The sequence below is a fragment of the Dendronephthya gigantea genome, unplaced genomic scaffold, assembly GCF_004324835.1.
Source record: "Dendronephthya gigantea isolate DGI-Jeju-01 unplaced genomic scaffold, DenGig_1.0 000130F, whole genome shotgun sequence".
Classification (NCBI taxonomy): domain Eukaryota; kingdom Metazoa; phylum Cnidaria; class Anthozoa; order Malacalcyonacea; family Nephtheidae; genus Dendronephthya; species Dendronephthya gigantea.
The window spans coordinates 363,637-507,815 of NW_021163140.1; the positions used below are offsets into that span (position 1 = coordinate 363,637).

The 144,179-nt window shown below is 35.0% G+C and overlaps 12 protein-coding genes and 1 long non-coding RNA gene across 14 annotated transcripts; 10 read left to right on the forward strand and 3 right to left on the reverse strand.

Moving 5' to 3' along the window:
• Positions 1-9,513: 9,513 nt before the first annotated feature.
• On the forward strand, positions 9,514-12,646 carry LOC114536109 (ficolin-2-like). Its single transcript, XM_028557461.1, has 5 exons — positions 9,514-9,610; positions 9,723-9,958; positions 10,055-10,100; positions 10,647-11,024; positions 12,184-12,646. The coding sequence occupies exons 1-5, from the start codon at positions 9,514-9,516 to the stop codon at positions 12,432-12,434; spliced, it is 1,008 nt and encodes a 335-aa protein (XP_028413262.1). The 3' UTR covers positions 12,435-12,646.
• A 615-nt stretch (positions 12,647-13,261) lies between these two features.
• On the forward strand, positions 13,262-16,978 carry LOC114536110 (ficolin-1-like). Its single transcript, XM_028557462.1, has 5 exons — positions 13,262-13,301; positions 15,086-15,315; positions 15,531-15,576; positions 15,979-16,362; positions 16,719-16,978. The coding sequence occupies exons 1-5, from the start codon at positions 13,262-13,264 to the stop codon at positions 16,976-16,978; spliced, it is 960 nt and encodes a 319-aa protein (XP_028413263.1).
• Positions 16,979-20,867: 3,889 nt separating this feature from the next.
• Positions 20,868-22,983, forward strand: LOC114536131 (ficolin-2-like). Its single transcript, XM_028557481.1, has 3 exons — positions 20,868-20,934; positions 21,172-21,549; positions 22,710-22,983. The coding sequence occupies exons 1-3, from the start codon at positions 20,889-20,891 to the stop codon at positions 22,961-22,963; spliced, it is 678 nt and encodes a 225-aa protein (XP_028413282.1). The 5' UTR covers positions 20,868-20,888; the 3' UTR covers positions 22,964-22,983.
• A 16,085-nt stretch (positions 22,984-39,068) lies between these two features.
• LOC114536133 (small cysteine-rich protein 1 1-like) lies at positions 39,069-47,371 on the reverse strand. 2 transcript variants are annotated; one of them, XM_028557484.1, is made up of 5 exons: positions 47,300-47,371; positions 40,322-40,430; positions 39,780-39,897; positions 39,425-39,530; positions 39,069-39,143 (listed from the first exon to the last, which is right to left on the reverse strand). In XM_028557484.1, exons 1-5 carry the CDS (start codon positions 47,335-47,337, stop codon positions 39,116-39,118), a joined length of 399 nt encoding a protein of 132 aa, XP_028413285.1. In that variant the 5' UTR covers positions 47,338-47,371; the 3' UTR covers positions 39,069-39,115. The 2 variants fall into 2 exon arrangements, with proteins under 2 accessions (XP_028413285.1, XP_028413286.1); XM_028557485.1 differs by lacking the exon at positions 47,300-47,371 and adding an exon at positions 43,068-43,120.
• Positions 47,372-56,146: 8,775 nt separating this feature from the next.
• On the forward strand, positions 56,147-66,289 carry LOC114536111. The gene is given in 11 exon segments (XM_028557463.1): positions 56,147-56,243; positions 56,360-56,592; positions 56,690-56,729; positions 57,072-57,449; positions 58,589-58,775; positions 60,474-60,604; positions 64,393-64,622; positions 64,835-64,880; positions 65,282-65,665; positions 66,022-66,104; positions 66,107-66,289. Coding segments are annotated over 11 exon segments (1,992 nt in total).
• A 3,366-nt stretch (positions 66,290-69,655) lies between these two features.
• Positions 69,656-73,179, forward strand: LOC114536112 (ficolin-2-like). Its single transcript, XM_028557464.1, has 5 exons — positions 69,656-69,716; positions 69,824-70,054; positions 70,280-70,651; positions 71,674-71,916; positions 72,992-73,179. Exons 1-5 carry the CDS (start codon positions 69,656-69,658, stop codon positions 73,177-73,179), a joined length of 1,095 nt encoding a protein of 364 aa, XP_028413265.1.
• Positions 73,180-82,800: 9,621 nt separating this feature from the next.
• Positions 82,801-86,859, reverse strand: LOC114536134. Its single transcript, XM_028557486.1, has 6 exons — positions 86,786-86,859; positions 84,274-84,377; positions 84,077-84,185; positions 83,535-83,652; positions 83,183-83,288; positions 82,801-82,902 (listed from the first exon to the last, which is right to left on the reverse strand). Exons 2-6 carry the CDS (start codon positions 84,366-84,368, stop codon positions 82,875-82,877), a joined length of 456 nt encoding a protein of 151 aa, XP_028413287.1. The 5' UTR covers positions 84,369-84,377; positions 86,786-86,859; the 3' UTR covers positions 82,801-82,874.
• A 2,085-nt stretch (positions 86,860-88,944) lies between these two features.
• On the forward strand, positions 88,945-89,948 carry LOC114536073. The gene is made up of 4 exons (XR_003688392.1): positions 88,945-89,032; positions 89,278-89,323; positions 89,477-89,591; positions 89,890-89,948. It is a non-coding gene; the product is annotated as an uncharacterized LOC114536073 (long non-coding RNA).
• A 17,060-nt stretch (positions 89,949-107,008) lies between these two features.
• LOC114536113 lies at positions 107,009-109,446 on the reverse strand. The gene is made up of 5 exons (XM_028557465.1): positions 109,225-109,446; positions 108,719-109,047; positions 108,237-108,384; positions 107,832-108,036; positions 107,009-107,551 (listed from the first exon to the last, which is right to left on the reverse strand). Exons 1-5 carry the CDS (start codon positions 109,444-109,446, stop codon positions 107,244-107,246), a joined length of 1,212 nt encoding a protein of 403 aa, XP_028413266.1. The 3' UTR covers positions 107,009-107,243.
• Positions 109,447-115,699: 6,253 nt separating this feature from the next.
• Positions 115,700-118,915, forward strand: LOC114536114 (ficolin-2-like). The gene is made up of 5 exons (XM_028557466.1): positions 115,700-115,757; positions 115,866-116,096; positions 116,322-116,699; positions 117,730-117,972; positions 118,728-118,915. Exons 1-5 carry the CDS (start codon positions 115,700-115,702, stop codon positions 118,913-118,915), a joined length of 1,098 nt encoding a protein of 365 aa, XP_028413267.1.
• A 4,670-nt stretch (positions 118,916-123,585) lies between these two features.
• Positions 123,586-125,749, forward strand: LOC114536116 (ficolin-1-like). Its single transcript, XM_028557467.1, has 5 exons — positions 123,586-123,646; positions 123,750-123,979; positions 124,225-124,264; positions 124,471-124,848; positions 125,390-125,749. The coding sequence occupies exons 1-5, from the start codon at positions 123,586-123,588 to the stop codon at positions 125,644-125,646; spliced, it is 966 nt and encodes a 321-aa protein (XP_028413268.1). The 3' UTR covers positions 125,647-125,749.
• Positions 125,750-127,834: 2,085 nt separating this feature from the next.
• LOC114536117 (angiopoietin-2-like) lies at positions 127,835-135,224 on the forward strand. The gene is made up of 6 exons (XM_028557468.1): positions 127,835-128,012; positions 128,220-128,291; positions 131,255-131,425; positions 133,594-133,821; positions 134,042-134,419; positions 134,974-135,224. The coding sequence occupies exons 1-6, from the start codon at positions 127,835-127,837 to the stop codon at positions 135,222-135,224; spliced, it is 1,278 nt and encodes a 425-aa protein (XP_028413269.1).
• Positions 135,225-141,658: 6,434 nt separating this feature from the next.
• Positions 141,659-143,534, forward strand: LOC114536132 (fibrinogen C domain-containing protein 1-like). Its single transcript, XM_028557482.1, has 4 exons — positions 141,659-141,743; positions 141,847-142,074; positions 142,286-142,663; positions 143,214-143,534. The coding sequence occupies exons 1-4, from the start codon at positions 141,683-141,685 to the stop codon at positions 143,465-143,467; spliced, it is 921 nt and encodes a 306-aa protein (XP_028413283.1). The 5' UTR covers positions 141,659-141,682; the 3' UTR covers positions 143,468-143,534.
• Positions 143,535-144,179: the final 645 nt, after the last annotated feature.

The following is a 144,179-nucleotide window of genomic DNA, read 5'->3' on the forward strand; positions in this document are numbered from 1 at the left end:
CTTATGTAATTACTTTTCCTCTGATATAGGAACTCCTCCTTTATTATCACCCGTGTCACCTTTGTGTTTCGGCATATATTTTTGATATAATGCAAAACAGTGGCTGAGATAGCTACGTGTGGACGTCTCGTGCATTATAGCCTACATTTCCGACATGATCATATATAGTTAATTCAATCAGTTGTTTAACGCAAACACATCTAGGAGTACAAGGCAAACAGATAATATTGTATATATTTGATTAAATATATGATTATAGTGGTGTTCTTTAATTTTTTCACGTTTTACATGTACATTGAAGCTCCATTTATAAAAATTAATAAAGTTCTTGACTATAATATCATTTATGTTTTTGCGTTGGATGTCAGATATCTCGGCTCTAAATTATAAAAATAAGTTGATAAGTATAACGCCCTCTCCAATTATTATAACTTTATTGGGAAACATTAAAATAACAATAAAGGCGTTACCAAAAAGAAAAGTGCGAACGGGACAAGATAATTAAGCCCATGCGAGGCACGGGCGCCCCCCTTATAAACATTACAATTACATTTACATTATATATACATTATATTATATAACTATTGTTGAGGTAAAGCTTGATTTGCGCAATAACCACAGAATCATTCAAATACATAATTTGTGACAGATATTAGAAAAATTGTTCAGAAAAGAAAAATTACTTCGTTTGATCAAAACATGCATGCGACCTATAGGCATACACAAAACGAACTTTACTTCAATCAAATTCTAATTTCTGTGACATGAGCACTCACGAACAAGAGACCAGGTACATGGCATGCCTGAGTTAAAAGCAGAGTTATGTAACAATAAATAAGTCTGACGAAGAAAGTTCTTAAAACTAGATAAAGTCAAGAAGCTATTATTAGGTGAAGCAGTTCTACACACTGAGTTCCATAAATACTGTTCGATTAAAGTAAGAGTTCTTGAATGTATAGCTGTTCTGCATAACGGCACATGAAGTAATAGACTAGGATTTAACGTTAGTCGAGAACGACCTTGACTTATAAAACTAACATAATTACTTAGCTATGTCTAAGTCTACATAACCGTATAGTGCCTTATAAAAGAAGACCAAGTTTCGAATTTCTCTGCCATAACACAACGGCAGCATCTCCATGCAAAGTATGAAGCTCTCCTTGCAAGATGTTTGACCTACTTTTGATCTTAGGATCCATCTTGTTGCGCATCGTTGTATTCGTTTGATCTTGACCTTGAGGGAAACATTGGATGCATGGAGACCAGATGTCAGTGCCATAGCGTAACTGCGACTTTACAAGCGATAGATATAATGAACACCGGATTTTGGTTTCCGTCAGTAAAGGACAAGCTCGTTTTGGGAGACCACTGAGCATCTTGTTAGCTTTAGCTGTTATCATTTGAATATGAGTGTTCCACAAGAGCTCGTCCGTCACGATGACACCGAGATCTTTCTCTTTTCGGACACGAGGCAACCGTTGCCAGAAATTGCGGACATGGAATATGCAGATTGCCGTAGCAAATTTGCATATCTGTTCAAATATTATTCGTTTGCAGAACTAAAAATTACATTGCGCATTCTTAAATTTCGCAAAATTAAGGAAAACCATTGCATCTTTGCAATTTGCCCTGGTTGTTTCTTGTAATTCGTGTCATATTAAAGATCCTGAGTTAATATTTTGCTGGTAAAGGTTTATGTCGGCTCTGCATTTTTATTTTATTTGTACGCTATTACGGTTTTCGTTTTATATGGTATTCAACGTGATAAATGACCAAAACTTTGTTTTGAAAATGCAGGACGAATACTGATAAAACATTTTGAAATACTGTCTCAAAATATTAAGATTAACTTTCTCTGCAACGAGCAATTAAGGCAAATTATAATCGACCACCTAAAGCTGTATTTATAGCGTTTAGTACTGTGCACATTACAGTTTACTATAAGCTCACGAAGCTTTATTTTGACACCATATGCAAATTTAGGCGGAAGTAGAATGTTAATTATGTCCGAATTTTCTGGCCATGGAGGATGCATGGACCCAAATGATAGTTGTAAGTCACATTGAGGATTTTTCTTTCCAGACACGGTCAAAACGTTCCATTTCGATGCGTTGAACTTGATGTTATATTATCGCAGCTCAATGTCAGTCGTAGAGTTAATATTTCAATGTACTATTTAAACGCACAAAAAGTGCGTGATATAAACTGGGAGCATGCCCGTAATCGTCACTAGTTTAGCAGTATAATATAAACTTGCACGATTATAGCAATTCCTTGGAATAAATGAAACCATATCTGTGATTGAATGCGATACGAATTAGAAGTACTAAGGTTCGATTATGTAGTAAGGTTACGATTATAGAAATTTTTATAATTACTTTCGTTCTCCAAACTACAGGCGACTAGCTTTTCAAAAATTTCTGTTGATACAAAAAGTGCTTTTTGTTCCAATGAAAGTGCGGATACTAGCCTCTTGCGGAGTATAAAGACCTGACTATTATTAGCTATTGAAAAGAGCGCTTTGTTTGTCCATGACGATTGTGTTTGCCAAAGAATAGCGAGCGGAAAAAATTGAGTTGTATAAGGGTAACAGGCAGTGATGAACTCTAAAAAAACTGGACGGATACCTTCTCATTGTTTTTGTAAAGCCATATTCGCAGGACTTTACTTAATAAATTAATTTTGTTACCAATCTTTACACTTTATTATACGAATATGGATAGCAATATTTAAATTACAAACTAGCTCAAACACCATAAACTTCGACATGTTCCTCTTATCTGGCAAATTTTGAATTTTTCCATTTAGTATTTTATAAGACGCCTTATATAGTTTGGAGAACGAAAGTAATTTCACTAGCTAATAATAGTCCGATCATTATATTTAGCAATAGGCACTATACTAAATTAGTCACGATTACGGGCAAGCTCGCAGTTAGCATCATGCAGTTTTGTGCGTACAAAATCTTATACATGGGTTTAAATAAGGATATATATTGGAGAGGGCGTTATATACTTATCGACTTATTTTCATAATTTACAGCGGAGATACTCCGACATTCAACACAAAAACATAAATATACTTGCAGTTATAAATGTTATATAAGTTATATAAATGGAAGTTTGAAGAAAACCACTATAGTATGACTATACAATATTATGTATATGCATTGCACCTCTAAGACGTTTTTGTGTTAAACGACAGATTGAATTAACAATACAACGGTTATTCAGGGTCGGAAATGCGTGCTAATGTGTATGAAACGTCCACACGTATCTAAACCACTCGAAGAAGCCCCACAAGGATCGCATTCTCAAGCAGACACGAAATTCATTGTCGACAACGAGATAAAAATAAAGCTTAATGCGGCAGATATGCGACTTATAAACTAGAGATTAACGTAGTGTAAATTTTGCAAATTATACGAACCTTTCCGCTCCCAAAAAAACATGCATGAGAAGACATCTAGTACAGTGGCGTAGCTATAGAACGATAATTTTATTTTTGAGGGGGGGAATATTCTAGATCTTTTTAACTTGATTGACTTTACAGTCTGAACTAATAGAGATATAACGTCAGTTCAATGCGCTATAATAAGCGATAGGAGCACGGAACTGAGTGATAACGACTACTAGTATAGGCTGTAAGCACGAAAAAAATTGAGAGTCCATTGCAGAGGGTATACTAAATACTTTTAAATTCACTGACAGGTTACTGATATTACTGAGGCAAGTTCGTTGATATGACTATCGGAAAAAAGTTAATAATCAATATTGTTAATTTACAACCAACACACATATATCCGACAGGGAAATATAAATATTCAACTGCGTTATTTTTGACATTTATAGACAAATGCACGAATGGCATTTATACTCGCGGGTAAACAGAGCTCTAAGTCATTGACGAACTGAAGTTTCTCCGTGAAGTTTTAAAATTTTTACTGTTGTCAGACTACAAACTGAGGTAAGCTCCATCTTGTATTTCAATAGTTAGGATATTTATTCGAATAGTTTCCAGTTTCTTAGTTACTTGGTGATCTGATATATATATATATATATATATATATATTAATATATATATATATATATATATATATAACTATATAGTCCCCTAGCTTCTTCGTTCGCGTTGAGAGTTACTCACACAAATTTATTTGAACATGCATGATATGTATTGCAAAATGCGATTCGGAATGCATGTCTGATCAATAGCTTTTTATTTGAAACTATTGAAGATATCAATTCCATGTAACTATTCCACTATTTCTATTTGAAATTATTGCAAAGAACAACAACAATTCTTGAATCCAACGTAAAGTCGTAAACCCTATTCTACCCATTTCGAAGGTTTCGAATAAATGTTTCCAATTAAACCAATTTATTGATCCTTTTCATCTATGTGTTATTAATTTCTAGATATATTCTCCACCCAAATGGATTTCCGTGTGAATGTTGGCCTGTTGCTGATTATTTTTGTGGCATTTTCTGCGGTTAATGGCCGTAAATCAACGTCAAGTGATTCTGCAGAAGGTAATTTAACGGTATTATGATGTGACGATATTTAGTCGGGGCCTTCGTAATAAGCCTGTTTCTCGAAAATTTATCGAAAATTTTTCTGATGAAAGTTGTGATGAAGGTTACTTGCATGATCAAGATTTTAAAAATGACTTTTGAACCACCGTTTGTGAACTTAAAAGGTACCTGAAAGCCCTAAGAAGGCAATGGTATTTAAGAACCCCAAATACATAAAAATCTCGCGCATATTTTGCTTATGTCTCAATTTTACAGCATTTCCTTGTGAGCTTCACGGTATTTGCGTTCCATCATATGAAGACTGTCCTGTTTGGACACATGAATGTCCACTAGGTGTTTGCCCACACCCACCATGGCGTTGCTGTTGGTAAGTATTAATTTTTTATGTATTACTGAACATTTTTTACACTTCATGACGTCCTTTTCCGGAGAGAAATTAAACCTGACAATTTTATCGTAACATGGAGAACGATAACTGAAAGAACAAAGTAAAAATCAATATATGCACTTATCCGCAATATGGCGGCAAATGATCCTTGTTTGATTTACCGCACCCGCACCAATTCTTAAATTTCTGGAGAATAAAAGCTTGAAGATTTATTTTATTAGTTCTTTATCCACAATATTTTAACGCAAACCTTTAATCTTCTTTTTAGCAACACCTTCCCACCTGGGAAATAAAAGTGGAATGGTCTATAATTAAGCATTTATAAAATGTAACCTGATCAATTTACTTTGATTAATAATAAAGGCGTAGACAAAAAATTCCAGTGTGTAATTGGATTTATTGTATCATAATTGTATCTAAAACATGCATTGGTTTTTCATGGAAAAAATTGTGATGAATAACAATACTACTCGAAAATGTTCCACACGGATCGCACTATCAAACAGACACTTTCAAATATGTAGATTTCGGCCGTGTATACATACATATTCTCGTTCAGAAAACATTTCCAATGATATTCCCACATGCATGCATGCTTATTAATTTTTATATATAGCCTTACATCCACACAGAAATGATAATGTGTGAGCGCGTTCATAAACACTTGAGCGCATCTGCACGTCTTTATATTTATCCTATTCTCAGAGACTCAGACAAAGACAAAGTTCGTCATAAGAAATCATTTTTATACATGCATATAACTGCACGGATTTATAATTTTCCAATTTTTGAAATAAGTATTCCGTCTATATTCTCGTGCAGTGAGCAGCATCTCTATGCAACCATATAATTAACATTTGTTTAGAGCGATAAGTGAAAGTAGATAAGAACTCGATATACTTGCAAACATTTCCCATGCTAATCAGTAAAAATTAATACAGTTTATCAGTAAAGTCGGCCACATTTTGGTCGCGTCGAATGGAATTCAAACAAAATATATATTCAGATGATAATGATTAATAAAGCTTAATGTGGTTAATCACCTAATTATCATTTCTTTGAATTGCATTCGCTGCGAAAAAAATGCGACTTATGCGAGACAGAACTGAAGGTATTAGTACTAAATTTTCATAACATGTATTCCTGAAAGGTGACGCGATTATACAATATGCGACATTTCTAGACTGTCAAGTTTCAACTTTCAACTCTTGACAATCCATGTTTTTGGATATCAGTAAACTATTTAGGAAAGAAAGTAAAGAAGAAATACTAACTGTCTATTACCAGGATTTTACTAAATACTTATACTAACTGTCTATTACCAGGATTTTACTAAATACTTTTAAATCTATGATCGGCATGTTTTATTATGACATGCAGACTCGCAGGATCTGATATTACTCAGGCAAGTTTGTTAATATGCTATCGGAAAAAACGTTACTGATCGATATTGTCAATTGACAGCCGAGACACTCGTATCCGACAGAGTGATGTAAATATTCATATGAAAATAGATAGTTCCCAGTTTCTTAGCTACTTGGTGATATGATATAGTCGTCTAAAAATTAAATTTTCCCCTATTCCCCTAATTAAATTTCAACTATTCCATGTACTGTAAATATTCCACTATTTCAATTTGAAATTATTGCAAAGAACTGCAGCGGTTCCTGCATTCAACTTAAACCATATCCTACCTATTTCGCAGGTTATAATTTATATCCTTTTTGGTTCCAATTTAAGGCAACATGCACGTTTTATTAATCTCATATATATTTTAAACCGTATATGTTTCCATGAAAATGCCTTTTCATTCATAGTAAACGCACTGACTGCTCACCTAACAAAAGGGGAATCTTGACCATCATTATCTACTCCCAATTATCGCGTTATATATATAGGGTGTCCCAAAAAAACCCTAAACTATTGAAGTCACCCATTGTCAAAATTTGAATGACCTGTTCGCAAATTTTTGCCTGTGGGGATTAACGAAAAATATAAAATGCTAAATAGGCCTATATACATTTGCCAGAAAATTCAGGACATGTCGAAGGTCATAAGGTGCCTAAGTTGTAATTTTAAATATTGTTATCTAGACGAAACAAACAGAACTCTCACGGCGCAAACAAAAGTCGCTCGGTTATCTATGTTCGTAAGCGAAAAAAGCGTATTGGTAATAAAGTCATTTGCGGGTATACAAACAAATTTTACTGCCAAACGTTTATTTATATTTTACTGGGTCCCAACAGGGTGCTTAGGCATTCAAATTCTAGCTATTACATTGTTATGGGTGATGTAATGTTGCCTGAACAAGCCGAGCAACATACAGCTCCCTCATCAATCAATTTCTGTCGCGATTCAGCCGATGCCTGAATTTCAACCCGAAGTTCGTGCATGTCGGTGCAAGCATAGCAACAAGATAGGACAAATGGCTCTCAGACTTGTATATTCTGCACTTCGGGAATTACAGACCCAAAGCGGAAACGAGCACTATTATACCCGTGTAGAGACAGTAGAGTGCGAGAAATTTTTCAATCTTTGTCAGACATTGCATGGCAACGAACTAAAATAGTATAACCATGCAAACAACGGCTAAAATAGTGTTTTGACTCTCAGAAAAACCGGCGGTATGACCGTATGAAGTCTATTGTTTTCGGTAAATTGTGCTGCAGCCACTATGAGACTTTGGATGCGTTCAATAAGGGACTATTCGCCAACGAGCTGAGAAATGCGAATTCAATGACATGAATTGAAATTGAACAACAGATTATTATCGGCGGGACATCTTCTAAACTCCGAAAGTGAGCACTACGAGATCCTCAAGTAAAGATATTGAATCGAAAGACGTAACGTTTACGTCGTCGTAAAGAAAGCAGAAACGAATAGAATTGCTGCAGAAAGGGGCGAAAGTCCAGCAACAAACATGTCCGAACTGTGCACGTAATTACCCCCACGAAGGTCGTTGCCCAGGAACTGGAAAGTCATGCAATAAATGTGGAAAAACCAACCATTTTGCAAAGGTATGTCGAAGTAGTAAAAAGAAACCTACACGTAAGCTAAGAACCCCAAACACGGATCAAAAAACCCAAACACGGATCAATAAAACCCGTTCAACCGGGAAAATATCATCACTCAGAATCAGATTCGGATGAGTCATACCTGTATGCAGTAAAAAATGACGTGAAGAATACCAGCCCAAACAATGCCAATGTTAAAGTAACAGTAAATGGAGTATCGCTTAAAACCATGATAGATACTAAAAACGTTACTCACAACTGACCGAAAAAGAGGCCCTGGCCATAGTTTGGTCAGTGGAACATTACCATTTGCTCCTATATGGTCGTGAATTTACCCTGATTACCGACCGAAAGCCCCTAGAGAATGGTTTTGGTTTTTATTGGGACACCCAGTATTTTTGATCTGGTAGAGAAATGTTTTCATAAAATATCATGTATATTATCATGAATATATATAACGTGCATGTGTTCGTGCATGTGTACTGCTAAACACGGTAATATAATTCGCTTATATGGAAATCAAACTTGGAGCACTACATCGTTGTTGTTTTAACAATTATTTAATGGCTTCCTGTATTTGGATGGCCTGGTCCAAACACTTAGGAGTGCTTTCTTATTTCTTAAAGCCCCGTGCAGACGGGCAAGTTTTCCCTGACAAGTTTTCCTTGCCAAATTTTATTTGCTCGCGTGTACGCGAAAAAATTGGCAAGTTTTCCTTGGCAAGGAGCCTTGTTCAAATGCTAGTCACGCCAGCTTTTCAAGTAGGATACTGCGCAAAAATGGCTTTAAGCCATGCAATTTCGATCGTGTACTCATTTTATCATATTGTCGCCGTGAAAAGGTCAAGAAAACTTGTCAAGGAAAACTTGCCCGTCTGTACGGGGCTTAAATCTCACAAAATTCCTGCGTGTTCGGATCAGGCCGTTTTCATATAACATAATTTTTCGTTACTTAATTCAAGCTGGGCGTTTGTTTACATTGTTAAATGTTTATATCCTTTACAGAGAAAGCTCATACTGTAGCTTTCGCTGTTTATTTTTTCAAACTTTGTTATTAATTTTGTTCATGCATCATATAGTCCTCGCAGTATGATAATCAATATCACATGCGATGAAATATACAAAATATTATAATTTTGGCGCGGCACTGTTATCTTATATAGTGCTCACATTGACACTTGCTCAGTTAAATATGTCCTATAATATAATCCTCAAAGATTTTTTTTTACCACAGTAAACCGATTTACCTCCGAAAAATAATAATACTTGGATTCAAAAACAATGCATTTATACTTACAATTCAACGCCTTTTCCAAGTTCGCTAAGTTATGCCCTAGCTGCATGCTTATTAAAAAGTTATAAACTATATATTATATACAGATTATAATGTCAGCTGTATAGGAAACTAAGCATTTAAATTCGTTATAAATTTTCATTTTGTGTTTTGTTTAATAAAAATCCTATCAATAATATATTAAGACGACACGCATCTTTTCACCTGCTTTGTAAATTATACTTTGTTTCAGCAAACAAATGGTAAAAGAAGTGAAGTTGGCGACCCCATTCATATAATAATCATGTTTAAGACTATAACTTTAATCTTACTTGTCTTTAAAATTGCGTGTATCATTTCACAGAACTGCTCTCTCAAGATTTATGATACTATTGAAAAAGGTGAGTATTTTATGTTTGCATTTTATGTTTGTATTTTAAACCAGTCTTGTTTCTATTGTTTGAGAACAAATTCCTTGAGCATTTCCAAACCTATTAATTTTGCCACTTTTAGGAGGGTCGTCTTTACCTCCAGATGAAATCATAGCAAATCATACCGTCAACTCAAGATTTATCTCGATAGAATGTCTCGAGCTTTGCCAAAAGGAACCGAAATGTGTCGGATTCAACTACAGAGCTGACAAGATGAATGTTGTGAACTGTCAACTGACGAACGTCACAGGAAAAAGAAATCACACCGTAATGACTGGTGCAGGAGAATGGATACTAATGAACGATAAAGAAGCAGCAGTATTTATTATAATTTTATTTCTGAAAATTACTGTAAATGGCTCGTATTGAAACATTAACTTCTTATCTCTAAAATTATTCTGTTAAATATATCAGGCAAACAATGAGAAAGAAAAGAGGAGACGGGAAACTTTGAATTCAGGTATTAATGCCAAAAATTCAAGATATGAAAGTAAATAGACTTGATTTCGCACATGATTATTGTATAAATATCTTTCGACTTGTAAAGTAAATACCTCATTATAAAATATGAACGTGCAAAGATGCATACGATTAAAACAATTGCTACAGCCTTTTGAACTATCATGTTTCTTGTACGCATAGTAACAACAAAAATGTCTGGAATGAGTCAGCCAAATGCTAAAAATCGCCAAGCCTTAAAACACCTCTATCATTTAAACTAAATGTTTTAAAAGGTATAATTCCTAAAGGCCCGTTTACATTTGCGATTTTAGCTGCGATTTAATGTGCGGTTTTCTTCTTTTGATAGATGTGAACGAGTGAATTAGTTACGGATGATCAAATAAGAGGTCTTATACAACACAGCATTCGTAACTAGTTACTCGCTCACATATACCAAAAGAAGAAAATGGCACATAAAATTGCAAGTGTAAACGGACCTTAAGAGGAGAAGCAATATTTTAACTTCTAATATCTTAATTTTCTTTGATATTTTGCAAATTTGTAGCTACCAGCTGCGCTCATCTTTATAACCAAGGGATTAGACAAGATGGAGTTTATACTATCAATCCGGGTGGTCTCGGTTCGTTTCAAGTCAGATGTGATATGAGCACAGACGGGGGTGGCTGGACCGTGTTCCAAAAAAGACAAGATGGAAGTCAAGATTTCTACCTTGGATGGTCAGAATATAAAGCAGGCTTTGGTGATCTTAACGGCGAGTTCTGGTTGGGCCTTGATAAAATACATCGTTTGTCCAAATCTGGCCAAAATGTTCTAAGAATTGATTTGACGAATTTCAATGGCGCTAAACGTTACGCTAAATATGGAAAGTTTAGTGTGGCTGATGAATCAGACAAATACAGATTAACTATTGGCAATTATTCAGGTAAATCATGTTGTCTACCCATACTTAGTGTAAATTTCGAGGTGACTATTGATTTTCCTGCATTCTGATTGGTCAAGATTCACTCTCTATGAAGTGATAGTCATCGGTCGGTTACCAAAGCTTTTTGTTGGTGTATTTCAACTACGAAATTTGAAGAAATTAAAATTTTTATGAAATTACGTTGATTATTATTTGTAAACGCCTCAAAATTTAGGCTTGTAATCACCTCGCCTCCGGCGACTAATTGTTAAATAGAAATACCCTTGTCGACCAATCAGCACGCGCGTGCTATAACTATATAAACATACAAAAACAGCTCAGTTTTGGCTAAAGGTGTTGTAAATTCTTATCGCATATGACGTCATACCGTGTATCTATAACTGAACAGACAACGGTTCATTGTAATCTATTTGTTAAGTAACTTATGTGTTCAACTTATCATATATCATAATATTTTTTTTACTAAATTTTTTACTATATCATTAACTTTTTTATCATTAACATTTATCATGATATTTTTAACAATTAGTAGCTTTTACTAATAACTCCAACAACCCTAAATATTAATCAATTATTTGACAAGGTCATTGCCGAAGGTAGAGGGAAAGAATTGATCTGCGAGCCACCAACAAATCACGATATTTTGCGAGGACCGAGTTCAATAATTCTTTTATCATTCAGTTATGTTATTATTCTTTGGTATTTTCCGCGTTTTTTTCTACGAGTAAGCAATACAACTCATTTTCCGAAAGTTCAGCAAAGCGAGTCGCCATTATTCTTTACAAAATTGACATCAATGCTCATGCTCAGAGTATTATTTGCAGCTGAGCAACTTTTTTAACAAATGTGCATGCTCAGAGTATTATTCCATTTTGCAGGCAGTTAACTGCATGTAAATTAGCCAGTCAAAATTGAGAATACGATAAAGTGAATGATAATATCATTTTTAGACCATCTACTCGGAGATTCGGCGAAATAGATCTCGAAGGTCATGATGATATTTTTATATCATTGCAGAAAGAAATATTTCAGTGTTCTCCATTGAACGTTATTTTATCCAATGCTTGCGTATAAATTATAAAAAACAGTTTGTACAAAGGTCAGGGGGAAAGTTTTTGGAAAGCATTTAAACATATTGCTTTTTGTTTATTCTTAAAAGGTGACGCAAGTGATTCTCTGGCTTATCACAATCAAATGCAGTTCTCGACCAAGGATAGTGACAATGATGCTAATAGTGGTAATTGTGCAACGCGGTTTCAAGGAGCTTGGTGGTACAAAAACTGTTATCATTCTAACCTCAATGGCCAGTACCTGGCTGCAGGTCAAGCTGGTGCCAGCGGAATAAAGTGGAATAACGGTATGAATTCAAGGAAAAAGACGGAGATGAAAATTCGCCCAAATCAGTTTTGAGATATTCCTGAATCACCATCAATAAAAAACACACATTCATTTTCTGTTTTCGAGCACATATTTTAAATTAATTATTATGGTATTGAAATAACAGAATAATAATAAAGTTCACGTTTAAAGTAAATTTACAGAAGTAAATTTAAAGAAGAGCAAAAACAATCTGTGGCAATCGCAATAGAACTTATTAAAAATGTTCAGCAGTCGACGGCGGGTTACCGACTTACCGCCCCTTCATATCCAGCAGAAAACTAAACATTCAAATTCGTTTTAAATATTAAATTTAAGTAGTTTAATAAAAATGCTATCAATTAATCAATATCAAGTGTGCGCGTCCTTTCGCTTGTAAACATAAAAGTATTATAATACCTTTTTCATCTATTGCGAGTTGGATAGAGCGAAGTTGGCGATCTCGTTCCGGCATGTAATCATGTTTCAGATTATAACTTTAATCTTACTTGTCGTTAAAACTGTATGTAACATTACACAGAACTGTTCTCTCTGGGTTTATAAACTATTGAAAAAAGTGGGTCTTTAAGCTTGTTTTTCAAATGATGTTTCGTCTTATTTTAAACCAGTCTTGTTTCTATTATTTAAGAACAAATTTCTTGAACATTTCCAAACATATTGGCCACTTTTAGGAGGTTCGTCTTTACCTCCAGATGAAATCATATTAAATCATACCGTCAAATCACGGCTTGTCCCCATAGAATGCCTCGAGCTCTGCCAAAAGGAACTGGAATGTATCGGATATTGAACTACAAAGACAAGATAAATACTTCAATAATTTTTTTATTACTAACGTCACTTGAAAGAGAAATCACAACGAAATGACTGGAGAAGGAGAATGGATGAGACTGGAGAATTCAGGTATTGATACCATGGATGAATGCAGGTATTAATACTGTGAATGCAGTTATTGATACTATGAATGCTGGTATTGCCGCAAGATCATAAATATAAATGCAAATAGACGTGACTACGCACATGCATTATCATATAAATATCTTTCTCTTATATGCCTCATTATAAAATATGAAGATGTAATGATGCATACAATTGGAACATGTGCTGCAGTCTTTTGAAAGATCATGTTCCTAGTAGACAAAGTATCCAAAATGAGTTCAAAATTGCCAAGTCTGAAAATAGCTCTGTCGTTTTGACCAAATGGGGAATAACTATACAAAGTAGTATCTTGAAAGACCTCTCTTGTTGATATAACATGCATATTCTGTAGATAAATGATAAAATTAATGAGTTATAATAGAAAGCTTGAGGGAAAATTGTTATTCTTCAATACATCTTTCCTTTAATATTTTGCAATTTTGAGCAGTAAGACAAGATGGTGTGTATATTATCAATCCCAGTGGCGTAGCCAGTCTGACGATTTAGTCATACTTTGTAAATTTTTATGTTATTATCATTATTCATTTCTTTAAAAATTCCTTGTTTTCACTGTCAATGAACACTTTAGTCATGGTATGCGGTATATGTAATCAGATGCATATCTATTTCGTAGTCATTTATTTTAGAGGAGCTTTTTATTTGTAATTATGTTTGATTTCTTATTGTGATCTTTGATCGTTATATTTTCTCAAATATTACAGACAAATAACGCTCAACGTCCAATATTAGGGGTTTTCGTCAGATGAGTATATAAGATTGTCTTCTTTACGCAGCACGTATGCAGTTGTTACGCCACATTTACTAATGAGAATTCGATCGAACACATTGCCACACTGTTGCCAATCAATTTTAAAACTAAATTAAAATCTTCATTATAGAAGAAAAGCTATCATTTTGGAACGAAATGAAGATAAACAATATCTTGCTGTTAAAATTCATGACGATTCTTTTCGCAGCGTATATAATCAAATACAAAGCTTTCGCTATATTTTTTCCTACTTTATTATGTAATTTTGTTTAAGCGTATGACTGATAATCATTAACACAGTGTGACATATCAAATATAAAAATTTATGCCTAGCGGCGCTCTAACTATAATAGTGTTAATGTTGACATTTCATTGATATACCAGTTTAATAATTTTTGTACACCAATATATTCGCCATGCAAAGCCAAAGGTCATTTGTTGAAGATCGATTTGCCTTTCACTGAAAAAGGTTAATGTTTCGGTTTCAAAAACATTGTATAAATCTTAATTAGTTCTTTGTTAGATTTGCTAAGTTAAGGCCCAGTGTGAATCATAAAGTCTGCTGAATTGACACATTCATTTACCACGCATCCCTTGATCGCCTGTCTAAAATGATTAATTTTCATTATGATATAAATTTTCATTGTGTAAAATGTTTAATAAAATTCCTATCAATAATATATAAGACGGCAGACACGTTTTACGTTTCTTTTCACCTGCTTTGTGAAGAATGCTTTATTTCAGCTACCGCATGTTGAAGAGAGCAAAGTTAACACAATCTTACTCAAGTAATCATGTTTAGGATAGCAACATCGATCATATTTATGGTTAAAATCGCATGTTCCATTTCACAAAACTGTTCTACGACTACAAGGGTTTATATTACTATTAAAAAAGGTAAATCGTCTACGCTTTCATGTATTTCAATAAGAAATGTAATGCTTCTAATGCTTGAGAACAATTTCCTTGAACATTTCCGAACCACATTGGCTACTTTCAGGAGGTTTGACTTTACCTCCAGATGAAATCATATCAAGTCATACCATCAACTCAGGGATTGTCCCGATAGAATGTTACGAACACTGTCAGAAAGAACCGGCATGTGTTGGGTTCAACTACAGAGAAAAGATCAACATTGTGAACTGCCAACTGACCAACATCACAGGAAAGACAGATCACGTCATAATGGACGGAGATGGAGAATGGATACTAATGAACGACGAAAAAGCAGTATGTGTTTCAATTTTATTTCAGATCTGCAAAACCACAACGCTTGTGTGAAAACAGTATATAGGAATTAATGAAGTAAAAAAGTTAAACCGCTTTAAAAACATGGGCAGCAAAAGAATGCCTAAGGCTATGAATTTGTAGGAAACCACACGAGTTCTCGTCATGTGCGCTCCAGCGTTTTTTGTGCAATCATTTCTAAAATCAATCTCTTCCAGGCAAAGATTGAGGAAGAAAAGAAAAAAAGTGACACTTTGAATTTAGGTATTACTAAAAGATTATAGCTATAATTATAAATAATGGATTTAATGGCGCACATGCATGCATTATTATAAAAAACCTATCGCCTCAGAAACTAAATACCTTATAATATAAAAAGTACATGCAACTGGAACAGGCGCGATGTGGCTTTTTGAAAGATTGTGGATTTAAGATTATTAGCCAAAGTATCTAAACTAAGCTCGAACTTGACAAACCTGAAATTAATTCAATCTTTACGACTTTGGAAAAATTTCATTTGCTATATGAGTAACCTAAAGTGTTACCTTAATTGTTTATTTGATTGCTGATCTGTTTAAGTACGTTTGAGAATAATAAAATAAATAAATGAGATGATTGTGAGATTGTGAATAAATGTGCCTCCTCAATATTTTCACAATTTAATAGCTAGCAGTTGTGCCCATCTGTATCACCAAGGAATAAGACAAGATGGTGTTTATACTATCAATCCTGATGGTCTGGGTTCGTTTGAAGTCAGATGTGATATGAATATAAGCAAAGCCGGAGGTGGCTGGACCGTGTTTCAAAGAAGACAAGGTGGAAGTCAAGATTTCTATCGTGGATGGTCGGACTATAAAGCTGGGTTTGGTGATCTTAACGGCGAGTTCTGGTTGGGCCTGGATAAAATACATCGTTTGTCCAAATCTGGTCAAAATGTTCTAAGAGTTGATTTGATGGATTTCAATGGCGCTGAACGTCATGCTAAATATGGAACGTTTAGTGTGGCTGATGAATCAGACAAATACAGATTAAATATTGGAAATTATTCAGGTAAACCAAATATCCAATAGATAGAATATGTAAAGCTTATCCGTTTTTTTATTCATTTTGTATAACGTCAAGCTTGTCCGTATTCATATACATAAGATGCCAGGGGTGGTCCAGCACTAGTGCATTAATTTGCTTTACACAAGAAATCTGCTAAAACTAACCACTTTGTTTTGCATTGCTAATTAGTGCACCATAGCACTAAATAGCACTTACTACCCATGTAAGATGCAGTATGCAGAAGAAGTGTAATTAATTTTTTTTCTACGGCAAAGACCTCGTATTTTCTGGAAAGTTTATTAAAATCATAAATAGAAACAGAAAAAATGAACACAGTATTTTGTCTATTTCCTTAAAAGGTGACGCGGGTAATTCCCTCGGTTCTCACAATCAAATGCAGTTCACTTCCAAGGATAGCGACAATGATGAAAGTATTCGCAATTGTGCTATTACGTGGCGAGGAGCTTGGTGGTACAAAAAATGCCATTCATCCAACCTCAACGGCCTGTACCTTGGTGCAGGTCAAATTAATGCCACCGGAATAAGCTGGTACCATTGGAAAAAGTCCCATTATTCAATGAAAAAGACGGAGATGAAAATCCGTCCATATCAGTTTTGAGATATTCCTGTACAACCTTCAAAAAACGATCATGCGCTTGCTGTTTTCATGAATGCGATCATAATATAATAGTGTAACTGAATATAATAATATTAAACAATTATTCTAGCCTCTTGGAGACTGAGCATGATATTCAACAATTATTCGCCGAAGGCGAGGTGATTATCGGAGAATATTTTCCGATAATCACCGAGTCTAAGGCAAATAATTGTCTTAGTATTTTTTCACAAGTTAATTGACACAAGAACTGCATTTGTTTGCTTATCTCTTTGTAAGAAACGTCTACAAAACGGCTAGTCGCCATTTTATAATACGTCAAATTTGACCAGTCAGAATGTAAAATTTGTTATGTTCACTTGTGCAAAAATACTAACAAGAATTGTTCAGACAGAAGTTTTCGCAAAAGTATATATAAAATATATATATATATATATATATATATATATATATATATATATATATATATATATATATATATATATATATATATATATATATATATATATATATATATATAAATACTGTAAAAATACTGGAGCAAGGCGTAAAATAAATTACAGACGATTTTAGCATTACTTCGACTTCTTTGTGTTTCCTACGTGTCTCTCGTCGAGAACATGGTTCATTATCGCGTCAGAATCACGGTGATTTCTTGATTTAACTCAATATCCATCAGTGAATATAAACGATATTTACCGATGAATTGCCCTCTGGATCTTTATTACCTCCATTTTCTGAATAAGAGCTTTGACCAAGTGTCTAAGTCTGTCTCAAAAATATTTAGTTTTTCACCTAATATACAGCACAAAATTTCGGTGTCCGATAAATTTGCTAACTGCACGTTCATAGTTGTTGTAAGACTATCATTAATCCATTCCCAAAGTTTCTTTCTTTCGTCGATCGATCCCTGGCAATACAACAAAGAGTGATGTATTGGCTTCTCAGAACATCGTTGGCATCGAGGACAATAGCTTGAATGATCATCGGGGTTTCGATCTCGTTTTCCTTGTATTTTTAATGATCCACATAAGATTCTGACCACATCTGTTATCTTGGGTAGGTACTCAAGATTGTGTTTTGCCAAGATCCACCAATGAGATTGTAGATTGTGTGGATGAACTCTCTTATCGATACTTAGTTGTCTCTTCCTTCTAATTTTGTCCCTCCATGTAACCTGATAATAAACCCAGATACTTGAATTAACAATTCTTTTCCAATCCTGTTTTGTGGGAAACTCGTGTGTACTAATATATTTCAAAAAGTATTCCATCAGACCATACTTTTAAAGAACCTTGATCAAGTTTGGGATAAATTTTCTTAATTTCTTAATTATCACAATCAAGTGCAGTTCACTACCAAGGATAGCGACAATGATGTTCTAGATAGTGTGATTTGTGCTGTGAAGTACAAAGGAGCTTGGTGGTACAACAACTGCCATCATTCCAACCTCAAGTAGACTAGTAGCAGCAAAATAAATTGGTACCTTTGGAGAATGTCGTATACAATTCAGTGAAAAAGACAGAGATGAAAATTCATCCAAATCTGTTTTAAGATATTTCTACATGTACAACTGTTACTAAATTCTCCTTCTTCGACGCGAGAGTAGGTATTCTGTATAATAAAGAGTAATTTACCCATTTATGTTAAAAAACCATCACCTGAGTCTCACTTGTTTGTCAGAATATTTACAAATTTTTGTCAAAATCATTACAGAAGGTGAACTATTTCGCCCAATCACCTGAGCGCGCAGTGGGTCGATAATGTCGAACCTTGATTATTGATTGTCACTAGATGTTTCCTGATGTTTCCTACTATATTGTGTAATACGGCCAATCCGCGTGTAGTCCTCGCAAAATCTCGCGTGAGATTTAATTAATATCAATTGCAGGATTTATAATAATATTATGAAAAAATTTTTTGACTAACGTTTGATTGCTCTCTATATCTCCACGCATTAAAGCAAAACAGTCTTAGGCCCTGTTTATATGAGCCGGGCTGGCTCGCTTTGCCGGGCTAGTTTATTTTCTTATTCACATGAGGCGGGCTAGCCCGGTAGCGTTACATAATTTGTTGACGCTTCACAAATCGAAAAATGTTGCTTGCATCGATTAGAGCGGTTTTGGGCAGATATATTTCGTTAATTTTTGAAATGTATTGTGTTCTTTTGGTTTGTAAATAAATGGCGAAATTATGCTATGAAGGTATATTTGTAGAGAAAGGGATCGACGATTTTCTGCCCGGTTTACCGGGCTAGCCCGCCTAGTGCGTTCATATGAGCCCGTTTTGCCGAGATCTCGCCTCGCTCAAGCGAGATCTCGCCGAAGCGGGCTGGCCCGCTTTCCATGTGAATCAAATTTCAAAAACATATAGAAACAACTTAGGAAGCGGGATCTCGCCTCTAGCCAGTCAGCCCGGCAAAGCGGGCCAGCCCGGCTCATATGAACAGCGCCTTAGGAAGTGGGATCTCGCCTCTAGCGAGTCAGCCCGGCAAAGCGGGCCAGCCCGGCTCATATGAACAGGGCCATCAGGGAAAAAAGTTGACACAAAACAATTATATTCATTATATATAAATTACAAAGAAATTCAGTGTAAATTGTTTAATAAACATTACATGAATAACATATAAGACGGCATGAATTCTATATATACATATACCTTTATTTTGACCTGCTTTGCCGATAATACGTTATTTTAGCGACCTAATGTTGCAGAAGTTGGAGAACTTATGTTTACGATAAAAACTTTATTCTTACTTATGGTCAAAATTTCATGTATCATTTCACGGAACTGTTCGACCAAGGTTTATAACATCATTAGAACCGAATTATTATATCATATAGATTGCACTTTTTCGCTTCGTATTGGCTAGTGCTCTTAGGAGACTCGACTTTACGCTATCTTATAGAAGCTTATAGCTTTCGCTATATTTTTTCTACTTTATTTTTTAATTTTATTCATGCGTGTATACTCCTTGCAGTACGATAATCAATATCACAGTGTGATATACTGAATAATATTATAATGATTTTTGGGCAGCGCTCTAATTTGTATAGTGCCATTAGTGACCATTGCTCAGTTTAATATATTTTTTATTAGTGACCATTGCTCAGTTTAATATACTTTGCCCACTTTTATAGTCCTGATAGTTCTTATTTCTTTGATCTAGCTACATGAAAGGTTCGAAAATAGCTAGTTTTAATGATTTGTATAACAGTCCATAACTTATATAGCGCTTTTAAGCGCTATATAAGTTATGGACTGTTATACAAATCATTACTTCTGCTGTATTCAAACACTCAGTTACCATGCCATTAATATCCTCCGGGTAAACAAATAATTATGAAACTAAATTTGTTATAAATTTTCATTGTGATAAATTTTTAATAAAAGTTCTGTCAAAAATGTATAAGATGACGCAAAGTGTTCGCACGACTTTTCACCTGCTTTGTAAATTATATATACGTTATTTAAGCCATCGCATGTTGGAAAAAGCAGCGTTAGCGACCTCGTTCACGTCATGATGTTTAAGATTATAACTTTGATCTTAATTATCGCTAAAATGACATGTATCATTTCACAAAACTGCTCTCAAAGAGTTTATAATGTTATTAAAAAAGGTGAGTCTATTCTATCCTTGCCAGATCTTAAACCATGCAGTTATTTCTTCAATTTAATGTTTCAGACCAATTTCTATCAACATTTCCCAAAATATTTGCCACTTTTAGGAGGGTTGACTTTACGTCCAGACAAAATCATATCAAATCATACCGTCAACTCAGAGTTTGTCAAGATAGAATGTCTCGAGCTCTGCCAAAAGGAACCGAAATGTTTTAGATTCAACTACAGAGACAAGATGAATGTTGTGAACTGCCAATTGGCCAACCTCACTGGCAAGACAGATCACACCGCAATGAAGGGAGAAGGAGAATGGATATTAATGAGCGATGATAAAGCAGGTATTGCCGCAAGATCATATATATCAGCTATAAATGTGAATATGCTTTATTGCATGCGCACATGCATGCATTATCATATATAAATAAATATCGCTTTATCAACTAAATAACTCTTTACAAATAAGAACATGGAATGATGCACACGATGTGAAAATGTGATGTAACCTTTTTAAAGATCATGTTAATTCCTATTCTGCAATATTTTTGATATTTCTTTCACATTTCGCAATTGCATAGCTACCAGCTGCGCCCATCTGTATAACCGAGGAATAAGACAAGATGGTGTTTACACTATCAATCCTGATGGTCTGGAATCGTTTCAAGTCAAATGTGATATGAGCACAGACAAGGGAGGCTGGACCGCGTTTCAAAGAAGACAAGATGGAAGTCAAGATTTCTATCGTGGATGGTCGGACTATAAAGCAGGCTTTGGTGATCTTAACGGCGAGTTCTGGTTGGGCCTTGATAAAATACATCGTTTGTGGAAATCTGGCCAAAACGTTCTAAGAGTTGATTTGATGGATTTCATTGGCGCTAAACGTTACGCTAAATATGGAACATTTAGTGTGGCTGATGAATCAGACAAATACAGATTGAATATTGGCAATTATTCAGGTAAAACACACGCCAGAAAAAAATTGTAAACCTTATTTGTATTTATATTAAGACGAGTCAGTCAGACGAGTTCGATGCTTGATATCAAACGGTGAATATCGGTGAATAGTCACCAAGAGGAAGTGGAGGTGAATATTCCCTGATAATCACTGAGCCTAAGGTGAATAATTGTTTTAGTATTTTTGCACAAGTGAATTGACACAAGAACTGCATTTTTCTGCTTATCTCTTTGCAAGAAACGTCCCCAAAATGGCTAGCTGTCATTTTGAAATTTGTTATAATTCACCTGGGCCAGTTGTTCAAAAGCCGGTTAGCTTAATTTAGGGTTAATTCCGGCAAATTTTTTAATCAATTTTTTAATCTCTCGTTTATGAAGTTAAATATGTTTTTCCATAAATATTTTCTGGATCAATAAAAATCTTATTTTGTAAAGTCGGTTAAAAAGCCGGTTAGCTTAATTTAGGGTTAATTCCGGCAAATTTTTTAATCAATTTTTTAATCTCTCGTTTATGAAGTTAAATATGTTTTTCCATAAATATTTTCTGGATCAATAAAAATCTTATTTTGTAAAGTGTTGAAAAAAACAACAGTGCAGAAGCATATAAACCAAAACAGCGGAGGAAAATTTAACCCATGCAGGGTTAGCTCTAACCTAGCTTTGAACAACCGGTCCAATACGTGAAATTTGACAAATCAGCATATATTCATTCAGCCGTTGTCGTAAAGATTGTCATCTGCGTAAATACTGAATACGTAAATATCGTTCACATGATTTTACTGTATAAGTTAATTTCATGGGAAACCATAGTTCACGTGTACCGTATCATGGTATTTGAGTTATCCGGAGTAGCAAAACTAAAATAGCGAACAATTTTTCTTAAGGGTGCATGATAAAGAAGAAATCAAAACACGTTTTCAAGTCCAGTCCTCAGAGATTAAGAAACATTGTTCATGAAAACGGGCTTTTAAGTTTAATTTAACATGCAAACATTCAGCGAAATATTGACTGAAATTAAATCAATATAGCCGATCTAGTTAATTTTTTTTTATAAATGTAACAGTGATATCAGTAATATGGTACATCCTGAAAGAGTACATTAAATATAAAAAGGGAAAACTAAAAAACTGAAATTATTGCTTTTTGTTTATTCTCATAAAAGGTGACGCAGGTGATTCTCTGGCTTATCACAATCAAATGCAGTTCTCGACCAAGGATAGTGACAATGATGTTGTTAGTGGTAATTGTGCTATCACGTACAAAGGAGGTTGGTGGTACAAGACCTGTCATAAGTCCAACCTCAATGGCCTGTACCTGAGTGCAGGTCAGAAAGATAACCGTGGGATAAAATGGAACAAGTGGCATCATTATTCAATGAAAATGACGGAGATGAAAATTCGTCCAAGTCAGTTTTAATGTATTCCTGCACCACCATTACGAACAAACATTACCTTGTTTTCGATGTTTCAAATACGTTATCAAACTATAATGATGTAGAAATAGTAATATAATAATATAATAATATATAATATTATTGTATGTTTGCATGGTAACATCAATACGTAATTTAGCTTGTAGATACACCACGTAAATATTTATTACAGCAAAGCTTTCGGTCCGTTAACCCGGGCCTTCATCAATGCAATTACCTAAAATAATTAATGTGTATTCAGGTAATTGCACTGATGAAGGCCCGGGTTAACGGACCGAAAGCTTTCCAATATTAAATACTTACGTGGTGTACCTACAAACTATATTACTTAATAATATATTGTTCATTTTTAAAACAAAGTTACTACCTCAAGAGGTCAAGAAGAGAAAAAACAATGCAATTGCAATCGTAGTAGAAGGATTTTTTTGTAGCTAAAAAAATCCAACTCACGAATATATTTCCTGCATGAATGCCAGCTTATGCGCTGTTTAAAAATTTGATTTATATTCATCTATACAAAATGATGTGAAGAAAATTCTTGATTTATACATAATGATGTTCTTCCCAAAAATAACGTTTCACGCCGATAGAAACAAGTGTATTGATAATCCAAAGAGTAAAAGACTAAAAAATCAAAATGATAAACATTACATGCATGAATAATGTATGAAACCCCTCAAGAATTTACCCTCTTTTCACCTGCTTTCATAACACCTCTGGGATAACACATAATTACGAGTGTTTTAAAAGCAAAGTTGGTGATATGCGACCATGTTTAAGATAAAAACATTATTCATTCTTGCTGTTGATTAAATTGGCATGTATCACTTCACAGCTAGAACTGTTCTCCCACGGTTTACAATAGGGACCTATAAGCATGTAGGACGGCAACATGACGACGACGTGGTTGGAATACTCCTTTAAATTAATGTTATGATAAAGCGTTGTTGTATATTATTAACAGTACCAGTTTAATGAGATAAAAGACGTTGAAAACATTGTGTTTATGTTTAGGGACAATTCTATAGAGCTAATTCGAGATAGCGCTCACTGGGTCCTGAAATGCAGACGTTCTACATAGGACGTAATAAACGACGTTCTGCCGTTGTAAACAGAACGTAGACCACGTCTAAAACTCCCATAGGTATTTAATAATTCATTTCTTTTCAATGAAGCATTGTATTGATAGCTGCCGTCGTCGTGTTCCCGTCCTACATGCTTAAGGTCCCTAATATCATTAGAGACGACTACGTATACAGGGTGTCCCAAAAAATGTCCCCTCTATTGAAATCAAGCCTTTGTTCGAATCTGATTGCCTTAATATTATGATAAACCCAATTGAAAGCAAGACGCTTTATTTGAATGCCTCAACCTAATAACTATGCTATTTACACACTACTGCGTTGATCATGCATTCAAATTCCAACAAAAGCTTCATTTCAATAGCGGGGACTATTTTTCGGGACACCCTGTATGCCTATCTGCCCGTATGTATGTGTTTCAAAGAATGTTTTGCCATGGCATAAATAAGACGTGATCCTATTATTTGAAAGAAATTTACACCTCGACATTTCCCAACCATATTATTTTGCTACTTTTAGGCGCTCCGATTTTACGCTCTGATTAAGTTATATCAAATCATACAGTCAACTGAGGGCCCGAGATTGTCCCGATAGAGAGTTACGAACTCTCCGAAAAAGAACCGAAATGTGTTGGATTGAACTATAGAGTCACGATCAATGTTGTGAACTGCCAACTGACCAACATCACTGCATGGGAAGAGAAATCACGTTGCGATAACGAAAGAAGGAGAATGGATACTAATGGTCGACGATAAAGCGGTAACTATGTCATATGTAATTACTGATGAAAAAAGATTCTAATATCACTTCTGCCATTTGCAATATCGCGAGCTGTCTAATCTGCCATAACTCAATAAAATATACAAATAAATATAAGTAATATATATATATATATATATATATATATATATATATATATATATATATATATATATATATATATATATAGGTAAGTAAATGAACCCTTATTTAACGAGAGCAGAAACCTCCTAACCCTCCACACTCTATGTGTATGTAGCATTAATCTAATCCAACAATCGGTCCACAATCTAAAAGACATGCATGTGTTTTGATTGTCTATAGTCGGAATAAATTACTATACGCTAAATAGTGAATATTGCATAATCCTCAATTAAAGCTTTGAATATTTAAACAAAACTATCTTCACTTTGAAGAAAAAATATATACCAAAAATTATAGTACATTTCAAGTAAAATTTGATTAATGATATTTTGATAAATTTGATAAATGTAGAAAATAATTTTTGATGTACAGCGACATACGAAGATTACAGCATGAATGCCAAGTAAAACTATAGTTAGATATTTGTCGTTACTGTTATATATACCAATAATACCCAGTTATATTAAATAGTAAACAAAACACAAAAATAATTACGTTACAAAGGAAGCAGATACGCAGGCCGTGAATCATAGGAATGCCGGTCTGAAAATGCCGGACGGGAATAACATTTAATTTTTTTACACATTGATGAAAAGAAAGTCGATTGTAAATCAAAATGCCGACGATTACATGATTCATTGCTGCCGCAACGAGCGAGCCTGGGGCGAGCGAGCAAGGCAACAGACCTAATTGATGTATAGTTGGGAATTTTTTAAATTTTGCCTTAGCGCATTGCATTGTGGTCGAATATTAGATAGACCCACAATGCTATGTGAATCATCTTTATATAATTATATTGTTTCTTTCCATGCATGTGCTTCAATGTGCTTCCTTTTCCATTTGGCATTCTGGTGAACAGTTAAAGAATTTTGTGATTTCCGGTTTCTTAGCTTTTTTACCCTCATCTCATCACTGATTATTACATTCGCAGATCATTAATCGAGACTGCAGTTAAGCAAACATGATCATGTGCCGTTGATCGCAAATATATCTCTGAATAACAACGTGCTGATGCCTTTCGCAGAGCCAGCAGAGGCTAGGCGATATAAAGAACAATTACTTGATGATGTAATTTTTGTTTTAACAGAGTTTTAGATATCATTATGTTCTACTCTCTTCAAGTTGGTGTTAAGCACGGTAAGTTCCTGTCAGTAAAAGATAATTTTTTGTAAAATTTTATAGATATTTTACCACTTCCGATTTCACACGCTGTATTTGCTGCGCTTTTGGTGGTTTGGCTTTAACAAAGAACATTCAAACAAAAAAGCGTTGTATATTTGAAAGACAATTAGCTTATATTTATTGCCATTTATGCACATTGCCATTTATAATTATTCGCTATTAAATTTACATATTTGTGCGTGTTCTTTGCCTCGGAACTTTGAATTTCATAACACCTGTTGGCTTCTTTATTATGCAAAGCATTAAATATTTCAAAGACAAGGCACTCAGTCAGTAAATTTTTCGATATTTATTGTTATTGGTGAATGGTAATTGACATTTTCTATTCGGTCTTTGTGTGTGTGTGTGCCGTTCTTTGTCCTTCGCATACATACAGTGTATGTATCGCATGTATACAGTGACATTTGATACAGCATTAATATACAGCTTCGATTTGACTTGCCGAATTTAGGATAACACGTGTTGGCTTTATGCATAGCGTTATATATTTGAAAAACAGAGCACGCAATCAACTTATGTTTATTAATGTTCATTATTATTGATGAATGATATTTTCTATTTATAATTTATATATTTGCGTGTGTGTTGATCTTTGCCCCTTGGACTTGAACTCTTAGACTTTGAACCACTATATAGCATTGATATTGATTCACCTCCTATTTCACTTGCCAAATTTAGACTTTGGACTTTTACATATAGCTTCAAATACACTTCTTTTATTTAAAATATTTCAGCATATTTCATATTCCTGTGTATTGATATATTTGCTGCTGGTTTGTTTTAAAATTATTTGGTGTGTATTTTACATGCCTCGTTTATTGGTGTGTATTTTACCTTGCCTCTTGCTTTTTTCTGTGTTTTTGAAGTGTTCTATATATTTTGATATCGAATGTTGTAAATTGACTTCAAAACGTTTGTTTTATCTGGTCAGTTGCAGTTAAAATTTGAAATGTCTTATGACCAAGGACAACATAGTCAATCTTTCCTTTTTACTCCTCTTCATGCCAAATCGCAAAGATTTTTATGTTCATTGGTTGATTTGCCATTAGTAAAGGAGCATAAATGCAATCATTCACCACCAAAAGCGCAGTAAATACAGCGAGTGAATCGGAAGTGGCAAAATATCTATATATCTATAAAATTTTACAAGAAATTATCTTTTACTGACAGCAACTTACCGTGCTTAACACCAACTTGAAGAAAGTAGAACAGTTTAACTCTGTTCAAACAAAAATTGCATCATCAAGTAATTGTTCTTAATATCGCCTAGCATCTGCTGGCTCTGCGAAAGGCATGAGCACGTTGTTATTCAGAGATATATTTGCGATCAACGGCACATGATCATGTTTGCTTACATGCAGTCTGAATTAATGATCTGCGAAACAAAGGATTTTGCTAATTTGCATTAGAGTTCGGCAAATGGAAAGTTCGTTGTCTGTAACGGGCCTAATTGATGTTGTACATTTACAACTCCTGGCGAAACGTTAGACAATCTCAAACAATTAGCCAAGTTTTCAAGTCCAATGTGAAGAGTTCACAACTACTTAATCTTTTTAAATAACTAGATTTCAGTAACACAACAAACTACTATTATGATCACGTGCATTCAAAATAAAACAGCTGGCGAACTTGCACATGCAATGCTTCATCTTTGTTCATTTAATCTATTCAGCAAAAACTTAGGCCCAAACAAAGAGAACAATTTGCATAAAATTCCTCATAAACGGTGAATAGTGAATACTTCATTCTCCAAGACTGTTGTCCAACCCGATTTAGCGATTACCCGATTAAGTACTTCTTTCTACAATTCAATCCTGCATGACTATGCTTGCGCAAGCGCGTGTTTGCAGATATACAAAATGCAATAAAGGCAGCATTCACTACCTGTAGGTAACCTAGTATTATATTATCTTAGTCACGTTTACATAATCGCAATACTAATTTAACCCATATCACATCTTCTGCCAGAGAGGATTCGGCAGAAAATATCGCAGGGGAAAATCATTACAGAAGGGTGAAATATATCGCGCAATCAACTGAGCGTACAGTGGGTCGATAATGTCTCCATCGTAATTGTGACTTTCGCTATATTTTCCCTACCTTATTGTGTACACTTACACACATGCGTGTAGTCCACGCAAGATCTCGCGTGAGATTTAATAAATTTCAATATCATGATTTATAATAATCTTGTATTAAACTTTATATGTTATTTCTGAAGTGCTGCATGTCCTTGATCCCTATATTGATGTATAAAAAATTTTGATTAACGTTGATTGCATGTTCTCTATATTTTCGTCCACTACTTAATTTCGTCCACCATAATTTTTTTATATTTAATATTTATTGAGTACATTACATATATAATTAATATTATGTATAACGAGTAAGTTTCTGACTCAAAAGGAGTATGCACAAACGGAGGCGAAGTCCCATGCAATGTGCAACCCCTGTACGTACGAAATACGTTCACAAATACACACACAAATATATAATATCCATAAATAAGAAGACCCCCACTACACGTACACCGTGAACACCACCACAAGAATGATTCAAAAGTAGGTATAATGATATAATACTCACAAAGCATTATGTTGTGTATTCAGCTAACGCAATAATGGGAACAGTCTAATACAACTATTAATTATCCATCTTCTGTAATCACTGTCAAATACTTCAATTTGATTGGTTTACAGGAGGGCGATTAATCATTAATCGCACTCTTGGTGAGCTGTAATCGCACTCTTGTTCACAGCCAATGAAATTCAGCATAGCTTTACAAGTAGCCAATCACCATTCAGGATACAAAATAAGAATTTGTTTTCTTTTGGGGCGCGAAATTTTTAAAAATGGAGGAATATGACAATGATTTTGAAAATCTCGTGCTTAACAAATCAACCTCCCGCTGCGCGGTCGGTTGATTTTGTAATCACTCGTATGATTTTGGCATTAATTGCACTCCTATTCGTTCTATTACCATTACTTATGATTACTGGCACGGGCAGTCCCGCACCAGTGTCCACGTGCATGGCATGTCTACGTCAAATGTTGTCGTAAGCAAGTTTGCATATGTGGCTTTCAGAGATCTTTTGAAGGAGGAGAGGCTGGTGAAGGTGATGGTGGGGAGAATTTTGCTGACATGGTTCCATAACTTGACAAGCCGATTGAAGTATGAGGATTGAAATGTTTTGGATTTACAGAAAGGAACTTTGAGTGTGAGGGATGGATTATGACTAAGTCGCGTTCGGCCATTGTTGACGAATGAAATAAAGGTATGCACGTCAAGATCAATATGACCTATATGATCAATATAATGTTTCTCTCCTAAAGATAACTTTTTGAACCTGAAAAATTGTATTTAGCTATAATTCGACGAGTTAGGTTCTTTTCTAACTTAATGCAACACATGTTCATCAAACCTGCTTTATTCACACATTCAAACAATATTAGGTAAAAGGCTTAATATCAGGGAAAAGATTGTCTCAAAACAATCAATTTCATTATAAATCATCATTTGTAAATTGTGTAATAAAGATTAGATGAATGATATCTATATAATACGGCTCGAAATTTACTTTGATTTTCACCGGCTCCGACGATAATGCGATATTTCAGCGACCTAATGTTGCAGGAGCTGGCAAACTTGTGTTTCTGATAAATTATGTTTATGATCAAAACTTTATTCCTACTTATGGTTAAAATGGCATGTATCATTTCACAGAACTGTTCTCCCAAGGTATATAACATCATTAGCACAGGTGAGTTGTCATTTTGCAAAGTCTTAAACCAAGCATGTTCCTATAGCTTTAAATCACTTTTTCTCTTCGTATTGGCTACCCTTAGGAGGTTTGACTTTACGCCCAAGTGAAATCATATCAAATCACACTGTCAACTCGGGGAATGTTCCGATAGAATGTCACGAACTCTGCCACAAGGAACCGAAATGTGTTGGATACAACTACAGAGAAAAGATTAATGTTGTGAAGTGTCAACTGACCAACAGCACTGGAAAGAGATTAAACCATGCTGACGAGAGAAGGAGAATGGACACTAATGAACGATGAGAAAGCGGTAATACTATGTAATTCAAATTTTCAGATCCCCAAAATTGCTGCTGAAGAAATTGGTATCAAACGGTACTTTAAGTGAATTTAAAGGTCGGAATCTATGGACGCCATCAGAGCAATAAAAATGCATTATCGTTAAGTAATCTACAAAAATATTATGATATAATAAAATTCATTTGCTTTTGGAAAGTAAATAACATTGAAAAATCTAGCTGCGTTGCCAAATTGCGGAGGCCTTAAACCTTCAAGGCAGCTAAAACACAACCCAGGCACAAATTTGTTTCCATGAGTTTATTTCATGAATACTCCTTTAACCTACTTCACGCATATGCAAGAATTCTCTTTAACATATATGCTAAATCTACTCCAATATGCTAAAATCACTCTTATTGGGCAATTGCATGTGTACACAATTATAATAGATCCTGATGGGCTTGGGTCGTTTCAAGTCAGATGTGATCTGAGCACAGACAGGGTGCATGGCTTGACTGTGTATCAAAGAAGACAAGGTGGAAGTAAAAATTTCTAAAATTGGCAATTTGAGCGGATAGTTCTGGTCGGGCCTTGATAAGATACATCGTTTAACAAAATCTGGTCAACAACATGTTCTAAGAGTTGATTTGATGGATTTTGGTGGCGCAGAAAGTTACGCGAAATATGGGACGTTTAGTGTGGCTGATGAGTCAAAAAAATAAAGATTGAATATTGGCAGATATTTAGGTAAAAAAGTCTTACTATACGCCGGAGTTCAAGTGATTCGTTTGTAAGCAGTGGCCACATATGCATAGAGATTACTTTTTGCGCTAATATAGAGAGATTTTTCAGTTTTAAAGCTTTTAGACGATCTGCCTTTACACGAAAAACGCGTCATACCCGGCAAAAACGTAGTGACGGCAAAATATTTCGGGTGTACTAAATGCCCCTGTGCCCGGCCTTTGCATTAGAAGCCTGAAAACTGGAATAGAGAAGATGGAACGGACTAATTTACTTTCGTTTATTTTCCGGTTAGGTGACGCGTGTGATTCCCTTGCTTATCACAATCAAATGCAGTTCTCTACCAAGGATAGTGGCAAGAATAGTGTTATTAGCGCCGCGTATACGCAAAATAAAAAAGCTTGGTGGTACAAATACTGTTTAAATTCAAACCTCAATTTTTTGTACCTGGATAGTAGCACCGGAATGTGCTGGTACGATTTGAAAAAATATTTATTTCATTCAATCAAAAAGACGGAGGTGAAAATTCGTCCAAAACTATTTCAAGTTATTTTATCATTTTATATTGAGAAATATATTAAGATATACATACTATACTTTGAGAAACGAACATTCGTTTTTTAGCTCGCCTGCACTTTAGTGCAAGAGAGCTATTGCTATAGTCTTGGCGTCCGCGTCCCCGTCCCCGTCCCCGTCCCCGTCCCCGTCCCCGTCACCGTCCCCGTCCGCGTCCACACTACATGATAAGTAGAATGTTAAGATGCCACTTTTATTTTCCCATTATTTTCAACTTATCTACTTAAGGAGTCTATTTGTTGCAAAAGAACCATTTACCAGGGGGGAGTGAACATTATACAACAAAATATAATGATAAGGTCAATGTTAACATGCTATATTTTTTCTATACTTTGGCTTTACATCAGAGGAATCATTATCAATATAAGTCATCAATATGCATTGTGACTATTTAGTGCCATTTGGTACGCATTTATACAATAATAAAGAGAGTTTTGCTCAAAATTATCAAATGATAAGGTGAATGTTAAATAAGCTAATTAGCATAATGATAAGGTCAATGTTAAGATGTTATATTTTTTCAATATTATGGCTTTGCATTGGAAGATTCTTTATAAATATAACTCATCGATATGTCTTGTGACTATATGGTGCCATTTAGTACACATTTACACAAAAATAATGGGAATTTTGTTCAAAATTATCAAATGATAAGGCAAATGTTAAGCTTATTAGCATCATGATAAGGTCAATGTTAGAGTTATCCAGAGTTATCACGCTCATTACGATTTTCAGGGCTATTGTGTAGCCCTGTCTTTTTTAGTTCAAAGTTGTAGCTGAATCATATTTAACGAAAGTATTTGTACAACCCTAAGCCAAATGAGAAACTTTCAAATATTTTCACCTGTATGCTACCATGTTTGTATTGTACATGTACAATTATAAATTATGAGATTGTGTTGTGACATGCCGTATCAAAATTCAATCGCTTAATATAACCAGAGAGGTGCTGAAATCACCTAACGCTCGCCTGCACTGTTTGTCTAGAATAAGGCTAAACTCTGTATGAAAGATATCTGTATGAAGCACAAATTACCGATCTTTTTATTACAAATTACAAGGCTAAAATCCGCGTTGGAAGGTAATATTAAGCACAAACTTCAGATATTAGTCGTGACCTCAGAATTACTGGCCAAAACTGGCCTCGGAATTACATTAGTTTTATTTGTGACCAATATTTCTTCCGTTTCTCGCAATCCGCGCACGTGATATCAACAGGTAAGTTAACGGACCAAGCAAAAGTCCCTGCTTTAAGCCGGGCGCACACACAACGATTTTACGGTAGTTGGTCCATTCAGGTTTAGACATATAGGCAGCCCTTGCCCAGACATGTTTTCCTTCTCGCGGTGCTCGCGCCTCGCGCGTGTACGCGAGTCTACTTGGTCTAATATTATTACCAAGTATAGATCGCCAGTCGCCACATTTTGATGAAAACTTAACAAATAGATTACAATGAACCGTTGTCTGTTCAGTTATAGATACACGGTATGACGTCATATGTGATAAGAACAAAAAAAGTGGCCACGAGCCACCGGGGCGAGTTCATTGTAATCTATTTGTTTTATATAATAAAACTGAAAAAAATCCAAAATTAATTGAATTATTTGTTAGCAATTTAAAAACGAGAAAATTGCTGTGACGTCATTCCGTGCGTCTGTCCTCTTATAGATCATGGCTCTCGACCAATGAAATTGCTTGAATTCTTTACGTTATTATATAAATCCATCTAGACAATCTAGACAGGAATCGGCCGACTAAAATCGTCGTGTGTGCGCCTAGCTTTATGAAATAAACAAGATTGGATTTTTATATCTACACAAAAAAGGATTATGCATTAAACAACGAATAGGTATGTACATAAATCTTAAAGGTAGTTCAAAGGGCCCTGTCTACAATTTAACTGGCTTTAATAATATATTTGCATGTGTATCTACATATTAAAATAATATGCAAATATATATCACATGCGTTGCCATTTGCCTTTGCATTCCGAGCCTATCGGCTTTATACTTATAAATACTTATGTGCTAAAGCTTGTAATTGCGAATTATCTGACAATATTCTTTAACTTTAACGTTGGACTATGTTTTATATATATTCACTCCCTGAATGATTTCTATATTAAGCGATTGAATTTTGATACGGCATGTCACAACACAATCTCATAATTTATAATTGTACATGTACAATACAAACAAATGGTAGCATACAGGTGAAAATATTTGAAAGTTTCTCATTTGGCTTAGGGTTGTACAAATACTTTCGTTAAATATGATTCAGCTACAACTTTGAACTAAAAAAAACAGGGCTACACAATAGCCCTGAAAATCGTAATGAGCGTGATAACTCTGGATAACTCTAACATTGACCTTATCATGATGCTAATAAGCTTAACATTTGCCTTATCATTTGATAATTTTGAGCAAAGCTCTCTTTATTATTGTATAAATGTGTACCAAATGGCACTGAATAGTCACAATGCATATCGATGACTTATATTTATGATGATTCCTCTGATGTAAAGCCATAATATTTAAAAAATATAGCATCTTAACATTGACCTTATCATTATGCTAATTAGCTTAACATTCACCTTATCATTTGATAATTTTGAACAAAATTCCCATTATTTTTGTGTAAATGTGTACTAAATGTCACCATATAGTCACAAGACATATCGATGAGTTATATTTATGATGAATCTTCTAATGCAAAGCCATAATATTTAAAAAATATAACATCTTAACATTGACCTTATCATTATGCTAATTAGCTTAACATTCACCTTATCATTTGATAATTTTGAGCAAAACTTTCTTTATTATTGTATAAATGTGTACCAAATGGCACTAAATAGTCACAATGCATATTGATGACTTATATTGATAATGATTCCTCTGATGTAAAGCCAAAGTATAGAAAAAATTTAGCATTTTAACATTGACCTTATCATTATATTTTATTGTATAATGTTCACTCCCCCCTGGTAAATGGTTCTTTTGCAACAAATAGACTCCTTAAGTAGATGGCATCTTAACATTCTACTTATCATGTAGTGTGGACGCGGACGGGGACGGGGACGGGGACGGGGACGGGGACGAGGACGGGGACGGGGACGGGGACGGGGACGGGACGGGGACGGGGACGGGGACGGGACGGGGACGGGGACGGGGACGGGGACGGGACGGGGACGGGGACGGGGACGGGGACGGGACGGGGACGGGGACGGGGACGGGGACGGGGACGGGGACGGGGACGGGGACGGGGACGGGGACGGGGACGGGGACGGGGACGGGGACGGGGACGGGGACGGGGACGGGGACGGGGACGGGGACGGGGACGGGACGGGGACGGGGACGGGACGGGGACGGGGACGGGGACGGGGACGGGGACGGGGACGGGGACGGGGACGGGGACGGGGACGGGGACGGGGACGGGGACGGGGACGGGACGGGACGGGGACGGGGACGGGGACGGGGACGGGGGGACGGGGACGGGGACGGGGACGGGGACGGGGACGGGGACGGGGACGGGACGGGGACGGGGACGGGGACGGGGACGGGGACGGGGACGGGGACGCGGACGCCAAGACTATAGCAATAGCTCTCTTGCACTAAAGTGCAGGCGAGCTAAAAATCATTCAGGGAGTGAATATATATAAAACATAGTCCAACGTTAAAGTTTAAAGAATATTGTCAGATAATTCGCAATTACAAGCTTTAGCACATAAGTATTTATAAGTAGAAAGCCGATAGGCTCGGAATGCAAAGGCAAATGGCAACGCATGTGACATATATTTGCATATTATTTATGTAGATACACATGCAAATATATTATTAAAGCCAGTTAAATTGTAGACAGGGCCCTATAAGATTTATGTACATACCTTTTCGTTGTTTGATGCATAATCCTTTTTTGTGTAGATATAAAAATCCAATCTTGTCTTTTTCATAAAGCTAGGCGCACACACGACGATTTTAGTCGGCCAATTCCTGTCTAGATTGTCTAGATGGATGTTTTCATAAAAATGTGGCGACTGGCAATCTATACTTGGTCATAATATTAGACCAAGTAGACTCGCGTACACGCGCGAGGCGCGAGCGCCGCGAGAAGGAAAACATGTCTGGGCAAGGGCTGCCTATATGTCTAAACCTGAATGGATTAACTATGAACTACCGTAAAATCGTTGTGTGTGCGCCCGGCTTAAAGCAGGGCCTTTTGCCTGGTCCGTTAACTTACCTGTTGATATCACGTGCGCGGATTGCGAGAAACGGAAGAAATATTGGTCACAAATAAAACAATGTAATTCCGAGGCCAGTTTTGGCCAGTAATTCTGAGGTCACAACTAATATCTGAAGTTTGTGCTTAATATTACCTTCCAAAGCGGATTTTAGCCTTGTAATTTCTAATAAAAAGATCGGTAATTTGTGCTTCATACAGATACCTTTCATACAGAGTTTAGCCTTATTCTAGACAAACAGTGCAGGCGAGCGTTAGGTGATTTCAGCACCTCTCTGGTTGCTCTTGTTATCAGATATATGATAATAAAGATAAAATGCCATAAAAAGTATATAGTTCTTGGTCTCGTGTTTATCCCACCTCCGCCCAGGATATCATTGCAGGACACAATAGAAACAAGTTGCTTTCTACAAACGTTAAAAAAATTCTTTCGCGGGACAAGACTTCACCTCACCAAGAGAGCCTACCTGTCGTAAATTTAATTTTACAGTACTGGAGCTTACAGCAAAGGTCTTTTCATTGTCATAAGAAAATTGTTTGCGCTTTTACCTTTACCTTTACCATGCAATTTTTTAGAATATTGCAAAGAAAATATGTAAATTTCCGATGGTTTAAAAACCTTCTTAACGCGCTTCGATTCGGCAAATTATTTTACCCGAAAAGAAAATATTACCATGCACATAAGATGAAGATAGTACCACAGCCCAAATGAACGGCTATTGGTCTTTGACTCTTTGGGTAATTAGGTTTCACCCATTCGTCTGGCTCAGTGTACTCTATTCATACCAAACCTAGCCTGGGTCGTATGTCTGGGGTTGGGTAACCACCACCGAACTATATAAAAATGAATTACTAATATAAAGCAAGCTATATATAAAGGAATTACTATATAGCTCAGCGGTAACCACCCACCGCAACCATGGCAACTACGAAGATTCAAACATGACGGCATTTTTTTTTGCATTAGATATCTTGCTATTATCTTTATTTTAGGGGCATTTGGCTCCTAATATTGAAGGATATATGAACCCAAAATACACCTTAACAAACGATTGGCTATCACCGTTCATAGTGCAAGACAAAAAAGCTCTTAAAACTTAAAGAAAATGTCGTATCTTTATATAGTTCAGTTTTGCCCCAAGTGTTAACCAGTGTTACCACGTACTGCAACTCATATACAATTTCGAATATTCAGTGTTAATATTAAAGCATTTTCTTTTAAACTATGTTCTGTTTAATGTAGGATACGATATTTTGCTCCCGAAATTTCTTATTCTAAATCATATCTTATATAGATTTATTGCCACGGCACGGCTAAAATGGGTAACCGTGCCCATTAATTTCATTCGTGCTCGGCATTTGTTTTGGTAGACTGAACACTAATAACCAACGCGTTGGGTTAGAAAGGCGCCTTTGCTCTCTCGTAGGTTCCTCTACGTCGACAAGCAAACGTGACGTGTTAGCACGAGACAATTTTCGTGCGCTTCTTCCCTCTTGAAGCCCGTTTTCTACCTTTTCACCGTACAAAATAAAAACAAGTACAACAAAGAAACTTGCCACAATACCTTTCAAAACCATATCACTTCGCTAGCAAAACACTTCGAGTGATTTCTCTTACGTCTAGTCCCTCAAACGTCCGCCACAAGTTTCAAATTTTACAGTAAAAAATAAACCGATTCGCACATTTTAGATAGTTGCATTTTGTTTTTCAAAGACCGTTAGAAAACTAGTATAGACAATCATAATTTCAGACAACTTTGCGAGGGATCTGGTGGTGGACCGCAATGTGGAGGACGCAAAGACGTGCAAACATGTGTTCAAAAACGTTTTGTCGCGGTTATAATTAGTGGCCTGGGGAGAAAATTAAGCGTATCTCAGCATTGGTGTCTCAGCAGATTTAAATGAAACTAAAGCAGACTACGAGTAGAAATATTAACACCAAGTAACGTTTCGCCAGAGCATTTCGATGTTTCATTCGTTCTCCTTCCTTCTCAACAGCTACCGCTCTAATATCATGCTCACGATGACTTCCTGTATTTGGATTACCATGCATTTATGTACACATCATAATAATCAAAAGACAATACGCCACAAAATGAGTATACGCAACAGTGTCACACGACTATTGATGCGTGTGTTATGTTTTATGGCATTATATTTCACCTCAAAGGCGAAGATAAACTCAAAGCTGAGAATGAACTCTCTAAAATTTAGATACATCGCCAGTACCACCATTAAGGTTGTCAAACATCTACATAAATTCTACAATGCCCATGGGATTTTTCGAATTCTATCCGGAGAATTCTATCAACGAGAATATTTAGACGGCTGGCATACATATTTGAAAGTATGAATTTTTGAATCTATATTGATAAATCAATGGTGATGCGTAGAAATTTTTATAACGAATTTTGTGTCTGTTTGGGAAAACGATCAGTGTGGAACGTTTTCGTGTTGTGATTCGGCACATTTTCTCCATATAAATTATTATAATGCAAGACTTGTTGTTTAGATACGTGTGCGTGTTTTACACATTACTCATTATCATGCATTATTTCCAACATTCAACAATTCAGTAATTCGTTTAACATGCAGAAACACGTCTATAATGCATGTACATGCAACATATCTTGCATATAGCGATTTTCTCCAATTTCTTTATATACATAAACATTCAAACTTCCATTTTTTGACTGTAGATGTATCTATATATTCGCGTTGGAAGTCGAAGTGTACCGGGTCTAAATCATAAAAATAAGTCGAAAAATATAACGCCCTCTCCTTGCAATGTCCTTATTTAAACCCATACGATTTTGTACGCACAAAACTGCATGATGTAATCTGCACGAATGGCCATGATCGTGCCTAATTTAGGAGTATTATATAAACCTGCATGATATTATCAATTCCTTGGAATGAAAGAAACTATATTAAGTGATTGAGTGCGATAAGAATTAGAAGTAGCTACCAAGGTACATTCCGATTATAGAAATTTTCCTTCGCCAAATGATGCATGACTAGCTTTTCAAAAATGTCTGTTGATACAAGATAAAGACTAGCGGATACTAGCCTCTTGCTGAGTATAAAGACCTGACTAGCATCAGCTATTGAACAGAGTGCTTTGTTTCTATGACGATTGTGTTTTTCTAACAATACGGCGCGGATTGAATCTTAAGGAGTAACATTGCATAATGTGAAAAGAAGTGTACAGTACTGTCCAGAAATAACCTAACATTGCTTTATGTACAATTATGATACAATAAATGCAATTACACACTGGAATTTTTTGTCTAAGCCTTGATATAATTAATCAAAGTAAACTTGACAGGTTATACATTTTATAACTGCTTAGTTGTAGACCACTCCAGTTTTATTTTCCAGGTGGGAAGGGTCTTGGGCTGGAAAGAAAAAGGTTTGCATTACAATAGTGTGGAAACGAACTAATAAAGTAAATCTTGTAAAGTAAATAATTGTTGTCTATAAATTTAAGAATTAGTGCGGGGGCGCGAAATCAAAGGATCAAGACAAATGCCCTGATCACCGACACGACTAATTTATTCTTTCTGATATCGTTCTCCATGTTAGGATAAGATTTTCAGCTTGTTTAACTTTTCTCTAGAAAAGGACATCATTTACGCAGTGAAAAACTTATTAAGCAATACGACATAAAAATACTTACCAACAGCAATGATATGGCATTGGACAAAAACCGTTACAGTCAAATGACCCAGGAGGACACCTCATACGTGAAGGTACGCAATTACCGTTAAGCCCACAGGGAATTTCTGTATGATTGAAAAATACAGAAAGCATATTTGAGAGATTTTTACGTAGCTATATAACTATTTGAGGTTCTGAAATATTTCAAGTTCTCTTTCCGTTATATTTCAAGTTCTCAACAAAATTTTTATAATGCAATTTAACCTTTATTAATTATCACTTTCATCAAAAAAATTTCAATAATTTTTCGAAACACATACTTCCTACGAAGACCGACTAAATAGCGTCACATTCTAATACCGTGAAATTATTACCTTCTGCAGAATCACCTGACGTTGATTTACGGCCATTAACCGCAGAAAATGCCACGAAAATAATCAGCAACAGGCAAACATTCGTACGGAAATCCATTTGTTGAGAGAATATAAGTACCTAGAAATTAATAACACATAGATGAAAAGAATCAATGAATGGAAACTCGTGCAGGATTGGAAACATTTATGCGATTAAGGCGGGTTGTCTTAATATGTAGGATATAGAACTGGGGTTTACGTTGAATGCAGAAATTGTTGTAGTTCTTTAAAATAATTTCTAATTGAAATAGTGGAATAGTTACATTGAATAGCTAAAGTCCTTAAAACTTTAACTTTCAAATAAAAAGCTATTGGTCAGACAAGCATTTCGCATCGGTTTTCTAGTATAACCATACTGCATGTTCAAATAAAAAATAGTGTGATTGTTACTTTTAACGGGAAAATTTAATTTTTAGACGACTATATCAGATCACCAAGTAACTAAGAAACGGGAAACTATTCGAATAAATATCCTAACTATTTCAACACAAGATGAAGCTTACCTCAGTTTGTAGTCCGAAACGTAAAGATTTTAAAACTTCCGAGAGAAATTTCAGTTCGTCAATGACTGGGGTTGTGTAGTTGACTCGTATATATATGCTATTCGTTGGACTAAAAATGTCAAAAATAATGCAGTTTGACACTTTTGAAAAGGATATATCTGTTTTCAGACGAATATTCAAATTACTCTGTCGGATACCAGTGTCTCGACTGTTCATTAAAAATATCGATCAGTAACGTTCTTTCCGATGGCCGCCATATTAACGAACCCGCCTGAGTAATATCAGCCGGCATCCTTCGAGTCTCCCAAAATAAAAACATACCTATAGATTTAAAAGTATTTAGTATAAACCTAGTAATAGATAGGTAGTATTTTTCTTTATTTTCTTTTGTAAGAGCTTGCGGGTATTCAAAACCATGGATTGCCAGCTGAAAGTTGAAACTTGTCACTTTTGACAATGTGGCATATTGTAATCGCGTGAGCTGGCCCCGTCCTTTCCGGGGAATAAGTTATTAATAATTTATTTTTGTTCTGTGTTTCCAAGTTCTCAGTAAATGCTATAGTTTATACTGAAACAAATAGGCCAACACAGCCTCGTGGTCTAATTGGTATTATTGGAGTGAGAAGGAAAAAATACATTTAAGTGATGATCAGAATACTTTTATATTTACCATTGTACTTACATCATGTCTCTATATTAGTTGTCATCTAGAAGATGATTCCTTGCCTCACGAAAAAGATCTTTCCGGAGCGGTATAGGTTTGTAATTCGCAAAATTTACACTAGGTTAATAAAGTTTATAAGTTGCATTTTGGTCGCGGAGAATGCAAGTCATGCAAACAAATTATAATTAAGTGATCCACGCGTCATTAAGCTTTATTATCATTTCATTATCTGAATTGCATTCGAACTAGAATGCATAAACTAGACTTTAGTACTTAAGAATTTTTTCAAGTATATCGAGTTATCATCTACTTGCACTAACGCTCTATATAATTATATAAACAAATGTAAATATATTCTTGAACGTTTGCATGCTAACATCAAATAAGTAAATTAGCTTGTTCTATTATAGGTACAAATATTTAACACCACTCAAGTATTTAATAATGTAAAACTCTCGGTCCTTTAAAGCTGGCCTTCATGGACTGCACTGATGAAGGCCCTATTTACGGACTGTACGCTTTGAAGTATTAAATACTATCATGGTGTTTATGCATGAGCATGCTCACACATAATTTCTTCGTGAATATAAGCTAGGCTATAAAAAATAAGCATGCATCTGGAAATTTCTTTGGACATGTTCACTGAGCGAGAATATGTAAACGGCTGGAAAACATACCCGAAAGTAGAAATTTTTAGGACGAATTTCGTGTCTGTTTGAGAATGCGATCCGTGTGGAACGTTTTTGTGTTGTGATTTGGCACATTTTTTCCATATAATGCAAGACCTGTGGTATAGATACGTGTGCGCGTTTTATACATTAGCATGCATTATTTCGGCATTCAATATAAGCATTGCTGCATGGTAATTCAACTTGTCGTTTGACAGAAACACGTCTAGTGCACATACACGCATATTGCATGTATTGCGGTTTTCTTCAATTTTTCATACATATACATTCAAACTTCGTTAGTTATAAACCCATGCATAAGATTTTGTAGGCACAAAACTGCATGATGTAATCTGTGCGCATACATGCCCATAGTCAGTGGTGTCATATAAACCGGTACATGCATGCATGCAGTATTATCAATTTCTTGGGATAAATGAAACTATACATTTGTGATTGAATGCGATACGATTTAGAAGCACTAATGTACATTACGATTATAGAAACTTTCCTTCTCCAAACTATGTACGACTAGCTTTTCAAATATTCCTATTCGTAGCAAATATAAACGCTTTTTGTTCGAATGGAAGTGCCTATATGCTTGCCTCTTCCGGAGTTTAATGAACTGAGTAAGATTTCGAAAAGAGTTCTTTGTTTGTTTATGCATGACGATTGTGTTGGTCTTAGAGTAGCAAATGAGTTGTATAGGGGTATAACCGGGCATGCAGTATGTGAATAAAAATGCACAAAATAAAGCGTTCGCCAGTGCATGTATACAACAACATTTCCGATCATGAAAAACCGTTTCATCGTGTTTTTTTTTCTCGTCGAATACACAAAATAATATTTTCAGAAAACTGCCACAATTTTCGGGTTTGCTAAAATAATTACCTATTGTAAACCAATTGATTATACATATCCTATACTTATATGAATTATACTAGTGATGCCGTTCTTTAATTTTCTCATACTGTCATGAAGTGTTAACGTAAAATCTATATTTCTTATTAATTTACTAAACGTTTCACTGATCAAATCTCTCTAAGGAAAAAACTATAGAAAGCGAGAATGCTCTTGGTAATGTATCGGCGACTGAAAGGCAATACAGCATGATAATGGAATATAATTATGCAATATATTGCATGCAATAATATCGAACTGATTTTTGAATTTAATAATTCCCCATAACAAATGGTAATCAGGACTGGTATCTCTATTTCCCATCATGTGGTATGTAGCCATATATCAGAGGAAAAGGACTTACATAAGATATTTAATCCCAAGAAAGGAAAGATGCGTCATGGCTCGAAAAAAAGCTAGGACAAAAGGCGAATATAGCCGGAGAAGAATACTTGAGAAAGTTCAAGTCCGTATTCTATGAAATACAGAAGTACACAGAATTCATTCTTTTTACCTCAAAGCCCAGACAGTTAGTGCTAGCGCTGTTTCCATCTCCAAACGTTGAATTGACTATACATGTTTCAATACCAGTACAGTGTATATTCGGGGGTGTACAGATGCACAGGTCTTTGCCGGTATATGACACGTCATAAACATTTCCGACAGCGGCTTTTCAATGTATACGAATTGAGCAGCATGCAGAAAGATTAATATTCGTAGAAAACATATGTTTCGTAGAAATGTTAATTCTTCATCAAAAGGCATCGGTAATTAATAGCTGCGGCGCTATATACTATATCGCTAAGGGTGAGAAAAGGCATAAAAATAACGAACAAACATGATCAACCATAACTTTTGTTTTACCCAAAACGTGGTTATGAAATAACGGTCTAATTATATAATGTAGTATTTCTTCTTATATATTTGCTGATTTTCAAAACCATGGCCGGATTGTTTTGGAAGTTAAAACTTGATACTTTGAAAAATGTCGCTTGTTGTAATCGCATGACCTGGCGCGGCCTTTCCGGAATATAAGTAATTATGAATATTAATATTTATATATATTTCTGTTTATTTTGTTCTGTGCTCCCTATTCTCAATAAATGCTATAGTTTATACTAAAACAATTAGGGCAACTCGACCTGGTTGTCCAATTGTTAAATGCATGGTTGTTAGCATGGTATGCTGTTATATTATTCCTCGGAGCAAGCAAAAAAAATGATCAAGATGCATTTATATTTATCATCGCATTCGTTGGGGTATTGTATGTATCAAATATCTTATGTAATTACTATGTATTTGCATTGTACCTCTAAGACGTGTTTGTGTTAAAGGACCGATTGAATTAACAATGCAACGGTTATTCATCGTCGGAAATGCGTGCTGATGTATGAATTATCCATGTCGTTATATGAGAACATTTATGCTGAATGACAACTTTATCACAACTCGTATTCTAGATCGTTTTAAATCGATTGGCTTTACAGTCTGTTAAAATGAATATATGGATGAATATGGGCCCCCAAAATTATCCGGCATTGCTGGCTACGCCACTGAACTAATAGAGATGTAACGTCAGTTCAATGCTCGTCATCTTAAGTGTAAATTTTTTTTTCGCTTGCTGCGAGGAATAATTTAACTGCATGCTAACAGCCATTTAACAATTGGACAACCAGGCCGAGTTGCCTTCTTTTTTTGGTATAAACTATGGCATTTATTGAGAATAGGAATAAACAGAAATATATATTAATATTAATATTCATAATTACTTATATTGCGGAAAGGCCGCGCCAGGTCACGCGATTACAACATGCGACATTTTTCTAAGTATCAAGTTCCAACTTTCAACTGTTGACAATCCATGATTTTGAAAATCAGCAAATATATAAAAAGAAATACTACAGCATATAATTACACCGTTATTTAATAACAACGATTCGGCTGATCATGTTTATTCGTTATTTTTATGCATTTTCTCACCCTTAGCTATATAGTATACCCCCGCAGCTATTAATTACCGATGCCTTTTGATGAAGAATTAACATTTCTACGAAATATATGTTTTCTATGAATATTAATCTATCTGCACGCTTTGGACAACCAGGTTGAGTTGCCGTAATTGTTTTAGTATAAACAATAGTATTTATTGAGAACTTGGGAACACAGTACAGAAATAAACAGAAGTATTAACATTAAATGCTAATATAACTTATATTACGCGCCACGCGATTATGACATGCGACATTCTTAGAAGGTGACAAGTTTCAAATTTCACCTGTTGGCAATCATAGAAAATAAAGAAGAAATACTACAGTATATAAATCACACCGTTATATACCGAAATACTTTCGGGTGAAAGATAATAATTCTTGTTTGTTTATTTGTTATTATTTTTCCGTTATTGTTTTGAATTTGACTATTACCTGTATTAGGCTATCACTAACTGCCTACTAGTAGTGTAACCAACCAAATACTTTTAAATTCACTGACAGGATACTGATATCACTAAAGCAAGTTTGTTAATATGGCCATCGGAAAAACGTTAATAATCGATATTGTTAATTTACAACCAAGACACATATATCCGATAGATATGTAAATATTCAACTGCGTTATTTTTGACGGTTTTAGACCCACGAATGGCATTCATACTCGCGGGTAAACAGAGCCCTAAAAGCTCTAAGTCATCGACGAACTGAAGTTTCTCCGTGAAGTTTAAAATCTTTACTGTTGTCAGACTACAAACTGAGGTAAGCTTTCATCTTGCGTTTTAGTTTCCAGTTTCTTGGTTACATGGTGATCTGATTATATATATTGTCGTTTAGTTTGGTCGTTTCCCGTCGAGAGTAAACCACACAAATTTTTATTTGAACATGCATGATTATACTGCAAAACCCGATGCGGAATGCTTGTCTGATCAATAGCTTTTTATTTGAAAGTATTAAAGATTTCAAATATTCCATGTAACTATTCCACTATTTCTTTTTAGAATTATTGCAAAGAACAACGACAATTCCTGCATCCAACGTAAACTCGTAAGCCTATTCTACCTATTTCGAAGGTCATACGCTTAATTTTCAGGACAAATTTAAGGCAACTAAATTAACCCGCCTTAATCGAATCAATGTTTCCAACCCCGAGTTTCCATTTTCTGATTCTTTTCATCTATATGTGTTATTTATTTCTAGGTAATTATATTCTCTGAACAAATGGATTTCCGTATGGATGTTTCCCTGTTGCTGATTATTTTTGTGGCATTTTCTGCGGTTAACGGCCGTAAATCAACAAGTGAATACGCAGAAGGTAATTTACGGTATTAGGATGTGACGATATTTAGTCGGGGTCTTCATAATGAGTCTGTTTTTCGCCAAAGTATCGAAACATTTTCTCATAAGTTTTGAACCACCGTTTGTGAACTTGAAATGTAACGGAAAACCTAAGAAACCAGTGGTATTTAAGAACCCCAATTACATAAAAATCTCCCACATAGATAAATTTCCACTAGGCATTTTGTCCACACCCACTATATCGTTGCTGTTGGTATGCATTTTTTATGTAATATTGCTTAACAATTTTTTCGCTTCATCATGTCCTTTTCCAGAGAGAAATTAAACCTGCATGAAAATTTTATCCTAACATGGAGAACGATATCTGAAAGAACAAATTAAAATAAATAAACGTTTGTGAACTTGAAATGTACCGGAAAGCCCTAAGAAAGCAGTGGTATTTAAAGAACCCCAAATACATAAAAATCTCCCACATAGATAAATGTCCACTAGGCATTTGTCCACACCCACCATGGCGTTGCTGTTGGTAAGTATTTTTTATGTATTGTCGAACAATTCCAAACTATGTACGACTAGCTTTTCAAATATTCCTATTCGTGGCAAATATAAACGCTTTTTGTTCGAATGGAAGTGCCTATATGCTTGCCTCTTCCGGAGTTTAATGAACTGAGTAAGATTTCGAAAAGAGTTCTTTGTTTGTTTATGCATGACGATTGTGTTGGTCTTAGAGTAGCAAATGAGTTGTATAGGGGTATAACCGGGCATGCAGTATGTGAATAAAAATGCACAAAATAAAGCGTTCGCCAGTGCATGTATACAACAACATTTCCGATCATGAAAAACCGTTTCATCGTGTTTTTTTTTCTCGTCGAATACACAAAATAATATTTTCAGAAAACTGCCACAATTTTCGGGTTTGCTAAAATAATTACCTATTGTACACCAATTCATTATACATATCCTATACCTATATGATTTATACTAGTGATGCCGTTCTTTAATTTTCTCATACTGTCATGAAGTGTTAACGTAAAATCTATATTTCTTATTAATTTACTAAACGTTTCACTGATCAAATCTCTCTAAGGAAAAAACTATAGAAAGCGAGAATGCTCTTGGTAATGTATCGGCGACTGAAAGGCAATACAGCATGATAATGGGAATATAATTATGCAATATATTGCATGCAATAATATCAAACTGATTTTTGAATTTAATAATTCCCCATAACAAATGGTAATCAGGACTGGTAATCTCTATTTCCCATCATGTGGTATATGTAGCCATATATCAGAGGAAAAGGACTTACATAAGATATTTAATCCCAAGAAAGGAAAGATGTGTCATGGCTCGAAAAAAAGCTAGGACAAAAGGCGAATATAGCCGGAGAAAAATACTTGAGAAAGCTCAAGTCCGTATTCTATGAAATACAGAAGTACACAGAATTCATTCTTTTTACCTTAACGCCCAGACAGTTAGTGCTAGCGCTGATTCCATCTCCAAACGTTGAATTGACTATACATGTTTCAATACCAGTACAGTGCATATTCGGGGGTGTACAGATGCACAGGTCTTTGCCGGTATATGTATATGACACGTCATAAACATTTCCGACAGCGGCTTTTCAATGTATACGAATTGAGCAGCATGCAGAAAGATTAATATTCGTAGAAAACATATGTTTCGTAGAAATGTTAATTCTTCATCAAAAGGCATCGGTAATTAATAGCTGCGGCGCTATATACTATATCGCTAAGGGTGAGAAAAGGCATAAAAATAACGAACAAACATGATCAACCATAACTTTTGTTTTACCCAAAACGTGGTTATGAAATAACGGTCTAATTATATACTGTAGTATTTCTTCTTATATATTTGCTGATTTTCAAAACCATGGCCGGATTGTTTTGGAAGTTAAAACTTGATACTTTGAAAAATGTCGCTTGTTGTAATCGCATGACCTGGCGCGGCCTTTCCGGAATATAAGTAATTATGAATATAATATATATATTTCTGTTTATTTTGTTCTGTGCTCCCTATTCTCAATAAATGCTATAGTTTATACTAAAACAATTAGGGCAACTCGACCTGGTTGTCCAATTGTTAAATGCATGGTTGTTAGCATGGTATGCTGTTATATTATTCCTCGGAGCAAGCAAAAAAAATGATCAAGATGCATTTATATTTATCATCGCATTCGTTGGGGTATTGTATGTATCAAATATCTTATGTAATTACTATGTATTTGCATTGTACCTCTAAGACGTGTTTGTGTTAAAGGACCGATTGAATTAACAATGCAACGGTTATTCGTCGTCGGAAATGCGTGCTGATGTATGAATTATCCATGTCGTTATATGAGAACATTTATGCTGAATGACAACTTTATCACAACTCGTATTCTAGATCGTTTTAAATCGATTGGCTTTACAGTCTGTTAAAATGAATATATGGATGAATATGGGCCCCCAAAATTATCCGGCATTGCTGGCTACGCCACTGAACTAATAGAGATATAACGTCAGTTCAATGCTCGTCATCTTAAGTGTAAATTTTTTTTCGCTTGCTGCGAGGAATAATTTAATTAACTGCATCCTAACAGCCATTTCACAATTGGACAACCAGGCCGAGTTGCCTTCTTTTTTTGGTATAAACTATGGCATTTATTGAGGATAGGAATAAACAGAAATACAGTATATATTAATATTAATATTCATAATTACTTATATTGCGGAAAGGCCGCGCCAGGTCACGCGATTACAACATGCGACATTTTTCTAAGTATCAAGTTCCAACTTTCAACTGTTGACAATCCATGATTTTGAAAATCAGCAAATATATAAAAAAAAACTACAGCATATAATTACACCGTTATTTAATAACAACGATTCGGCTGATCATGTTTATTCGTTATTTTTATGCATTTTCTCACCCTTAGCTATATAGTATACCCCCGCAGCTATTAATTACCGATGCCTTTTGATGAAGAATTAACATTTCTACGAAATATATGTTTTCTATGAATATTAATCTATCTGCACGCTTTGGACAACCAGGCCGAGTTGCCGTAATTGTTTTAGTATAAACAATAGTATTTATTGAGAACTTGGAAACACAGTACAGAAATAAACAGAAGTATTAACATGAAATGCTAATATAACTTATATTACGCGCCACGCGATTATGACATGCGACATTCTTAGAAGGTGACAAGTTTCAAATTTCACCTGTTGGCAATCATAGAAAATAAAGAAGAATTACTACAGTATATAAATCACACCGTTATTTACCGAAATACTTTCGGGTGAAAGATAATAATTCTTGTTTGTTTATTTGTTATTAATTTTTCCGCTATTGTTTTGAATTTGACTATTACCTGTATTAGGCTATCACTAACTGCCTACTAGTAGTGTAACCAACCAAATACTTTTAAATTCACTGACAGGATACTGATATCACTAAAGCAAGTTTGTTAATATGGCCATCGGAAAAACGTTAATAATCGATATTGTTAATTTACAACCAAGACACATATATCCGATAGATATGTAAATATTCAACTGCGTTATTTTTGACGGTTTTAGACCCACGAATGGCATTCATACTCGCGGGTAAACAGAGCCCTAAAAGCTCTAAGTCATCGACGAACTGAAGTTTCTCCGTGAAGTTTAAAATCTTTACTGTTGTCAGACTACAAACTGAGGTAAGCTTTCATCTTGCGTTTTAGTTTCCAGTTTCTTGGTTACATGGTGATCTGATATTATATATATTGTCGTTTAGTTTGGTCGTTTCCCGTCGAGAGTAAACCACACAAATTTTTATTTGAACATGCATGATTATACTGCAAAACCCGATGCGGAATGCTTGTCTGATCAATAGCTTTTTATTTGAAAGTATTAAAGATTTCAAATATTCCATGTAACTATTCCACTATTTCTATTTAGAATTATTGCAAAGAACAACAACAATTCCTGAATCCAACGTAAACTCGTAAGCCTATTCTACCTATTTCGAAGGTCATACGCTTAATTTTCAGGACAAATTTAAGACAACTAAATTAACCCGCCTTAATCGAATTAGTGTTTCCAACCCCGAGTTTCCATTTTCTGATTCTTTTCATCTATATGTGTTATTTATTTCTAGGTAATTATATTCTCTGAACAAATGGATTTCCGTATGGATGTTTGCCTGTTGCTGATTATTTTTGTGGCATTTTCTGCGGTTAACGGCCGTAAATCAACAAGTGAATATGCAGAAGGTAATTTACGGTATTAGGATGTGACGATATTTAGTCGGGGTCTTCATAATGAGTCTGTTTTTCGACAAAGTATCGAAACATTTTCTGATAAGTTTTGAACAACCGTTTGTGAACTTGAAATGTAACGGAAAATTTAAGAAACGAGTGGTATTTAAGAACCCCAAATACATAAAAATCTCCCACATAGATAAATTTCCACTAGGCATTTTGTCCACACCCACTATATCGTTGCTGTTGGTATGCATTTTTTATGTAATATTGCTTAACAATTTTTTCGCTTCATCATGTCCTTTTCCAGAGAGAAATTAAACCTGCATGAAACTTTTACCCTAACATGGAGAACGATATCTGAAAGAACAAAGTAAAAATAAATAAACGTTTGTGAACTTGAAATGTACCGGAAAGCCCTAAGAAAGCAGTGGTATTTAAAGAACCCCAAATACATAAAAATCTCCCACATAGATAAATGTACGTCCACTAGGCATTTGTCCACACCCACCATGGCGTTGCTGTTGGTAAGTATTTTTTATGTATTGTCGAACAATTTTTTCACTGCATGATGTCCTTTTCAAGAGAGAAATTAAACCTAGCAATTTGATCGTAACATGGAGAACGATAACTGAAAAAACAAAGTAAAAATCAATACATGCACTTATCCGCCGGTTCTGTGTCGGTGATGGCGGCAAATGATCGTTGTTTGATTTACCGCACCCCCTCCCGCACCCGCACTAACTCTTAAATTTCTGGAGAATAAAAGCTTTCAAGATTTATTTTATTACTTCTTTCCACAATATTTTAACGCAAACCTTTAATCTTCTTTTTAGCTACAGCTTCCCACCTGGGAAATAAAAGTGGAATGGTCCATAATTAAGCAGTTATGAAATGTAACCTGACCAATTTACTTTGATTAATGATAAAGGCGTAGACAAAAAATTCCAGTGTATAGTTGCATTTATTGTATCATAATTTTAACTAAACCATGCACTGGTTTTTAATGGAAAAAAACTGTTGAATCACTATGCTACTCGAAAATGTTCCACACCGATCGCACTATCGAACAGACACTTTCAAATATGTATTCCGGCCGTGAACATACATATTCTCGTTCAGTGAACAATTCCAATGATATTTCCACATGCATGTATATGCTTTATTTTTATATTATTTTTTACATCCACACAGAAATGATAATGTGTGATCACGCCCATAAACACTTGAGCGCATCTGCACGTCTTTATATTTATCATATTCTCAGAGACTCAGACAAACACAAAGTTCGTCATAAGAATTCATTTTTATTCATGCATAACTGCACGGATTTATAATTTGCCGATTTTTTAATTAAGTATTCCGTCAACATATTAATTCACGTATACAGTGAGCATCTCCAACCATATTTACATTTGTTTAGAGCATAATTGAAAGTAGATGAGAACTCGATATACTTGCAAATGTTTTCCATGCTAATCAGTAAAATCTAGTTCATCAGTAAAATCGGTCACATTTTTGTTGCGTCGAATGCAATTCAAACAAAATATATTATTGAGATGGAATAATTTGAATTGCATTCGCTGCGACCAAAATGCGACTTATAAACTGATACTAACATAGTGGAAATTTGGAAATTACAAACCTATACCACTCCCAAAAATCCTTTTGCGTGAGGCAAGGAAGCATCTAGGTGACAACTAAGGACGCGTTAGGTCACGCGATTACAATATGCGACATTTTTAATACAGCCAAGTTTAAACTTTCAACTCTTGACAATCTATATTTTTAATATAAGTAAACTATTTAGGAAAAAAAATAAGAATACTACCCGTCTATTACTAGGTTTATACTAAATACTTTTAAATCTATAATGATAGTTTATTATGGCATGCAGACTCGCAGGATTCTAATATTACACAGGCAACTGTGTTAATATGGCGGTTATCGGAAAAAACGTTACCGATTGATATTGTTAATTGACAGCCGAGACACTCGTATCCGACAGAGCGGTGATGTGAATATTCATATGAAAATAGGTAAATCCCTTTCAGACTGCGTTATTTTTGACATTTGTAGAAAGGAATTTTGAAATCTTTACTGTTGTCAGACTATACAAACTGAGGTAAACTTCATCTTGCGTTTGAATAAGTTAGGACATTTATTCGAATAGTTTCCAGTTTCTTAGCTACTTGGTGATCTGATAGTGATATAGCCATCTTAAAATTAAATTTTCTCGTTGAGAGTAAATCACACAATTTTTTATTTCGAATTGTATGAAAAACGGCTGCAAAATGCTTGTCAGCAGTTGCACTATAGACAATCCAGAAAACGAAGTTTTTGAAATACTTTCTAATTTAGTGCAAGACCAACCAAGGGCGGTCGCATATTGGCCTTGAAACATTCAATTTCAATTGACCGTTGTTCAAGTAGACATGGCGGACCTCGATTGTTTGATCAGACCGCATCAATTAAGAAGGAAACATATGCATTAACGCCAACTTGATTAGTTACGAACTTATTCACGTCTTCTGGATTGTCTATGGTTGTACGAAGGCTAGATAGCGCTATCCACAGATAGTGATTTTTTCTTGTTATACCAAACAGCGAGAAATGTTAGAGTGCATGATCGAAATAATCAATATATCCGCGTTGGACAGCGCTATCCAGCTTTCATGGAACCGACGCCGCGGATCAATATATAGCTTTTTATTTAAAAGTAGATTTCAACTATTCGATGTACTGTAACTATTCCACTACTTCAATTTGAAGTTATTGCAAAGAACTGCAACAGTTCCTGCATTCAATTTAAACCGTATCCCACCTATTTCGCAGGTTATAACTAATTTATATATATATATATATATATATATATATATATATATATATATATATATATATATATATATATTTATATATATACGCTTTATGATACAAATTTAAGACAACACGTTTTATTAATTTCATATTGGTTTCAAACCGTAAGTTTCCATGAAGATGCCTTTTCATTCATGGTAAACGCATTTACGGGCTCGCCTAATCTTGACCGTCATTAATTACTACCAATTAACAACCATATGCATGACCTTCGACATGTCGTAAATTCTCTTGCAAATGTAGGCCTATTTAGCATTTTATAAGTTACGCGTTAATCCCCACAGGCAAAAATTCGCGAACAAGTCATTCAAATTTTAACAATAGGTGATTTCACTAGTTTTGGGTTTTTTTGGGACACCCTGAATATATACAATTGGGAGTAAATAATGACGGTCAAGATTAGGTGAGCCAGTCAGTGCGTTTACCATGAATGAAAAGGCATCTTTTTGGAAACTTACTGTTTGAAACGTATATGAAATTAATAAAACGTGTTGTCTTAAATTTGTACCAAAAATCGGCTTACATTTGCTAGAGAATTTAGGACATGTCGAAGGTCATATGGTGCTTAAGTTGTAAATTTAAATATTGTTATCTACACGGAACAAACAGAACTCTCACGGCGTAAACAAAAGGCTCACGGTTATCCATATTCTTAAGCGAAAAAAAGTGTAGTGGTAATCATTTGGTGGGTATACAAACAAATTTTACTCCATACGCCTACGTGAAACGTTCATTTATATTTTACACTGAGTCCCAACAGGGTGCTTAGGCATTCAAACTCTAGCTATTACATTGTTATGAGTGATGTGATGCTGCCTAAACAAGCCGAGCAACATACAGCTCCCTCATCAATCAATTTCTGTCGCGATTCAGCCGATGCCTGAATTTCAACCGGAAGCTCGTGCATGTCGGTGCAAGCATAGCAACAAGATGGGACAAATGGCTCTCAGACTTGTATATTCTACAGTTCGGGAATCACAGACCCAAAGCGGAAACGAGCACTACTTCTGTGTAGAGTGCGAGAAATTTTTCGATCTTTGTCAGACATTGGCAACGAAGATGCATATGACACTGCCAAACAACGGCTAAAAGAGTATTTTGACTCTCAAAAAAAACCGGCGGTATGACCGTATGAAGCCTATCGTTTTCGGCAAACTGTGCAACAGCCATATGAGACTTTGGATGCGTTCAATGAGCGGCTACGCCGACGAGCTGAGACATGCGAATTCAATGACATAGAATTTGAAATTGAACAACAGATTATTATCGACGGGACATCTTCTAAACTCCGAAAGCGAGCGCTACGAGATCCTCAAGTAAAGATATTGAATCGAAAGACGTAAATTTTACGTCGTCGTAAAGAAAGCAGAAACGAATAGAATTGCTGCAGAAAAGGGGCAAAAGTCCAAGCAACAAACATGTCCGAACTGTTGACGTAATTACCCCCCCGAAGGTCGTTGTTCAGGAACTGGAAAGTCATGCAATAAATCTGGAAAAACCAACCCTTTTGCAAAGGTATGTCGAAGTAGTAAAACGAAACCTGTACGTATAAGCTAAGAACTGAACCCAAACACGGATCAATAAAACCAGTTCAACACGAAAAATATCATCACTCAGAATCAGATTCGGATGAGTCATACCTGTATGTAGTAAAAAACGAGGTGAAGAATACAAATCCAAACAATGCCAATGTTAAAGTAACAGTAAATGGAGTATCGCTTAAAACCATGGTATATATACTGGGACTAGTAAAAATGTAATTGACGAACAGACATTTTCCAACTGAACCTGAAAAACGTTACTCACAAACTAAGAAAGAGGCTCGATCTGGCCATAGTTTGGTCAGTGGAACATTACCATTTGCTCCTATATGCATGGTCGTAAATTTACCCTGATTACCGAACAAAAGCCCCTGGAGAATGGTTTTGGTTTTTATTTGGACACCCTGTAGCTTTGACCTGGTAGAGAAATGTTTTCATAAAAGTTCGAAGCCGGTTTCTGGATCAGGGTACTAAACACGGTATAATTCGCTTATGGAAATCAAACTTGGAGCATTACATCGCTGTTGTTTTAACAATTATTTAATGGTTTCCTGTGTTTGGATGGCCTTGTCCAAACACTTAGGAGTGCTTTCTTATTTCTTAAAGCCCCGTGCAGACGGGCAAGTTTTCCCTGTCAAGTTTTCCTTGCCAAGTTTTATTTGCCAGTCGCGTGACAAGTTGCATGACAAGTTTTCCTTGACAAGGAGCCTTTTTCAAATGCTAGTCATACCAGCTTTTCAAGTAGGAAACTGCGCAAAAATGCCTTTGAGCCAATTGAGCGGTTTTTGGAAGTTTTATCATTTCTGTTTGTTTTCAGATTCGATCGTATACTCATTTTATCATATTGTCGTAGTGAAAAGGTCAAGAAAACTTGTCAAGGAAAACTTGCCCGTCTGTACGGGGCTTAATTCTCACAACATTGCTGCGTGTTCGGATCAGGTCATCAGTAAGTGATTGTTTAATATATTGCCGATTGTTCGAACTCTGTCAGTTTCGAATCGGATGTTCAAAGAAGAATTAAGGGTGGTTTTCATATGTTATAATTTTTCGTTATTGAATTCAAAAGTTAGAGAAAAAGCTCATACTGTAGCCTTCGCTGTTTATTTTTTCAAACTTTGTTATTAATTTTGTTCATGCATCATATAGTCCTCGCAGTATGATTATCAATATCACATGCAATATAGCTACAAAATATGATGATTTTGGCGCGGCACTGTTATCTTTAATTAATAGTGCTTACATTGAGACTTGTTCAGTTAAATATGACCTATAATATGGTCCTTAATATAGTCCTTAAAGAATTCTTTTTGATCCACATGAAACCGATTTCCCTCCGAAAAATAATAATGTTTGGATTCGAAAGCAATGTATACTTATACAATTCAAAGCCTTTTCCAAGTTCGCTAAGTTATACAAAAATTATATACTCTATTATATAAAAATTATAAAGTCTGCTGCATAGGAAACTAATAAAACATTTAAATTCGTTAGAAATTTTCATTGTGTGATTTGTTTAATAAAAATCCTATCAATAATATATTAAGACGACACGCGTCTTTACACCTGCTTTGTAAATTATACGCTTTTTCAGCAAACGAATGTTAAAAAAAGTGAAGTTGGCGACCCCATTCATATAATAGTCATGTTTAAGACTATAACTTTAATCTTACTTGTCGTTAAAATTGCGTGTATCATATCGCAGAACTGTTCTCTCAAGATTTATGATACTATTGAAAAAGGTGAGTATTTTATGTTTGTATTTCATAGAATGTTTTGCCTTATCTTAAACCAGTCTTGTTTCTATTGTTTGAGAACAAATTCTTTGAACATTTCCCAACCTATTTGCCACTTTTAGGAAGGTCGTCTTTACCTCCAGATGAAATCATAGCAAATCATACCGTCATCTCAAGATTTGTCTCGATAGAATGTCTCGAGCTCTGCCGAAAGGAACCGAAATGTGTCGGATTCAACTACAGAGACAAGATCAATGTTGTGAACTGTCAACTGACCAACATCACAAGAAAAAGAAATCACACCGTAATGACTGGTGAAGGAGAATGGATACTAATGAACGATAAAGAAGCAGCAGTATGTATTATAATTTTATTTCTGAAAAATTACTGTAAAAGGTTCGTATGAACATTATCTTCTAATCTCTAAAATTATTCTCTTATATCTGGCAAAGAATGAGAAAGAAAAGAGGAGACGGGACACTTTGAATTCAGGTATTAACTGCCAAAGTCAAGATATAAATGAAAATAGTCTTGATTTCGTCCATGCATCATCGTATAAATATCTTCAGACTTATAAATATAATTTTGCTGCGATTTTATGTGCGGTTTTCTTCTCTTGATATATGTAAACGAGAGAATTAGTTACGGATGATCAAATAAGAGGTCTTATACAACACAGCATTCGTAACTGCTTACTCGCTCACATATACCAAAAGAAGAAAATCGCACATAAAATTGCATGCAAGTGTAAACGGGCCTTAACAGGACCGTTACGAGAAGCAAAATTTTAACTCCTAATATCTTAATTTTCTTTGATATTTTGAACATTTGTAGCTACCAGCTGCGCTTATCTTTATAACCAAGGGATTAGACAAGATGGAATTTATACTATCCATCCTGATGGTATGGGTTCGTTTCAAGTCAGATGTGATATGAGCACAGACAGAGGCGGCTGGACCGTGTTCCAAAGAAGGCAAGATGGAAGTCAAGATTTCTACCTTGGATGGTCAGATTATAAAGCAGGCTTTGGTGATCTTAACGGAGAGTTCTGGTTGGGCCTTGATAAAATACATCGTTTGTCCAAATCTGGCCAAAACGTTCTAACAGTTGATTTGACGAGTTTCAATGGCGCTAAACGTTACGCTAAATATGGAAAGTTTAGTGTGGCTGATGAATCAGACAAATACAGATTAACTATTGGTAATTATTCAGGTAAATGATGTAGTCTACCCGTATTTAGTGTAAATTTCGAGGTGACTATTGATTTTCCTGCATTCTGATTGACAATTCGCTTTCGGCTCAGTGAATATAGGCTTGTAATCACCTCGCCTTTGGCGACTAATTGTTAAATGGAAACACCCTTCTGGACCATGCAATCAGCACGCGCGTGCTATATGTTATGTAATCATACAAAAACAGCCCAGTTTTGGCTAAAGGAATTACAAATTTTTGAAGAATTTTGATTTACTATGCTCACAAATTTTGTTCAACTCTCAACATGACGTCATCTGCAATGAGATGTAACTTATTTGTTCAACTTATCATATATCATAATATTTTTTTACTAAATTTTTTACTATATCATTAACTTTTTTATCATTAACATTTATCATGATCTTTTTAACAATTAATAGCTTTTACTAATAACTCCAAAAACCCTAAATATTAATGAATTATTGGACGAGGTCGAGCAAAATATCGTGATTTCTTTGTGGCGAGCAGATCGAATGATTTGCCGATGCCAAAGGCAGAGGCAAATAATACTTAATCTGCGAGCCACCGACAAATCACGATATTTTGCAAGAACCAAGTTCAATCATTCTTTTATCATTCACTTATCTTATTATTTTTTGGTATTTTCCGCGTTTTTTCCTACGAGTAAGCAATACAACTCATTTTCCGAAAGTCCAGCAAAGCGAGTCGCCATTATTGTTTACAAAATTGACATCAATGCTCATACACAGTGTATTATTCGCAGCTGAGCAACGTTTTTAACAATGCGCATGCTCAGAGTATTGTTTGCGCGCATTGTTTGCGAAATAGATCTCGAAGGTCATGACGATATTTTCGTATCATTACTGCGAGAAATTTTTCTCCGAGTCCCTGAGTGGAGGTATCACAGATTAGATATAATCACGAAATGTCGGTAGAAATTCTTTTCAGTGTTCTCCATTGCAGTGCTTGCATAAAAATTAGCAATAAAAAGCAGTTATTATTATGCAGGTAAATGTTCTCAAAAATCCCAGAACTAATGAAATTTTTAAAAATTCAATTCCAGTTTGTACAAAGGTGAAAGTTTTTGGAAAAAAATTAAAACATAATTTATTGCTTATTGTTTATTTTCATAAAAGGTGACGCAGATAATTCTCTTGATTATCACAATCAAATGCAGTTCTCTACCAAGGATAGTGACAATGATGCTAACAGTGGTAATTGTGCTAGGAATTTTAAAGGAGCTTGGTGGTACAAAAACTGTTATCATTCTAACCTCAATGGCCTGTACCTGGCTGCAGGTCAGGCTGGTTCCAACGGAATAAGGTGGAATCGAGCGCTAGGAATTCAAGGAAAAAGACGGAGATGAAAATTCGCCCAAATCAGTTTTGAGATATTCCTGAAGCACCAAGAATAAAAAACAAACATTCACTTTCTGTTTTCGAGCACATAATTTTTTGAAATTAATTATAATGGTATTGATATAACAAGTACGATCGTACTATTGGACCAGGAACTGGTGAAGTATAGATTCAATCTTTCTCTCCAGGATGAAATTTCAAATATCTATGAACCTAGGCAATCTTGCGGTTATGTTAAAATTATCGTTTTTCTACATTTTTCATCTGCTTTCAATACAAAGATATTTAAAATATGCCGAGTTGCACATCTATGTCCTAATCTATGCCGCTGTAGCTGGCGAGAAGCTAGCGTTGCGTGCACCGTGCCACTGTCATTATAGTCGTTTTTTATGTATATGTATGCTGGGCAAACCCTAAACAAATAAATAAAAAATAAGAAATGCCCTAGCGAGAAACGCATTTAACGCAATGGTCCTATAGTGAATACATATTGTGTAAAAAACAACGAAAATACACGACCTTCTTGCTTGAACTCATGGGATATGAATATTAATAATAATAAAATTTGCCTTCCGTCACAATCTGACATGGCTTGCAAATCTTCTGCAGAATACAATTTGCACAAACAATTTAACTCCGTAAGTCGATAGAGAATAACCTTTAAGATAGTTGTGTGAAGTTTTATCACGATCTGGTGCGAAATGACGGAACCTTAGCCATTCGAACTTGCTTCAGTTATGCATACTAATATTGAATATAATCTATACGCATTATACTACGCTACAATTTTGAGTTGCTTCTAAACTTCTTTAAAATCAAAAAATCAAAATTATAACTCCGTCAATCGATGGGGAATATCGCTAAGAATAGTTGTGCGAAGTTTTATTGCGATCTGATGCGAATTGACGGAGCCTTAGGCTTTTTTAAAGAGCGTCACCCCCTAACAACAACAACAACAACAACAACAACAACAACAACAACAACAACAACAACAACAAGATTAGCCGCGTGTGGGGACCAGTTCCTGGTCCAAAAATATAATAATAAGGTTCACGTTTAAAGTAAAGTTACTACCTAAAGGGTTCAAGAAGAGCAAAAACATCTGCGGCAATCGCAATATAACATATTAAAAAATGTTCAGCAGTCGACGGCGAGCTTACAATTTCGGTTTACCGCCCCTAATATCCAGCAGGGAACTAAACATTCAAATTTACTTTAAATATTAAATTTAAATTGTTTAATAAAAATTCTATCAATAATATATAAAGTGTACGCGTCCTTTCGCCTGCATGTAAATAATACCTTTTTCATCTATCGCGTGTTGGATAGAGCGAAGTTGGTTATCTCGCTCCGGCATGTAATCATGTTTAAGATTATAACTTTAATCTAACTTATCGTTAAAACTGCATGTATCACTTCCCAGAACTGTTCTTTCAGGGTTTATAAAACTATTGAAAAAGGTTAGTCTTCTAAAGAACGTTTTATCTTATATTAAACAAGTCATTTTTCTGGAACATTCCCAAAATTCCTTGAACATTTCCCAAAATATTTGCCACTTTTAGAAGGGATTTTAGATCATATATAGCGTCAAATCACGGTTTGTCTCGATAGAATGTCTCGAGATCTGCCAAAAGGAACCGAAATGCATCTGATTCAACTACAGACTGAAGATCAATCTGGTGAACTGCGCATGCCAACTGACCAACATCATTGGAAAGAGAAATCATAACGAAAGCACTGGAGAAAGAAAATGGATGAGACTGGAGAATTCAGGTATTGATACTATGAATGCAGGTATTGCCGCAAGATCATAGATATAAATGCAAATAGACGTGACTGCGCACAAGCATTATCGTGCATGTATATAGTATCTTTCGCCTGTTATAATGCATACCTCATCATATGAAATATGAACATGTAATGATGCAAACAGTTCAGTGGAACATGTGCTGCAGCCTTTTGAAAGATCATGTTCCTAGTAGACAAAGTATCCAAAATGAGCTCAAAATCGCCAGGCCTGAAAATAGCTCTGTCGTTTAGAACAAATGTGGAATAACTATACAATTGCCATCAGTTAACCCAAAGTAGTAGCTATTTTTTGTATTATGAAAGACCTTTCTTGTTGTTTTAACCTACATGTTCTGTATAGATATTTGATAAAATCAATGAAGTAATAGAAAGCTTAAGTGAATAATTGTTATTCTTCAATTTATTCTTAAAATTGTAGCTACCAGATGTGCGCATCTGTATAACATAGGAATAAGATTGCTACCAGCTGTGCGCATCTGTATATAACCAGGAATAAGACAAGATGGTGTATATGCTATCACTCCTGATGGTATGGGTTCGTTTCAAGTCAAACGTGATATGAGCACATGCAGACAAGGGTGGCTTGACCTTGTTTCAAGGAAGACAAGATGGAAGTCAAGATTTCTACCTTGGATGGTCAGACTATGAAGTTCTGATTGGGCGTAGATAAAATTCATCGTTTGTCCAAATCTGGTCTAAGGATTGATTTGATGGATTTTAATGGCACTGAACGTTACGCTAAATATGGTACGTTCGGCGTGCCTGATGAATCAAACAAAAACAAGTTGCATATCGACAGTTATTCAGGTAAATCAGGTAGCCTATCGTATTTATATTATGAAAAGCTAGTCCCCGAATGAAAATTCATTAAAACGCTGAACGGTGATATAATAGACGAAGTTGGCCAAGTTGCAAGCAAATTCGACTTTAATTTTGTATTTAGCCGTATTTAAATATGTGTCGTTTCTTTTAATACCCACCGTTCTACGTATATATTATATATAACACGAAAAGTGAAGCGCATGATGATATTTTCCTATCATTACTGAGAGGAATATTTCGAGGAATATTTTAACTACCGGTTGAAGGCTGCAGTCTAGCAGCCGAAAGCTCGTTACAAGAGAATAATAGACCACAGGTCTTTCTTGTGAAAAAGGCGCCATGATGTGCTACCACAGCAGTAAACCTGATTTTCTTGCAGAATGGACGCTTCCGTACGTCACTGCAAAGGACTTAAATCGTTATAAATAGATTGCGTAACTGCCGTGTAACATATTTGTCTAGATTCTTCAAATATAAACAGATAAATGTATAGCCTGCTTGCAGGCAGTTTTCACGAATAAAGCCAAACCTACGATATACATTGTGCTACCACGTGATGTATTCAACCGTTGTGTACCGAACGCTTTCTTAAAGAAATGTAGAAAGAACAAAATTACGTGTATGTCTTGCATACGCCAGGGGCCTAATACTAACTTTAAGGGTCACCCTTTATTGCGGGCTTTGTATAAGAAAGTGATCTATATATGAAAATAATTTTGGTAATTAGAGCTCCTGCGCTCCCGAGGGCCTTGTCATGATTTTTTTGAATAATTCGCTGATTGATAAAATCTGTTGATTAATTACGTACTCTTACAAATCAACATTTTTGCTAGAGTTGTAAGGAGTGAAATATTAAGGGCCTTAAGATACACCAAATCTGCGACGCGGACTTGACATGAAATCAGTGTTAGGAACCCAGTTTTATTTAGTTTTACATACAGCTCTGACCTCGTCTACCAAACTGTTGAAATGAAGACAGTATATTGCACGTCGCCGTCGTAGATTTGGTGTATCTTAGGGTCCCTATATAGTTACTCTCGAAAATGGCAACGAAGGCGTTGCTTCGATGTCTATCGCAACTCACGAGCTTCTCTTATCTCATTTTAATATCTTTTATATAGCTGTTGTTGTGGTCTTCGATTTTTAACAGTTGTTGTATAGTAACTCTTTGAACTCTTTGATATTTGGTCTGATGCTGATCTATCTACAAGAAGATAAGACAGTTATGGTTTATATAACATTCGTCTTCCCAATTCAATAGCCTAGCTGTACCTAGCAGCAGGTTGTTTAAAGATGCTCGCTGAATATAATTATTAGAAATATACAGTCCTATTTACAAAAGAAAAAAGCTTCAAGGTTTTTATAACTGAAATAATCCACGATATCATACTAAATCAATATTGTAAAAAATTTCCCCACCGTCAAATGACTGGCTTGTGACTTTTTGGCTTGGGAATTGTGGCCCTAATGAAAAGTTTAACCCGATCCCCAAAGTGCTCTGTGTGGCTTTGCGCTCCTATTTCTGGAGAAAGAAACATTTTGTTAAAATGATCGATAAGATTATGATTGATCTTAAATAATTGCGAAGAAGGTAGCGGTACCTTTCACAGAAAGTGAATATCCAGCAAAATTGCAGATTACAAATATTTAAAGAAACTAAAAGCTATTTGGGAAACGTGTAAAACATTATTATTTTGTAAATCTATTCAATTTAATATCGATTTTGACGTTTCCTCAAAACATGTACAGTGTCAGTGCGTGTCCACTCATTGCTTTTATTGCTTTTTTAATCATACAGTATGCATATCTATTTCGCAGTCATTTATTTTAGACGAGCTTTTTATTTGTAATTATATTTGATTTCTTATTGAGATCTTTGATCGTTATATTTTCTCAAATACTATAAACAAATAACGCTCAACGCTTCAATCTAAGGGGCTTTCGTCAGATGAGTATATAAGATTGTCTTTTTACGCAGCACGTACGCAGTTGTTACGCCACATTTAATGAGAATTCGATCGAACTCATTGCCACACTGTTGCCAATTAATTTTAGAACTAAATTAAAATCTTCATTATAGAAAAGCTATCATTTTGGAACAAAATGAAGATAAACAATATCTTGCTGTTAATTAAAATTCATGACGATTCTTTTCGCAGCGTATGTAATCAAATACAAAGCTTTCGCTATATTTTTCCCTACTTTATTATGTAATTTTGCTTAAGCGTAAGACTGATAATCATTAACACAGTGTGACGTATCAAATATCAAGATTTATGCCTAGCGGCGCTCTAACTATAATAGTGTTAGTATTGACATTTCATTGATACATCAGTTTAATAATTTTTGTACACCAATATATTCGCCATGCAAAGGTCATTTGTTGAAGATCGGTTTGTCTTTCACTGAAAAAGGTTAATGTTTCGGTTTAAAAAACATTGTATAAGTCTTAAAATTAGTTCTTTATTTCTAAGATTTGCAAAGTTAAGGCCCAGTGTGAATCATAAAGTCTGCTGAATTGACACATTCATTTACCACACATCCCTTAATGACCTGTCTAAAATGATTAATTTTCACTATGATATAAATTTTCATTGTGTAAATTGTTTAATAAAATTCCTATCAATAATATATAAGACGGCAGACACGTTTTACGTTTCTTTTCACCTGCTTTGTGAAGAATGCTTTATTTCAGCTACCGCATGTTGAAGAGAGCAAAGTTAACACAATCTTACTCAAGTAATCATGTTTAGGATAGCGACATCGATATTATTTATGGTTAAAATCACATGTTCCATTTTACAGAACTGTTCTACGACTACAAGGGTTTATATTACTATAAAAAAAGGTAAATCGTCTATGCTTTCATGTATTTCAATCAGAAATGTAATGCTTCTAATGCTTGAGAAGAATTTCCTTGAACATTTCCGAACCACATTGGCTACTTTCAGGAGGTTTGACTTTACCTCCAGATGAAATTATATCAAATCATACCGTCAACTCAGGGATTGTCCCGATAGAATGTTACGAGCACTGTCAGAAAGAACCGGGATGTGTTGGATTCAACTACAGAGAAAAGATCAACGTTGTGAACTGCCAACTGACCAACATCACAGGAAAGACAGATCACGTCATAATGGACGGAGATGGAGAATGGATACTAATGAACGACGAAAAAGCAGTATGTGTTAAAATTTCAGATCCATGCAAAACCACAAAGCTTGTATGAAAACAGTATATAGAAATTAATGAGGTAAAAAAGTTAAACCGCTTTAAAAACATGGGCAGCAAAAGAATGCCTAAGGATATGAATTTGTAGGAAACCACACGAGTTCTCGTCATGTGCGCTCCAGCGTTTTTCATGCAATCATTTCTAAAATCATTCTCTTCCAGGCAAAGATTGAGGAAGAAAAGAAAAAAAGTGACACTTTGAATCTAGGTATTACTGCAAGATTATAGCTATAATTGTAAATAATGGATTTAATGGCGCACATATGTGCGATTATTACAAAAAACCTATCGCCTCAGAAACTAATACCTTATAATATAAAAAGTGCATGCAACTGGAACAGGCGATGTGGCTTTTTGAAAGATTGCGGATTTAAGATTATTAGCCAAAGTATCTAAACTAAGCTCGAACTTGACAAACCTGAAATTAATCCAATCTTTACGACTTTGGAAAAAACTTCAGTTGCTATATGAGTAACCTAAAGTGTTACCTTAATTGTTTATTTGATTGCTGATCTGTTTAAGTACGTTTGAGAATAATAAAATAAATAAATGAGATGATTGTGAGATTGTGAATAAATGTGCCTCTTCAATATTTTCACAATTTAATAGCTAGCAGTTGTGCCCATCTGTATCACCAAGGAGTAAGACAAGATGGTGTTTATACTATCAATCCTGATGGTCTGGGTTCGTTTGAGGTCAGATGTGATATGAATATAAGCAAAGCCGGAGGTAGATGGACCGTGTTTCAAAGAAGACAAGGTGGAAGTCAAAATTTCTATCGTGGATGGTCGGACTATAAAGCTGGCTTTGGTGATCTTAACGGCGAGTTCTGGTTGGGCCTGGATAAAATACATCGTTTGTCCAAATCTGGTCAAAATGTTCTAAGAGTTGATTTGATGGATTTCAATGGCGCTGAACGTCATGCTGAATATGGAACGTTTAGTGTGGCTGATGAATCAGACAAATACAGATTAAATATTGGAAATTATTCAGGTAAACCAAATATCCTATAGATAGAATATGTAAAGCTTATCCGTTTTTTTATTAATTTTGTATAACGTCAAGCTTGTCCGTATTCATATACATAAGATGCCAGGGGTGGTCCAGCACTAGTGCATTAATTTGCATTACACAAGAAATCTGCTAAAACTAACCACTTTGTTTTGCATTGCTAATTAGTGCACCATAGCACTAAATAGCACTTACTACCCATGTAAGATGCAGTATGCAGAAGAAGTGTAATTAATTTTTTTTCTACGGCAAAGACCTCGTATTTTCTGGAAAGTTTTTTAAAATTATAAATAGAAACAGAAAAAGCGAACACAGTATTTTGTCTATTTCCTTAAAAGGTGACGCGGGTAATTCCCTCGGTTCTCACAATCAAATGCAGTTCACTTCCAAGGATAGCGACAATGATGAAAGTATTCGCAATTGTGCTAATGTGCTATTACGTGGCGAGGAGCTTGGTGGTACAAAAAATGCCATTCATCCAACCTCAACGGCCTGTACCTTGGTGCAGGTCAAATTAATGCCACCGGAATAAGCTGGTACCATTGGAAAAAGTCCCACTATTCAATGAAAAAGACGGAGATGAAAATCCGTCCATATCAGTTTTGAGATATTCCTGTACAACCTTCAAGAAACGATTATGCGCTTGCTGTTTGCGTGTATGCGATCTTAATATAATGGTGCAAAATATGGTGATATTAAACAGTTATTCTAGCCTCTAGTAGACTGAGCATGATGTCTAACAATTACTCGCCGATGAATTGACACAAGAACTGCATTTGTTTGCTTATCAGAAGTTTTCGTAAGAGTATTTCTGTATATTATATATATCTGTAAAAGTACTGAGCAAGGCGTAAAATAAATTACCGACGATTTTAGCATTACTTGGAGTTCTTTGTGTTTCCTACGTGTCTCTTGTCGAGAACATGGTTTATTATCGCGTCAGAATCACGGTCATTTCTTGATTTAACTCAATATCCATCAGTGAATATAAATGATATTTACCGATGAATTGCCCTCTGGATCTTTATTACCTCCATTTTCTGAATAAGAGCTTCTTAAAAATTAAATATTTACAAATTATTGAAAAATAAAATTCAATTTCTAACATAGTAGAATTAAAACATCTAGAAACATAACTTGCTGACTGCAAAAGAAACTTTGACCAAGTGTCTAAGTCTGTCTCAAAAATATTTAGTTTTTCACCTAATATACAGCACAAAATTTCGGTGTCCGATAAATTTGCTAACTGCACGTTCATAGTTGTTGTAAGACTATCATTAATCCATTCCCAAAGTTTCTTTCTTTCGTCGATCGATCCCTGGCAATACAACAAAGAGTGATGTATTGGCTTCTCAGAACATCGTTGGCATCGAGGACAATAGCTTGAATGATCATCGGGGTTTCGATCTCGTTTTCCTTGTATTTTTAATGATCCACATAAGATTCTGACCACATCTGTTATCTTGGGTAGGTACTCAAGATTGTGTTTTGCCAAGATCCACCAATGAGATTGTAGATTGTGTGGATGAACTCTCTTATAGATACTTAGTTGTCTCTTCCTTCTAATTTTGTCCCTCCATGTAACCTGATAATAAACCCAGATACTTGAATTAACAATTCTTTTCCAATCCTGTTTTGTGGGAAACTCGTGTGTACTAATATATTTCAAAAAGTATTCCATCAGACCATACTTTTAAAGAACCTTGATCAAGTTTGGGATAAATTTTCTTAATTTCTTAATTATCACAATCAAGTGCAGTTCACTACCAAGGATAGCGACAATGATGTTCTAGATAGTGTGATTTGTGCTGTGAAGTACAAAGGAGCTTGGTGGTACAACAACTGCCATCATCCCAACCTCAAGTAGACTAGTAGCAGCGAAATAAATTGGTACCTTTGGAGAATGTCGTATACAATTCAGTGAAAAAGACAGAGATGAAAATTCATCCAAATCTGTTTTAAGATATTTCTACATGTACAACTGTTACTAAATTCTCCTTCTTCGACGCGAGAAGTAGGTATTCTGTATAATAAAGAGTAATTTACCCATTTATGTTAAAAAACCATCACCTAAGTCTCACTTGTTTGTCAGAATATTTACAAATTTTTGTCAAAATCATTACAGAAGGATCAATTATTTCGCCCAATCACCTGAGCGCGCAGTGGGTCGATAATGTCGAACCTTGATTATTGATTGTCACTAGATGTTTCCTGATGTTTCCTACTATATTGTGTAATACGGCCAATCCGCGTGTAGTCCTCGCAAAATCTCGCGTGAGATTTAATTAATATCAATTGCAGGATTTATAATAATATTATGAAAAAATTTTTTGACTAACGTTTGATTGCTCTCTATATCTCCACGCATTAAAGCAAAACAGTCTTAGGCCCTGTTTATATGAGCCGGGCTGGCTCGCTTTGCCGGGCTAGTTTATTTTCTTATTCACATGAGGCGGGCTAGCCCGGTAGCGTTACATAATTTGTTGACGCTTCACAAATCGAAAAATGTTGCTTGCATCGATTAGAGCGGTTTTGGGCAGATATATTTCGTTAATTTTTGAAATGTATTGTGTTCTTTTGGTTTGTAAATACATATAAAATGGCGAAATTATGCTATGAAGGTATATTTGTAGAGAAAGGGATCGACGATTTTCTGCCCGGTTTACCGGGCTAGCCCGCCTAGTGCGTTCATATGAGCCCGTTTTGCCGAGATCTCGCCTCGCTCAAGCGAGATCTCGCCGAAGCGGGCTGGCCCGCTTTCCATGTGAATCAAATTTCAAAAACATATAGAAACAACTTAGGAAGCGGGATCTCGCCTCTAGCCAGTCAGCCCGGCAAAGCGGGCCAGCCCGGCTCATATGAACAGCGCCTTAGGAAGCGGGATCTCGCCTCTAGCGACTCAGCCCGGCAAAGCGGGCCAGCCCGGCTCATATGAACAGGGCCTTAATATCAGGGAAAAAAGTTGACACAAAACAATTATATTCATTATATATAAATTACAAAGAAATTCAGTGTAAATTGTTTAATAAACATTGCATGAATAACATATAAGACGGCATGAATTCTATATATATACATATACCTTTATTTTGACCTGCTTTGCCGATAATACGTTATTTTAGCGACCTAATGTTGCAGAAGTTGGAGAACTTATGTTTACGATAAAAACTTTATTCTTACTTATGGTCAAAATTGCATGTATCATTTCACGGAACTGTTCGACCAAGGTTTATAACATCATTAGAACCGAATTATTATATCATATAGATTGCACTTTTTCGCTTCGTATTGGCTAGTGCTCTTAGGAGACTCGACTTTACGCTATCTTATAGAAGCTTATAGCTTTCGCTATATTTTTTCTACTTTATTTTTTAATTTTATTCATGCGTGTATACTCCTTGCAGTACGATAATCAATATCACAGTGTGATATATTGAATAATATTATAATGATTTTTGGGCAGCGCTCTAATTTGTATAGTGCCATTAGTGACCATTGCTCAGTTTAATATATTTTTTATTAGTGACCATTGCTCAGTTTAATATACTTTGCCCACTTTTATAGTCCTGATAGTTCTTATTTCTTTGATCTAGCTACATGAAAGGTTCGAAAATAGCTAGTTTTAATGATTTGTATAATTTAGCGCTTTTAAGCGCTATATAAGTTATGGACTGTTATATAAATCATTACTTCTGCTGTATTCAAACACTCAGTTACCATGCCATTAATATCCTCCGGGTAAACAAATAATTATGAAACTAAATTTGTTATAAATTTTCATTGTGATAAATTTTTAATAAAAGTTCTGTCAAAAATGTATAAGATGACGCAAAGTGTTCGCACGACTTTTCACCTGCTTTGTAAATTATATATACGTTATTTAAGCCATCGCATGTTGGAAAAAGCAGCGTTAGCGACCTCGTTCACGTCATGATGTTTAAGATTATAACTTTGATCTTACTTATCGCTAAAATGACATGTATCATTTCTCAAAACTACTGCTCTCAAAGGGTTTATAAAGCTATTAAAAAAGGTGAGTCTATACTATCCTTGCCAGATCTTAAACCATGCAGTCATTTCTCCAACTTAATGTTTCAGATCAATTTCTATCAACATTTCCCAAATTTTTGCCACTTTTAGGAGGGTTGACTTTACGTCCAGACGAAATCATATCAAATCATACCGTCAACTCAGAGTTTGTCTCGATAGAATGTCTCGAGCTCTGCCAAAAGGAACCGAAATGTTTTATATTCAACTACAGAGACAAGATGAATGTTGTGAACTGCCAACTGGCCAACCTCACTGGCAAGACAAATCACACCGCAATGAAGGGGGAAGGAGAATGGATACTAATGAACGATGATAAAGCAGGTATTGCCGCAAGATCATATATCAGCTATGAATGTGAATATGCTTTATTGCATGCGCACATGCATTTTCATATAAATAAATCTCGCTTTATCAACTAAATAACTCTTTACAAATAAGAACATGGAATGATGCACACGATGTGAAAATGTGATGTAACCTTTTTAAAGATCATGTTCCTATTCTGCAATATTTTTCATATTTCTTTCACATTTCGCAATTGCATAGCTACCAGCTGCGCCCATCTGTATAACCGAGGAATAAGACAAGATGGTGTTTACACTATCAATCCTGATGGTCTGGAATCGTTTCAAGTCAAATGTGATATGAGCACAGACAGGGACTGGACCGCGTTTCAAAGAAGACAAGATGGAGTCAAGATTCTATCGTGGATGTCGGACTATAAAGCAGGCTTTGGTGATCTTAACGGCGAGTTCTGGTTGGGCCTTGATAAAATACATCGTTTGTGGAAATCTGGCCAAAACGTTCTAAGAGTTGATTTGATGGATTTCATTGGCGCTAAACGTTACGCTAAATATGGAACATTTAGTGTGGCTGATGAATCAGACAAATACAGATTGAATATTGGCAATTATTCAGGTAAAACACACGCCAGAAAAATTTTGTAAAGCTTATCTGTATTTATATTAAGACGAGTCAGTCAGACGAGTTCGATGCTTGATATCAAACGGTGAATATCGGTGAATATTCACCAAGAGGAAGTGGAGGTGAATATTCCCCGATAATCACTGAGCCTAAGGTGAATAATTGTTTTAGTATTTTTGCACAAGTGAATTGACACAAGAACTGCATTTGTCCGCTTATCTCCGTTTGTAAGAAACGTCCCCAAAATGGTTAGCTGTCATTTTGAAATTTGTTATAATTCACCTGGGCCGGTTGTTCAAAAGCCGGTTATCTTAATTTTGGGTTAACTCCGGCAAATTTTTTAATCAATTTTTTAATCTCTCGTTTATGAAGTTAAATATGTTTTTCCATAAATATTTTCTGGATCAATAAAAGTCTTATTTTGTAAAGTGTTGAAAAAAAACAGCAGTGCAGAAGCATATAAAACAAAACAGCGGAGGAAAATTTAGCCCATGCAGGGTTAGCTCTAACCTAGCTTTGAACAACCGGTCCAATACGTGAAATTTGCCACAAATTAGCATATATTCATTCAGCCGTTGTCGTAAAGATTGTCATCTGCGTAAATACTGAATACGTAAATATCGTTCACATGATTTTACTGTATAAGTTAATTTCATGGGAAACCATAGTTCACGTGTACCGTATCATGGTATTTGAGTTATCCGGAGTAGCAAAACTAAAATGACGAAAAATTTTTCTCAAGGGTGATAAAGAAGAAATCAAAACACGTTTTCAAGTCCAGTCCTCAGAGATTAAGAAACATTGTTCATGAAAACGGGCTTTTAAGTTTAATTTAACATGCAAACATTCAGCGAAAGATTGACTGAAATTAAATCAATATAGCCGATCTAGTTAATTTTTTTTTATAAATGTAACTGTAATATCAGTAATATGGTACATCCTGAAAGAGTACATTAAATATAAAAAGGGAAAACTAAAAAACTGAAATTATTGCTTTTTGTTTATTCTCATAAAAGGTGACGCAGGTGATTCTCTGGCTTATCACAATCAAATGCAGTTCTCGACCAAGGATAGTGACAGTGATGTTGTTAGTGGTAATTGTGCTATCACGTACAAAGGAGGTTGGTGGTACAAGACCTGTCATAAGTCCAACCTCAATGGCCTGTACCTGGGTGCAGGTCTGAAAGATAACAATGGGATAAAATGGAACATCTGGCATCATTATTCAATGAAAATTACGGAGATGAAAATTCGTCCAAGTCTGTTTTAATGTATTCCTGCAGACCTGCACCAGCATTACGAACAAACATAACCTTGTTTTCGATATTTTCGAGTACGTTATCAAACTATAATGATGTAGAAATAGTGATATAATAATATGATAATATATAATATTATTGTATGTTTGCATGGTAACATCAATACGTAATTTAGCTTGTAGATACACCACGTAAATATTTATTACTGCAAAGCTTTCGGTCCGTTAACCCGGGCCTTCATCAATGCAATTACCTAAAATAATTAATGTGTATTCAGGTAATTGCACTGATGAAGGCCCGGGTTAACGGACCGAAAGCTTTCCAATATTAAATACTTGCGTGGCGTACCTACAAACTATATTACTTAATAATATATTGTTCATTTTTAAAACAAAGTTACTACCTCAAGAGGTCAAGAAGAGAAAAAACAATGCAATTGCAATCGTAGTAGAAGGATTTTTTTGTAGCTAAAAAAATCCAACTCACGGACATATTTCCTGCATGAATGCCAGCTTATGCATGCGCTGTTTAAAAATTTGATTTATATTCATCTATACAAAATGATGTGAAGAAAATTCTTGATTTATACATAATGATGTTCTTCCCAAAAATAACGTTTCACGCCGATAGAAACAAGAGTATTGATAATCCAAAGAGTAAAAGACTAAAAAATCAAAATGATAAACATTACATGCATGAATAATGTATGAAACCCTTCAAGAATTTACCCTCTTTTCACCTGCTTTCATAACACCTCTGGGATAACACATTATTACGAGTGTTTTAAAAAGTAAAGTTGGTGATATGCGACCATGTTTAAGGTAAAAACATTATTCATTCTTGCTGTTGATTAAATTGGCATGTATCGCTTCACAGCTAGAACTGTTCTCCCACGGTTTACGTATAGCCTATCTGCTTGTTTATGTATTTCAAAGAATGTTTTGCCATGGCTTAAATAAGACCTGAACCTATTATTTGAAAGAAATTTACCCCCCGACATTTCCCAACCATATTATTTTGCTACTTTTAGGCGCTCCGATTTTACGCCCTGATTAAGTTATATCAAATCATACAGTCAACTCAGGGCCCGAGATTGTCCCGATAGAGTGTTACGAACTATCCGAGAAAGAACCGAAAAGTGTTGGATTCAACTATAAAGTCACGATCAATGTTGTGAACTGCCAACTGATCAACATCACTGGGAAGAGAAATCACGTTGTGATAACGAAAGAAGGAGAATGGATACTAATGGTCGACGATTAAGCGGTAACTATGTCATATGTAATTACTGATGAAAAAAGATTCTAAGATCAATTGTGCCATTTACAATATCGCGAGCTGTCTAATCTGCCATAACTCTATTTGTATGTAGCATTAATCTAATCCAACAATCGCGGGCTATAATCTAAAAGACATGCATGTGTTTTGATTGTCTATAGTCGGAATACATTACTATACGGTAAATAGTGAATATTGCATTATCCTCAATTAAGTCAAGATTATTATCAATCTTGACTTTGAAGAAAAAATGTATACCAAAAATTATAGTACATTTCAAGTAAAATTTGATTAATGATATTTTGATAAATTTGATAAATGTAGAAAAAAATTTTTGATATACAGCGACATACGAAGATTACAGCATACATGCCAAGTAAAATTATAGTTAGATATTTGTCGTTACTGTTATATATACCTATAATACCCAGTTATATTAAATAGTAAACAAAACACAAAAATAATTACGTTACAAAGGAAGCAGATACGCAGGCCGTGAATCATAGGAATGCCGGTCTGAAAATGCCGGACGGGAATAAAATTTAATTTTTTTACAAATTGATGAAAAGAAAGTCGATTGTAAATCAAAATGCCGACGATTACATGATTCATTGCTGCCGCAACGAGCGAGCCTGGGGCGAGCGAGCAAGGCAGCAGACCTAATTGATGTAGTTGGGAATTTTTTAAATTTTGCTTTAGCGCATTGCATTGTGGTCGAATATTAGATAGACCCACAATGCTATGTGAATCATCTTTATATAATTATATTGTTTCTTTCCATGCATGTGCTTCAATGTGCTTCCTTTTCCATTTGGCATTCTGGTGAACAGTTAAAGAATTTTGTGATTTCCGGTTTCTTAGCTTTTTTACCCTCATCTCATCGCTGATTATTACATTCGCAGATCATTAATCGAGACTGCAGTTAAGCAAACATGATCATGTGCCGTTGATCGCAAATATATCTCTGAATAACAACGTGCTGATGCCTTTCGCAGAGCCAGCAGAGGCTAGGCGATATAAAGGACAATTACTTGATGATGCAATTTTTTCTTTAACAGAGTTTTAGATATCATTCTGTTCTACTCTCCTCAAGTTGGTGTTAAGCACGGTAAGTTGCTGTCAGTAAAAGATAATTTTTTATAAGATTTTTTAGATATTTTACCACTTCCGATTTCACACGCTGTATTTGCTGCGCTTTTGGTGGTTTGGCCTTAACAAAGAACATTCAAACAACAAAGCGTTGTATATTTGAAAGACAGTTAGCTTTTATTTATTGCCATTTATGCACATTGCCATTCATAATTATTCGCTATTAAATTTACATATTTGTGCGTGTTCTTTGCCCCGGAACTTTGAATTTCATAACATGCACCTGTTGGCTTCTTTATATGCAAAGCATTAAATATTTGAAAGACAGGGCACTCAGTCAACTTAAATTTGTCGATATTTATTTTTTTTGGTGAATGATAATTGATATATTTTCTATTCAGTCTTTGTGTGTGTGCCGTTCTTTGCCCCTCAGATACACACAGTATATACCATTGACATTTGATACAGCATTAATATACAGCTTCGATTTGACTTGCCGAATTTAGGATAACACGTGTTAGCTTTTTATGCATAGCGTTATATATTTGAAAAACAGAGCACTCAATCAACTTATATTTATTAATGTTCATTATTATTGATGAATGATATTTTCTATTTGATATATATATTTGCGTGTGTGTTGATCGATCTTTGCCCCTTGGACTTGAACTCTTAGACTTTCAACCACTATATAGCATTGACATTGATTCACCTCTTATTTCACTAGCCAAATTTACTGACTTTGGACTTTTACATATAGCTTCAAATACACTTCTTTTATTTAAAATATTTTAGCATATTTCATATTCCTGTGTATTGATATATTTGCTGCTGGTTTGTTTTAAACTTTTTTGGTGTGTATTTTACATGCCTCGTTTTTTGGTGTGTATTGTACATGCCTCTTGCTTTTTTCTGTGTTTTTGAAGTCTTTTATATTTAGATATCGAATGTTGTGGATTGACTTCAAAACGTTTGTGTTTCAGACAGCCTAACTTACTTTACTTACTTATTATATCTAATTGATTCCTTAACTTGATTATACCTTGATTTACATCATTGATTAACATATATGATTGACGATAGTATGAACAGGATGTCGGTTCCAATTACAAGTAACAAAACGCATGCACGGTAGATTTGTCTTTAGTCGTTAGTCAGAGAGAGATGTAGCGAGAACCTATATCAGCAATTGTTTGATTTTAGAGACAGCTGTAGAGATCCACTCTTCAGGTACCGAGCGATTACATAATTTATAGTCTTAGTCGATTGACAATTTAATCAAAACGAATCATTTCTAATCAAACTTAATCATTATCTTACTATAGAATGTATTTTATATAATATATTACGAAAAATCTCTACGGCGTAGTCGTGATCTGTCTTTGGAAACAGTTTGGTTTATCTGGTCAGTTGCAGTTAAAATTTGAAATGTCTTATGACCAAGGACAACATAGTCAATCTTTTCTTTTTACTCCTCTTCATGCCAAATCTCAAAGATTTTTGTGCCGTTCATTGGTTTACTTGCCATCAGTAAAGGAGCATAAATGCAATCATTCACCACCAAAAGCGCGGTAAATACAGCGAGTGAAATCGGAAGTGGTAAAAATTCTATATATCTATAAAATTTTACAAAAAATTATCTTTTACTAACAGCAACTTACCGTGCTTAACACCAACTTGAGGGGAGTAGAAGAGAATGATATCAAAAACTCTGTTAAAACAAAAATTGCATCATCAAGTAATTGTTCTTTATATCGCCTAGCCTCTGCTGGCTTTGCGAAAGGCATCAGCACGTTGTTATTCAGAGATATATTTGCGATATCAACGGCACATGATCATGTTTGCTTAACTGCAGTCTCAATTAATGATCTGCGAAACAAAGGATTTTGCTAATTTGCATTAGGTTCGGCACATGGAAAGTTCGTCGTCTGTAACGGGCCTAATTGATGTTGTACATTTACAACTCCTATAGCGAAACGTTAGACAATCTCAAACAATTAGCCAAGTTTTCAAGTCCAATGTGAAGAGTTCACAACTACGTTATCTTTTTTAAATAACTAGATTCCAGTAACACAACAAACTACTATTATGATCAGGTGCATTCAAAATAAAACAGCTGGCGAACTTGCACATGCTTCATTTTTGTTCTTTTAATCTATTCAGCAAAAACTTAGGCCCAAACAAAGAGAACAATTTACATAAAATTCCTCATAAACGGTGAATAGTGAATACTTCATTCTCCAAGGCTGTTGTCCAACCCGATTTCGCGATTACCCGATTAAGTACTTCTTTCTACAATTCAATCCTGCATGACTATGCTTGCGCAAGCGCGTGTTTGCAGATATACAAGATGCAATAAAGGCAGCATTCACTACCTGTAAGTAACCTAGTATTATATTATCTTAGTCACGTTTACATAATCGCAATACTAATTTAACCCATATCACATCTTCTGCCAGAGGGGATTCGGCAGAAAATATCGCAGGGGAAAATCATTACAGAAGGGTGAAATATATCGCGCAAACAACTGAGCGTACAGTGGGTCGATAATGTCTCCATCGTAATTGTGACTTTCGCTATATTTTCCCCTACCTTATTGTGTATACTTACACACATGCGTGTAGTCCACGCAAGATCTCGCGTGAGATTTAATAAATTTCAATATCATGATTTATAATAATCTTGTATTATACTTTATATGTTATTTCTGAAGCGCTGCATGTCCTTGATCCCTATATTGATGTATAAAAATTTTTGATTAACGTTGATTGTTCTCTATATTTTCCTCCACTAGTTAGTCCACAACTGTAGTTGATCCATAATTTTTTTATATTTAATATTTATTGAGTACATTACATATATAATTAATATTATGTATAACGAGTAAGTTTCTGACACAATAGGAGTATGCACAAACGGGACGCGAAGTCCCATGCAATGTGCAACCCCCGTACGTACGAAATACGTTCACAAATATAATGATATAATACTCACAAAGCATTATGTGGTGTATTCAGCTAACGCATTAATGGGAACCGTCTAATACAACTATTTATTAAGATTTGTGGCACGGGCAGTCCCGCACCAGTGTCCACGTGCATGGCATGTCTACGTCAAATGTTGTCGTAAGCAAGTTTGCATATGTGGCTTTCAGAGATCTTTTGAAGGAGGAGAGGCTGGTGAAGGTGGTGGAGGGAAGAATTTTGCTGACATGGTTCCATAACTTGACAAGCCGATTGAAGTATGAGGATTGAAATGCTTTGGATTTACAGAAAGGAACTTTGAGTGTGAGGGATGGATTATGACTAAGTCGCGTTCGGCCATTGTTGACGAATGAAATAAAGGTATGCACGTCAAGATCAATATGACCTATATGATCAATATAATGTTTCTCTCCTAAAGATAACTTTTTGAACTCGAAAAATTGTACTTAGCTATAATTCGACAAGTTAGGTTCTTTTCTAACTTAATGCAACACATGTTCATCAAACCTGCTTTATTCACACATTCAAACAATATTAGGTAAAAGGCTTAATATCAGGGAAAAGATTGTCTCAAAACAATCAATTTCATTATAAATCATCATTTCGTAAATTGTGTAATAAAGATTAGATGAATGATATCTATATAATACGGCTCGAAATTTACTTTGATTTTCACCGGCTCCGACGATAATGCGATATTTCAGCGACGTAATGTTGCAGGAGCTGGCAAACTTGTGTTTTTGATAAATTATGTTTATGATCAAAACTTTATTCTTACTTATGGTCAAAATTGCATGTATCATTTCACAGAACTGTTCTCCCAAGGTTTATATCATCATTAGCAGAGGTGAGTTGTCATTTTGCAAAGTCTTAAACCAAGCATGTTGCTATAGCTTTAAATCACTTTTTCTCTTCGTATTGGCTACCCTTAGAAGGTTTGACTTTACGCCCAAGTGAAATCATATCAAATCACACTGTCAACTCAGGGAATGTTCCGATAGAATGTCACAAACTCTGCCACAAGGAACCGAAATGTGTTGGATACAACTACAGAGAAAAGATTAATGTTGTGAAGTGTCCACTGACCAACAGCACTGGAAAGAAAGATCAAACCATATGCTGACGGGAGAAGGAGAATGGACACTAATAAACCATGAGAAAGCGGTAATACTATGTAATTCAAATTTTCAGAACCCCAAAATTGCTGCTGAAGAAATTGGTATCAACTATCAAACGGTACTTTATGTGAATTTAAAGTCGGAATCTATGGACACCATCAGAGCAATAAAAATGCATTATCGTTAAGTAATCTACATGCAAAAATATTATGATAGGATAAAATTAATTTGCTTTTGGAAAGTAAATAACATTGAAAAATCTAGCTGCGTTGCCAAATCGCGGGGGCCTTAAACCTTCAATGCAGCTAAAACACAACCCAGGCACAAAAATTTGTTTCCATGAGTTTATTTCATGAATACTCCTTTAACCTACTTCACGCATATGCAAGAATTCTCTTTAACATATATGCTAAATCTACTCCAATATGCTAAAATCACTCTTATTGGGCGATTGCATGTGTACACAATTATAATAGATCCTGATGGGCTTGGGTCGTTTCAAGTCAGATGTGATCTGAGCACAGACAGGGTGCATGGCTTGACTGTGTATCAAAGAAGACAAGGTGGAAGTAAAAATTTCTAAAATTGGCAATTTGAGCGGATAGTTCTGGTCGGGCCTTGATAAGATACATCGTTTAACAAAATCTGGTCAACAACATGTTCTAAGAGTTGATTTGATGGATTTTGGTGGCGCAGAAAGTTACGCGAAATATGGGACGTTTAGTGTGGCTCCATGATGAGTCAAAAAAATAAAGATTGAATATTGGCAGATATTCAGGTAAAAAAGTCTTACTATACGCCGGAGTTCAAGTGATTCGTTTGTAAGCAGTGGCCACATATGCATAGAGATTACTTTTTGCGCTAATATAGAGAGATTTTTCAGTTTTAAAGCTTTTAGACGATCTGCCTTTACACGAAAAACGCGTCATAACCGGCAAAAACGTAGTGACGGCAAAATATTTCGGGTGTACTAAGTCCCCCCGTGCCCGGCCTTTGCATTAGAAGCCTGAAAACTGGAATAGAAAAGATGGAACGGACTAATTTACTTTCGTTTATTTTCCGGTTAGGTGACGCGTGTGATTCCCTTGCTTATCACAATCAAATGCAGTTCTCTACCAAGGATAGTGGCAAGAATAGTGTTATTAGCGCCGCGTATACGCAAAATAAAAAAGCTTGGTGGTACAAATACTGTTTTAATTCAAACCTCAATTTTTTGTACCTGGATAGTAGCACCGGAATGTGCTGGTACGATTTGAAAAAATATTTATTTCATTCAATCAAAAAGACGGAGGTGAAAATTCGTCCAAAACTATTTCAAGTTATTTTATCATTTTATATTGAGAAATATATTAAGATATACTTACTATACTTTGAGAAACGAACATTCGTTTTTTGCTCTTGTTATCAGATATATGATAATAAAGATAAAATGCCATAAAAAGTATAGTTCTTGGTCTCGTGTTTATCCCACCTCCGCCCAGGATATCATTGCAGGACACAATAGAAACAAGTTGCTTTCTACAAACGTTAAAAAAATTCTTTCGCAGGACAAGACTCCACCTCACCAAGAGAGCCTACCTGTCGTAAATTTAGTTTTACAGTACTATGGAGCTTACAGCAAAGGTCTTTTCATTGTCATAAGAAAATTGTTTGCGGTTTTACCTTTACCTTTACCATGCAATTTTTTAAAATATTGCAAAGAAAATATGTAAATTTCCGATGGTTTAAAAACCTTCTTAACGCGCTTCGATTCGGCAAATTATTTTTCCCGAAAAGAAAATATTACCATGCGCATAAGATGAAGATAGTACCACAGCTCAAATGAACGGCTATTGGTCTTTGACTCTTTGGGTAATTAGGTTTCACCCACTCGTCGTTGCCCAGTGTACTCTATTCATACCAAACCTAGCATGGGTCGTATGTCTGGGGTTGGGTAACCACCACCGAACTATATAAAAATGAATTACTAATATAAAGCAAGCTATATATAAAGGAATTACTATATAGCTCAGCGGTAGCCACCCACCGCAACCATGGCAACTACGAAGATTCAAACATGACGGCATTTTTTTTTGCATTAGATATCTTGCTATTATCTTTATTTTAGGGGCATTTGGCTCCTAATTTTGAAGGATATATGAACCCAAAATACGCCTTAACAAACGATTGGCTATCAGCGTTCATAGTGCAAGACAAAAAAGCTCTTAAAACTTAAAGAAAATGTCGTATCTTTATATAGTTCAGTTTTGCCCAAGTGTTAACCAGTGTTACCACGTACTGCAACTCATATACAATTTCGAATATTCAGTGTTAATATTAAAGCATTTTCTTTTAAACTATGTTCTGTTTAATGTAGGATACGATATTTTGCTCCCGAAATTTCTTATTCTAAATCATATCTTATATAGTTTATTGCCACGGCACGGCAAAAATGGGTAACCGTGCCCATTTCATTCGTGCTCGGCATTTGTTTTGGTAGACTGAACACTAATAACCAACGCGTTGGGTTAGAAAGGCGCCTTTGCTCTCTCGTAGGTTTCTCTTACGTCGACAAGCAAACGTGACGTGTTAGCACGAGACAATTTTCGTGCGCTTCTTCCCTCTTGAAGCCCGTTTTCCACCTTTTCACCGTACAGAATAAAAACAAGTACAACAAAGAAACTTGCCACAATACCTTCCAAAACCATATCACTTCGCTAGCAAAACACTTCGAGTGATTTCTCTTACGTCTAGTCCCTCAAACGTCCGGCCGCCACAAGTTTCAAATTTTACAGTAAAAAATAAACCGATTCGCACATTTTAGATAGTTGCATTTTGTTTTTCAAAGACCGTTAGAAAACTAATATAGACAATCATAATTTCGGACAACTTTGCGAGGGATCTGGTGGTGGACCGCAATGTGGAGGACGCAAAGACGTACAAACATGTGTTCAAAGACGTTTTGTCGCGGTTATGATTAGTGGCCTGGGGAGAAAATTAAGCGTGTCTCAGCAATGGTGTTTCAGCATATTTAAATGAAACTAAAGCAGATTACGAGTAGAAATATTAACACCAAGTAACGTTTCGCCACAGAATTTCAATGTTTCATTCGTTCTCCTTCCTTTTCAACAGCTACCGCTTGAATATCATGCTCACGATGACTTCCTGTATTTGGATTACCATGCATTTATGTACACATCATAATAATCAAAAGACAATACGCCACAAAATGAGTATACGCAACAGTGTCACACGACTATTGATGCGTGTGTTATGTTTTATAGCATTATATTTCACCTCAAAGGTGAAAATAAACTCAAAGCTGAGAATGAACTCTCTAAAATTTAGATACATCGCCAGTACCACCACTAAAATTGTCAAACATCCACATAAATTCTACAATGCCCATGGGATTTTTCGAATTCTATCCGGAGAATTCTATCAACGAGAATATTTAATTAGACGGCTGGAATACATATTTGAAAGTATGAATTTTTGAATCTATATTGATAAATCAATGGTGATGCATGCATAGAAATTTTTATAACAAATTTTGTGTCTGTTTGGGAAAACGATCAGTGTGGAACGTTTTCGTGTTGTGATTCGGCACATTTTCTCCATATAAATTATTATAATGCAAGACTTGTGGTTTAGATACGTGTGCGCGTTTTACACATTACTCATTATCATGCAATATTTCCAACATTCAACAATTCAGTAATTCGTTTAACATGCACAAACACGTCTATAATGCATGTACATGCAACATATCTTGTATATAGCGAATTTCTCCAATTTCTTTACATACATAAACATTCAAACTTCCATTTTTTGACTGTAGATGTATCTATGTTTTTGCGTTGGAAGTCGAAGTGTACCGGGTCTAAATCATAAAAATAAGTCGAAAAATATGACGCCCTCTCCTTGCAATGTCCTTATTTAAACCCATACGATTTTGTACGCACAAAACTGCATAATGTAATCTGCACGAATGGCCATGATCGTGCCTAATTTAGGAGTATTATATAAACCTGCATGATATTATCAATTCCTTGGAATGAAAGAAACTATATTAAGTGATTGAGTGCGATAAGAATTAGAAGTAGCTACCAAGGTACATTCCGATTATAGATATTTTCCTTCGCCGAATGATGCATGACTAGCTTTTCAAAAATGTCTGTTGATACAAGATAAAGACTAGCGGATACTAGCCTCTTGCTGAGTATAAAGACCTGACTAGCATTAGCTATTGAAAAGAGTGCTTTGTTTCTATGACGATTGTGTTTTTCTAACAATACGGCGCAGATTGAATCTTAAGGAGTAACATGGCATAATGTGAAAAGAAGTGTACAGTACTGTCCAGAAATAACCTAACATTGCGCTATGTACAATTATGATACAATAAATGCAATTACACACTGGAATTTTTTGTCTAAGCCTTGATATAATTATTCAAAGTAAACTTGACAGGTTACATTTTATAACTGCTTAGTTGTAGACCACTCCAGTTTTATTTTCCAGGTGGGAAGGGTCTTGGGCTGGAAAGAAAAAGGTTTGCGTTACAATAGTGTGGAAACGAACTAATAAAGTAAATCTTGAAAGCTTTTAATTGTTCTCTATAAATTTAAGAATTAGTGCGGGGGCGCGAAATCAAAGGATCAAGACATTTGCCCTGATCACCGACACGACTAATTTATTCTTTCTGATATCGTTCTCCATGTTAGGATAAGATTTTCAGCTTGTTTAACTTTTCTCTAGAAAAGGACATCATTTACGCAGTGAAAAACTTATTAAGCAATACGACATAAAAATACTTACCAACAGCAATGATATGGCATTGGACAAAAACCGTTACAGTCAAATGACCCAGGAGGACACCTCATACGTGAAGGTACGCAATTACCGTTAAGCCCACAGGGAATTTCTGTATGATTGAAAAATACAGAAAGCATATTTGAGAGATTTTTACGTAGCTATATAACTATTTGAGGTTCTGAAATATTTCAAGTTCTCTTTCCGTTATATTTCAAGTTCTCAACAAAATTTTTATAATGCAATTTAACCTTTATTAATTATCACTTTCATCAAAAAAATTTCAATAATTTTTCGAAACACATAATTCCTACGAAGACCGACTAAATAGCGTCACATTCTAATACCGTGAAATTACCTTCTGCAGAATCACCTGACGTTGATTTACGGCCATTAACCGCAGAAAATGCCACGAAAATAATCAGCAACAGGCAAACATTCATACGGAAATCCATTTGTTGAGAGAATATAAGTACCTAGAAATTAATAACACATAGATGAAAAGAATCAATGAATGGAAACTCGTGCAGGATTGGAAACATTTATGCGATTAAGGCGGGTTGTCTTAATATGTAGGATATAGAACTGGGGTTTACGTTGAATGCAGAAATTGTTGTAGTTCTTTAAAATAATTTCTAATTGAAATAGTGGAATAGTTACATTGAATAGCTAAAGTCCTTAAAACTTTAACTTTCAAATAAAAAGCTATTGGTCAGACAAGCATTTCGCATCGGTTTTCTAGTATAACCATACTGCATGTTCAAATAAAAAATAGTGTGATTGTTACTTTTAACGGGAAAATTTAATTTTTAGACGACTATATCAGATCACCAAGTAACTAAGAAACGGGAAACTATTCGAATAAATATCCTAACTATTTCAACACAAGATGAAGCTTACCTCAGTTTGTAGTCCGAAACGTAAAGATTTTAAAACTTCCGAGAGAAATTTCAGTTCGTCAATGACTGGGGTTGTGTAGTTGACTCGTATATATATGCTATTCGTTGGACTAAAAATGTCAAAAATAATGCAGTTTGACACTTTTGAAAAGGATATATCTGTTTTCAGACGAATATTCAAATTACTCTGTCGGATACCAGTGTCTCGACTGTTGATTAAAAATATCGATCAGTAACGTTCTTTCCGATGGCCGCCATATTAACGAACCCGCCTGAGTAATATCAGCCGGCATCCTTCGAGTCTGCCAAAATAAAAACATACCTATAGATTTAAAAGTATTTAGTATAAACCTAGTAATAGATAGGTAGTATTTTCTTTATTTTCTTTTGTAAGAGTTTGCGGGTATTCAAAACCATGGATTGCCAGCTGAAAGTTGAAACTTGTCACTTTTAACAATGTGGCATATTGTAATCGCGTGAGCTGGCCCCGTCCTTTCCGGGGAATAAGTTATTAATAATTTATTTTTGTTCTGTGTTTCCAAGTTCTCATTAAATACTATAGTTTATACTGAAACAAATAGGCCAACACAGCCTCGTGGTCTAATTGGTATTATTGGAGTGAGAAGGAAAAAATACATTTAAGTGATGATCAGAATACTTTTATATTTACCATTGTACTTACATCATGTCTCTATATTAGTTGTCATCTAGAAGATGATTCCTTGCCTCACGAAAAAGATCTTTCCGGAGCGGTATAGGTTTGTAATTTGCAAAATTTACACTAGGTTAATAAAGTTTATAAGTTGCATTTTGGTCGCGGAGAATGCAAGTCATGCAAACAAATTATAATTAAGTGATCAACGCGTCATTAAGCTTTATTATCATTTCATTATCTGAATTGCATTCGAACTAGAATGCATAAACTAGACTTTGGTACTTAAGAATTTTTTCAAGTATATCGAGTTATCATCTACTTGCACTAACGCTCTATATAATTATATAAACAAATGTAAATATATTCTTGAACGTTTGCATGCTAACATCAAATAAGTAAATTAGCTTGTTCTATAGGTACAAATATTTAACATCACTCAAGTATTTAATAATGTAAAACTCTCCGCCCTTTAAAGCTGGCCTTCATGGACTGCACTCATGAAGGCCCTATTTACGGACTGTACGCTTTGAAGTATTAAATACTATCATGGTGTTTATGCATGAGCATGCTCACACATAATTTCTTCGTGAATATAAGCTAGGCTATAAAAAATAAGCATGCATCTGGAAATTTCTTTGGACATGTTCACTGAGCGAGAATATGTAAACGGCTGGAAAACATACCCGAAAGTAGAAATTTTTAGGACGAATTTCGTGTCTGTTTGAGAATGCGATCCGTGTGGAACGTTTTTGTGTTGTGATTTGGCACATTTTTTCCATATAATGCAAGACCTGTGGTATAGATAAGTGTGCGCGTTTTATACATTAGCATGCATTATTTCGGCATTCAATATAAACATTGCTGCATGGTATACATACATGCATATTGCATGTATTGCGGTTTTCTTCAATTTTTCATACATATACATTCAAACTTCGTTAGTTATAAACCCATGCATAAGATTTTGTAGGCACAAAACTGCATGATGTAATCTGTGCGCATACATGCCCATAGTCAGTGGTGTCATATAAACCGGTACATGCATGCATGCAGTATTATCAATTTCTTGGGATAAATGAAACTATACATTTGTGATTGAATGCGATACGATTTAGAAGCACTAATGTACATTACGATTATAGAAACTTTCCTTCTCCAAACTATGTACGACTAGCTTTTCAAATATTCCTATTCGTGGCAAATATAAACGCTTTTTGTTCGAATGGAAGTGCCTATATGCTTGCCTCTTCCGGAGTTTAATGAACTGAGTAAGATTTCGAAAAGAGTTCTTTGTTTGTTTATGCATGACGATTGTGTTGGTCTTAGAGTAGCAAATGAGTTGTATAGGGGTATAACCGGGCATGCAGTATGTGAATAAAAATGCACAAAATAAAGCGTTCGCCAGTGCATGTATACAACAACATTTCCGATCATGAAAAACCGTTTCATCGTGTTTTTTTTCTCGTCGAATACACAAAATAATATTTTCAGAAAACTGCCACAATTTTCGGGTTTGCTAAAATAATTACCTATTGTACACCAATTCATTATACATATCCTATACCTATATGATTTATACTAGTGATGCCGTTCTTTAATTTTCTCATACTGTCATGAAGTGTTAACGTAAAATCTATATTTCTTATTAATTTACTAAACGTTTCACTGATCAAATCTCTCTAAGGAAAAAACTATAGAAAGCGAGAATGCTCTTGGTAATGTATCGGCGACTGAAAGGCAATACAGCATGATAATGGGAATATAATTATGCAATATATTGCATGCAATAATATCAAACTGATTTTTGAATTTAATAATTCCCCATAACAAATGGTAATCAGGACTGGTAATCTCTATTTCCCATCATGTGGTATATGTAGCCATATATCAGAGGAAAAGGACTTACATAAGATATTTAATCCCAAGAAAGGAAAGATGTGTCATGGCTCGAAAAAAAGCTAGGACAAAAGGCGAATATAGCCGGAGAAAATACTTGAGAAAGCTCAAGTCCGTATTCTATGAAATACAGAAGTACACAGAATTCATTCTTTTTACCTTAACGCCCAGACAGTTAGTGCTAGCGCTGATTCCATCTCCAAACGTTGAATTGACTATACATGTTTCAATACCAGTACAGTGCATATTCGGGGGTGTACAGATGCACAGGTCTTTGCCGGTATATGTATATGACACGTCATAAACATTTCCGACAGCGGCTTTTCAATGTATACGAATTGAGCAGCATGCAGAAAGATTAATATTCGTAGAAAACATATGTTTCGTAGAAATGTTAATTCTTCATCAAAAGGCATCGGTAATTAATAGCTGCGGCGCTATATACTATATCGCTAAGGGTGAGAAAAGGCATAAAAATAACGAACAAACATGATCAACCATAACTTTTGTTTTACCCAAAACGTGGTTATGAAATAACGGTCTAATTATATACTGTAGTATTTCTTCTTATATATTTGCTGATTTTCAAAACCATGGCCGGATTGTTTTGGAAGTTAAAACTTGATACTTTGAAAAATGTCGCTTGTTGTAATCGCATGACCTGGCGCGGCCTTTCCGGAATATAAGTAATTATGAATATTAATATTTATATATATTTCTGTTTATTTTGTTCTGTGCTCCCTATTCTCAATAAATGCTATAGTTTATACTAAAACAATTAGGGCAACTCGACCTGGTTGTCCAATTGTTAAATGCATGGTTGTTAGCATGGTATGCTGTTATATTATTCCTCGGAGCAAGCAAAAAAAATGATCAAGATGCATTTATATTTATCATCGCATTCGTTGGGGTATTGTATGTATCAAATATCTTATGTAATTACTATGTATTTGCATTGTACCTCTAAGACGTGTTTGTGTTAAAGGACCGATTGAATTAACAATGCAACGGTTATTCGTCGTCGGAAATGCGTGCTGATGTATGAATTATCCATGTCGTTATATGAGAACATTTATGCTGAATGACAACTTTATCACAACTCGTATTCTAGATCGTTTTAAATCGATTGGCTTTACAGTCTGTTAAAATGAATATATGGATGAATATGGGCCCCCAAAATTATCCGGCATTGCTGGCTACGCCACTGAACTAATAGAGATATAACGTCAGTTCAATGCTCGTCATCTTAAGTGTAAATTTTTTTTTCGCTTGCTGCGAGGAATAATTTAATTAACTGCATCCTAACAGCCATTTCACAATTGGACAACCAGGCCGAGTTGCCTTCTTTTTTTGGTATAAACTATGGCATTTATTGAGGATAGGAATAAACAGAAATATATATTAATATTAATATTCATAATTACTTATATTGCGGAAAGGCCGCGCCAGGTCACGCGATTACAACATGCGACATTTTTCTAAGTATCAAGTTCCAACTTTCAACTGTTGACAATCCATGATTTTGAAAATCAGCAAATATATAAAAAGAAATACTACAGCATATAATTACACCGTTATTTAATAACAACGATTCGGCTGATCATGTTTATTCGTTATTTTTATGCATTTTCTCACCCTTAGCTATATAGTATACCCCCGCAGCTATTAATTACCGATGCCTTTTGATGAAGAATTAACATTTCTACGAAATATATGTTTTCTATGAATATTAATCTATCTGCACGCTTTGGACAACCAGGCCGAGTTGCCGTAATTGTTTTAGTATAAACAATAGTATTTATTGAGAACTTGGAAACACAGTACAGAAATAAACAGAAGTATTAACATGAAATGCTAATATAACTTATATTACGCGCCACGCGATTATGACATGCGACATTCTTAGAAGGTGACAAGTTTCAAATTTCACCTGTTGGCAATCATAGAAAATAAAGAAGAATTACTACAGTATATAAATCACACCGTTATTTACCGAAATACTTTCGGGTGAAAGATAATAATTCTTGTTTGTTTATTTGTTATTAATTTTTCCGCTATTGTTTTGAATTTGACTATTACCTGTATTAGGCTATCACTAACTGCCTACTAGTAGTGTAACCAACCAAATACTTTTAAATTCACTGACAGGATACTGATATCACTAAAGCAAGTTTGTTAATATGGCCATCGGAAAAACGTTAATAATCGATATTGTTAATTTACAACCAAGACACATATATCCGATAGATATGTAAATATTCAACTGCGTTATTTTTGACGGTTTTCGACCCACGAATGGCATTCATACTCGCGGGTAAACAGAGCCCTAAAAGCTCTAAGTCATCGACGAACTGAAGTTTCTCCGTGAAGTTTAAAATCTTTACTGTTGTCAGACTACAAACTGAGGTAAGCTTTCATCTTGCGTTTTAGTTTCCAGTTTTTTGGTTACATGGTGATCTGATATTGTATATATATATAGTCGTTTAGTTTGGTCGTTTCCCGTCGAGAGTAAACCACACAAATTTTTATTTGAACATGCATGATTATACTGCAAAACCCGATGCGGAATGCTTGTCTGATCAATAGCTTTTTATTTGAAAGTATTAAAGATTTCAAATATTCCATGTAACTATTCCACTATTTCTTTTTAGAATTATTGCAAAGAACAACAACAATTCCTGCATCCAACGTAAACTCGTAAGCCTATTCTACCTATTTCGAAGGTCATACGCTTAATTTTCAGGACAAATTTAAGGCAACTAAATTAACCCGCCTTAATCGAATCAATGTTTCCAACCCCGAGTTTCCATTTTCTGATTCTTTTCATCTATATGTGTTATTTATTTCTAGGTAATTATATTCTCTGAACAAATGGATTTCCGTATGGATGTTTCCCTGTTGCTGATTATTTTTGTGGCGTTTTCTGCGGTTAACGGCCGTAAATCAACAAGTGAATATGCAGAAGGTAATTTACGGTATTAGGATGTGACGATATTTAGTCGGGGTCTTCATAATGAGTCTGTTTTTCGCCAAAGTATCGAAACATTTTCTGATAAGTTTTGAACCACCGTTTGTGAACTTGAAATGTAACGGAAAACCTAAGAAACCAGTGGTATTTAAGAACCCCAATTACATAAAAATCTCCCACATAGATAAATTTCCACTAGGCATTTTGTCCACACCCACTATATCGTTGCTGTTGGTATGCATTTTTTATGTAATATTGCTTAACAATTTTTTCGCTTCATCATGTCCTTTTCCAGAGAGAAATTAAACCTAGCAATTTGATCGTAACATGGAGAACGATAACTGAAAAAACAAAGTAAAAATCAATACATGCACTTATCCGCCGGTTCTGTGTCGGTGATGGCGGCAAATGATCCTAGTTTGATTTACCGCACCCCCACCCGCACCCGCACCCACACTAACTCTTAAATTTCTGGAGAATAAAAGCTTTCAAGATTTATTTTATTACCTCTTTCCACAATATTTTAACGCAAACCTTTAATCTTCTTTTTAGCTACAGCTTCCCACCTGGGAAATAAAAGTGGAATGGTCTTTAATTAAGCAGTTATGAAATGTAACCTGACCAATTTACTTTGATTAATGATAAAGGCGTAGACAAAAAATTCCAGTGTATAATTGCATTTATTGTATCATAATTTTAATTAAACCATGCCCTGGTTTTTAATGGAAAAAAACTGCCGAATCACTATGCTACTCGAAAATGTTCCACACCGATCGCACTATCGAACAGACACTTTCAAATATGTATTCCGGCCGTGAACATACATAATCTCGTTCAGTGAACAATTCCAATGATATTTCCACATGCATGTATATGCTTTTTTTTATATTATTTTTTACATCCACACAGAAATGATAATGTGTGATCACGCCCATAAACACTTGAGCGCATCTCATCTGCACGTCTTTATATCTATCCTATTCTCAGAGACTCAGACAAACACAAAGTTCGTACAGTGAGCATCTCCAAGCATATTTACATTTGTTTAGAGCGTAATTGAAAGTAGATGAGAACTCGATACATTTGCAAATGTTTTCCATGCTAATCAGTGAAATCTAGTTTATCAGTAAAATCGGTCACATTTTGGATGCGTCGAATGCAATTCAAACAAAATATATTATTGAGATGATAATAATTTGAATTGCATTCGCTGCGACCAAAATGCGACTTATAAACTTAGACTAACATAGTGCAAATTTGGAAATTACAAACCTATACCGCTCCCAAAAATCCTGTTGCGTGAGGCAAGGAAGCATCTAGGTGACAACTAAGGACGCGTCAGGTCACGCGATTACAATATGCGACATTTTTAATACAGCCAAGTTTAAGCTTTCAACTCTTGACAATCTATGTTTTTTAATATAAGTAAACTATTTAGGAAAAAAAATAAGAATACTACCCGTCTATTACTAGGTTTATACTAAATACTTTTAAATCTATAATGATAGTTTATTATGGCATGCAGACTCGCAGGATTCTAATATTACACAGGCAACTGTGTTAATATGGTGGCCATCGGAAAAAACGTTACTGATTGATATTGTTAATTGACAGCCGAGACACTCGTATCCGACAGATCGGTGATGTGAATATTCATATGAAAACAGGTAAATCCCTTTCAGAAGTGTTAAACTGCGTTATTTTTGACATTTGTAGAAAGGAATTTTGGAATCTTTACCGTTGTCAGACTATACAAACTGAGGTAAACTTCATCTTGCGTTTGAATAAGTTAGGACATTTATTCGAATAGTTTCCAGTTTCTTAGCTACTTGGTGATCTGATAGTGATATAGTCATCTTAAGATTAAATTTTCTCGTTGAGAGTAAATCACACAATTTTTTATTTCGAATTGTATGAAAAACGGCTCCAAAATGCTTGTCAGTCAGTTGCACTATAGACAATCCAGAAAACGAAGTTTTTGAAATACTTTCTAATTTAGTGCAAGACCAACCAAGGGCGGTCGCATATTGGCCTTGAAATATTCAATTTCAATTGACCGTTGTTCAACTAGACATGCCGGACCTCGATTGTTTGATGAGACCGCATTAATTAAGAACGCCAACCTGATTAGCGCCAACCTGATTAGTTACGAACTTATTCACGTCTTCTGGATTGTCTATGGTTGTACGAAGGCTAGATAGCGCTATCCACAGATAGTGATTTTTTCTGGTTATACCAAACAGCGAGAAATGTTAGAGTGCATGATCGAAATAATCAATATCCGCGGTGGACAGCGCTATCCAGCTTTCATGCAACCGACGCCGCGGATCAATATATAGCTTTTTCTTTCAAAGTAGATTTCAACTATTCAATGTACTGTAACTATTCCACTACTTCAATTTGAAGTTATTGCAAAGAACTGCAACAGTTCCTGCATTCAATTTAAACCGTATCCCACCTATTTCGCAGGTTATAACTAATTTATATATATATACGCTTTATGATACAAATTTAAGACAACACGTTTTATTAATTTCATATATGTTTCAAACCATAAGTTTCCATGAAGATGCCTTTTCATTCATGGTAAACGCACTGACGGGCTCACCTAATCTTGACCGTCATTATTTACTCCCAATTAACAACAATATGACCTTCGACATGTCGTAAATTCTCTTGCAAATGTAGGCCTATTTAGCATTTTATAAGTTACGCGTTAATCCGCACAGGCGAAAATTCGCGAACAAGTCATTCAAATTTTAACAATAGGTGATTTCACTAGTTTTGGGGTTTTTTTGGACACCCTGAATATATAAAATTGGGAGTAAATAATGACGGCAAGATTAGGTGAGCCGGTTAGTGCGTTTACCATGAATGAAAAGGCATCTTTTTGGAAACTTACAGTTTGAAACATATATGAAATTAATAAAACGTGGTGTCTTAAATTTGTACCAAAAATCGGCTTACATTTGCTAGAGAATTTAGGACATGTCGAAGGTCATATGGTGCTTAAGTTGTAAATTTAAATATTGTTATCTACACGGAACAAACAGAACTCTCACGGCGTAAACAAAAGGCTCACGGTTATCCATATTCTTAAGCGAAAGAAAGTGTAGTGGTAATCATTTGTGCATGGGTATGCAAACAAATTTTACTGCCGCATGCATAAAAATGCCTACGTCAAACGTTCATTTATATTTTACACTTGGTCCCAACAGGGTGCTTAGGCATTCAAACTCTAGCTATTACATTGTTATGAGTGATGTGATGTTGCCTGAACAAGCCGAGCAACATAAAGCTCCCTCTTCAATCAATTTCTGTTGCGATTCAGCCGATGCCTGAATTTCAACCCGAAGCTCATGCATGTCGGTGCAAGCATAGCAACAAGATGGGACAAATGGCTCTCAGACTTGTATATCCTGCAGTTCGGGAATCACAGACCCAAAGCGGAAACGAGCACTACTTCTGTGTAGACTGCGAGAAATTTTTCGATCTTCGTCAGACATTGGCAACGAAGATGCATATGACACTGCCAAACAACGGCTAAAAGAGTATTTTCACTCTCAAAAAAACCGGCGGTATGACCGTATGAAGCCTATCGTTTTCGGCAAACTGTGCAACAGCCAAATGAGACTTTGGATGCGTGCAATAAGCGACTACGCCGACGAGCTGAGACATGCGAACTCAATGACATAGAATTTGAAATTGAACATTATTATCGGCGGGACATCTTCTAAACTCCGAAAGCGAGCGCTACGAGATCCTCAAGTAAAGATATTGAATCGAAAGACGTAAAGTTTACGTCGTCGTAAGGGAAGCAGAAACGAATAGAATTGCTGCAGAAAAGGGGCGAAAGTCCAAGCAACAAACATGTCCGAACTGTTGACGTAATTACCCCCCCCCGAAGGTCGTTGCCCAGGAACTGGAAAGTCATGCAATAAATCTGGAAAAACCAACCCTTTTGCAAAGGTATGTCGAAGTAGTAAAACGAAACCCGGCTGTACGTAAGCTAAGAAAACCCAAACACGGATCAATAAAACCAGTTCAACAGGAAAAATATCATCACTCAGAATCAGATTCGGATGAGTCATACCTGTATGTAGTAAAAAACGAGGTGAAGAATACAAATCCAAACAATGCCAATGTTAAAGTAACAGTAAATGGAGTATCGCTTAAAACCATGGTATATATACTGGGGCTAGTAAAAATGTAATTGACGAACAGACATTTTCCTACTGAACCTGAAAAACGTTACTCACAAACTAAGAAAGAGGCTCGATCTGGCCATAGTTTGGTCAGTGGAACATTACCATTTGCATCGTATATGCATGGTCGTAAATTTACCCTGATTACCGAACAAAAGCCCCTGGAGAATGGTTTTGGTTTTTATTTGGACACCCTGTAGCTTTGACCTGGTAGAGAAATGTTTTCATAAAAGTTCAAAGCTGGTTTCTGGATCAGGGTACTAAACACGGTATAATTCGCTTATGGAAATCAAACTTGGAGCATTACATCGCTGTTGTTTTAACAATTATTTAATGGTTTCCTGTGTTTGGATGGCCTGGTCCAAACACTTAGGAGTGCTTTCTTATTTCTTAAAGCCCCGTGCAGACGGGCAAGTTTTCCCTGTCAAGTTTTCCTTGCCAAGTTTTATTTGCCAGTCGCGTGACAAGTTGCATGACAAGTTTTCCTTGACAAGGAGCCTTGTTCAAATGCTAGACATGCCAGCTTTTCAAGTAGGAAACTGCGCAAAAATGTCTATGAGCCAATTGAGCGGTTTTTGGAAGTTTTATCATTTCTGTTTGTTTTTAGATTCGATCGTATACTCATTTTAACATATTGTTGTGGTGAACAAGTCAAGAAAACTTGTCAAGGAAAACTTGCCCGTCTGTAAGGGGCTTAATTCTCACAAAATTCTTGCGTGTTCGGATCAGGGCGTCAGTAAGTCGGTCAGGCCGTTTTCATATGACATAATTTTCGTTACTTAATTCAAGCTGGGCGTTTGTTTACATTGTAAAATGTTTATATCCTTTACAGAGAAAGCTCATACTGTAGCTTTCGCTGTTTATTTTTTCAAACTTTGTTATTAATTTTGTTCATGCATCATATAGTGCTCACATTGACACTTGCTCAGTTAAATATATGTCCTATAATATAATCCTCAAAGAATTTTTTTTTATCCACATGAAACCGATTTACCTCCGAAAAATAATAATGTTTGGATTCAAAAACAATGCATGTATATACTTACAATTCAACGCCTTTTCCAAGTTCGCTATAAGTTATGCCCTAGCTGCATGCTTATATAAAAATTATAAACTATATATTATATACAGATTATAAAGTCAGCTGTATAGGAAAATTAGCATTTAAATTCGTTATAATTTTTCATTGCGTGTTTTGTTTAATAAAAATCCTATCAATAATATATTAAGACGACACGCATCTTTTCACCTGCTTTGTAAATTATACTTTGTTTCAGCAAACGAATGTTAAAAAAAGTGAAGTTGGCGACCCCATTCATATAATAGTCATGTTTAAGACTATAACTTTAATCTTACTTGTCTTTAAAATTGCATGTATCATTTCGCAGAACTGTTCTCTCAAGATTTATGATACTATTGAAAAAGGTGAGTATTTTATGTTTGCATTTTATGTTTGTATTTTAAACCAGTCTTGTTTCTATTGTTTGAGAACAAATTCCTTGAGCATTTCCAAACCTATTAATTTTGCCACTTTTAGGAGGGTCGTCTTTACCTCCAGATGAAATCATAGCAAATCATACTGTCAACTCAAGATTTATCTCGATAGAATGTCTCGAGCTTTGCCAAAAGGAACCGAAATGTGTCGGATTCAACTACAGAGCTGACAAGATGAATGTTGTGAACTGTCAACTGACGAACGTCACAGGAAAAAGAAATCACACCGTAATGACTGGTGTAGGAGAATGGATACTAATGAACGATAAAGAAGTAGCAGTATTTATTATGATTTTATTTCAGAAAAATTACTGTAAAAGGTTCGTATGGAAACATTAACTTCTTATCTCTAAAATTATTCTGTTATATATATCAGGCAAAGAATGAGAAAGAAAAGAGGAGACGGGAAACTTTGAATTCAGGTATTAATGCCAAAAAGTCAAGATATGAAAATAAATAGACTTGATTTCGCACATGATTATTGTATAAATATCTTTCGACTTGTAAAGTAAATATCTCATTATAAAATATGAACGTGCAAAGATGCATACGATTAGAACAATTGCTACAGCCTTTTGAACCATCATGTTTCTTGTACGCATAGTAACAACAAAAATGTCTGGAATGAGTCATCCAAATACTAAAAATCGCCAAGCCTTAAAATACCTCTATCGTTTAAACCAAATGTTGTAAAATGTATAATTCCTAAAGGCCCGTTTACATTTGCGATTTTAGCTGCGATTTAATGTGCGGTTTTCTTCTTTTGATAGATGTGAACGAGTGAATTAGTTACGGATGATCAAATAAGAGGTCTTATACAACACAGCATTCGTAACTAGTTACTCGCTCACATATACCAAAAGAAGAGAATAGCACATAAAATTGCAAGTGTAAACGGGGCTTAACAGGAGAAGCAATATTTTAACTTCTAATATCTTAATTTTCTTTGATATTTTGCACATTTGTAGCTACCAGCTGCGCTTATCTTTACAACCAAGGGATTAGACAAGATGGAGTTTATACTATCAATCCGGGTGGTCTCGGTTCGTTTCAAGTCAGTTGTGATATGAGCACAGACGGGGGTGGCTGGACCGTGTTCCAAACAAGACAAGATGGAAGTCAAGATTTCTACCTTGAATGGTCAGACTATAAAGCAGTCTTTGATGATCTTAACGGCGAGTTCTGGTTGGGCCTTGATAAAATACATCGTTTGTGGAAATCTGGCCAAAACGTTCTAAGAGTTGATTTGACGAGTTTCAATCGCGCTGAACGTTACGCTAAATATGGAAAGTTTAGTGTGGCTGATGAATCAGACAAATACAGATTGACTATTGGCAGTTATTCAGGTAAAACATGTAGTCTACCCGTATTTAGTATATTTTCAGTATCGAAAAATGGCCTTTGAGCATTCTGATTGGCTTCCTCAGCAGTAACTCTGAGGCAATAGTTACTGCTCAGAGCAGTCTGAGCAGTAACTATTGCTTTTCCCCCAAAAAAACATGGCGGAAAATACTCAAAATCAAAATTATATTCATGAAATAAACACGTCTATCAGTTGTATTTATAAATAAAACTTTTTCAATACTGAAATTATACTAAAACAATTAGTCGCTTCAGGCTCGGTGATTACAAGCCTATATATATTCACTTCGCCTTCGGCTCAGTGAATATGTTATTGACTGAGCGAGAGGTCCGTACAGGAGGATACTGGTCGAGTTCTTTTTTCGCTTGTATGGACCGAGCCTTTATATTAGGCGAGATCCATACAAGCGGAAAAAGAAGGAGACCAGTATCCTCCTGTACGGACCGAACAAGCTCAGTGAATAAACTATTTATTATATGACTAAAAACGATTAAGAGAAACCTGGCCGGTCCGTACTGTTGGTTACCGACCACTCAGGAACCAATCAGAATGCTTGATTTTAGTTGATGGACCGATGAACTATTCTAGTCATATAATAAAGGCTTGTAATCACCTCGCCTTGGGCGACTAATTGTTAATTAGTGTAAATTTCTAGGTGACTAATGATTTTTCTGCATTCTGATTGGTCAAGATTCTCTGAAATGATAGTCATTCGTCGGTTACCATAGCTTTTTGTTGGTGTATTTCAACTAAGAAATTTGAAGAAAAAATTTATGTTGATTATTATTATTTGTAAACGCCTCAAAATTTATACTAAAACAATTCGCCTTCGGCTCAGTGAATATAGGCTTGTAATCACCTCGCCTTCAGCGATTATTCATTATTAAATAGAAACACCTTTTTCGACCAATCAGCACGCGAGTGCTATAAGTTATATAATCATACAAAAACAGCTCAGTTTTGACGTATTATGCTCACAAATTTTGTTCAACTCTTAACATGACGTCATCTGCAATGGGATGTAACTTATTTGTTCAACTTATCATATTTTTTTACTAAATTTTTTACTATATTATTAACTCTTATATTATTATTAACATTTATTATGATATTTTTAACAATTAATGGCTTTTACTAATAACTCCAACAACCCTAAATATTAATCAATTGACGAGGTCGAGCAAAATATCGTGATTTGTCGGTGGTGAGCAGATTCAAAGATTTGCCGATATCGAAGGCAGAGGAATTGTTGATCTGCGAGCCACCGACAAATCACGATATTTTGCGCGAGCCGAGTTCAATCATTCTTTTATCATTCACTTATCTTATATTTTTTGGTATTTTCCGCGTTTTTTTCTACGAGTAAGCAATACAACTCATTTTCCGAAAGTTCAGCAAAGCGAGTCGCCATTATTCTTTACAAAATTGACATCAATGCTCATGCTCAGAGTATTATTTGCAGCTGAGCAAGCAGTTAACTGCGTGTAAATTAGCCAATCAAAATTGAGAATACGATAAAGTGAATGATAATATCACATTTAAACAATCCACTCGGCAGATTCGGCGAAATAGATTTTAAAGGTCATGATGATATTTTTATATCATTATTAGATAAATTCAAGAAATGTAGGTAGAGATTGCTTTCAGTGTTCTCCATTGAACGTTATTTTATCCAGTGCTTGCGTATGAATTATAAAAAACAGTTTATACAAAGCTAAGGTGAAAGTTTTTGGAAAACATTTAAACACATTGCTTTTTGTTTATTCTTAAAAGGTGATGCAGGTGATTCTCTTGCTTTTCACAATCAAATGCAGTTCTCGACCAAGGATAGTGACAATGATTCTTGGAGTGGTGGTAATTGTGCTACAAAGTACAAAGGAGCTTGGTGGTACAAAAACTGTTATCATTCTAACCTCAATGGCCTGTACCTGGGTGCAGGTCAGGCTGGTGGCAGCGGAATGAAGTGGAATAGAGGTACGAATTCAAGGAAAAAGACGGAGATGAAAACTCGCTCAAATCAGTTTTGAGATATTCCTGAACCACCACGAATAAAAAAAAAACAACATTCACTATCTGTTTTCGAACACATATTTAAAATAATTATAATGGTATTGAAATAACAATATAATAATAAAGTTCACGTTTAAAGTAAAGTTAATACCTAAGGGGTTCAAGAAGAGCAAAAACAATCTGCGGCAATAGCAATAGAACATACTAAAAATGTTCAGCAGTCGACGGCGAGCATACAATTTCGTGTTACCGCCCCTTAATATTAAGCAGGAAACTAAACATTCAAATTCGTTTTAAATATTAAATTTAAATTGTTTAATAAAAATGCTATCAATAATATATAAAGTGTACGTTTCCTTTCGCCTGTAAATAATAGCTACCTTTTTCATCTATCGTGTGTTGGATTAAGCGAAGTTGGTGATCTCGTTCCGGCATGTAATCATGTAATAATAACTTTAATCTGACTTATCGTTAAAACTGTATGTAACATTACACAGAACTGTTCTCTCTGGGTTCATACTATTGAAAAAGGTGAGTCTCTATTCTTTAAGCTTGTATTTTAAAGGATATTTCGTCTTATTTTAAACCAGTCATGTTTCTATTGTTTAAGTACAAATTCCTTGAACAGTTCCAAACATATTAGCCACTTTTGGGAGGTTCGTCTTTACCTCCAGATGAAATCATCAGTATTAAATCATACCGTCAAATCACGGTTTGTCTCGATAGAATGTCTCGAGCTCTGCCAAAATGAACCAGAATGTTTTGGATTATATTTGATTTCTTATTGTGATCTTTGATCGTTATATTTTTTCAAATACTATAGATAAATAATGCTCAACGCTTCAATATAAGGGGCTTTCGTAAGGGGCCGGTTCTGTAAAACTCCCACTATTAATGAATGAATTCGATCGAACACACTGCCACACTGTTGCCAATTAATTTTAGAACTAAATTAAAATATTCATTATTGAAGAAAAGCTATAATCTTGGAAGAAAATGTCAATGAATATAAACAATATCTTGATGTTAAAATTCATGGCGATTCTTTTCGCAGCGTATATAATCAAATACAGAGCTTTCGCAATATTTTTTCCTACTTTATTATGTAATTTTGTTTAAGCGTATGACTGATAATTATTAACACAGTGTGACGTATCAAATATCATGATTTATGCCTAGCGGCGCTCTAACTATAATAGTGTTAATGTTGACATTTCATTGATATACCATGCAGTTTAATAATTTTTGTACACCAATATATTCGCCATGCAAAGCCAAAGGTCATTTGTTGAAGATCGATTTGCCTTTCACTGAAAAAGGTCAATGTTTCGGTTTCAAAAACATTGTATAAGTCTTAAAATTAGTTCTTTGTTAGATTTGCTAAGTTAAGGCCCAGTGTGAATCATAAAGTCTGCTGAATTGACACATTCATTTACCACGCATCCCTTGATGGCCTGTCTAAAATGATTAATTTTCATTATGATATAAATTTTCATTGTGTAAAATGTTTAATAAAATTCCTATCAATAATATATAAGACGGCAGACACGTTTTACGTTTCTTTTCACCTGCTTTGTGAAGAATGCTTTATTTCAGCTACCGCACGTTGAAGAGAGCAAAGTTAACACAATCTTACTCAAGTAATCATGTTTAGGATAGCAACATCGATCATATTTATGGTTAAAATCGCATGTTCCATTTCACAAAACTGTTCTACGACTACAAGGGTTTATATTACTATTAAAAAAGGTAAATCGTCTATGCTTTCATGTATTTCAATAAGAAATGTAATGCTTTTAATGCTTGAGAACAATTTCCTTGAACATTTCCGAACCACATTGGCTACTTTCAGGAGGTTTGACTTTACCTCCAGATGAAATCATATCAAGTCATACCATCAACTCAGGGATTGTCCCGATAGAATGTTACGAACACTGTCAGAAAGAACCGGCATGTGTTGGGTTCAACTACAGAGAAAAGATCAACGTTGTGAACTGCCAACTGACCAACATCACAGGAAAGACAGATCACGTCATAATGGACGGAGATGGAGAATGGATACTAATGAACGACGAAAAAGCAGTATGTGTTTCAATTTTATTTCAGATCTGCAAAACCACAACGCTTGTGTAAAAACAGTATATAGAAATTAATGAAGTAAAAAAGTTAAACCGCTTTAAAAACATGGGCAGCAAAAGAATGCCTAAGGCTATGAATTTGTAGGAAACCACACGAGTTCTCGTCATGTGCGCTCCAGCGTTTTTTGTGCAACCATTTCTAAAATCATTCTCTTCCAGGCAAAGATTGAGGAAGAAAAGAAAAAAAGAGACACTTTGAATTTAGGTGTTACTGCAAGATTATAGCTATAATTATAAATAATGGATTTAATCGCGCACATGCATGCATTATTATAAAAAACCTATAGCCTCAGAAACTAAATACCTTATAATATAAAAAGTACATGCAACTGGAACAGGCGCGATGTGGCTTTTTGAAAGATTGTGGATTTAAGATTATTAGCCAAAGTATCTAAACTAAGCTCGAACTTGACAAACCTGAAATTAATTCAATCTTTACGACTTTGGAAAAATTTCATTTGCTATATGAGTAACCTAAAGTGTTACCTTAATTGTTTATTTGATTGCTGATCTGTTTAAGTACGTTTGAGAATAATAAAATAAATAAATGAGATGATTGTGAGATTGTGAATAAATGTGCCTCCTCAATATTTTCACAATTTAATAGCTAGCAGTTGTGCCCATCTGTATCACCAAGGAGTAAGACAAGATGGTGTTTATACTATCAATCCTGATGGTCTGGGTTCGTTTGAAGTCAGATGTGATATGAATATAAGCAAAGCCGGAGGTGGCTGGACCGTGTTTCAAAGAAGACAAGGTGGAAGTCAAGATTTCTATCGTGGATGGTCGGACTATAAAGCTGGGTTTGGTGATCTTAACGGCGAGTTCTGGTTGGGCCTGGATAAAATACATCGTTTGTCCAAATCTGGTCAAAATGTTCTAAGAGTTGATTTGATGGATTCAATGGCGCTGAACGTCATGCTAAATATGGAACGTTTAGTGTGGCTGATGAATCAGACAAATACAGATTAAATATTGGAAATTATTCAGGTAAACCAAATATCCTATAGATAGAATATGTAAAGCTTATCCGTTTTTTTATTAATTTTGTATAACGTCAAGCTTGTCCGTATTCATATACATAAGATGCCAGGGGTGGTCCAGCACTAGTGCATTAATTTGCATTACACAAGAAATCTGCTAAAACTAACCACTTTGTTTTGCATTGCTAATTAGTGCACCATAGCACTAAATAGCACTTACTACCCATGTAAGATGCAGTATGCAGAAGAAGTGTAATTAATTTTTTTTCTACGGCAAAGACCTCGTATTTTCTGGAAAGTTTATTAAAATTATAAATAGAAACAGAAAAAATGAACACAGTATTTTGTCTATTTCCTTAAAAGGTGACGCGGGTAATTCCCTCGGTTCTCACAATCAAATGCAGTTCACTTCCAAGGATAGCGACAATGATGAAAGTATTCGCAATTGTGCTATTACGTGGCGAGGAGCTTGGTGGTACAAAAAATGCCATTCATCCAACCTCAACGGCCTGTACCTTGGTGCAGGTCAAATTAATGCCACCGGAATAAGCTGGTACCATTGGAAAAAGTCCCATTATTCAATGAAAAAGACGGAGATGAAAATCCGTCCAAATCAGTTTTGAGATATTCCTGCACAACCTTCAAAAAACGATCATGCGCTTGCTGTTTTTGTGTATGCGATCATAATATAATGGTGTAACTGAATATAATAATATCAAACAATTATTCTAGCCTCTTGGAGACTGAGCATGATATTCAACAATTATTCGCCGAAGGCGAGGTGATTATCGGAGAATATTTTCCGATAATCACCGAGTCTAAGGCAAATAATTGTCTTAGTATTTTTTCACAAGTTAATTGACACAAGAACTGCATTTGTTTGCTTATCTCTTTGTAAGAAACGTCTACAAAACGGCTAGTCGCCATTTTATAATACGTCAAATTTGACCAGTCAGAATGTAAAATTTGTTATGTTCACTTGTGCAAAAATACTAACAAGAATTGTTCAGACAGAAGTTTTCGCAAAAATATATATAATATATATATATATATATATAAATACTGTAAAAATACTGGAGCAAGGCGTAAAATAAATTACAGACGATTTTAGCATTACTTCGACTTCTTTGTGTTTCCTACGTGTCTCTCGTCGAGAACATGGTTCATTATCGCGTCAGAATCACGGTGATTTCTTGATTTAACTCAATATCCATGGCATCAGTGAATATAAATGATATTTACCGATGAATAGACCAATTGCGAAACTTAGTAACCGCGCCTTCGCTCAACATGGAAACGAGGCTTATTATGCAAAAAACAATATTTGTATTTTTTGCAGTACAAAGCTATTCGACGAGTTATATGCCGTTTTTCGCCTTTGTTTTACATATTTCTGGATACCTTTCAGCTTGGTTTCATCGTTGTTATCATAGTTTTCAGGTTAGGAAGTTTTGCCTTTCAATTGAGGCGTTTTTGTGGTGTTTTCATTAATCTTTTTGGCTGCTTTCGTCGGGGAAATATAGAAAAGGCCGACACAAACTCAGGTAAAAGTTCAGTTTTTCCAAACTATTTCGTCTCAACTTTTGAAAATGTATTTCATTTTTCTTCCTCTTATTTGTCCAAAATTTGGCGATATATATTTGAATCTATGTTTTTTTATGTCAAAAATTATTGAAAAGTCACGATCGAGCAAACCACCATGTTCACATTTCTCATCTAAAATTTTTTTATACCAATTTTATCGATCGATAAGATGTAATTTGACAGCAATTTTACAGCTCAGCAAAAGAAATAGTAGAAATCTGTTGACAAAAACTATAAGAGATAAAATAAGCAACGGAGTTTTATGCTTATTTTTCCTGTGTATATGGACTACAGTACATGTGATGTGATGCCGACTGAAAAGCAAAACAACTCTTCAACTTGGCACACATGCATGACATGGATAGTAAAATACTTATAACCAAGACATAATATCATTGTCTATTTGAATTGCCGTTTGAATATTCCTTTTCCCGCAATAACATACTATAAAGGTAGCCACAATGCGAGCTGCAGCGTTTTTTAAGATACACCTTTATTCAAGTATTCCTGGTTAACCCTTATTAAACATCTATTGCATGGTAGTAGATAGAAAGAATAGTGTTTTGTACTATAACAAAAATGCAGAATTCAGATGCAAACTCAGATGCATTCGAATTCGACTTTTATAAAATTCGGCCTTCAGGCTGGCATGCAAGCTATGCATCGTCTGTACTTTATTAAAACGAAAATAAACAAAAACATTTCAGTCAGTTACTTTTGACCATTTTAACAGTATTACTGTGGTATAAAGAAAAAAAAATACAGAGATATTTGTGAATAAATTTGAATAAATGAAGCCATTTCAGTCATAAGGTTTGAAAATTATATAATCTGACTGTCACTTTTCAATAATTTTTGACATAAAAAAAACATAGATTTTGCACCAAATATATATCGCCAAATTTTGCACAAATAAGAGGGAGAAAAATGAAATACATTTTCAAAACTTGAGACGAAATAGTTTGGAAAAACTAAATTTTTACATGAGTTTGTGTCGGCCTTTTCCATACTTCTCCGACGAAAGCAGCCAAAAAGATTAATGAAAACACCACAAAAACGCCTCAATTGAAAGGCAAAACTTCCTAACCTGAAAACTATGATAACAACGATGAAACCAAGCTGAAAGGTATCCAGAAATATGTAAAACAAAGGCGAAAAACGGCATATAACTCGTCGAATAGCTTTGTACTGCAAAAAATACAAATATTGTTTTTTGCATAATAAGCCTCGTTTCCATGTTGAGCGAAGGCGCGGTCACTAAGTTTCGCAATTGGTCTATTGCCCTCTGGATCTTTATTACCTCCATTTTCTGAATAAGAGCTTTGACCAAGTGTCTAAAGGCCGTTTTCCACTTCACTGTTTCGCTCGCCGTCGACGAAAAATTTCGCAGCGAAAATATTCGCGCGCGAAAATTTAATTTTCCACTTTCGCGAAAATATATACAAAAACAAAATGGAGGCAATGAAATGCGTGTATCTAAGGGCCATTCGTTTTTCACTGAAACAAAAATCGAATTGCGATCATAAAACTTCGTTTTTTCTTTTTTATGTTTGAGAAAAACGGAAATTGAATTGAATTCCGTTTTCTTCGTCTGAGAAATGGAACGAAATAAAGATTTTCCTTCGTTACTTTCAAACTATTTTCTGAACATGGGAAAACGGATTTTCAAACTGAATTTCAATTTCCATCAAAGGGCTGATTAGAAGTTTTCTCATGCTACACCCCCCCCCCTGGATTTTCGCGCCTTTTTGTTATTTTCGTGCATTTTCCGTACGACATACTGGATATCAACACGACGCGAGATATGGAAGACGAAAACTTAAATTTTTCCTTCGGTGAAGGAGATGAAAGAAAAGATCGAAAATTAAAAAAGAGTCAAGTTAACGTAGAAAGGTTAGCCTGTATGTTTGGGGTAAGTGGATGGGATAAATGACCTGTTTTCGTTTGTGATTTTTAGTCTAAAATTTTCGAAGTTTACAAACTGAATGGTTACGTTGCACTTTGCAGTTGGAACTAATAGGAATACACATTGTTGACGAATTTTCGGGCAACACAGAGTGGCCAAACAAGGAAGGTCGGTTTGACTTAAGTGATTTTCGAAAGGAATCCTTTGTAAAAGTCGAAGGTGAAAGAAAAGGAAGAGCTAGTGCGTCAACCTCATTTGGAGGATTGCACTCGCTGCAGTCTCCTTCAAGCTCATTTGCTTCAAGTTCTAATTTCAGTGGATATTCTCCTATGTTCAGGTAAGTAAAAACCCAGTTCAATTTACGTTAGGACAGAGAGGACTCCTCAGTTATTTCATGTTTTATTCACAATCATCATCCATTTCGAATATTAGCCTTGGGCGGCTAATCGTGTTAAAGTATAGAGTCAAGCGGATTAGACTAGTCGAAGTCAATGTAATGTTTCAGCAGTATGCAGTGTCAGTGGCATATTGAAGTGTAAAGTAAAAGTTTAAAGTATGAACAAAAATATTTGAGTCTTTTCTAACTTTGTCGAAGCCTCACTTGCAGCTTTTATCGGAAATATAAGTCGCGCATCTCACTTTAATGGGTCCACTCGCAGCTCGCAGCTGTTCAATTTTATTTCCTCGCAGCTACGCGTAGAGAATTTGATACATGTTTTTCAACCTGGGAAGTCAAGCGGCCTTTTTCTTCAATTTCCTTCTGTAGATCTGTTGTGCCTTCCAAAAAAAAGAGTAACAGCTACTGTCTGAAAGTTACACTGGCTAAGAAGAATGGGAATAAAGTGACAAATCAAACAAGGCAGACCTATGTTACCATAAATGATGTTACAGCGACTGTCCCGTACATAACTGCCCAATGCAGGGAAGAGTTTCAGAACAACACACTAATTCTCGTGTCTTCTAATTGTTTACCCATTGAAGATAGTGATGCAACTAAAGGTATGTCATCTAGTACACCACATCACAATTTTATGACAATTTTACACATGGCTATTTCGCCAATAAATGACTGTGTCTGTGAATTATATCAAATAAATAATGTTATTTCTCACTTCCCATATATTGAACAAACCAGGTCACAAATTTTTATGTTAACAACGTACATAATTCACTCTCAGACAACCGCAAAATTTCAACGAAAATACACTTTTAAGCAAGCATTTTTAAGTTGAACTAAGTAATTGTCTTTGATGATGTCATGACAGGATTAGCATTTTGGAAGGCAAACTCAAGAAAAATTTGCGGTACCGCAAACAGTAAAGAATGAGCGTGGTATCATATGTCTAGATGATGATCTTGATGATGATGATGACCCTGAAACAATTACTTTTGGTGAAAAATCAGGTAATATTGCATCAACCTGATACCATGCAATGTTATTCTATCTATAATAAGATGTATATTCATAACAAAAAGTATGGTTTTTATATCCTTTGCTAGGTGAGACTAGTAAGAATATGAAAAGCAATATAAAATCTGCTGTGATGGATGCTGTCAATGAAGTATTACCAAAAGCAATGCAATCATTGCAAGAAAATTTTGAAAAAGCTTTGAAAAGTCATGTGAGCAATAAAGCATTTGTTGAGAAAGCACTGCAAAATTCATTTTTGAAAGAAATAACAGATTGTTTTCAGTGCATAATTTAAAGATACATCAACATCACCTATTATAGTTTCCAGTTGTTGTGAGTCAGTCATTGGTTGTTTTGAATGTGTAAAAACATGGACAGACACTGGAAAAACAACATGCCCAAAGTGCAGAGAGGATGGCTTCAACACTGCCACAATTTCTCTTAATAGTTTTGATGATTTTATCAAAAAGTTGCATTGAATATCATACAGTATATACAGCGATAGCAATGGACACAAGACTGTTAAACGCCTTTTTTTGAGATTAATGATTGATATCATCTAGACATTAATTGTTGTGTTATGTTCAAGTGCATCATGATAGCATTGCAAAAATGTGTATTATCATGATTAACTAGCTTGCCATATACCAGTTCCCAGTTAATATGATTAAATTGTTCCTCTCTTTCATTTTGTAAATGTGGATTTGTGAATAATGGATCTTGGCCAAATGCAGGAAAACGTGTTATCTTTCCACCATCGTTTTCATACCTTGCAACCGCCTCCTCGCATGTTGGAATCATGTTCAACGGCACTTTTGCCACTCTATTGTTGTTGTTTCTGAGATCAATTGGCCTTCCAACTCCTGTGATAATAAGAAATATAAAGGAACATTGTAAAAAAGTTTGAGATATGAAAAAAAAGTGAAAAAGAAAAAAAGTGAAAATTAAAGAAAATAAAAATTGAAGAGAAGCTTTCTCAAAGTTAAAAATTAAAGCTAGTGCAAATAAACTCTGATGATGTCATAAAATAAATTGGCAATGAAGGTTTTCATTACGAAGATATAAATTAAACTAAATAATTGAAATTGATTATTAATTAAAGTAAATGAGAAAAAATTGTGCCAATTAAGAGAAGGATATTACCTGGTATAGCATGATGATTCCATGACCGAACTGCTTTCTCCATTCCCACAAAAGCTACTTTCAAACTGACTGATGAAACAGAATGTTTAACATTCTCAAGTTCCATGTCAATTAAATTTCTTTCCTCCATTTGACGCAAAGCTGATTTAATCGGGTAATTAACTCTTGCATTTACTTCCACCCAGAATCTTTCAATCACAAGATTCTATAAAATATAAAAATAAATGGTATGGTCCTGAAAATTCTACACAGGCAGAGTTTTTCATAAGCTTAATTTTTAAGTGGATAGACATTAAGGGTAAAGTACTTCTGTCTCGTTATTCGGAAAACCTAGGATGCAATAGCCAACCCCCCCTGAGTTATTGGTATGAACTATCTTCTACTATTTGGTTTTATGATGCATACCTTTTTTGATTCTGTTTGACGATGGGGATCTCTACCTTGATTTGTTCTGAACTCAGCCAACATTTCTTGGACATACAGTAAGAGGACAAACTCCATCCCATGATCAACTCTGATCTGATCAAATAATCCTTCATTTAGTATGATATTCCTGTGAATGACATTCAACATTATAAAAGGAAATATCACCTATAGCCAGGGATGGATCAAGTGTGGTTTATAATATTCCAGAAAACAGCAGCATGGGGATATTAGAATGTATGTTTGTTCATAAAAATATGAAAGACAATGAGGTGTAACTTTGATTGTTAGAGCCAGATTCTTGTAATTTAGCAATAATTCCATGCATAATTTTTTTTAAATTTCAATTAATACCAAAATTTGCACCCCCAGTCACCCTTGCTTATGGCTCATTGATATATTTCAATATTTTCACATTTCTAATGTGATTTCTTGTGACTCATAATTCAATAAAAATTAAATACCTGAACATGTCATAAATCACGACATTGTTTTTTACTGGCATACATGAAAATGCAGTAATAAACCTGGAATATCCATCAATTGCACAAACATGTGTGACACCAAACATAGCTATTTTTTCATTCTGGTCTAAGTGCAACTTGTGGCCAAAATATTCTGCGATGTATGGATGTGGATTTGTAAGTCTTTCGGTTCGTGCGTTACGCTGTTGCTGGTATAATGGTGAAACCCTGGCCAAGGAATTTCGAACACGTTGCTCAGAGGCAAGTGAAAATCCACATTTGCTATCCAAATAACCCTTCATCATCTTCCGCCCATAAACTGGACCAACCTGTAAAAAATATTAAACAGTGTGATACATAAAAGCTACTAAAATGAAACGAGAGGAAACCAACATTTTGGATGACTATTAAGTTGTAGAATATGCTTAACATCATGTATTAGTATTATGTATTAGCTTGAGCAACACTTTTTTCTGTCTATCTTTCTCAAATAGATGAAAAAGTACCTCGGAAACAGCATTTTTTACAGCATCATCAAGATGTTCGTCAGAAATAATGCCTCTCTTTCTAATTCCATTTTCCTTGCAAAAGCGTTTTATACTTCGAACAGAAAAACCTCTTTGTTCCGGATACGCTGCTATAAGGGCATCCGACAAATCTTCTAATGTTTTTTCTTTTTGAGATAAGAAGCTTCTTATAAATTGTTCGTGTTCTTCTAAAGCCGCCATATTGGAAATTTCTGGTTTGTGACGGGGGGTGCGTATTGAAGAGCATCAGCCCGCATCAGCCCTTTGATGGAAATTGAAATTCAGTTTGAAAATCCGTTTTCCCATGTTCAGAAAATAGTTTGAAAGTAACGAAGGAAAATCTTTATTTCGTTCCATTTCTCAGACGAAGAAAACGGAATTCAATTCTATTTCCGTTTTTCTCAAACATAAAAAAGAAAAAACGAAATTTTATGATCGCAATTCGATTTTTGTTTCAGTGAAAAACGAATGGCCCTTAGATACACGCATTCAATGAGGAGTCCAATTCTTGTTTCAAAGTTTTAAACATGAAAAATGAGGATTTTTTGCTGTTATTAGCATTGCGACAAAGGTCTCGCAGAAATTTACTGCGCAATAAATATAGGAAACGCTTCTGGGTAAGAAAAACGTTTGCCGAACGCAAATCAAAAGGCGAATTTCATCTTCTGGTCAAGGATCTAATGTTGGCAGACCATGAGTATTTCTTTGTAATGTTCAGAATGACTCCACAAAAATACGAGGAACTGTTAACTATGGTTGCTCCGTACATTACAAAATCTTCCAGAAAAAGAGAAGCTATTGGGCCAAGTGAAAGACTCAGTGTAACATTACGATATTTAGCCACGGGTGATGCCCAGCAAACTATTGGCTTGAGTTACCGAATAAGTCCGACAACAATTGGTAGGATAGTGCTTGAAACGTGCAAAGTTTTATGGGACGTCCTTTGCTCAAAGGGGTATGTGAGAGCTCCAGATTCAATTGATAAATGGAGGACAATTTCTCGAGAGTTTGAGCTGATTTGGAACTTCCCTGTCTCGGAGCCATCGATGGTAAACATATTGTGATGCAAGCCCCTCCAAGATGTGGCTCCGAATATTTTAACTATAAAAAAACTCATAGCATTGTTTTGCTTGCTGTTTGTAATGCTAAGTATCAGTTCACCCTTGTGGATATAGGCAATAGTGGCCGAATCAGCGACGGAGGAGTTTTTGAAAACAGCATGATTGCCTTTGGAATAAACCAAGGCTTGCTGAACATGCCTAAAAAAGCAAAACTGCAAGGTAGTGACAAAGTGCTACCATATGTTGTAGTTGGAGACGAGGCATTTCCACTGAAGCATAATCTAATGAAGCCATGTCCTGGGGGTAGCATTGGAAGATCTGAAAGAGTATTTAATTACCGGCTCTCTAGGGCAAGAAGGGTCATTGAGAATACCTTTGGTATTGCTGCATCACGCTTTCGTATACTGCGGAGACCTATTTTTGCCAGTACCAAGTTGGTAGTTGCTATTACTGAAGCAATAGTGGGTTTGCATAATTACCTGATGGAAGATGCAAACAAAGGAAAGGAAACACAATTGCCCTCATGGTTTTGTTGATAGCAATGGTCAGTCTAATGGTGCATGGAGATCAGAGGTCAATTCTGACAGTAATTTCCTTGATTTACAAAGATGTGCGTCTAATACATATTCCAGAGATGCCAAACGTGTACGAGATACCTTCAGAGAGTATTTCAATTCAGCTGATGGAGAGGTCCCTTGGCAATGGAATACAGTGGATAGTGTATCCAACAGTTTTGACAGACCGTTAATCACCCTTGAAGAGCTCCACTAGAGATTAAACAGTTATAACTCATTGAGCCCACTGACTTTGTTCTTGATTTGTGTAAATTTACCTTTATTGGGTAGTCAAGAGGTGAAATTTTTAACACTGTAAATTTAATAACTAATAATTAATTAATTTTGAGTGATTTATTTTGGATTTGAATTTGTGCATGAAAATCAAATTTGTAAATAACAAAAAAACACTGCATGTAAATAAAATGCAATCAAACTTATTACTGAGAATGTAATTAATTAAATTGAAACAGATTAACAGAATATAATATTTACACAGTTGATCAACAAAATTGTAACAATAACTTATACTGGTATATAATTTAAATTCAAATGTATTTTGATGTACATAATGTAAAAAATAACAAATGTTTATTTAAAAATTAACGACAAATATTATTAACAATGTCTCCAAAATAGGTTTGTACGTGATAAATATACTTGTTAAAACAATATATGAACATAGTTTTCCTTTAGTCTTTTCCAAACTCTATTTCAAACAATAATTGTTGAATTCTAACTTTTGCCATCTGACTTGTTTTGTTGTCAAAGCGATCAAGTATTGGAATAAGGCTTTTACAAAAAAGCTCATTTTCAGATTTACCAATATTTTGATCATTTTCTGTTACATTTTTTTTCTTGAGATGACTTATCAACTCCAGATCTAGTGCAGTACTGATATCTTCTCTTTCTCTTGTATGCAACTTTTTTCTTTTTATTGGTATCCCTGCTGGTACATCTTGACATGAGGTGTTAGGGGATTCTGACCTTGCTGGTGAGGAAACTGAGAGTGGCACTGGAATTGATTTATCACTTGGTACCTCAGCTGTCTTAATGTCCATTGCAGATGACTGACCTTCATCATTTCTAACAAAGGTGAAGTTACTTTCGGTTTCTTTGCTGGTTACAGAATCACTAAGGAATTGTAATTCTTTAAAAAATCTGCATTCAGGTAGACGTTTATAACCAGCACCTGACCGTGTAGCCAGATCTCTCCTTTTGATACACTTCTTGTAAGTATCTCTAATGTTCTTCCATTTGGCACGACAAATACTCACTAAAACAAACATAACTTTACAATCTCAAAAACATTCTTTCACCAGTGTACAACAACTGGCTAAATATTGAAGCTAGCCTGATCAAAAGCAGCAGCTTAGTTATTATTAATCACAACAAAGACCAGAGAACATCTTCGAATTCTATCATGTAACAGAAATGCCTGCTTTCTGGGTTTCCCAGGGGCAAAATATTGTAATTATCCTGTGTGGTCATGGTTTTATTTTGCACAAAAAAATTCAGTCCCACATACTTCTCTGCAGATATAGTGATGTATTTTCAAATTATGTTTAGACTTTTCAAACTTTATTGTATTAAATACCTCCAAATATTAAAATTATTTCGGTAAACTTACCATCGCAACCTAAATGCAATGCAACTTGATTCCACGCTGTGTTTTTTTTATTTGTTTCCTTGTAACCTCTCAGCTTAGTATTCCAAAGAATTGGTAAGCTCCGAACGAGTTCTATTAATGCTTCAAGATCTACGTTTCCATCTCTATTATCTTCTTCGAAATGTACAACCTCTGCATCTGGATCCATAGCATCTTCTGTAGCATTCAAGTCCTCATATTCTTCCAAAAAACTCGCCATGTTGGAAAAAAATTTTGCTGACGTGTTTTTTTCTTCACGAAAGTTGAAAATTTTCAACGACCGCAGCGGCAGGACAAATTTCTTCGACGGCCAAATAAAATGATCAAACATTACGTCTTGGCGAAATTTTTCGTCGACGGCGAGCGAAACAGTGAAGTGGAAAACGGCCTTAAGTCTGTCTCAAAAATATTTAGTTTTTCACCTAATATACAGCACAAAATTTCGGTGTCCGATAAATTTGCTAACTGCACGTTCATAGTTGTTGTAAGACTATCATTAATCCATTCCCAAAGTTTCTTTCTTTCGTCGATCGATCCCTGGCAATACAACAAAGAGTGATGTATTGGCTTCTCAGAACATCGTTGGCATCGAGGACAATAGCTTGAATGATCATCGGGGTTTCGATCTCGTTTTCCTTGTATTTTTAATGATCCACATAAGATTCTGACCACATCTGTTATCTTGGGTAGGTACTCAAGATTGTGTTTTGCCAAGATCCACCAATGAGATTGTAGATTGTGTGGATGAACTCTCTTATAGATACTTAGTTGTCTCTTCCTTCTAATTTTGTCCCTCCATGTAACCTGATAATAAACCCAGATACTTGAATTAACAATTCTTTTCCAATCCTGTTTTGTGGGAAACTCGTGTGTACTAATATATTTCAAAAAGTATTCCATCAGACCATACTTTTAAAGAACCTTGATCAAGTTTGGGATAAATTTTCTTAATTTCTTAATTATCACAATCAAGTGCAGTTCACTACCAAGGATAGCGACAATGATGTTCTAGATAGTGTGATTTGTGCTGTGAAGTACAAAGGAGCTTGGTGGTACAACAACTGCCATCATTCCAACCTCAAGTAGACTAGTAGCAGCAAAATAAATTGGTACCTTTGGAGAATGTCGTATACAATTCAGTGAAAAAGACAGAGATGAAAATTCATCCAAATCTGTTTTAAGATATTTCTACATGTACAACTGTTACTAAATTCTCCTTCTTCGACGCGAGAGTAGGTATTCTGTATAATAAAGAGTAATTTACCCATTTATGTTAAAAAACCATCACCTGAGTCTCACTTGTTTGTCAGAATATTTACAAATTTTTGTCAAAATCATTACAGAAGGTGAACTATTTCGCCCAATCACCAGAGCGCGCAGTGGGTCGATAATGTCGAACCTTGATTATTGATTGTCACTAGATGTTTCCTGATGTTTCCTACTATATTGTGTAATACGGCCAATCCGCGTGTAGTCCTCGCAAAATCTCGCGTGAGATTTAATTAATATCAATTGCAGGAATTATAATAATATTATGAAAAAATTTTTTGACTAACGTTTGATTGCTCTCTATATCTCCACGCATTAAAGCAAAACAGTCTTAGGCCCTGTTTATATGAGCCGGGCTGGCTCGCTTTGCCGGGCTAGTTTATTTTCTTATTCACATGAGGCGGGCTAGCCCGGTAGCGTTACATAATTTGTTGACGCTTCACAAATCGAAAAATGTTGCTTGCATCGATTAGAGCGGTTTTGGGCAGATATATTTCGTTAATTTTTGAAATGTATTGTGTTCTTTTGGTTTGTAAATAAATGGCGAAATTATGCTATGAAGGTATATTTGTAGAGAAAGGGATCGACGATTTTCTGCCCGGTTTACCGGGCTAGCCCGCCTAGTGCGTTCATATGAGCCCGTTTTGCCGAGATCTCGCCTCGCTCAAGCGAGATCTCGCCGAAGCGGGCTGGCCCGCTTTCCATGTGAATCAAATTTCAAAAACATATAGAAACAACTTAGGAAGCGGGATCTCGCCTCTAGCCAGTCAGCCCGGCAAAGCGGGCCAGCCCGGCTCATATGAACAGCGCCTTAGGAAGTGGGATCTCGCCTCTAGCGAGTCAGCCCGGCAAAGCGGGCCAGCCCGGCTCATATGAACAGGGCCATCAGGGAAAAAAGTTGACACAAAACAATTATATTCATTATATATAAATTACAAAGAAATTCAGTGTAAATTGTTTAATAAACATTACATGAATAACATATAAGACGGCATGAATTCTATATATATACATATACCTTTATTTTGACCTGCTTTGCCGATAATACGTTATTTTAGCGACCTAATGTTGCAGAAGTTGGAGAACTTATGTTTACGATAAAAACTTTATTCTTACTTATGGTCAAAATTTCATGTATCATTTCACGGAACTGTTCGACCAAGGTTTATAACATCATTAGAACCGAATTATTATATCATATAGAATGCACTTTTTCGCTTCGTATTGGCTAGTGCTCTTAGGAGACTCGACTTTACGCTATCTTATAGAAGCTTATAGCTTTCGCTATATTTCTTCTACTTTATTTTTTAATTTTATTCATGCGTGTATACTCCTTGCAGTACGATAATCAATATCACAGTGTGATATACTGAATAATATTATAATGATTTTTGGGCAGCGCTCTAATTTGTATAGTGCCATTAGTAACCATTGCTCAGTTTAATATATTTTTTATTAGTGACCATTGCTCAGTTTAATATACTTTGCCCACTTTTATAGTCCTAATCGTTCTTATTTCTTTGATCTAGCTACATGAAAGGTTCGAAAATAGCTAGTTTTAATGATTTGTATAACAGTCCATAACTTATATAGCGCTTTTAAGCGCTATATAAGTTATGGACTGTTATATAAATCATTCCTTCTGCTGTATTCAAACACTCAGTTACCATGCCATTAATATCCTCCGGGTAAACAAATAATTATGAAACTAAATTTGTTATAAATTTTCATTGTGATAAATTTTTAATAACAGTTCTGTCAAAAATGTATAAGATGACGCAAAGTGTTCGCACGACTTTTCACCTGCTTTGTAAATTATATATACGTTATTTAAGCCATCGCATGTTGGAAAAAGCAGCGTTAGCGACCTCGTTCACGTCATGATGTTTAAGATTATAACTTTGATCTTAATTATCGCTAAAATGACATGTATCATTTCACAAAACTGCTCTCAAAGAGTTTATAATGTTATTAAAAAAGGTGAGTCTATTCTATCCTTGCCAGATCTTAAACCATGCAGTTATTTCTTCAATTTAATGTTTCAGACCAATTTCTATCAACATTTCCCAAAATATTTGCCACTTTTAGGAGGGTTGACTTTACGTCCAGACGAAATCATATCAAATCATACCGTCAACTCAGAGTTTGTCAAGATAGAATGTCTCGAGCTCTGCCAAAAGGAACCGAAATGTTTTAGATTCAACTACAGAAACAAGATGAGTGTTGTGAACTGCCAACTGGCCAACCTCATTGGCAAGACAGATCACACCGCAATAAAGGGAGAAGGAGAATGGATATTAATGAGCGATGATAAAGCAGGTATTGCCGCAAGATCATATATCAGCTATGAATGTGAATATGCTTTATTGCATGCGCACATGCATTATCATATAAATAAATCTCGCTTTATCAACTAAATAACTCTTTACAAATAAGAACATGGAATGATGCACACGATGTGAAAATGTGATGTAACCTTTTTAAAGATCATGTTCCTATTCTGCAATATTTTTAATATTTCTTTCACATTTCGCAATTGCATAGCTACCAGCTGCGCCTATCTGTATAACCGAGGAATAAGACAAGATGGTGTTTACACTATCAATCCTGATGGTCTGGAATCGTTTCAAGTCAAATGTGATATGAGCACAGACAAGGGAGGCTGGACCGCGTTTCAAAGAAGACAAGATGGAAGTCAAGATTTCTATCGTGGATGGTCGGACTATAAAGCAGGCTTTGGTGATCTTAACGGCGAGTTCTGGTTGGGCCTTGATAAAATACATCGTTTGTGGAAATCTGGCCAAAACGTTCTAAGAGTTGATTTGATGGATTTCATTGGCGCTAAACGTTACGCTAAATATGGAACATTTAGTGTGGCTGATGAATCAGACAAATACAGATTGAATATTGGCAATTATTCAGGTAAAACATACGCCAGAAAAATTTTGTAAAGCTTATCTGTATTTATATTAAAACGAGTCAGTCAGACGAGTTCGATGCTTGATATCAAACGGTGAATATCGGTGAATATCGGTGAAATTTCACCAAGAGGAAGTGGAGGTGAATATTCCCCGATAATCACTGAGCCTAAGGTGAATAATTGTTTTAGTATTTTTGCACAAGTGAATTGACACAAGAACTGCATTTGTCCGCTTATCTCCGTTTGTAAGAAACGTCCCCAAAATGGTTAGCTGTCATTTTGAAATTTGTTATAATTCACCTGGGCCGGTTGTTCAAAAGCCGGTTAGCTTAATTTTGTGTCAACTCCAGCAAATTTTTTAATCAATTTTTTAATCTCTCGTTTATGAAGTTAAATATGTTTTTCCATAAATATTTTCTGGATCAATAAAAGTCTTATTTTGTAAAGTGTTGAAAAAAACAGCAGTGCAGAAGCATATAAAACAAAACAGCGGAGCAAAATTTAACCCATGCAGGGTTAGCTCTAACCTAGCTTTGAACAACCGGTCCAATACGTGAAATTTGACAAATCAGCATATATTTATTCAGCCGTTGTCGTAAAGATTGTCATTTACGTAAATACTGAATACGTAAATATCGTTCACATGATTTTACTGCATACGTTAATTTCATGGGAAACCATAGTTCACGTATACCGTATCATTATATTTGAGTTATCCGGAGTAGCAAACCCAAAATAGCGAACAATTTTTCTCAAGAGTGATAAAGAAGAAATCAAAACACGTTTTCAAGTCCAGTCCTCAGAGATTAAGAAACATTGTTCATGAAAACGCGCTTTTAAGTTTAATTTAACATGCAAACATTCAGCGAAATATTGACTGAAATTAAATCAATAGAGCCGATCTAGTTAAATTTTTTTTATAAATGTAACAGTAATATCAGTAATCATGGTACATCCTGAAAGAGTACATTAAATATAAAAAGGGAAAACTAAAAAACTGAAATTATTGCTTTTTGTTTATTCTCATAAAAGGTGACGCAGGTGATTCTCTGGCTTATCACAATCAAATGCAGTTCTCGACCAAGGATAGTGACAATGATGTTGTTAGTGGTAATTGTGCTATCAAGTACAAAGGAGGTTGGTGGTACAAGATCTGTCATAATTCCAACCTCAATGGCCTGTACCTGGGTGCAGGTCAGACACATAACAATGGGATAAAATGGAACAAGTGGCATTATTATTCAATGAAAATGGCGGAGATGAAAATTCGTCCAAGTCAGTTGTAATGTATTCTTGCACCACCATTACGAACAAACATTACCTTGTTTTCGATGCTTTCGAGCACGTTATATATCAAACTATAATGATGTAGAAATAGTAATAGAATAAAATATAATTTATAATATTATTGTATGTTTGCATGGTAACATCATTACGTAATTTAGCTTATACGCTGTTTAAAAATTTGATTTATATTGATCTATACAAAATGATGTGAAGAAAATTCTTGATTTATACATAATGATGTTCTTCCCAAAAATAACGTTTCACGCCGATAGAAACAAGTGTATTGATAATCCAAAGAGTAAAAGACTAAACAATCAAATTAATGAAGATTACATGCATTAATAATGTATGAAACGCCTCAAGAATTTACTCTTGTTTTCACCTGCTTTCATAACACCTCTGGGATAACACGTTGTTACGAATTTTTTAGAAAGCAAAGTTGGTGATATGCGACCGTGTTTAAGATAAAAACATTATCTATTCTTACCGTTGATTAAAATTGCATGTATCAGTTCACAGCTAGAACTGTTCTCCCACGGTTTACAATATCATTAGAGACGACTGCGTCTAGCCTATCTGCCTGTTTATGTATTTAAAAAGAATGTTTTGCCATGGCTTAAATAAGACGTAATCCTATTGTTTGAAAGAAATTTACCCCTCGACATTTCCCAACCATATTATTTTGCTACTTTTAGGCGCTCCGATTTTACGCCCTCATTAAGTCATAATATCAAATCATACAGTCAACTCAGGGCCCGAGATTGTCCCGATAGAGTGTTACGAACTATCTGAGAAAGAACCGAAAAGTGTTGGATTCAACTATAAAGTCACGATCAATGTTGTGAACTGCCAACTGATCAACATCACTGGGAAGAGAAATCACGTTGCGATAACGAAAGAAGGAAAATGGATACTAATGGTCGACGATTAAGCGGTAACTATGTCATATGTAATTACTGATGAAAAAAGATTCTAAGATCAATTGTGCCATTTACAATATCGCGAGCTGTCTAATCTGCCATAACTCAATAATTCAATATACAAGTAATATATAGGTAATATATATATATATATTAATATATATATATATATATATATATATATATATATATACATATAGGTAAGTAAATGAAACCTTATTTAGTGAGAGCAGAAAAAACACAACACAGACGATGAGCGTACACGCCACGCGCTGGTTGACGACTGATAATGCAACCTCGTTCCCAGGGTATTTCCTTTTTATTTCAAAACTTTAATAAATTGTCTGATTCTCTGACTTCCTAACCCTCCCCACTCTATTTGTATGTAGCGTTAGTTTAATCCAACAATCGCGGGCCACAATCTAAAAGACATGCATGTGTTTTGATTAGGTATGGTCGGAATAAATTACTATACGCTAAATAGTGAATATTGCATTATCCTCAATAAAGACTTTGAATATTTAAACAAAACTACCTTTACTTTGAAGAAAACATATATGCCAAAAATTATAGTACCTTTTAAGTAAAATTTGATTAATGTTATTTTGATAAATTTGATTAATGTAGAAAAAAAATTTTTGATATACAGCGACATACGAAGATTACAGTATATATACATGCCAAGTAAAATTAGTTGGATATTTGTCGTTGCTGTTATCAGTGCTGTCATATAAATTATACTTAACCCAGTAATATTAAATAGTCAACAAAACACAAAAATAATTACGTTACGAAGGAAGCAGATACGCAGGCCGTGAATCATAGGAATGCTGGTCTGAAAAGAACGACAGGAATAACATTTAATTTTTTTACACATTAATTCATATAATATCATCTTAGTTACGTTTACATAATCGCAATATTAATTTAACCCATATCACACCCTCCACCAGAGGAGGATTCAACAATATTTAGCCTGGAACTTACGGGGAAAAATCATTACAGAAGGGTGAAATATTCGCTCGATCACCTGAGTGAACAGTGGATCGATAATATCTACATGGTAATTGTGACTTTCGCTACATTTCTCTCACATTATTGTGTGTATTTACACACATGTGTGTAGTCCACGAAAGATCTCGCGTGAGATTTAATTAATTTCAATATCATGATTTATAATAATCTTGTATTATATTTTATATGTTATTTCGGAAGTGCTCTCCTTGATAATTTTTCTCCAATATATCTTCGCCATGCAAAGGTCATTTGTTAAAGATCGATTTGCCTTTCACTAAAAAAGGTTAAAGTTTCGGTTTCAAAAATATAACTTTAAATTGGTTCTCTGTTAGGTTAGGGCCCATTGTGAACCATAAATCTGCTGTATATTCACACATTCGGTTACCACGCACCATTAATAACCTGTCTAAAAGAATCAATTTTCATTATGATATAAATTTGATATGAATTTTCATTGCGTAAATTTTTAAATAAAATTCCTATCAATAATATATAAGACGGCAGACAAGTCTATGTTTTTTTTCACCTGCTTTGTGGAGAATGCATTATTTCAGCATGTTGAAGAGAGCAAAGTTAACGACTTTATTCAAGTAATCATGTTTAAGATAGCAACATTGATCTTATTTATGGTTAAAATGACATGTTCCATTTCACAGAATGGTTCTACAAACTGCCTATTAAAAAAAGGTAAGTCGTCTATACTTGTATTTCAATAAGAAACCAGTTCTGATAACGTATACTTTTAGGAGGTTCCTTTTTACCTCCAGATGAAATCATATAATTATACCGTCAAATTATACTCAGGGATTGTCCAGATAAATTGTTACGAACTCTGCCAAAAAGAACCGAAATATTTTGGATTCAACTATACAGAGACAAGATGAATGTTGTGAACTGCCAACTGACAAACATCACTGAGAAGAGAAATCACACCATAATGATGGGAGAAGGAGAATGGATACCAATGAATGATGAAAAAGCAACAGTATGTATTAAAATTTCAGGTCTGCAAAATTCAAGCTCACAAAGCTTGTAAGAAAATCAGTGTACAGAAATTAATGTCAAATCAAAAAATTAAACCTTCAACAACGTGGGAACCAAAAGAGTAACTCAGACGATGAATTTATTTCAAACCGTTCATGAGATTACCTTCAACGTATTTCATGCATGCTATCTCTTTTAAATTCATTCTCTTTCAGCAAAAAAATTAAGAGAAAAGAAGAATTAAAAACTGACACTAGAATTTTGGTAAGCGGAAAGATTGCCCGTATGCATTACCATACAAATATTTTTAGCCTTCTAAACTAAAATGAAGCATACTCCGATTGATCGATCAACAAAAACACCTGGCAAACCCAAGATTTGAGTTATAAGAAACAGTGATTCTGGCAGTTCTGAAATAGAGTCGAAATATCACCAATCGAATAATTGCGTCTTGTCGTAACTCAAAACTTGGGTTTGCAAGACTGTTTTTGCCTAATGTCTCATTTTATACTTTTCAAAATTCCTAAGCCTTAAAATAACTCGAGCATTAATTCTTTAAACAAAATGTTGAAAAGCTACACTTCCTATCAATAAGACCTCACTTGTTCACTTATTTGTTGTTCTGTTTAAGTGCGTTTGAAAATTATATAATCGAGAGCCTAAGTTTCAATGGAATAATTGTTATTCTTCAATATTTTTACTACCTTTTTCTTTAATATTTTTCAATTTCACAGGAACCAGCTGCGCATCTTTACAACGAAGGAATAAGATAAGATGGTGTTTACACTATCAATCCTGACAACCAGGAATCATTTCAAGTCAGATGTGATATGAGCACAGACGGGGGTGGCTAGACCGTGTTTTAAAGAAGACAAGATGGGATTTCTTCCTCGAATGGTCAGACTGACAGACTATAAAGCAGGCTTTGGTGATCTTAACGGCGAGTTCTGGTTGGGCCTTGATAAAATACATTGTTTTTTGAAATCTGGCCGGTACGTTGTATGAAAGCCGTATATTATAGCGCTATCCACCGGATGGTGGGTTTTCAATCACCCAATCAAGGATCCTCTTTAATAATTGTTCTCCCAAAGATAAAATTTGCATGTACAACTGTTACTAAATTTTCCTTCTTCGATGCGAGAAGTAGGTATTCTGTATAAAAACTAGTAATTCACCCATGCATTTATGTGGAAAAAATCATCACCTGAGTCTCACCTGTTTGTCAGAATATTTACCCTGGATCTCACAGGGAAAAATCATTATAGGAGGGTGACATATTTCAACCAATCACCTGAGCGCGTAGTGTGTCGATAATATCGATACCTTGAGTATTTACTGTCGCTAGATGTTTCCTGATGTTTCCTACCTTAATGTGTAATACGGCCAATGCGTGTAGTCCTCGCAAAATCTCGCGTGAGATTTAATAATATCAACCGCATGATTTATCATAATATTGATGAAAACAATTTTTTCAATAACGTGTGATTGTTCTCCGTATTTCCACAGAGTAAAGCAAAACAGTCTCAATATCAGGGGGAAAAATTGACACTAAACAATTAAATTCATTATAAATTACAAACAAATTCAGTGTAAATTGTTTAATAAACATTAGATGAATAACATATAAGACGGCAAGAAATCTAAATATACCTTTTTTTTCACCTGCTTCGCCGATAATAGCTGCGTTATTTCATTGACCGAATGTTGCAGAAGCTGGCGAACTTATTCTCGGAATTATGTTTAAGATAAAAACTTTATTCTTACTTGTGGTCATCATTAGAACAACATCATTAGAACGGTGTTTTCATTTCATAGCATGCACTTTTTCACTCCGTATTGGCTAGTACTCTTAGGAGGTTTCACTTTACGCTATCTTATAGAAGATCTAGAAAATTATTATATAGCTTTAATTTCGATATATTTTCTGCTATATTTTTTAATTCTATTCATGCCTGTAAGTCCTTGCAGTACGATCAATCAATATCAAAGTGTAATATACTAAATAATTATGATAATTTTTGCGCATCGCTCTAATTTGTATAGTGCTTACATTGACCATTGCTCAGTTTAATCTAATTTGCCCACTTTTATACTCCTGAGAGAAATTTCTGCGCTAAGTTATGGACTGTTATACAAATCGATCATTACTTTTGCTGTATTTAAACACTCAGTTACCATGCTATTAATATCTAGAAGCCGGTTGTATCAAGCCCGTTTAACTTAAATGGTAGTTAAGTTCAAAATAGAAAGCAAGTCTATCGTTTTACTCTGCAAGCAAACTAAATGTTTTTAACCTTAATACAAGATACTGTTTACAACTACATAAATTATTTAGTGCATAATATTCAAGTTCACTCATTCAAGAGAGATGTAAAAGTGTTATTTAATTTTGACTTATCCACTGTTTAAGCCAAACCGGCTTCATACAACCGGCCCCTGCAGGTAAACAAATAATCATGAAACATTACATTCAAATTTCTTATAAATTTTCATTGTGATAAATTTTTATTAAAAATTCTGTCAAAAATGTATAAGACGACGCAAAGTGTTCGCACGGCTTTTCACCTGCTTTGTAAATTATACGTTATTTCAGCCATCGCATGTTGGAAAAAGCAACGTTGGCGACCTCATTCACGTCATGATGTTTAAGATTATAACTTTGATCTTACTTATCGCTAAAATGACATGTATCATTTCTCAAAACTACTGCTCTCAAAGAGTTTATAAAGCTATTAAAAAAGGTGAGTCTATACTATCCTTGCCAGATCTTAAACCATGCAGTCATTTTTTTAATGTTTCAGAACAATTTCCTTGTACATTTCCCAACCTATTTACTACTTTTAGGAGGGTCAACTTTACGCTCAGATGAAATCATATCAAATCATACCGTCAACTCAGAATTTGTCAAGATAGAATGTCTCGAGCTCTGCCAAAAGGAACCGAAATGTGTTGGATTCAACTACAGAGACAAGATGAATGTTGTGAACTGCCAACTGGCCACCCTCATTGGCAAGACAAATCACACCGCAATAAAGGGAGAAGGAGAATGGATACTAATGAACGACGATAAAGCAGTATGTAATAAAATTTGAAAACAGCAAATTGCTGTTTAAAATGCTTGTTTTCTTTAGCTACATGCACTAGCTGTGCATGTAGCTATAGAAAATGGTGATGAAGTAAAAATAAGAACCTTTAACGTGGGCAGCAAAAGAAAACTCGGCTAATACGATGTTGTGGCCAAACGTTGATAAATTCCCGTCATGTGTGTTCCAGCGTATTTCATGAAATCATTTCTAAAATCATTCTCTTCCATGCAAAGACGGCAGAAGAAAAGAGAAAACGTGAGATTTTGAATTCAGGTATTGCCGCAAGATCATAACTGTGAATGTGAATAGGCTTTATTGCATGGGCACATGTATCTCGCCTTATCAACTAAATAACTCTTTACAAATAAGAACATGGAATGATGCATACAATGTCAAAATGTGATGTATAACCTTTCGAAAGATCATGTTCCTATTCTGCAATATTTTTAATATTTCTTTCACATTTCACAATTGCATAGCTACCAGCTGCGCCTATCTTTACAACGAAGGAATAAGACAAGATGGTATTTACACTACCAATCCAGACAGCCAGGGATCGTTTCAAGTCAGATGTGATATGAGCATAGACGGGGGTGGCTGGACCATGTTCCAAAGAAGAAAAGATGGAAGTCAAGATTTCTACCTTGGATGGTCAGACTATAAAGCAGGCTTTGGTGATCTTAACGGCGAGTTCTGGTTGGGGCTTGATAAAATACATCGTTTGACGAAATCTGGCCAAAATGTTCTAACAGTTGATTTGATGGATTTCAATGGCGCTAAACGTTACGCTAAATATGGAACATTTAGTGTGGCTAATGAATCAGACAAATACAGATTGAATATTGCCAGTTATTCAGGTAAAACACACGCCAGATAAATTTTGTAAAGCCTATCTGTATTTATATTAAGACGAGTCAGTCCGAGTTCGACGCTTGATATCTAACAATTATTCGCCGAAGGCGAGCTGATTATCGGGGAGTAATCACCGCGACGAAATCGAGGTGAATATTCCCCGATAATCACTGAGCAAACCATCATGGGAAACCGTAGTTCACGTGTACTGTATCATGGTATATGAGTTATCCCGAGTAGCAAAACCAATATAGCGAACAGTTTTTCTCAAGACTGATATAGAAGAAATCAAAACACATTTTCAAGTCCTGTTCCCAGAAATTAAAAAATATTATTCATGAAAACGGGCTTTTAAGTTTAATTTAATATGTAAACATTCAACCAAAGATTGACTAAAATGAAATCATTAGCCGATCTGGTTAATTTTTTTTTTATAAATGTAACAGTAATATCACTAATATGGTACATCCTGAAGGAGTACATTAAACATAAAAATAGTGAACCAAAAAATTGAAATTATTACTTTTTTGTTTATTCTCATGAAAGGAAACGCAAATGATTCCCTTCTTTGGCACAACGGAATGAACTTCAGTACCAACGATAGCGACAATGATGTTCGACCAGATAAGAATTTTGCTTCGATGTTCCAAGGTGCTTGGTGGTACAATAACGGTCATCAATCCAACCTTAATGGCATGTACCTGGGTGCAGGTCAGCAACATAACCGTGGGATAAAATGGAACAAGTGGCATAATCATTCAATGAAAATGACGGAGATGAAAATTCGTCCAAGTCAGTTTTAATGTATTCCTGCACCAGCATTACGAACAAACATTACCTTGTTTTCGATGCTTTCGAGCACGTTATATATCAAAGTATAGTGATGTAGAAATAGTAATATAATAATATAATAATATATAATATATAATATTATTGTATGTTTGCATGGTAACATCAATAAATAATTAGCTTGTAGGTACACCACGTAAGTATTTAATACAGCAAAGCTTTCGGTCCGTTAACCCAGGCCTTCATCAATCAATTACCTAAATGTGCATTCACTGGTAATTACACTGATGAAGGCCCGGGTTGATGGACCGAAAACTTTGCAGTATTAAATACTTACGTGGTGTACCTACAAAGTAAATTACTTAATAATGAAATTATATAGTTCATGTTTAAAACAACGTTACTATCTCAAGAGGTCAAAAAGAGAAAAACAATGCAATTGTAATCGTAGTAGTTTAAAGGATTTTTTTGTAGCTAAATAAATCCAACTCACGGACATATTATATACTGCATGAATACGAGCTTACCGCTTACGCTGTCTAAAAATTTGACATATATTGATCTATACAAAATGATGTGAAAAAAATTCTTGATTTATACATAATGATGTTCCTTCCAAAGATAACGTTTCACGCCCATAGAAACAAGTGTATTGATAATCCAAAGAGTAAAAGACTAAACAATCAAAATGTCACTCCACAGCTAGAACTGTTCTCCCTCGCTTCACAAATCATATACAGCGACATACGAAGATTGTATACATGCCAAGTACAATTAGTTAGATATTTATCGTTGCTGTTATCAGTGCTGTAATATATACCTAACCCAGTTATATTAATTAATAGTCGACAAAACACAAAAATAATTACGTTACGAAAGAAGCAGATGCACAGGACGTGAATCATAGGAATGCTTGTCTGAAAAGAACGACAGGAATAACATTTAATTTTTTTACACATTGTCATTGATGAGAAGAAAGTCGATTGTAAACCACACTGCCGACGACTACATGATTCATATAATATCACCTTAGTTACGTTTACATAATCGCGATAATAATTTAACCCATATCACACCCTCTCCCAGAGGAGGACTCGGTAATATTTAGCCTGGATCTTACGGGGAAAAATCATCACAGAAGAGTGAAATATTTCGCCGAATCACCTGAGCGTACAGTGGGTCGATAATGTCTACATCGTAATTGTGACTTTCGCTACATTTTCCCAACCTTATTTTGTATATTTACACATATGCGTGTAGTGCACGCAAGATCTCGCGTGAGATTTAATCAATGTCAATATCATGATTTATAATAATCTTGTATTATATTTAATATGTTATTTCGAAATTGCTGTCCTTGATCCCCATTGATGTGTAAAAATTTTTAATTAATGTTTGACTGTTCTCTATATTTAGTTAGTCCACAATGACTTTACGTCCACAACTATAGTTAGTCCACAATGTTTCTTTCGTAAAGATAATAACTTTTTGAGCTCGAAAAATTGTACTTAGCTGGCTATAATTCGACGAGTTTTGGTTCCTTTCTAAGTTAATCCAACACATGTTCATCAAACCTTCTGTATTCACACATCAAAACAAAACAGTCTTAATTAATATCAGGAAAAGGGTTGACACAAAGCAATCATTTTCATTATAAATTATCATTGTGTAAATTGTAGGGTAGTGTCGCAGCTGCTCGCCAGAATGATTTTCATTGGCTGAACTTTACAATACATTTCTGTTTCAACCAATAGCATAGCTTCGTTTTTTTAGAAAGCTTAGAAAAGCATTATCCAATTCGACGAAAGCTTCCGAGAACTGCGACATGTCCCAAATTGTGTTATAAAGATTAGATGAATAATATATAAGACGGCACGAAATTTACCTTTATTTTCACCGGCTTCGCCGATAATACGATATTTTAGCGACCTAATGTTGCAGCAGCTGTCGAACTTATTCTCCGGCGAAATTATGTTTACGATAATAACTTTATGCGTACTTTTGGTGAAAATTGGATGTATCATTTCACAGAACTGTTCGCCCAAGGTCTATAGCATCATTAGCACAGATGAGTTATCATAGAATGTTTTTGCAAAGTCTTAAACCAGATATGTTCTTATAGCTTTAAATCACTTTTTCTCTTCGTATTGTCTACTCTTATAGAAGGTTTGACTTTACGCCCAAGTAAAATGGTATCAAATCATGGTCAACTCAGGGAATGCTCCAATAGAATGTTACGAACTCTGCCAAAAGCCACCGAAATGTGTTGGATTCAACTACAGAGTCAAGATCAATGTTGTGAACTATCAACTGACCAACATCACAGGAAAGACAGATCACGTCATAATGAAGGGAGAAGGAGAATGGACACTAATAAACGGTAAAAAAAACTGTGTTAAAATTTCAGATCTGCAAAACTACTGCCCACAACGCTTGTATGGAAACAGCATATAGAAATTAATGAGGTTATCAAAAAAATTAAACAGCTTTAACAACGTGGGCAGCAAAAGAATACTTAAAGCTATAACTTAGTAGGAAACCGTTCATGAGTTATCGTCCAATTATTTCTAAAATCATTCTCTTCCAGGCAAAGATTCAGGAGCAGAAGAAAAAAGTGACACCTTGAGTTTAGGATTGTTGCAAGATTATAGATATAATTGTAAATAAAAATTTTGATTGCGCACATGCATCATTATAAAAAAACCTATCGCCTTAGAAACTATAAATACCTTTATATATAAAAAAGTGCGTGCAACTGGAACTAAACAATATATCTTAATTACAGTAAGCTCAAACTTACGACACCTTATATTTCAGGGACCGCAGAGCGTTTTTCGTATTGCTGGGGCTCGGAGCCGTGCGTCTGCAAGGAGAGTCCGGGAGATTTTGAAATATACATAGGCCTCTGAAATCACCGCAAATGCATCTCAATTTAAGGATTATTGGGAAATAGTAGATACTTTGTAAAGTTTCCAGCATGTTTGGCGCTTATATATAAACATTAAACAATATAACCATGCATTGACATGGATAACCACGCTGTTTTAATGGTCAAATGCTTGTCCTAAGTAAAGTTTCCAGCAAGTTTGGCGCTCATATACAAAATATTAAACAATATAACCATGCTTTGGTTATGATGTCAAATATTTTGAAATGGATAACCACGCTGTTTTAATGTTCAAATGCTTGTCCTATGTAAAGTTTCCAGCATGTTTGGCGCTCATATACAAAATATTAAACAATATAACCATGCTTTGGTTATGATGTCAAATATTTTGAAATGGATAACCACGCTGTTTTAATGGTCAAATGCTTGTCCTATGTAAAGTTTCCAGCATGTTTGGCGCTCATATACAAAATATTAAACAATATAACCATGCTTTGGTTATGATGTCAAATATTTTGAAATGGATAACCACGCTGTTTTAATGGTCAAATGCTTGTCCAATGTAAAGTTTCCAGCATGTTTGGCGCTCATATACAAACATTAAACAATATAACCATGCTTTGGTTATGATGTCAAATATTTTGACATGGATAACCACGCTGTTTTAATGGTCAAATCCTTGTCCTAAGTAAAGTTTCCAGCAAGTTTGGCGCTCATATACAAAATATTAAACAATATAACCATGCTTTGGTTATGAGGTCAAATATTTTCAAATGGATAACCACGCTGTTTTAATGTTCAAATGCTTGTCCTATGTAAAGTTTCCAGCATGTTTGGCGCTCATATACAAACATCTAACAATATAACCATGCTTTGGTTATGATGTCAAATATTTTGACATGGATAACCACGCTTTTTTAATGGTCAAATGCTTGTCAAATGTAAAGTTTCCAGCATGTTTGGCGCTCATATACAAACATTAAACAATATAACCATGCTTTGGTTATGATGTCAAATTTTTTGAAATGGATAACCACGCTGTTTTAATGGTCAAATGCTTGTCCTATGTAAAGTTTCCAGCATGTTTAGCGCTCATATACAAACATTAAACAATATATAACAATGCTTTGGTTATGATGTCAAATATTTTGAAATGGATAACCACGCTGTTTTAATGTTCAAATTCTTGTCCTATATGTAAAGTTTCCAGCATGTTTGGTGCTCATATATAAACATTAAACAATATAACCATGCTTTGGTTATGAGGTCAAATATTTTGAAATGGATAACCACGCGGTTTTAATGCGGGCCCAAATGCTTCTCCAATGTAAAGTTTCCAGCATGTTTGGCGCTCATATACAAACATTAAACAATATAACCATGCTTTGGTTATGAGGTCAAATATTTTGACATGGATAACCACGCTGTTTTAATGCGGGCCCAAATGCTTCTCCAATGTAAAGTTTCCAGCATGTTTGCCGCTCATATACAAACATTAAACAATATAACCATGCTTTGGTTATGATGTCAAATATTTTGACATGGATAACCACTCTGTTTTAATGGTCAAATGCTTGTCCAATGTAAAGTTACCAGCATGTTTGGCGCTCATATACAAACATCAAACAATATAACCTTGCTTTGGGTATGATGTCAAATTTTTTGAAATGGATAACCACGCTGTTTTAATGGTCAAATGCTTCTCCAATGTAAAGTTTCCAGCATGTTTGGCGCTCATATACAAACATTAAACAATATAACCATGCTTTGGTTATGATGTCAAATATTTTGAAATGGATAACCACGCTGTTTTAATGGTCAAATGCTTGTCCAAAGTAAAGTTTCTACTTCTAGCATGTTTGGCGCTCATATAAAAACATTAAACAATATAACGATGCTTTTGTTACGATGTCAAATTTTTTGAAATGGATAATCACGCTGTTTTAATGCTCAAATGCTTGTCCTATGTAAAGTTTCCAGCATGTTTGGCGCTCATATACAACTGAACATTAAACAATATAACCATGCTTTGGTTATGATGTCAAATATTTTGAAATGGGTAACCACGCTGTTTTAATTGCTTGTGCAATGTAAAGTTTCCATATATTATGCAATTGAAGTTCTATACTTTTTAAAGTACGATGTCCTTTTGAATTTCGCGATCGAACATTTAGGTTCGCAAGACATCTAAATGCGAACATGAACTGTATTGTTTATGTTCAGAAGCTCTATATTGAAGACTGGCACGTGCGCCGGAGTTAACGCTAGAACAGGCGTCTTGTTAATTCTAGAACTAAATTAAAATATTCATTATAGTCTAGAGAAGAAAAGCTATAATTTTGGAACAAAATGGCGATGAAGATAAACAATTTCTTGATGTTAAAATTCTCAGCGTATATAATCAAATATATACAGGCTTTTCGGCCTTTCGCTATATTTTTTCCCACTTTATTATTTAATTTTGTTTTTAAGCGTATAGTCTTTACAAGATGATAATTATTAACTCAGTGTGATAATTATATCAAATATCAAGATTTATGCCTAGCGACGCTCTTACTAGAATAGTGTTAATGTTGACACTTCATTGATTGATCAGTTTACTAATGCTTGTACACCAATACATTCGCCATGCAAAGCCAAAGGTCATTTTTGAAGATCTATTTGCCTTTCACTGAAAAATGTTAATATTTCGGTTGGATGGTCAAACTATAGAGCAGGCTTTGGTGATCTTACAGGCGAGTTCTGGTTGGGTCTTGATAAAATTTATCGTTTGACCAAATCTGGCCAAATTGTTTTAAGAGTTGATTTGATGGATTTCAATGGCGCTAAACGTTATGCTAAATACGGAAAGTTTAGTGTGGCTGATGAATCAGACAAATACAGACTGAGTTTTGGATATTATTCAGGTAAGTTAAACTCCAGGGGCCAGTTGTATGAAAGCCGTACATTATAGCGCTATCCACCGAATACTGGTTTTTCAATCGCCTAATCAAGGATCCTCTTTAATAATTGTTGATCTCAAAGATAATTCGAGCATTTTTAGAACCTATTGGAAAACAAACTTGAATGAAAGTTTGCGGCAAATGGTGTATGTTTCAACACACAAAGAGGTTCGTATACATGCGGTGTTAGTTTTCTATGGCAAAGACCCAATACTTTTTAGAAGAGTACATAAGAGCTGAAGTTTACCTGAAAAAACTGACCATCATTGTTATTGACTTCTCTTGAAAGGTGACGCAAGTCAAATGCAGTTCACTACCAAGGATAGCAAAAATGATGTTCTAGATAGTGAGAATTGTGCAGTGAAGTGCAAAGGAACTTGGTGGCGCAACAACTGTCATCATTCCAACCTCAAGTAGACTAGTAGCAGCGAAATAAATTGGTACCTTTGGAAAATGTCCTGTACAATTCAATGAAAAAGACAGAGATGAAAATTCATCCAAATCTGTTTTAAGATATTTGTGCATGTACAACTGTTACGAAATCCCCATTCTTCGACGCGAGAGTAAGTACTCTGTATAATAACTAGTAATTCACCCATTTATGTGAAAAAATCATCACCTGAGTCTCACCTGTTTGTCAGAATATTTACCCTGGATCTCACACGGAAAAATCATTACAGAAGGATGAATTATTTCGCCCAATCACCTGAGCGCGCAGTGGGTCGATAATGTGTAAGGTATATATATATTGTGTAATATTGTGTAATACGGCCAATCCGCGTGTAGTCCTCGCAAAATCTCGCGTGAGATTTAATTAATATCAGATGCAGGATTTATAATAATATTGATGAAAACATTTTTTGAATAACGTTTGATTCTTCTCCATATTTCCACACATTAAAGCAAAATAGTCTTAATATCAGGGGGGAAATTGACACAAAACAATTAAATTCATCATAAATTGCAAACAAATTCGGTGTAAATAGTTTAATAAACATCATAGGAAGCCCAGACAAATGAGTTGAAGTGAATAAAAATCCGTAAAACACTTGAGATATGTGTTAAAATAAATTAAAGTAAGTAATATATAGTAAGTTAATAAATTATATAGTAAGTTACGTCGCTATAGTTGCATAGTCAAATGCATGGCAGCGCCACTGGAGCACGCTACATATTCTAACAGTAGTTTTGTAGAAAATTACATACTTTAATTTATTTTAGCAAATATATCAATTATCAAGTGTTTTACGGATTTTTATTGACTTGAACTCATTCGTCTGGGCCTCCTATGGTGGTCATCATTAGAATAAATCATTAGAACTGAGTTTTCATTTCATAGAATGAACTTTTTCCTTCCGTATTGGTTAATACTCTTAAGAGGTTTCACTTTACGCTATCTTATAGAAGATCTAAAAGATTAATATAATTTATAGCTTTAATTTCAATATATTTTCTACTATATTTTTTTAATTCTATTCATGCGTGTAAGTCCTTGCAGTACGATCAATCAATATCAAAGTGTAATATACTAAATAATTATAATGATTTTAGCGCATCGCTCTAATTTGTATAGTGTTTACATTGACCATTGCTCAGTTTAGTCTAATTTGCTTACTTTTATACTCCTGAGAGAAATTTCTGCGCTAAGTTATGGATTGTTATACAAATCATTAGCTACTTCTGCTGTATTCAAACACTCAGTTACCATGCCATTATCATCATGCGGGTAAACAAATAAGTATGAAAGTATACATTCAAATTTGTCATAAATTTTCACTGTGATAAATTTTTAATAAAAATTCTGTCAAAAATGTATGAGACGACGCAAAGTCTTCGCACGACTTTTCACCTGCTTCAGTTGTAAATTATACGTTATTTCATCCATCGCATGTTGGAAAAAGCAACGTTAGAGACCTCATTCATGTCATGATGTTTAAGATTATAACTTTGATCTTACTTATCGCTAAAATTGCATGTATCATTTCTCAAAACTACTGCTCTCAAAGAGTTTATAAAGCTATTAAAAAAGGTGAATCTATTCTATCCTTGCCAGATCTTAAACCATGCAGTCATTTGTTTAATGTTTCAGAACAATTTCCTTGTACATTTCCCAACCTATTTGCTACTTTTAGGAGGGTCAACTTTACGCCCAGACGAAATCATATCAAATCATACCGTCAACTCAAGGTTTGTCAAGATAGAATGTCTCGGGCTCTGCGAAAAGGAACCGAAATGTGTTGGATTCAACTACAGAGACAAGATGAATGTTGTGAACTGCCAACTGGCCAACATCACTAGCAAGACAAATCACACCGCAATGAAGGGAGAAGGAGAATGGATACTAATGAACGATGATGAAGGTGTTGCCGCAAGATCATATAAAGCTATGAATGTAAATAGGCTTTATTGCGCACATGCATTATCATATAAATATATCTCGCCTTATCAACTAAATAACTCTTTACAAATAAGAACATGGAATGATGCATACAATGTCAAAATGTGATGTAACCTTTTTAAAGATCATGTTCCTATTCTGCAATATTTTTAATATTTCTTTCACATTTCACAATTGCATAGCTACCAGCTGCGCCTATCTTTACAACGAAGGAATAAGACAAGATGGTATTTACACTATCAATCCTGACGGCCAGGGATCGTTTCAAGTCAGATGTGATATGAGCATAGACGGGGGTGGCTGGACCATGTTCCAAAGAAGAAAAGATGGAAGTCAAGATTTCTATCTTGGATGGTCAGACTATAGATCAGGCTTTGGTAATTTGAGCGGCGAGTTCTGGTTGGGCCTTGATAAAATACATCGTTTGACGAAATCTGGCCAAAACGTTCTAAGAGTTGATTTGATGGATTTCAATGGCGCTGAACGTTACGCTAAGTATGGAAAGTTTAGTGTGGCTGATGATTCAGACAAATACAGATTGAATATTGCCAGTTATTCAGGTAAAACACACGCCAGATAAATTTTGTAAAGCCTGTCTGTATTTATATTAAGAGGAGTCAGTCCGAGTTCGACGCTAACAATTATTCGCCGAAGGCGAGCTGATTATCGGGGAGTAATCACCGCGACGAAGTCGAGGTGAATATTCCCCGATAATTACCGAGCAAACCATCATGGGAAACCGTACTTCACGTGTACTGCCATCATGATATATGAGTTATCCCGAGTAGCAAAACCAATATAGCGAACAGTTTTTTTCAAGAGTGATATAGAAGAAATCAAAACACATTTTCAAGTCCTGTTCCCAGAAATTAAAAGTTTAAGTTTAAGTTTTAAACTTATGCTTCTAAGTTTTAAGGGCTTTTAAGTTTAATTTTATATGTAAACATTCAACCAAAGATTGACTAAAATGAAATCAATCGCCGATCAAGTTAATTTTTTTTATAAATGTAACAGTAATATCACTAATATGGTACATCCTGAAAGAGTACATTAAACATAAAAATAGTGAACTAAAAAACTGAAATTAGTACTTTTTTGTTTATTCTCATGAAAGGAAACGCAAGTGATTCCTTAATTACTTTGCACAACGGAATTCAGTTCAGTACCAAGGATAGCGAGAATGATGCTCGGAATTTTTCTTTGACATACCAAGGAGCTTGGTGGTACAATAACGGTCATCAATCCAACCTCAATGGCCTGTACAAGCCTGCAGGTTATACACATAACAATGGGATAAAATGGAACAAGTGGCATAATCATTCAATGAAAATGACGGAGATGAAAATTCGTCCAAGTCAGTTTTGATGTATTCCTGCACCACCATTACGAACAAACATTAATTACCTTGTTTTCGATGCTTTCGAGCACGTTATATATATCAAAGTATAGTGATGTAGAAATAGTAATATAATAATATAATAATATATAATATTATTGTATGTTTGCATGGTAACATCAATAAGTAATTTAGCTTGTAGGTACACCACGTAAGTATTTAATACAGCAAAGCTTTCGGTCCGTTAACCCGGGCCTTCATCAATACAATTACCTAAATGTGCATTCACTGGTAATTACACTGATGAAGGCCCGGGTTGATGGACCGAAAACTTTGCAGTATTAAATACTTACGTGGTGTACCTACAAAGTAAATTACTTAATAATATATAGTTCATGTTTAAAACAATGTTACTATCTCAAGAGGTCAAAAAGAGAAAAACAATGCAATTGCAATCGTAGTAGTTTCAAGGATTTTTTTGTAGCTAAAAAATCCAACTCGCGACATATATACTGGATGAATACGAGCTTACCGCTTACGCTGTCTAAAAATTTGATTATATTTATGTATACAAAATGATGTGAAGAAAATTCTTGATTTATACATAATGATGTTCTTCCCAAAAATAACGTTTCACGCCGATAGAAACAAGTGTATTGATAATCCAAAGAGTAAAAGAGTAAATAATCAAAATTATGAACATTTCATGCATGAATAATGTTTGAAACGCCTCAAGAATTTACTTTTATTTTCACCTGCTTTCATATAACACCTCTGGGATAACACGTTGTTACGAATGTTTTAGAAAGCGAAGTTTGTGATATGCGACCATGTTTAAGATAAAAAATTATTTATTCTTGCTCATGATTAAAATTGCATGTATCACTCAACAGCTAGAACTGTTCTCCCATGATTCACAAATCATTAGAGACGACTACGTCTAGCCTATGTATTCATTTCAAAGAATGTTTTGCCATGTCTTAAATCAAACGTGATGTGAATCAACCGTTTGAAAGAAATTTTCCCCTCGACATTTCTCAACCATATTTGCTACTTTTAGGGAAATTAGGCGCTCCTACTTTACGCTCATATGAAATCATATCATTAAATCTGATAAATCATACTGTCAACTCAAGGATTGTCCCAATAGAGTGTTTCGAACTCTGCCAGAAAGAACCGAAATGTGTTGGGTTTAACTACAGAGAAAAGATCAATCGTAGGAATACCGGTTTGAAAAGTACGACAGGAATAACATTTAATTTTTTTACGCATGGTCTTTGATGAAAAGAAAGTCGATTGTAATCAAAATCCCGACGATTACATGCATGATTCATATAATATCATCTTAGTTACGTTTACATAATCGCAATATTATTTAGCCCATATCACACCCTCTGCCAGAGTAGAATTCGGCAATATTTAGCCTGGATCTTACGGGGAAAAATCATCACAGAAGAGTGAAATATTTCGCCGAATCACCTGAGCGTACAGTGGATCGATAATGTCTACATCGTAATTGTAATTTTCGCTACATTTCCCCTACTTTATTGTGTATATTTACACATATGCGTGTAGTGCACGCAAGATCTCGCGTGAGATTTAATTAATGTCAATATCATGATTTATAATAATCTTGTATTATATTTTATATGTTATTTCGGAAGTGCTGTCCTTGATCCCTATTGATGCGTAAAAATTTTTAATTAACATTTGACTGTTCTCTATATTTAGTTAGTCCACAATGACTTTACGCCCACAACTATAGTTAGTCCACAATGTTTCTCTCGTAAAGATAACTTTTTGAGCTCGAAAAATTGTACTTAGCTAGCTATAATTCGACGAGTTTTGGTTCTTTTCTAAGTTAATCCAACACATGTTCATCAAAGCTGCTGTATTCACACATTGAAACAAAACAGTCTTAATATCAGGAAAAAGGTTGACACAAAACAATCAATTTCATTATAAATTATCATTGTGTAAATTGTAGGGTAGTGTCGCAGCTGCTCGCCAGAATGATTTTCATTGGCTGAACTTTACAATACATTTCTGTTTCAACCAATAGCATAGCTTCGTTTTTTTAGAAAGCTTAGAAAAGCATTATCCAATTCGACGAAAGCTTCCGAGAAATGCGACATGTCCCAAATTGTGTTATAAAGATTAGATGAATAATATATAAGACGGCACGAAATTTACCTTTATTTTCACCGGCTTCGCCGATAATACGATATTTCAGCGACCTATTTTTGCAGCAGCTGGCGAACTTATTCTCCAGCGAAATTATGTTTACGATAAGAACTTTATTCGTACTTTTGGTGAAAATTGGATGTATCATTTCACAGAACTGTTCGCCCAAGGTCTATAGCATCATTAGCACAGATGAGTTATCATAGAATGTTTTTGCAAAGTCTTAAACCAGATATGTTCTTATAGCCTTAAATCACTTTTTCTCTTCGTATTGTCTACTCTTAGAAGGTTTGACTTTACGCCCAAGTAAAATGATATCAAATCATACCGTCAACTCAGGGATTGTTCCGATAGAATGTTACGAACTCTGCCAAAAGCAACCGAAATGTGTTGGATTCAACTACAGAGTCAAGATCAATGTTGTGAACTGTCAACTGACCAACATCACAGGAAAGACAGATCACGTCATAATGAAGGGAGAAGGAGAATGGACACTAATAAACGGTAAAAAAACATGTGTTAAAATTTCAGATCTGCAAAACTACTGCCCACAACGCTTGTATGGAAACAGCATATAGAAATTAATGAGGTTATTAAAAAAATTAAACAGCTTTAACAACGTGGGCAGCAAAAGAATATACTTAAAGCTATGACTTAGTAGGAAACCGTTCATGAGTTATCGTCCAATTATTTCTAAAATCATTCTCTTCCAGGCAAAGATTGAGGAGCAGAAGAAAAAAGTGACACCTTGAGTTTAGGATTGTTGCAAGATTATAGATATAATTGTAAATAAAAATTTTGATTGCGCACATGCATCATTATAAAAAAACCTATCGCCTTAGAAACTATAAATACCTTTAAATATAAAAAAGTGCGTGCAACTGGAACTAAACTATATATCTTAACTACAATAAGCTCAAACTTACGACACCTTATATTTCAGGGACCGCAGAGCGTTTTTCGTATTGCTGGGGCTCGGAGCCGTGCGTCTAATAGGAGAGTCCGGGAGATTTTGAAATATACATAGGCCTCTGAAATGACCGCAAATGCATCTCAATTTAAGGATTATTGGGAAATAGTAGATACTTTGTAAAGTTTCCAGCATGTTTGGCGCTTTATATAAACATTAAACAATATAACCATGCTTTGGTCATCATTTTAAATATTTTTATATGGATAACCACGCTGTTTTAATGGTCAAATGCTTGTCCTATGTAAAGTTTCCAGCATGTTTGGCGCTCATATACAAAATATTAAACAATATAACCATGCTTTGGTTATGATGTCAAATATTTTGAAATGGATAACCACGCTGTTTTAATGGTCAAATGCTTGTCCTATGTAAAGTTTCCAGCATGTTTGGTGCTCATATACAAAATATTAAACAATATACCCATGCTTTGGTTATGATGTCAAATTTTTTGACATGGATGACCATGCTGTTTTAATGGTCAAATGCTTGTCCTATGTAAAGTTTCCAGCATGTTTGGCGCTCATATACAAAATATTAAACAATATAACCATGCTTTGGTTATGATGTCAAATATTTTGAAATGGATTACCACGCCGTTTTAATGGTCAAATGCTTGTCCAATGTAAAGTTTCCAGCATGTTTGGCGCTCATATACAAAATATTAAACAATATAACCATGCTTTGGTTATGATGTCAAATATTTTGACATGGATAACCACGCTGTTGTAATGGTCAAATTTTTGTCCAATTTAAAGTTTCCAGCATGTTTGGCGCTCATATACAAAATATTAAACAATATAACCATGCTTTGGTTATGATGTCAAATATTTTGACATGGATAACCACGCTGTTTTAATGGTCAAATGCTTGTCCTATGTAAAGTTTCCAGCATGTTTGGCGCTCATATACAAACATTAAACAATATAACCATGCTTTGGTTATGATGTCAAATATTTTGAAATGGGTAACCACGCTGTTTTAATGGTCAAATGCTTGTCCAATGTAAAGTTTCCATATATTATGCAATTGAAGTTCTATACTTTTTAAAGTACGATGTCCTTTTGAATTTCGCGATCGAACATTTAGGTTCGCAAGGCATCTAAATGCGAATATGAACTGTATTGTTCATGTTCAGAAGCTCTATATTGAAGACTGGCACGTGCGCCGGAGTTAACGCCAGAACAGGCGTCTTTTTAATTCTAGAACTAGAATTGAAATATTCATTATAGTCTATAGAAGAAAAGCTATAATTTTGGAACAAAATGGCAATGAAGATAAACAATTTCTTGATATTAAAATTCCCAGCGTATATAATCAAATATATATACAGGCTTTTCGGCCTTTCGCTATATTTTTTCCCACTTTATTACTTAATTTTGTTTTTAAAGCGTATAGTCTTTACAAGACGATAGTTATTAACTCAGTGTGATAATTATATCAAATATCAAGATTTATGCCTCCAGTTAAGTTAAATTTTTTCAATTGCCTAATCAAGGATCCTCTTTAATAATTGTTGATCCCAAAGATAATTCGAGCATTTTTAGAACCTATTGGAAAACAAACTTGAATGAAAGTTTGCGGCAAATGGTGTATGTTTCAACAGACAAAGAGGTTCGTATACATGCGGTGTTAGTTTTCTATGGCAAAGACCCAATACTTTTGAGAAAAGTACATAAGAGCTGAAATTAGTTTACCTGAAAAAACTGACCATCATTGTTTTTGACTTCTCTTGAATGGTGACGCAAGTCAAATGCAGTTCACTACCAAGGATAGCAAAAATGATGTTCTAGATAGTGAGAATTGTGCTGTGATGTGCAAAGGAGCTTCATGGCGCAACAACTGTCATCATTCCAACCTCAAGTAGACTAGTAGCAGCGAAATAAATTGGTACCTTTGGAAAATGTCCTATACAATTCAATGAAAAAGACAGAGATGAAAATTCATCCAAATCTGTTTTAAGATATTTCTGCATGTACAACTGTTACGAAATTCCCATTCTTCGACGCGAGAGTTGGTACTCTGTATAATAACTAGTAATTCACCCATTTATGTGAAAAACTCATCACCTGAGTCTCACCTGTTTGTCAGAATATTTACCCTGGATCTCACACGGAAAAATCATTACAGAAGGATAAATTATTTCGCCCATTCACCTGAGCGCACAGTGGGTCGATAATGTCGATACCTTGATTATTTATTGTCGCTAGATGTTTCCTGATGTTTCTTACTATATTGTTTAATACGGCCAATGCGTGTAGTCCTCGCAAAATCTCGCGTGAGATTTAATATCAATTGCAGGATTTATAATAATATTGAGGAAAACAATTTTTTGAATAACGTTTGATTGCTGTCTACATCTCCACGCATTAAAGCAAAATAGTCTTAATATCAGGGGAAAAATTGACACGAAACAATTAAATTCATCATAAATTGCAAAAAAATTCGGTGTAAATTGTTTAATAAACATCATAGCTTAATATATAGTAAGTTACGTCGCTAGTTGCACAGTCAAATGGCAGCGCCACTGGAGCACGCTGCATACATTGCTCTAACAGTAGTTTTGTAGAAAATTACATACTTTAATTTATTTTAGCACATTCATATATCAAGTGTTTTACGTATTTTTATTGACTTCAACTCATTTGTCTGGGCTTCCTATGGTGGTCATCATTAAAACAACATCATTAGAACTGAGTTTTCATTTCATAGAATGCACTTTTTCGCTCCGTATTGGCTAGTACTCTTAGGAGATTTCACTTTACGCTATCTTATAGAAGATCTAAAAGATTAATATAATTTATAGCTTTAATTTCAATATATTTTCTACTACACTTTTTTAATTCTATTCATGCGTGTAAGTCCTTGCAGTACGATCAATCAATATCACAGTGTGATATACTAAATAATTATAATGATTTTTGCGCATCGCTCTAATTTGTATAGTGCTTACATTGACCATTGCTCAGTTTAATCTAATTTGCGCACTTTTATACTCCTGAGAGCAATTTCTGCGCTAAGTTATGGATTGTTATACAAATCATTCCTTCTGCTGTATTCAAACACTCAGTTACCATGTCATTAATATCATGCGGGTTAACAAATAATTATGAAAGTATACATTCAAATTTGTAATAAATTTTCACTGTGATAAATTTTTAATAAAAGTTCTGTCAAAAATGTATAAGACGACGCAAAGTGTTCGCACAACTTTTCACCTGCTTTGTAAATTATACGTTATTTCAGCCATCGCATGTTGGAAAAAGCAACGTTGGCGACCTCATTCATGTCATGATGTTTAAGATTATAACTTTGATCTTACTTATCGCTAAAATGACATGTATCATTTCTCAAAACTACTGCTCTCAAAGAGTTTATAAAGCTATTAAAAAAGGTGTGTCTATTCTATCCTTGCCAGATCCTAAACCATGCAGTCATTTGTTTAATGTTTCAGAACAATTTCCTTGTACATTTCCCAACCTATTTGCTACTTTTAGGAGGGTCGACTTTACGCCCAGACGAAACCAAATCAAATCATACCGTCAACTCAGAGTTTGTCAAGATAGAATGTCTCGAGCTCTGCCAAAAGGAACCAAAATGTGTTGGATTCAACTACAGAGACAAGATGAATGTTGTGAACTGCCAACTGGCCAACCTCACTGGCAAGACAAATCACACCGCAATGAAGGGAGAAGGAGAATGGATATTAATGAACGATGATAAAGGTATTGCCGCAAGATCATAATGTAAATAGGCTTTATTGCGCACATGCATTATCATATAAATATATCTCGCTTTATCAACTAAATAACTCTTTACAAATAAGAACATGGAATGATGCATACAATGTCAAAATGTGATGTATAACCTTTTGAAAGATCATGTTCCTATTCTGCAATATTTTTAATATTTCTTTCACATTTCGTAATTGCATAGCTACCAGCTGCGCCTATCTTTACAACGAAGGAATAAGACAAGATGGTATTTACACTATCAATCCTGACGGCCAGGGATCGTTTCAAGTCAGATGTGATATGAGCATCGACGGGGGAGGCTGGACCGTGTTTCAAAGACGAGAAGATGGAAGTCAAGATTTCTACCTTGGATGGTCAGACTATAAAGCAGGCTTTGGTAATTTGAGCGGCGAGTTCTGGTTGGGCCTTGATAAAATACATCGTTTGACGAAATCTGGCCAAAACGTTCTAAGAGTTGATTTGATGGATTTCAATGGCGCTAAACGTTACGCTAAATATGAAATGTTTAGTGTGGCTGATGAATCAGACAAATACAGATTGAATATTGCCAGTTATTCAGGTAAAACACACGCCAGATAAATTTTGTAAAGCCTATCTGTATTTATATTAAGACGAGTCAGTCCGAGTTGGACGCTTGATATCAAACAATTATTCGCCGAAGGCGAGCTGATTATCGGGGAGTATTCACCGCGACAAAGTCGAGGTGAATATTCCCCGATAATTACTGAGCATCAAGGGATTACTGAGTATCATGGTATATGAGTTATCCCGAGTAGCAAAACCAATATAGCGAACAGTTTTTCTCAAGAGTGATATAGAAGAACACAAAATAGAAGAATCAAAATAGAAGAATCAAAACACATTTTCAAGTCCTGTTCCCAGAAATTAAAAAATATTATTCATGAAAACGGGCTTTTAAGTTTAATTTAATATGTAAACATTCAACCAAAGATTGACTAAAATGAAATCAATAGCCGATCTAGTTAAATTTTTTTATAAATGTAACAGTAATATCACTAATATGGTAAATCCTGAAAGAGTGCATTAAACATAAAAATACGGTGAACTAAAAAATTGAATTTATTACTTTTTGTTTATTCTCACGAAAGGAAACGCAAATGATTCCCTTGCTTGGCACAATGGAATTCAGTTCACTACCAAGGATAGCGACAATGATGTTCAACTACGGAATTCTTCTTCGATATTCCAAGGTGCTTGGTGGTACAATAAAGGTCATACATCCAACCTCAATGGCCTGTACCGGGGTGCAGATGAGACACATAACAATGGGATAAAATGGAGCAAATGGCATCGTTATTCAATGAAAATGACGGAGATGAAAATTCGTCCAAGTCAGTTTTAATGTATTCCTGCACCACCATTACGAACAAACATTACCTTGTTTTCGATGCTTTCAAGCACGTTATATATCAAAGTATAGTAATGTAGAAATAGTAATATAATGATATAATAATATATAATATTATTGTATGTTTGCATGGTAACATGAATAAGTGATTTAGCTTGTAGGTACACCACGTAAGTATTTAATACAGCAAAGCTTTCGGTCCGTTAACCTGGGCCTTCATCAATACAATTACCTAAATGTGCATTCACTGGTAATTGCACTGATGAAGGCCCGGGTTGATGGACCAAAAACTTTGCAGTATTAAATAATTACGTGGTGTACCTACAAAGTAAATTACTTAATAATGAAATTATATAGTTCATGTTTAAAACAAAGTTACTATCTCAAGAGGTCAAAAAGAGAAAAACAATGCAATTGCAATCGTAGTAGTTTCAAGGATTTTTTTGTAGCTAAAAAAATCCAACTCACGGACATATATCCTTCATGAATACGAGCTTACTGCTTACGCTGTCTAAAAATTTGACTTATATTGATCTATACAAAATGATGTGAAGAAAATTCTTGATTTATACATAATGATGTTCCTTCCAAAGATAACGTTTCACGCCTATAGAAACAAGTGTATTGATAATCCAAAGAGTAAAAGACTAAACAATCAAAATGATGAACATTATACATGCATGAATAATGTATGAAACCCCTCAAG

Excerpts from the sequence above, each read along its gene's own strand:
- LOC114536109 (XM_028557461.1), top strand. The coding sequence starts at position 9,514 with ATGTTTAAGACTATAACTTTAATCTTACTTGTCTTTAAAATTGCGTGT. Across the intron at positions 9,959-10,054 it reads TGAACGATAAAGAAGCAGCA|GCAAACAATGAGAAAGAAAA; the intron begins GTATTTATTATA and ends TAAATATATCAG. Across the intron at positions 11,025-12,183 it reads AACTATTGGCAATTATTCAG|GTGACGCAAGTGATTCTCTG; the intron begins GTAAATCATGTT and ends TATTCTTAAAAG.
- LOC114536114 (XM_028557466.1), top strand. The coding sequence starts at position 115,700 with ATGACATGTATCATTTCACAAAACTGCTCTCAAAGAGTTTATAATGTT. Across the intron at positions 115,758-115,865 it reads TTATAATGTTATTAAAAAAG|GAGGGTTGACTTTACGTCCA; the intron begins GTGAGTCTATTC and ends TGCCACTTTTAG. Across the intron at positions 116,700-117,729 it reads GAATATTGGCAATTATTCAG|GTGACGCAGGTGATTCTCTG; the intron begins GTAAAACATACG and ends TTCTCATAAAAG.
- LOC114536110 (XM_028557462.1), top strand. The coding sequence starts at position 13,262 with ATGACTGGAGAAGGAGAATGGATGAGACTGGAGAATTCAG. Across the intron at positions 15,316-15,530 it reads TAATGAACGACGAAAAAGCA|GCAAAGATTGAGGAAGAAAA; the intron begins GTATGTGTTTCA and ends AATCTCTTCCAG. Across the intron at positions 16,363-16,718 it reads AAATATTGGAAATTATTCAG|GTGACGCGGGTAATTCCCTC; the intron begins GTAAACCAAATA and ends TTTCCTTAAAAG.
- LOC114536131 (XM_028557481.1), top strand. The coding sequence starts at position 20,889 with ATGAAGGGAGAAGGAGAATGGATATTAATGAGCGATGATAAAGCAG. Across the intron at positions 20,935-21,171 it reads AATGAGCGATGATAAAGCAG|CTACCAGCTGCGCCCATCTG; the intron begins GTATTGCCGCAA and ends GCAATTGCATAG. Across the intron at positions 21,550-22,709 it reads GAATATTGGCAATTATTCAG|GTGACGCAGGTGATTCTCTG; the intron begins GTAAAACACACG and ends TTCTCATAAAAG.
- LOC114536134 (XM_028557486.1), bottom strand. The coding sequence starts at position 84,368 with ATGCCGGCTGATATTACTCAGGCGGGTTCGTTAATATGGCGGCCATCG. Across the intron at positions 83,289-83,534 it reads GTCAGGTGATTCTGCAGAAG|AAATTCCCTGTGGGCTTAAC; the intron begins GTAATTTCACGG and ends TCAATCATACAG. Across the intron at positions 82,903-83,182 it reads ATGCCATATCATTGCTGTTG|CCCAAGACCCTTCCCACCTG; the intron begins GTAAGTATTTTT and ends TTTTCTTTCCAG.
- LOC114536132 (XM_028557482.1), top strand. The coding sequence starts at position 141,683 with ATGACATGTATCATTTCTCAAAACTACTGCTCTCAAAGAGTTTATAAA. Across the intron at positions 141,744-141,846 it reads TTATAAAGCTATTAAAAAAG|GAGGGTCGACTTTACGCCCA; the intron begins GTGTGTCTATTC and ends TGCTACTTTTAG. Across the intron at positions 142,075-142,285 it reads ATTAATGAACGATGATAAAG|CTACCAGCTGCGCCTATCTT; the intron begins GTATTGCCGCAA and ends GTAATTGCATAG.
- LOC114536116 (XM_028557467.1), top strand. The coding sequence starts at position 123,586 with ATGACATGTATCATTTCTCAAAACTACTGCTCTCAAAGAGTTTATAAA. Across the intron at positions 123,647-123,749 it reads TTATAAAGCTATTAAAAAAG|GAGGGTCAACTTTACGCTCA; the intron begins GTGAGTCTATAC and ends TACTACTTTTAG. Across the intron at positions 124,849-125,389 it reads GAATATTGCCAGTTATTCAG|GAAACGCAAATGATTCCCTT; the intron begins GTAAAACACACG and ends TTCTCATGAAAG.
- LOC114536117 (XM_028557468.1), top strand. The coding sequence starts at position 127,835 with ATGGTCAACTCAGGGAATGCTCCAATAGAATGTTACGAACTCTGCCAA. Across the intron at positions 128,292-131,254 it reads GCAAGATTATAGATATAATT|GCGAGTTCTGGTTGGGTCTT; the intron begins GTAAATAAAAAT and ends GTGATCTTACAG. Across the intron at positions 133,822-134,041 it reads ACTAATGAACGATGATGAAG|CTACCAGCTGCGCCTATCTT; the intron begins GTGTTGCCGCAA and ends ACAATTGCATAG.
- LOC114536133 (XM_028557484.1), bottom strand. The coding sequence starts at position 47,337 with ATGGAATCAGCGCTAGCACTAACTGTCTGGGCGTTAAG. Across the intron at positions 40,431-47,299 it reads CTAACTGTCTGGGCGTTAAG|TCCAACGAATAGCATATATA; the intron begins GTAAAAAGAATG and ends TGACATTTTTAG. Across the intron at positions 39,898-40,321 it reads GTTTCGGACTACAAACTGAG|GTACTTATATTCTCTCAACA; the intron begins GTAAGCTTCATC and ends ATTAATTTCTAG.
- LOC114536113 (XM_028557465.1), bottom strand. The coding sequence starts at position 109,446 with ATGGCGGCTTTAGAAGAACACGAACAATTTATAAGAAGCTTCTTATCT. Across the intron at positions 109,048-109,224 it reads TAAAAAATGCTGTTTCCGAG|GTTGGTCCAGTTTATGGGCG; the intron begins GTACTTTTTCAT and ends TATTTTTTACAG. Across the intron at positions 107,552-107,831 it reads GAATCATCATGCTATACCAG|GAGTTGGAAGGCCAATTGAT; the intron begins GTAATATCCTTC and ends TTATTATCACAG.
- LOC114536112 (XM_028557464.1), top strand. The coding sequence starts at position 69,656 with ATGACATGTATCATTTCTCAAAACTACTGCTCTCAAAGGGTTTATAAA. Across the intron at positions 70,055-70,279 it reads AATGAACGATGATAAAGCAG|CTACCAGCTGCGCCCATCTG; the intron begins GTATTGCCGCAA and ends GCAATTGCATAG. Across the intron at positions 71,917-72,991 it reads GGAGATGAAAATTCGTCCAA|TCAACTCAGGGCCCGAGATT; the intron begins GTCTGTTTTAAT and ends CAAATCATACAG.